Source organism: Oncorhynchus mykiss, chromosome 18, assembly GCF_057628025.1.
Source record: "Oncorhynchus mykiss isolate SJ-2025 chromosome 18, ASM5762802v1, whole genome shotgun sequence".
Lineage (NCBI taxonomy): Eukaryota > Metazoa > Chordata > Actinopteri > Salmoniformes > Salmonidae > Oncorhynchus > Oncorhynchus mykiss.
Window position 1 is genome coordinate 22,145,403 of NC_143039.1, and position 127,098 is coordinate 22,272,500.

Here is a 127,098-nt window from a genome sequence, read left to right on the forward strand (position 1 = left end):
AAACCATGGTTGACCAACTCCCTGACCAAAATGGCTGACCTCACTGCCATCATAAGAAGGTTCATATCCATTCTAGTATTCTAATTCCTAATTATATGATACAGAACTCCAAATCTAGATGCAATGCAGGAATAATATGATAACATCCAAGACCAACTAGTCATAGGCTCTGTATTATACCCCAAATACATAAGAAATAAATGTACTTTGACACAGAATCTTCCTTCAGAAACAAAAATATATTTCAGTCTACCCAGGCAAGCATTATGATGACAATTTCACTCCAACTCAGGGAGAATGGTCCCATTTGATCAATCATGAATAATTTGTGTGATAGGCCTAAAATGGTCTCTATCTATCAGTTGTTTAATAACCCATGCTTCGTGTAAAAAGGCAGCTTCTCACTGTACTAATTACTATGAATTATTGTACTGTGAATAATGAACATTGCTATTCTAACATGCATTGACGTTTCATCTCTGACTTTGTCCACTGACTAGTACCACAGAGAGGGTATTGCGTAACCATATTAATGACAGCTCTCAACAAACTGATTGTGACAGAGTTAACTATTGTATAGCTTGGACCCTTTGGAGCCAGCTGCCTGAAGGCATGGATTAGGTTGTATCTCAATACTATAATTTGATTCCTGTCTCTCCTCTACTAATATGAAGTAACTGGTGAAAGCCAGTACCTAGTATATGCATGCACCATATCGAATTCGCCTTTCCTATTTTTTTTTCCAGATCAGTGCAGATAAAGGAGATATAAGGAGAGGTTTAAGTATGAAGATGCAGCCCTTATATTACGACCAATGGATTAATAACACAATTGCTTTGAACAGCCTGACTGAGGTGTACCGGTATCTGGTGCCACTAGGGCGAGCTGCTATTATAAAACATCCCTTGCAGTTTCCATGGCGCTCATACTCTGGCTTTACCCTACTATTGGTTGGATCTATTGGGGGCTATTGATGATCCGATTGGTTGGTGATGTGGTCATCGGATGGTGGAGAGTGGGCCTCATCTCATCTCTACCCCTATACCATAACACATGGGCACACTCACAATTAAGAGGTAAAAACAAAGAAAAAGGCAGGACTGGAAAGAGAAAGCGAGAGAAACAGAGAGAGAACAAAGAAAGGCAGCGAGATAGAAAGGGTGGAAAAGAGGGAAGGCCACACCACACGAGAGCAAGCGGAAGAGAGAAAGAGAAAAAGAGCAGTTTCCATAGCAACAGGCTACCAGTGGTAGTGTGGTGCTGGCAGCTACAGTAACACACAGTAGAGAGAGGCACTCTGGTGAGGTAACATCATGGCTGTCTCTGTTTTCAGCTTCATTCAGCTCAATAGACATTGAAGTCATTATTTACACAAATCAATATGCCTCTGACAAGACATTATGAAATTACAATAAATCAATACAATTTTATTTGAAAGCTTTTTTGTCAAGTCAATTGACAGAGTACTTCATATATCCCAGAACTAAATCCCAAGCTACAGAAAGCCTATCAGGACTAAACCCCAATTCAATGTGCATTTAATATAAACCAAAAAATATTTAATTTGTTCATTGATATTGTACTCTGTGACAGAGGTAAACACAAAAAAATGGACAATTGGTACTTATTTCAGATTGATTTGGTGAGTATCTTCCTTTGTCTCTTTCTACATGCAGTACCTTTCAAAAGCAGATTTCACAGTGTAGATGAATACAGAGACATAGTGGTGAAATATCTTAGTATTGTGACAATGCTCATTCATTGTTGCTGTGACATGCATGGTGGTTATTACAAACCCATCCTCCATGCTGACACAAGGAAGCATCCATTTCTATTCACATCATAACATCTGGACATTTGCATTACCGGAACTCATAGACTACACTGACACAGGCAGCCCAATTCTGATCTTTTGCCGAAATTACTGGCAAAAATCTGACCTGATTGGCCAAAACACCAATAATTTGGTAAAAGATCAGAGTTGGGTTTCCTGTGTAAAGGCAGCCATAGAGCTACTGAAATCTGAAAGTCATGCTGGCTTTAATAATCAAAATAAATATATTGTTGAGAAGTTAAACGTGTCAAGATAGACTGTTAATCCACTCAGTGTTAATCCACTCAGTGTTAATCCACTCAGTGTTAATCCACTCAGTGTTAATCCACTCAGTGTTAATCCACTCAGTGTTAATCCACTCAGTGTTAATCCACTCAGTGTTAATCCACTCAGTGTACACACCAAGCCCTGATTGTATGCATGTCTGCCATGCAGTCCAGTGACCACACACACAACTGTTAACATTGCTAACCAACAAAAATCAGGCAACTTTATTTGACAAAACAGAAACATAAGACAAATCCATAGTTATGGTTGGTTGGTTATCAAGATTTCAAAATAGCATTCAGGAGGTCAGAACATATGGAGGTTAACGGCAGTAAGAAGTTAATGTGCACTTGGTGAAGTACAGAAACTAATGGAAAATCATACTCCTGACACGTAATATTTAAATAGTTAAAGACACAATATGGAACAACTCATAAGCAACTGAACACTGACTTTATACTGTGCATTTCCTTCTATCTATAAAACTGATAGTATATTCTACACATGACTAAATCACATGTTTTCCTATTACTACACTGATAGCAGGTTCACATTTTTTGGAATGAGTATTGACCTGGAGGCAGAACTAAGCAAATCTGCTAGATAGGCCAGCTGCAAAGTCAGAATTGGCTATATTGTAAAAATTCATGAAAACTACATTGAACTTTTTGGTCTAAATGTAAGGTTAGGCGTTAGGGTTAACAGTGTGGTTACAGTTAGATTTAAAATTAGATTCTGTGGCTGTGCCAGCTAGTGACCATTCTGCAGAGCTGCCCCCAGAACAAGATTCTTTATGAAAAACGCTAACCTGCACACTGATATACCTACAGTACATTAGCCAGCAAAGGTGCAGTGATCAGGTGTTGGTATATTAACCCCGTAACAACAGGTCTGCAGACACATTTTGTTGAATAGCACAGGGTGGTAAAACTTTGGTCTGAGTATAGGGAGAGCTGGCCAGTGTCCCAAATGGCACCCTAATTTCCTACATAGGGCTCTGGTCAAATGTAGTGCACTATGAGCATTTGGGACACATTCCTGATCCTAGACCTGTTCTTCCAGGTAAAAGAGTGCCCCAGATAGACAGGGGCCGAGTAATCCTATGTCCAGTGTGTGGTACAGTATATTAGTAGTATATCATAGTGTATCAAGAGGTGTCGCGTTGTGCACTTAAAGGGACATTTCTAACATTTTCAACATTGTATTCATCATCTCCAGAACTACCCTAACATCAACGTATGTGAAAATGTCACGTTTCTATGCTTTGAAGTCAAAATTAGTTTTTGTAATGGCATCATCCGGTGTGCATCGTGATTTCAACCAATTATGAGTAGGCATTGCTCAGTAATTGATTCAAATCACATGATGCACACCATATGACGGTGAACAAATAAATATATATATATATAATATAGCTGATTCAAAACATAGAAACATGACATTTTCACATACATTGATGTTGGGGGTAGTGCTGATTATGAAGTATAACAATTCCATATTCAACAGGCCCAAACAACTGATCCTGGATCAGAAACCACCAGATAAATAGAATAAAAAGAGGGTGGACAAGCAAGACTCTGATCAGTTGGGCAGTAACGGAAGAGAGCAGCCAGGGGGGCATAAAGTGTCAGCTTCACATGTTCAGCCTCCTCCCAAACCCGTTTCATGACTAGTTCCGTGATGGGAGAAAGACAACGATTCACAGTTAATGACAACATCCCGTGTGGTGACTCAGTTCACAGTAATGACAGCTTCCTTCTTCCTATGTAACGACTTCCTCAGTCGTGAATTGGCCCCGACGCCATTAGGAGGCCAAGCCCAGGAGGAATCCACCCACAAACCCGCTGGACAGGACAATGTTCTTCTTGACAAACTCTGTGGCCTGCAGAGAGGGGAAGGAGGAGAGAAAACAAGCAGACTGTGGGAGGTCACCTCCAATAACTGAAGGGTTATAAGTGATAATAGATGGAAAAATAAGAATCTTATACGCAGGGTATACTTTAGTTTCTGCTTGTGATAAATCCAGGAATGTGCTTTTACAGTGTGAGTTCGCTAGAGGGCGTTGTTGCTGCATTATTAGTCCATCAAATGGCTGCGGATGACTCAGGTATTTATGAACTTAGCTATTTCCCCCCAACTATGATAATTAAGTATACCTTTTTTTTCCTCATAAGTACATGCAATGCAAGGCACTGAGATTCAAGCGGACTGGCAATCCAATTGAATCAAAAAGCAGCTCCCACACCCAGGTACTGGTGTTGGTCTCACAGAATAAATGAACAGTTAGATAAAGGACCAATGAGCACGCACACATCTCAGACATGTTCACCTTTTAGAATCACACAATACTATAGGCACAATAGCCTACCATAAAGTTATGATTAGTCAGGCAGTGTTATTAATACCATTACCTTCTCGAAGAAGGAGTTAATTTCAGGGGCTGCTTGCTTGGTTCTCTTCTTCAGGTGTTTCTTTGCTTTGTTCACATCCTTCTCCACTTTCTTCCAGTCCACCTGCACGTAGCCACTGTGATTCGCTATCTGCAGGAGAAGGTGCAGAAAGGAAAACAAGTGAGGATTGTTGGGTTGCATGTGAAGTGGCACTCTGTTCACGTTGTTACATGTGATCTCATTGGTGCTCCCGAGTGGCGCCTTAGTTGATGTGAACTAAGGCACTGCATCTCAGTGCTATAGGCATCACTATAGATCCTGGTTCGATTCCAGGCTGTATCACAACTGGCAGTGATTGTGCGCTGCCCTATGGGACTCCCAATTGGCCCAGCGTCTTGCGGAATAGGGTTTGGCCGGGGTAGGCCGTCATTGTAAATAAGAATTTGTTCTTAACGGACTTGCCAAGTTAAATAAGATTTAAAAAATGGAATAGAGATGTGTATTATGTAAGTACCCAGCGTTGACTCAATACAAATTTGATGCATCTCTTACTTGTAATAACAGGAACCCTCCACCTATGGCAGTTGCAGCTATCTTCCCTACTCTCTGGAACAAGTATCCTGCACACCTGAATGTGAGAGAGAGGAGTGACTGATAGCAGTGTTGTAGTACTCGAGTCCAGGACTCAGACTTGACTCAAGTCACAATTTTCATGGCTCAACTCGGACTGGACCAGAAGTGACTTTCTTGTCAGAAAATCTCTGATGCATAATTTAAAATAGGGGGCCTACTAGCTACAACAGCAAATGTTAGAGATATCCTTGTGCCAACAGTTGAAGAGAATTTTGATTTTTAAATGGTTGGACCACAGCTTTTAGCACTACCAAGGGACTTGTGACTCGACTCGAGAATAAAGGACTCGGACTGGAACACTAGGGACTAGAGGTCGACCGATTATGATTTTTCAACGTCCATACCGATTATTGGAGGACCAAAAAAAGCCGATACCGATTAATCGGACGATTTAAAAAAATAAATAAAAAAAGTATTTATTTGTAATAATGACAATTACAACAATACTGAATTAACACTTATTTTAACCTAATATAATACATCAATCAAATCAATTTAGCCTCAAATAAATAATGCAACATGTTCAATTTGATTTAAATAATGCAAAAACAAAGTGTTGGAGAAGAAAGTAAAAGTGCAATATGTGCCATGTAAAAAAGCTAACATTTAAGTTCCTTGCTCAGAACATGAGAACATTTGAAAGCTGGTGATTCCTTTTAACATGAGTCTTCAATATTCCCAGGTAAGATGTTTTAGCTTGAGGTTATTATAGGAATTATAGGACTATTTCCCTCTATACCATTTGTATTTCATATACCTTTGACTATTGGATGTTCTTATAGGCACTTTAGTATTGCCAGTGTAACAGTATAGTTTCCGTCCCTACCTGTGCGTCCCTACCTGGCATCGAACCAGGAACACATCGACAACAGTCACACTCGAAGCATCGTTACCCATCGCTCCACAAAATCCACGGCCCTTGCAGAGCAAGGGGAACAACTACTCCAAGTCTCAGAGCAAGTGACGTTTGAAACGCTATTAGCGTGCACCCCACTAACTTGCTAGCCATTTCACTTCGGTTACACCAGCCTAATCTCGGGAGTTGAATGGCTTGAAGTCATAAACAGCGCAATGCTTGAAGCATTGGGAAGAGCTGCAAGCCAACGCACGAAAGTGCTGTTTGAATGAATGCTTATGAGCCTGCTGCTGCCTACCACCGCTCAGTCAGACAGCTCTATCAAATATCAAATCATAGACTTAATGATAACATAACAACACACAGAAATACAAGCCTTAGGACATTAATATGGTCAAATCCGAAAACTATAATTTAGAAAATAAAATGTTTATTCTTTCAGTGAAATACGGAACCGTTCTGTATTTTATCTAACGGGTGGCATCCATACATCTAAATATTCCTGTTACATTGCACAACCTTCAATGTTATGTCATAATTACGTAAAATTCTGGCATATTAGTTCGCAACGAGCCAGGCGGCCCAAACGGTTGCATAGACCCAGACTCTGATTGCAATGAATGCAAGAGAAGTGACACAATTTCCCTCGTTTAATATTGCCTGCTAACATGAATTTATTTTAACTAAATATGCAGGTTTAAAAATATATACTTGTATTGTTTTTAAGAAAGGCATTGATGTTTATGGTTAGGTACATTCATGCAACGATTATACTTTTTTTGCAAATGAGCTTTTGTTAAATCATCCCCCGTTTGGCGAAGTTGGCTTTCTTTGTTAGGAAGAAATAGTCTTCACAGTTCGCAACGAGCCAGGCGGCCCAAACTGCTGCATATACCCTGACCCTGAAGAAAGGCGTTGATGTTTATGGTTAGGTACACATTGATGCAACGACAGTGCTTTTTTCGCGAATGCACTTGTTAATCACCCGTTTGGCGAAGTAGGCTATGATTCAATTATAAATTAACAGGCACCGCATCGATTATATGCAACGCAGGACAAGCTAGATAAACTAGTAATATCATCAACCATGTGTAGTTAACTAGTGATTATGTTAAGATTGTTTTTTATAAGATAAGTTTAATGCTAGCTTGCACCTTACCTTGGCTCGTTGCTGCACTTGCATAACAGGTCGTCAGCCTGCCACGCAGTCTCCTCGTGGAGTGCAACGCAATCGGCCATGATCGGTGTCCAAAAATGCCGATTACCGATTGTTATGAAAACTTGAAATTGGCCCTAATTAAAATCAACCCCAATTTGGGTTGCATACCAGCCAGTGACCCCTCCCATCACAATCTGCGTGGTCACAGAGTATATTTCTCTGCGAGGGGACCAGAGTTATTCCCAAACATCATGCTCCACCATTGGTGCCTCCGGGCGTACTCTGTCAGGTCCACCACCTCATAGGTGTCATCCTCGCTCTCCAGCTCATCCTTTTCTGATAAGATGTCATCTGGGATGAAGGAAAGACATACAAAGAATTTAAACTGTTTTGCTTTCACTTTCTATCATCTAGACAACCTAGGGCAGGCAGGTTTCAGGTCCAAATTCAGTCCAATTACCTCACAGTCAAGAAACAGTTCCAATGCATGCATCTAAATCTTTGCTGTAACTTCATAGTAGTATTGATAGGGTTCACAAAACACATGAATTCATTGAATATTGATTTAAAACATGACTGGAATACTTGTTTAGTTGGTAATCACGTTCACGTCATAACTATAAAGTGTATATCTGCGATAACGTTACAGTAGTCGGGATAGGAGCCATGGGTGACAAAAACAAATAGGTTCACAATGCCAATGGCTGGTATTTGGGTCGATGGGCGATTGCATGCCATTGTTTAGAAATTAGGCTAAATTACTAGCAACAAAGCTAGCAATCTAGTCAGTAAAGTCCCCCTGTCAAAAGCCGCAGCTGAAGGAATAGGAATATTTGAGTGTTTAGATTTATTGATATTGGAACTATCTATATATAGTATAGCTGATTCGTTGTTATAATTCGAGATTATTTTATCCATAAACATGGACTAGCACTAACCTTCTTTGCGATCCGCCATTTTGGAGAAAATGACATCAGGATGTTGACTGCTGTATGCAAGCCCCGCCCCTGAGCTTTATAAACCTCTGCTGGCCCCGCCTACAGAATGATGCTTTGCCACATCAGTATTTTAACACTTTGCTCTTTCTTTGAAATGTTGCAGAATGTTGACTATTTCATTTGGAAGCATAATAATGTTCCATACGAAATAAGATTAAATTTCCCTCATATTAGATTCAATTTCTGCCCAAAATAGCTATCACTTTATCCCTTGCACATTTAAATTGATTCAAATTCAAATCTACATCAAATACTGTAACTTATATATAATCAATTGTTATCAAAATAAATAGTAATATTTTATAAAGTAATATGTTCAAATGGTTTTATGATACATCAAAAAAGCTATTTGGATAATTAGATGTGAGGATTTTACATTGGATGGATATGTCTTGTCTAACAAATGAGTCTGGGATTTTGAAAATGTCCACAGCTGGGGAGAAAAAACACCAACAAGAATGATTGCTATTCATTTCTTTTTCAAGACATGTACAAAAGTGAGAATGTAATTCATAACACAGTAGATATACTGCACATAAATACAGTAGAACTAGCTAGTACATAATTTATTTTTTTTTAAATGCAAACAGAACAAATTGGTATCAACCACAAAAATGTATAGGAATGTGGGGCCTTGGGCAAGGATGATGATTAAAATTATGTGAATGAACATTGCAGGGTGAGAAAAATAAAGTAGTTACACAGTCCTAATCAGAATTCTTACCTCCACACATCATTGCAACGTTTTATTTAGACATGCTTACCCATCAACAGCAAATAATACTGGTATCAAGTATTTGCACAAATTTCTCAGTTGTCACTCTTAAATGTATTTAGTAATATGACAGTTTGCATGTAGCTATTTAACATTGTTATTTATGCACTTTGCAAAACAAATCAATCAATTTGAATACCTATACAATATATACATTATTGATTTTGAGAAAATAATGAACATGTATAATTGATTTCTGTGGTTTGTAAAAAGATAAATGAAGATGGGTAAAAAAAAACTTCATGTCATATGCTGATATTCAGACATATCTATTGGCTGAAGAGGTAGGAGAGGCGTGACTACGGCGGCGCGTGGGTTCGCTTGCTTGTGTGACACAATTATAACAACTTTAAGCTGGTGGCTGTGGGGAATTTTATGGTCAAATAATACTCTTTTCAAACTGCAAGAATTGAACTTCATGCATTACATTTGATTAGTTGCATAAACGGCGCCTAAAAATGTGACGCGAATACTTTTTGGAGGGGTACTTGTTTTCCTGAAAGGATTTACCATTTTGAATTGCGTTTTGATCGTGGAGAAAAGTTTATTCTATCTTAATACATTTTTAGTTTTTCTTCTTTGATTTGGTGGAGTATTTCGTTCGCCCTCTCGTCGCGATTCCATGCAATCGTGCGGAGTCTCGCTCGCTGTTGCTGCCTGCGCTGCTGCTCGGAGTCTCGGCTCGGCTTCTGGTGGTGATGAGGAAAAGAAAATGGCGGCGGGAAAAGCCAGCGAAACCGAGGAGGACTTTCCGACGCTGACAGCCCAAGAGAGGGACAGCTTGGTCGGAATTGACAGGTCGGAGTCAAAGCCCTGCACACACCTCTGGTGTATTCTTAATATTCTGTACACGCGTTTGCCGTTTTTATACGTTAAATCCATTTGCACGGCAGTGCAAGTGATACTGAACCGCCTGTGTTGTCTTCTTGCTTGCAGCTCACTGTTTGGATTTCAGAGGCTTCATGAAGATGGCGCCAGAACGAAGGCCTTACTGTTGAAGGTAGCTCGCTAAGTTGCAAACACACAGGACCAGCCGGTCCTTGAACCACAACACTTGCACCTTCTACATTCATGCCCACATAGTAATACGTGTAACTATGTTAAACTAACTAACATAGCCAGTCCACTCTCAGGTGAGAACACGGACTCTGGTTAACCATACACCCATCACACGATGTGCGCAGAGCGACCCTGCGGCTACGCAGCGTTCCTACCCGACTTCTTTCCCTCGCTAGCTAATCCAATAGTGAAAATGAACGGCTTTTCCATTGCATAAACACATTTTAGTAACCCAACTGGCTATTTTCGTTATTAGGGTGGCCTTGCATTTATCTAACTCGTCAACTTAGCTATTTGTTAGTCACAAAGGCTTGTCATATCAAATGTTTCTTCCAAGCTGGTTTGTATTGGGTGCAGTAGAAATGGCTAACAAGCCTGGTAGCTGAATAAGCTAGCTGGCTGTGTAATATAACATCTCAAGTACCTACTTGCGGGCTAGTAATTTATATTGATAATACGAACCACCACATGCTAACCTTTTAATTTAGCCTTCTAGCAAATGTCTAGCTAGTCCCCCGCTAGTTTGATAACGTTAACTAGCTTGTGGAACGTGCGTTGTTGGGACTCTGGAGTTGGCCAGCTCGTTCTGAATGTTAGCTAGTTAGAGATTCAATGGCCAGGGACATATAGAATTAGGCTTTTTACAGATAACATCATTACTGTGATGTAAGCGTTAGGTAACGTTTTGTAGCCAGCTAGCCACATCTACCGAGTATGATAAAGTGACCGAACTTGGTCAGAGAACTAGCTAACGTTTAGGAAGGCTACGTTGTTTTAATGGCGATTTAACGTTCTATTATGGAGTAGACGTCCCATGGTGCCAGGAAAGTATGTTTGCTTGCTGCACTGTGTATCTGGCTCGTGCAAAATGTATGCATGAATTTGAGCCGTTCTCGTGCCCCGGAGTTAGTGTTGATTGTGAAGAGCTCGAGACGGGCTTTCGCTATGTTCCAACGGCTGCTAACTAACGTTAGCTCAACGCATTAGCTGTTTGGATAGCTAGCTAGTCATGGCTGCTTGGGCCGGTCCAAGATGGCGGGACAGGGAGTAGTGACACCGAAATCTAGCTATGTGGTGAGCTCAATTAAAACATATATCGAACGAAATTACATGCTATTCGTTGGCAGGTTTTGATTGACCCCTTTAGCCGTGTGGCTTATGTTGGTTTGTTGGTTCATTGACCCTCTGTGGATGGGTCCCTTCGTAGCTAGGTTTTGCATCCCAGCATCAACCTGTAGCTAGCACATTGGACAGTGAACAAAGGACAAAGTTGCACACACATTTATACATTTTTGCTCTTTATATTGAACTTTTTATTTTCACAGTTGGTGTTTACAATTGGAGGAAGCTTCTATCCCCATACTATGTTGCCACCAGAAAGAAGTGATTGGCTTCCCAGGGTGTTTAGAAAGTAGGCTTGCTGGCAACGTAAACAAAAATGCATATTCTATTGCAAATTCAAATCACTGGAGAGATGATGGCAAACTGGCCACACCACTATGCCAGCCAGTTCAAACCCTCACCAATTCAGCCATTCTCTTCTCCCTGCATTATTTCCCCTGGTATTTTTTTCAGCAGCGGTGGCAAAGTTGGCTTTGTAGTGGGAGTGTGGCTAATGGAGCAGTGACTGACATTTTAGCGTCCCGCTTGGCCGCAGAGACAATGTTGATATTTTAAAGTTAATTTCCTGCAATTCTACATGTTTTACCATGTTGCTGAGAGAAATGCAGTTTTAAAGCTAATTTCCTTCAATTCTACACATTTTGCCATGGCTTATCCTGTGTTCTTACGCTATTTGAGTGACTCAAACGTAACAAAATCAACTCCTGACTGTGTAGTTTGTATTTTGGTGAACATTAGTTATCGAAGGTGATCTTATTTAAAAAATAATATATATATTTTTACGTACTTTATATCTTGGTTTAGTCGTCTTAATTTTACACTGAGAATGTTTAACATCCAATAAATAAATAAAATGATTTTAATAAAAAGGAATACAGGGGAAAGACTGCACTGTCTCGGCATTTAGCTGGGACTTTATACCCATGCATTCTGTCCACATTTATTATCTCCAAAATGATGCAGGGGTCCAATGAAGGAATGACCCCGTTCTCTCTTCATATCCGAGATACAGTTCATTTTAAAATGTCATGTCGTTTTTTTGTTTTTTTTAGGTCTCACTTTAAAGGTTGCTTAGATTTCATATTGTATAGGTTAAAGGTACTCCTTATATCCCTACTCTGGGAAGTGGGTGGGCAGATGCTAGCGGGATGTCACATACTGAAACCAGCCCCTTGCACTTTGGGGAATGCAGCCCTTGGCCAAACTGCCCCATGTAACATTACTAGCTACCCTACACCCTGGTATTCACCCCAGCCATCACATGACACACTCCTAGGGATGTGGTCAATTTAAATCTTGACATTAATGGAACATATTTTTCATGCGCTAAATGAATGACCCATATGCGTTTCTGCTGCATTACACCTGGTTTTGCAATTGTCTTGCTCTCTAAAATGTGTATTTTGATGTAGCCCACCTCCATCAGTGGTTTATATTGCGCATTGACCACCAGGGATAAGTTTGGACATTATGATGATAAAACCAGTAGCCTTATGTGAAGCTACTGACTCAACATTTGTTAGACAGTGTCACTTTATTTTTTTTAAACCGTGACCTTTTTCCTCAATTAGTTTGAGTTCCATTTTTATATCACTTGTCTCCTGATTTGTTTGTTTATTTTTATTTTTTTGCTGTGAGGTGTTCTACCACTAATTATTTTCTTCTATAGCTTTATTAGTTTTGAGTGTCTGCCCTGTCTGGAACGGTGCACAGTCGCTCTGTTGCACAGCTATCTGCGCCCAGATAACGCAGAGTTCAACTCCACTGACAGAACTGGGTCACTGTATTGCCGCCACTGGATTAAGTGGCAACTACATAGAAATAGAATGAGTAGAACTACAACGGGTCTTACAGTGAAATGCTTACTTATAAGCCCTTCACCAACAATGCAGTTTTAAGAAAAATGAGTGATAAGTTAAGAATAATTTAAGAGCAGCAGTAAAATAACAGTAGCGGGGCTATATACAGGAGCTGCCGGTACAGAGTCGATGTACTGGGGCACAGGTTAGTCAAGGTAATATGTTCATGTAGGTATGGGTAAAGTGACTATGCATAGATAATAAATAGAGTAGCAGCTGTGTAAAAGAGGGGTGGACAATGCATATAGTCTGGGTAGCCATTTATTTGATTAGCTATTCAGGAGTCTTATGGCTTGGTGGTAGAAGCTGTTATTAAGAAGCCTTTTGGACCTAGACTTGGCGCTCCGGTACCTCTTGTCGGGCGGTAGCAGAGAGAACAGTCTACGACTAGGGTGGCTGGAGTCTTTGACAATTTTTAGGGCCTTCCCCTGACACTGCCTGGTATAGAGGTCCTGGATGGCAGAAAGCTTGGCCCCAGTGATGTACTTGGCCGTACGCACTACCCCCTCTAGTGTGTTACGGTCGGAGGCCGAGCAGTTGCCACACTTGCGGTCGGAGGCGGAGCGGTTGCCATACCAGGCAGCGATGCAACCAGTGCCCTCTATGGTGCAGCTAATTAGTCCCTACTCTATGGAGTTCACATGACAGGGCAGGGGTGCAGCCATGGGTGGGCTTGGGGGGGCATAAATTATGTTGGAAGCAGTTTATGGTAGAGAAATTAACATTCAACTATCTGGCAACAGCGCTGGTGAATTTTCCTGCAGTCAGCACACATCTGTGGCATTGTTGTGACAAAACTGCACATTTTAGTAGGTTTTTATTGTCGCCAGCACAAGGTGCACCTGTGTAATAATCATGCTGTTTATTTAATCAGCTTCTTGATATGCCACATGTCAGGTGGATGGATTTTTGCCAAAGGAGATTCTCAGTAACAGGGATGTAAACAAATTTTATGTGCAACATTTGAGAGAAATAAGCTTTTTGCGCGAATGGAACATTTCTGTGTATTTTTATTTCACCTCATGAAACATGGGACCACATGTTTGGGATGTGCACAAGTGTACCATTGAATGAGTGTTGCATATTAACTTCAATGCATGAGGATGACATTAACATGAAGAAGCATAATAGTGGGTACTTCTGAGTTTTTTTACTGTCCCCCAAACAAGTACACAATCAATGTTTCATGCCACCCTCATCCTGACCCTTTTTTTGGGAATAAACTGATTTAGATCAATGAATGAACATCCCCATCCACACACACTTACAAATGGGTATACAATCAATTTATTGTATTTTTTATTTGTTTCAGCTGTGACTTTGAGCGCTACATGTTATGGAATCAATTGCGGTTTGTTTACTGGTATAAAATCACATTTACAGCTTGTTTGCTTTGTCCCATATCATTGTATTTGTGTTTTACTTTCATGAGATGTGTTGTTTGTTAGGAAATAACAGATGCATTGTGGGAGCTCATTACCAAGCACCAATGTTCGTTCCTGCAGCATTGTGTACCAGTGCCACATTAGGCATCATCGCTTTACTGGAGTAAACAGCACACTTTCATCTAGTTTGTTGTCGTATGAACTTGAATGCTTGTTAAGCCTACTGTGTGGTGTGTGTGTGTGCGCGCGCATTCTCATAAAGCCTGAGCCGCAGTTAAATTTAATTAGATTGATTTTGTCATCTGTGATTGTTAAATTCTGGGCTTGGCCTCCCTCAGCTGTGCTGTCTGTCATTTCTCCTGGCCCCTCCCCCTTTCCACCATAAACAAACCTCCAGTCAATCTGAATGGTGACATAAGGCGTTCGACAAACAAACATCCCCAAGCACTCAATCACGCTGAGACTATTCAGCTGTTCAAAGAGAAAGTACCAGGGCCCGAAACTAAGTTTTGGTCCCTCAGCCACTGGCAGGTAGATAAAAAAAAAATATATATATATATATTTAAAATAAATAATTAAAAAATGATTAAGTTAATAACAATTACAACAATACTGAATGAACACTTATTTTAACTTAATATAATACATCAATAAAATCAATTTAGCCTCAAATAATGAAACATGTTCAATTTGGTTTAAATAATACAAAAACAAAGTGTTAAAGAAAGTAAAAGTGCAATATGAGCTATGTAAAAAAAAAAAAAAAAAAAAAAAAGCTAACGTTTCAGTTCCTTGCTCAGAACATGAGAACATATGAAAGCTGGTGGTTCCTTTTAACATGAGTCTTCAATATTCCCAGGTAAGAAGTTTTAGGTTGTAGTTATTATAGGAATTATAGGACAATTTCTCTCTCTACGATTTGTATTTCATATACCTTTGACTATTGGATATTCTTATAGGCACTTTAGCATTGCCAGTGTAACAGTATAGCTTCCGTCCCTCTCCTCGACCCAACCTGGGCTTGAACCAGGAACACATCGACAACAGCCACCCTCGAAGCATCGTTACCCAAACGCCGCAGCCCTTGCAGAGCAAGGGGAACAACCACTCCCAAGTCTCAGAGCGAGTGACGTTTGAAACGCTATTAGCGCGCACCCCGCTAACTAGCTAGCCATTCCTAGCCAGTTACACCAGCCTAATCTCGGGAGTTGATAGGCTTGAAGTCCTAAACAGCGCAATACTTGAAGCACAGCGACGAGATGCTGGCAAAACGCACGAAAGTGCTGTTTGAATGAATGCTTACGAGCCTGCTGGTGCCTACCACCGCTCAGTCAGATTGCTCTATCAAATCATAGACTTAATTATAACATAATAACACACAAATAGGTGGGTCATTAATCTGGTCGAATCCGGAAACTATCATCTCGAAAACAAGACGTTTATTCTTTCAGTGAAATACGGAACCATTCGGGTGGCATCCATAAGTCTAAATTTTCCTGTTACATTGCACAACCTTCAATGTTATGTCAATATTGCGTAAAATTCTGGCAAATTAGGCGGCCCAAATTGTTGCATATACACTGACTCTGCGTGCAATGAACGTAGAGACGTGACAATTTCACCTGGTTAATATTTCCTGCTAACCTGGATTTCTTTTAGCAAAATATGCAGGTTTAAAAATATATACTTCTGTGTATTGATTTTAAGAAAGGCATTGATGTTTATGGTTAGGTACAGTCTTGCAACGATTGTGCTTTTTTCACAAATGCGCTTTTGTTAAATCATCCCCCCCCTTTGGTGAAATTTGCTGTCTTTGTTAGGAAGAAATATCTTCAGAGTTCGCAACGAGACAGGTTAACAGGCAATATTAACTAAATATGCAGGTTAAAAAATATATATACTTGTGCATTGATTAAATGTGTTCCAAACTGCCTCTGGAAGCAACGTCAACACAAATGTCTGTTGGGAGCTTGAGGAAATGGGTTTCCGTGGCTGAGCAGCCGTACACAAGCCTAAGCTCACAGTGCACAATGCCAAGCATCGGCTGGAGTGGTGTGAAACTCGCCACCATTGGACACTGCAGCAGTGGAGACGCGTTCTCTGGAGTGATGAATCACGCTTCACCATCTTGCAGTCCGGTTGACGAATCTGGGTTTGGCGGATGCCAGGAGAACGCTTATTGCCCGACTGCATAGTGCCAACTGTAAAGTTTGTTGTGGTAGAAGAATAAAGGTCTGAGGCTATTTTTCATTGTTCAGGCTACATATGCACACACTGAACAAAAATATAAACGCAACATGTAAGGTGAACTCAAATACACACAAAAAGCTTATTTCTTTCATTTTGTGGACACATTTATTTCCATCACTGTTAGTGAGCATTTCTCCTTTGTCAATATAATCTATCCACCTGACAGGTGGCATATCAAGAAGCTGATTTAAACTGCATGATCAGGTGCAACCTGTGCTGGGGACCATAAAAGGCCATTCTAAAATTTGCAGTTTTGTCAACACAATGCCACAGATATCTGCAATTGGCATGCTGACTGCAGGAATGTCCACCAGAGCTGTTGCCAGAGAATTTTAATGTTCATCTCTCTAACATAACCTGCTCCAACGTTGTTTTAGAGAACTTGGCAGTATGTCCAACCGGCCTCACAACTGCAGACCACGTGTAACCACGCCAGCCCTGTACCTCCTCATCCGGCTCTTCTTGACCTGTGGGATCATCTGAGACCAGCCACCCAGACAGCTAATGAAACTGTGGGTTTGCACAAACTGTCAGAAACCGTCTCAGGGATGCTCATCTGTGTGCTCATCGTCCTCACCAGGGTCTTGATCTGACTGCAGTTTGGAGTCGTAACAGACTTCAGCGGACAAATGCTCACCTATGATGGCTACTGGCACACTGGAGAAGTGTGATATTCTCAGATTAATCCAGGTTTCAACTGTACCGGGCAGATGGCGTCGTGTGGGTGAGCGGTTTGCTGATGTCAATGTTGTGAACAGAGGGCCCAATGGTGGTGATGGTATGGGCAGGCATAAGCTACTGACAACGAGCACAATTGTGTTTTATCGATGGGCTTTTTGAATGCACAGATACCATAATGAGATCCTGAGGCCTTTGTCGTGCCATTCATCCATCACCATCAGCTTGTTTCAGCATGATGATGCATGTCCCCATGTTGCAAGGATCTGTCCACAATTCCTGGAATCTGAAAATGTCCCAGTGCTTCCATGACATTGTCTGGTGAGTATGCAGGTCATCTATTGATTGTGTTGGAGATGCTCTGGATCGACCTGTACGACATTGTGTTCCAGTTCCTACCAATATTCTGCAACTTTGCACAGCTATGGAAGAGGAGTGGGACAACAGGCCACAATCAACAGCCTGATCAACTCTATGCAGAGGAGATGTCACGCTACATGAGGCAAATGGTCACACCAGATACTGACTGGTTTTCTGATCCATGCCCATCTATTTCTTTAAGTTATCTGTGACCTGCAGATGCATGTCTGTATTCCCAGTCATGTGAAATCGAAACGAGCAGTTCATGCTTGAAAACACACAAGTCAGAGTTAACGCAGTTGTACATGGGAGAGTGGGCTGAAATTTCTTCACGGCGACATGAGAGACGGATCAATAACTACAGGAAGTGCTTGGTTGGAGTCGTTGCAGCTAAAGGTGGCACAACCAGTTATTGTGTTTAAGGGGGCAATGATTTTTTTCACACAGGCATTGGGTGTTGCTTATTATGAAGTATGTGTGGAGTTAATCTATTAGGTTTTGATCTGACCACATTCAGTATAATTTATTTGGATGCAAAAGTAGAGCCCTTCAGAAAGGGGTAAATACCTTTTCACTGTGTGTGATTCGTTGTGCTTTGTGTGATTAGCTACCAGGTATGGCACAAAACGACACTGACCACAGCAACTGCAGCATTTATTGTATCTGGAAATGTGCTCATGCTTGACTTTGAACTTTTTTTATTTGCAAATGCGAGTGAAATGCTTGTACTGTAGAGCCCTGACCACTTGCCAATATGGCTGGTGAAATAGACATCTTACCTGCCAATGCCAAAAATCTTCCTGCATTTGGCGGGGTCAATTTTAGGTTCTGGAACGTACCCCTTTTTGTTTTGCCATATGCGGTACAACAGACATTTATGCACGTCTCTCGTCTGGTCTGCATAACACACAGGATGTAACCAAATGACTGGTCCCACAGAGGGAACTCCTTTTGTAATGGAGTTAGTTGCTGTACGCAGATAGTATTCCTACGTTAGGTTCTGTTCTTCCCCAGCCCATTCCATGCCTTCTGAGTGATCTAACACACCACAGTATTGCCCACTATCCCTCAACGTTGATGAATATTGAGTAGGCCAAGGGCATATGTGTTATTGGTTCACTGTCATAGCACAAACTCCCCTGAACTTGGTAGTCCAGTTGAGTGCCAAGTGGACGTTCTACCCACCTCACCCTCCCCAAACACACACGGACACGCACATTTCAGAGACAAATACCTAATGCTGTCATTGAGTTAATCATTGGCTGGTCATTATCAACGTTCTTTAAGTGTTCGATTTGCAAACAGTTTTGAATCGGTCTTGTTCAAACATACTTTTTTTTTTCTCTCTCTCTCTCGCTTGGTGAGTGACTGATCTAAGAGCCACCCAGATATAGGGCCTAACTGTAAGTGACATCAGAATTGGCAACAGTGAATTAAACATGAAAAAAGCTAAGCGGATCTCTTAGGCAAGAGTCATTCCACTTGTGAGTGTTTGGCTAATATGCACTTACATTTAAACTTCCGACTTCAACTGTATGTGGCTAAGGTGTATGTAAACTCAGTTTTTCACAATTCATGACATTTAATCCTAGTAAAAATTCCCTATCTTAGGTCAGTTAGCATCACCACTTTATTTTAAGAATGTGAGAATAATAGTTGAGAGAATGACTGATTTATTTCAGCTTTTATTTCTTTCATCACATTTCCAGTGGGTCAGAAGTTTACATACTCAATTAGTAATTGGTAGCATTGCCTTTCAATTGTTTCACTTGGGTCAAACATTTCGGGTAGCATTCCACAAGCTTCCCACAATAAGTTGGGTGAATTTTGGCCCATTCCTCCTGACAGGGCTGGTGTAACTGAGTCAGGTTTGTTGGCCTCCTTGCTCGCACATGCTTTTTCAGTTCTGCCCACAAATGTTGTATAAGATTGAGGTCAAGCCTTTGATGGCCCTCCAATACATTGACTTTGTTGTCCTTAAGACATTTTGCCACAACTTTGGAAGTATGCTTGGGGTCATTGTCCATTTTGGAAGAACCATTTGCGACCAAGCTTTAACTTCCTGACTGATGTCTTGAGATGTTGCTTCAATATATCCACACAATTTTCCAACCTCATGATGCCATCTATTTTGTGAAGTGCAGCAAAGCACCCCCACAACATGATGCCACCACCCCATGCTTTAAGGTTGGAATGGTGTTCTTCGGCTTGCAAGCATCCCCCTTTTTCCTCCAAACATAATGATGGTCATTATGGCCAAACAGTTCTATTTTTGTTTCATTAGACCAGAGGACATTTCTCCAAAAAGTAGAATCTTTGTCCCCATGCGCAGTTGCAAACCGTAGTCTGGCTTTTTTATGTCGGTTTTGGAGCATTGGCTTTGCAGAGCGGCCTTTCAGGTTATGTCGATATAGGACTCGTTTTACTGTGGATATAGATACTGTTGTACTTGTTTCCTCCAGCATCTTCACACGGTCCTTTGCTGTTGTTCTGGGATTGATTTGCACTTTTCGCACCAAAGCACGTGCATCTCTGGGAGTAATACCACTCCTTCCTGAGTGGTATTACTGCTGCATGGTCCCATGGTGTTTATACTTGCATACTATTGTTTGTACAGATGAATGTGGTACCTTCAGGCATTTGGAAATTGCTCCCAAGGATGAACCAGACTTGTGGAGGTCTACAATTCTTTTTCTGAGGTCTTGGCTGATTTCTTTTGATTTTCCAATGATGTCAAGCAAAGAGGCACTGAGTTTGAAGGTAAGCCTTGAAATACTTCCACGGGTACACTTCCAATTGACTCAAATGATGTCAATTAGCCTATGAGAAGCTTCTAAAGCCATGACATTTTCTGGAATTTTCCAGGCTGTTTAAAGGCACAGTGAACTTAGTGTATTTAAGCTTCTGACCCACTGGAATTGTGATACAGTGAGTTTAAGTGAAACAATCGGTCTGTAAACAATTGTTGGAAACATTACTTGTGTCATGCACATAGTAGATGTCCTAACTGATTTGCCAAAGCTATAGTTTGTTAACAAGACATTTGTGGAGTAGTTGAAAAACAAGTTTTAATGACTCCAACCTAAGTGTATGTAAACTTCCGACTTCAACTGTAAGTGTGTGTGTGACTGACTATCTGAAGGAATGTTGGTGCAATCTGACTGAGCGATGGTGCATTTCTTAGTTGCTGTTTGTGTATATTTAGTGATTGTGCTCTGTTTCAGAAGCCATGTCCTCAGAGAGCTGTTACTGAGAGTGCAAGGTAACACTGTTTATGGGTTTCTAGAGTTCAGCAGTAGTCCTCCAGGAGTGGGTCTGTTTAATATGTGTGATTAGGCCTCAGGCAGAGCCATCCCTGTGAGTGATGCGCATTTCGCGGTGTTTTTTTATTTTCCAGTGGAAGAAGTCCAAATCAAAACATGGTCCAACACACACAATGAACGGAAATCCATACCATCGATCCCTATTTATTTATTTATTTATTTATTTATTTATTTATTTTTGACCAGGGCATATGAGGCTCTGGTTAAGATTAGTGCGCTATGTAGGGAATAGAGGGCCGTTTGTGACTCATCCCATGTGAGACTTCCTGGTAAGAAACACTGCTGTCTGTGTTCATCCTGAGTTTCTTCTTGCTTTATTTGTCCCCAGGCCGTTCGTTCCTATGATTCTCTCATCTTGAAGGCTGAAGGAAAAGTGGAGCCAGAGTTATTCTGCCAGCTAGGTCACTTCAACCTCCTCCTGGAGGAGTACGCTAAAGGTGAGTTGACGCCCCTCTTGCGCTCTCCCCCCTCGCTCGCCCCCTCCCCCCGTATGGACATTGTTTTGCGAACATTAAGTCAACATTTCTACATGCCGTGTGGCATTATTCAAGTGTGTTAACTTCTGTGCAGCATCAGCGGGGAGCTAACATGATGCCCTCCAGACTCCCAGTGCAGCCTAAAGTCAAGTGGAGCAGGCAGGGTGCTTTCACACTTTAATAAGGTGGACATCGGCTGCACTGATAGACTGTTGAACCGTGAGACACATTTGACAGAAGTACCAACGGTAACAAAAATGATAGTCCCGAACTATTTTTCATGTTGTAGTATTGGAAAAAGTCTAGAGGTTTCAGTATAGCGTGCAACACCCGTGTCTACTCTGGTCTTGGCACATGGGCTCCAGCCAACAGCTGGCAGAGTGCAGGTAGGCTAGTCTACCCAATGAGATTACTGTGAGAATATTTGTCAAACGGCAGTCAAGCATCGATCAAGCCCCTTGAAATGTATTGTATCAGAAGATCACTGTGCACTTTCAGCACAATGTGAAGTTCATCTGGAGTTCCCACTAGGCACAGATGTCTATTCCACATTGGTTCAATGTCGTTTCATTGAAATGATGTGGAAATAACATTGAGTCAACCGGTGTGTGCCCAGTGGGTTATTTCATCTGTAGCCTAATAAACTGCATGGTTTCTCAAGTCATAGTGGGAGGACCAAGCACCATATCATTGCATGACTCCCAAGTTTACTTCCATATGAATGTTATTAAAATCAGTATTTGTGCATAAATGCATTTCCACCAGCATTTCTCACATAATTCATTTTAGAGAAACAAAAAGATCCCACCGTGTTGAAAGAACAAGTTATCTATCCATATTTATAAAATTGAATTGTGCATAAAAACAGTATGGTAACATGGTGTCTGTCACACTCTATTTCCTCTCTTTTATTTGTTATTTTTACCTAGTCCCCCCACCTGGGTTAAAAATGTAATTAAACTTAATTTCAGTTAGATGCAGTTGACCCCAACTTGGCATTGCTGAAAGTAAAGCTGGTCTTATAGCAAAGTTAGTTGGTGTTAACCTTTTGGTATGTCTGGTATTTAATATCCCTCTTCTTTCTTTCACAGCATTATCAGCATACCAGAGGTACTACAGCTTACAGTCCGACTACTGGAAGGTGAGAAAATACTACTGACGGACACCCTCTGAAAGCTTCTGCATGCTTTGGTTTCGGCTGGAGCCTATTCAAACTGAACAAATGTGCTCACAAACTCCCTTAAAAGACCTTCGCTTGGAAAAAATAGAGAAGGTGACAATAGCTCTGTTTGTCCCTCCTTTAGACGCAGTAGCCAGTATACACTTCCTCAAAATAGTCCGAATTAACCTAACTCAAGGTCTTTCATTTAATTTGGATGTTTTTGTCAGATCTTAGTCGTGTAATTTACATATAAGATGTTTGGTGCAGTGTTTCTCAAGTGAAATGTGCATGAAAACGAGTCGTCTATCCTTGATGACAAACACTTATTTGAAGAATTCCTATAATTGACCAAAGATGGACGAAGAGGCGTAGACTTTGGCTCAACTTCAGCTTGCCACGGAAAAAAATGTAGCGTGCACGAAAAGCTGAAACACCGTTGCCAAAGCTCACAATGAACAAACACGTCACAAAATGTCATAGTGGGGCAAAAAAGTATTTAGTCAGCCACCAATTGTGCAAGTTCTCCCACTTAAAAAGATGAGAGAGGCCTGTAATTTTCATCATAGGTACACTTCAACTATGACTGACAAAATGAGAGAAAAAAATCCAGAAAATCACATTGTAGGATTTTTGATGAATTTATTTGCAAATTATGGTGGAAAATAAGTATTTGGGCAATAACAAAAGTTTATCTCAATACTTTGTTATATACCCTTTGTTGGCAATGACCGAGGTCAAACGTTTTCAGTAAGTCTTCACAAGGTTTTCACACACTGTTGCTGGTATTTTGGCCCATTCCTCCATGCAGATCTCCTCTAGAGCAGTGATGTTTTGGTGCTGTTGCTGGGCAACACGGACTTTCAACTCCCTCCAAAGATTTTCTATGGGGTTGAGATCTGGAGACTGGCTAGGCCACTCCAGGACCTTGAAATGCTTCTTACGAAGCCACTCCTTCGTTGCCCGGGAGGTGTGTTTGGGATCATTGTCATGCTGAAAGACCCAGCCACGTTTCATCTTCAATGCCCATGCTGATGGAAGGAGGTTTTCACTCAAAATCTCACGATTTGGCCCCATTCATTATTTCCTTTACACGGATCAGTCGTCCTGGTCCCTTTGCAGAAAAACAGCCCCAAAGCATTATGTTTCCACCCCCATGCTTCACAGTAGGTATGGTGTTCTTTGGATGCAACTCAGAATTCTTTGTCCTCCAAACACGACGAGTTGAGTTATTACCAAAAAGTTATATTTTGGTGTCATATGGTCAGATGAAATTCTCCCAATCTTCTTCTGGATCATCCAAATACTCTCTAGCAAACTTCAGACGGACCTGGACATGTACTGGCTTAAGCAGGGGGACACGTCTGGCACTGCAGGATTTGAGTCCCTGGCGGCGTAGTGTGTTACTGATGGTAAGCTTTGTTACTTTGGTCCCAGCTCTCTGCAGGTCATTCACTAGGTCCCCTGTGTGGTTCTTGTGATCATTTTGACCCCACGGGGTGAGATCTTGCGTGGAGCCCCAGATCGAGGAAGATTATCAGTGGTCTTGTATGTCTTCCATTTCCTAATAATTGCTCCCACAGTTGATTTCTTCAAACCAAGCTGCTTACCTATTGCAGATTCAGTCTTCCCAGCCTGGTGCAGGTCTACAATTTTGTTTCTGGTGTCCTTTGACAGCTCTTTGGTCTTGGCCATAGTGTAGTTTGGAGTGTGACTGTTTGAGGTTGTGGACAGGTGTCTTTTATACTGATAACAAGTTCAAACAGGTGCCATTAATACAGGTAATGGGTGGAAGACAGAGGAGCCTCTTAACTTGGAGCTCCCCCCTACTTTGTGCAATTTCCGCCTGAAGACATACCCAAATCTAACATTCTGTAGCTGAGGCACAGAACCAAGGATATGCATATTCTTGGTACCATTTGAAAGAAAACACTCTGAAGTTTATAAATGTGAATTGAATGTAGGAGAATAACACAATAGATCTGGTTTAGATAATACAATGGAAAAAATCATATGTTTTTTCTTTTTATTGTTGTATCATCTTAAAATGAACAAGATAAAATTCAGATAGGATGATGGACAATTTCAGTGAAAAATATAAGAGGGCAAAAGTACTTGTGCAAAGTTTCAGAATGATAACTGCCAAAATGAGTGTGCTACATGACATTTATCATGAAGTCACCCAGGTATCCCACACAAGTAGCGTAGCCCAAATGTACCCAAGTGGCCAAATTGGTGAAGGTATACATTTTGAAACAAATAACTATATACAAAATACCATGGTATTCTATGGTATTCTAACACCCCCCCCCCCCCCCAACCCCCAATTGAGAAAAATAAATGAAAAAAAAAATTTGTGGAAAAAAATATATTGATAAAATATATGAAAAAAAATGTATATATACACTTACAAAATAAAATGGGTAACTGTTTACACACTTTCAATATTTGGAAGACCCTCAGTCCTCTATCAAATCAATTTATATAGCCTAAAACCCCAAACGGCAAGCAATGCAGGTGTAGAAGCACGGTGGCTAGGAAAAACTCCCTAGAAAGGCAAAAACCTAGGAAGAAACCTAGAGGAACCAGGCTATGAGGGGTGGCCAGTCCTCTTCTGGCTGTGCCGGGTGGGGATCACAGTGGTTGTAGAGCACATATGTCAGAGTCAAGGCCCGCGGGCCACATCCGGCCCGCAAGAAGGTTTTTTACGGCCCCTGGGATGATCTTGATTTATTATTAGAACCGGCCCGCAGCAAGCCGGCAGCCCGCAGATCTTTTACACGCACCAATACTACATTTCCCACAATGCAAAGGTGACGCACCGAGCAGTAGGCTGCTTCATTTCAATATTTATTGGCACAGCAGTCGTCAGCATCACAGTAAAATTAACTTTCAGATACCCATCAAAAATGGCAAAACGGAAGGTGGATACTGAGAACCGGGGGTTTCAAACAAGGTGGGAGTCGGAGTATATGTTCACGAAGGTAGCTGGAAAACCTGTGTGTCTTCTGTGTGGAGAAAGTGTGGCGGTACTGAAAGAGTATAATCTGAGACGACATTATGAAACGAAACACGCGGACAAAAACAAGAATATGGACATGGAACAAAGGCTACAAAAGGCAGAGGAATTAAAACGAGGCCTCAAATCTCGACAGGCTCTGTTCAAAAAAGCCAAATCACAAGGCCAGGCTGCTGTCAAGGCCAGTTTTATTTTGGCAGAAGAGATCGCTAAATCAGCCCGGCCATTTACGGAGGGGGATTTCATCAAAAACTGCATGATTAAAGTTTGTGACGAAGTTTGCCCAGAAAAAAGGCAACTCTTTTTAAATGTGAGTCTGAGCAGAAACACCATTGCCGAGAGAGTAGACCAGTTGTCCATCAATCTAAAAGAGCAGCTTGTGAAAAAGGGAAAAGATTTTATTGCATATTCCTTGGCTGTGGATGAGAGCACCGACATTTCTGACATTGCCCAGTTGTCAATTTTCATCCGCGGAGTGGACTCCAACCTAAGCGTGACAGAGGAGTTTTTGGCTTTACGTCCTATGCATGGCACAACTACGGGGCATGATTTGTATGAAGAGGTGTCAAGATGTGTAAATGAGATGGAGCTGCCTTGGGAAAAACTCGTGGGTTTGACAACCGACGGAGCACCTGCGATGTGTGGACACAGGAGCGGACTGGTGGCGAAGATACGGGAAAAGATGCAAGAGGAAAACGCGACAGGTGAGCTGACAGCTTATCATTGTATCATACACCAGGAAGCGTTGTGCGGTAAAGCCTTGAAAATGGAGCATGTAATGAGCATCATCACGCGCACAGTTAACTTTATCAGAGCCAAAGGTTTGAATCACCGCCAGTTCAAGGCATTTCTGACGGAGTTAGAAACGGAGCATGGTGATTTGCCTTATCACACAGAGGTGCGATGGCTAAGCCAGGGAAAGGTGCTTCAAAGATGTTTCGAGCTTCGTGAGGAGATTTGTCTGTTCTTGGACAGCAAAGGGAAAGACACAACACAACTCCGAGACGAAATGTTTCTGTGTGAAATGGCTTTTCTGTGTGACATTACGAGTCATCTGAATGCAATAAACTTGCAGCTGCAGGGTCGGGATCGTGTCATCTCTGATATGTACAGTACAGTGAAGGCATTTAAAACCAAACTGACTCTGTGGGAGACGCAGATGCGGAAAGAAAATTTGAGCCACTTTCCCAGCTGCCAGACCATGAAAGAGAAGCTCTCTACCAGTGCGTTCCCGAGCACACAGTTGGCTGATAAAATAGGTATGCTTGCCGCTGACTTTCGACGCCGATTTGCTGACTTTGAAGCACAAAAAAGCAGGTTGGAACTGCTCGGTAACCCATTTGCTGTTGACGTGGAAAGCTCACCACCAAACCTCCAAATGGAGTTGATTGACCTCCAATGCAATGATGCACTGAGGGCAAAATATGCGGCAGTGGGTGCTGCGGAGTTCGCCCGTTTCCTCCCCGGCACAATGCCCCAGCTGCGCATCCAGGCTGCTCAAACGTTGTCTATGTTTGGCAGCACATACCTGTGTGAACAACTGTTTTCTTTGATGAACCTGAACAAAACATCACACAGAAGTCGACTTACTGCTGAACACCTCCACTCAATTCTGAGGATTTCTTCAGCTCAGAGCCTTACCCCGAACATTGATGAACTTGTGGAAAAGATGGGACACCACCAAGTATCACCCTCAACCTCAAACAAGTGAACATTACTGTGCAATCACATATTTAGAGTTTTTACTCAGTTCAAGTTTAAAAGTTAAAATTTAATATTTGTTTTCACTGCATGTTACTTCTCCTTAAACAAAGTGTTGTTTTTGATTAATAGATTTTTGCACTTTATTTTTTTGTATTTCAATCCAATTATATTTTAAAAATATTTCAGTTGAGTGGATGATAGAAAATTGCTATTATTGTTTTTTCTTTGAAGTAAATTTAGCCCACTTTTGCTAAAATAGAAAATATAGTCTACTGATGGTGCCTTGAATACCGGTTTCTTTCATTTAATGTTCATGTTATGGGGATATTTATATAAAGGAAATTTGTCTTTTGTGTCTGTTGAAAATTAAAGATTACTGACAGAGCCATAAGAAAATATTGCTTTATTTATCTGATCATATTGTAATATATTTGTTAGGTTTTCAGTAGGTTCAATTAGGTTCACTAGACTATATGCGTCATTTAAAAAATTTTCAATGAACATTCGAACAGTCCGGCCCTCGTCTTGTAGCTGATTTTTTTATTTGGCCCTCCGTCCATTTGACTTTGACACCCCTGTTGTAGAGGGTGCAACAGGACAGCACTTTGAGTAAAAATGAACAGTTTGGGAAATCTTTTTGTATCCAAATCCGGCTTTAAGCTTCTTCACAACAGTATCTCGGACCTGCCTGGTGTGTTCCTTGTTCTTCATGATGCGCTTTTGACGGACCTCTGAGACTATCACAGTGCAGGTGCATTTATACGGAGACTTGATTACACTTGATTAAAGTTTGAAATATCCAATAAATGTCGTTCCACTTCATGATTGTGTCCCACATGTTGTTGATTCTTCACAAAAAAATAGTTTTATATCTTTATGTTTGAAGCCTGAAATGTGGCAAAAGGTCGCAAAGTTCAAGGGGGCCGAATACTTTCGCAAGGCACTGTACATACATACACACATACATACACACGCACAGGCAATGGTCGTTCTCATACAAACAAACAGACCCTAGCTTAACGTGTACTTTACCCATTTCATTACATCTTTATATATTGCAAATAAAATGTAAAAACAATCACAAATAATATTTTATATTAATTTCAAACAACGACATTAGCATGAGAGCAACTTACCAGTCCAAAACAATGTCCTCTCCGTTCAAAAAATATGCCTCAGTTTCAGTCTTCAAAAAGCAGATCTGTCTCACTTTCACGATGAATTTCCTCTAAAATTGTTTCTACATTCGTATATGTAGTCTTAGAATGAGCTTTCCTTGACTTATTTGCCATGATGTTGGATAAATAAACAGCTGAAGATGCAAGTCACCGAAATACTGCTGTGCGTAATAAGCTTTACTCCTTCAGTTGAATTGGCAATGGTGAAAGAACGGTCCTTTACGCCAGCGTTCAATGGAAAGGTTTCTCTTACAACAAAGAATCATGGGATATTGCCGTTTACCTCTGCTCATTGGCTATCTACCCAGCTAGATTTCAAGAGGATCAGTGGTCATTCGGTTAAAAGACAGTCAATCAACGAGACAGTGGTCATATAATTGGTGCACAATGGACTCGTCACTTGTCTTCCAATCGTTTTTTCCGGGTCAATACTTACCGCAAAATGACCCATCAGGTTTGGTTGTGTTACAAACAGTTGATTGCAAGGAAACCGAACATGACTGGATAAAGTCAGGGAAAGTCTGTCTATTTTACGTTGGATGTTACGTCGAAAATTGAATGACACAATTCAACGAGATAAGCGTTCAAAAAATGTTTTGTGTTAGGCTATAAAAATGTTATTTAACTGAACAAAAGACCATTCATTGTGTAACAATGAGCCTTGGGATTGCAACCAGAGCAAGATCTTCAAAGGTAAACGATTTATTTCAATGCAATCTGTGATTTTGTTACGCAAGTGCTGGTTGAATAAGTAGTTTGATATGGGGGTCTGTGCTCAGATAATCGCAGCGTATTCTTTCGCCATAAATCATTTTTTAAATCTCACAACGCAGTTGGATTAGCAAGATTCTAGGCTTTCAAACCATGTGAGACACTTGTATTTTCATGAATGTTTAATATGACTATTTATAGCGATCACCGTATGTTGTCGAATTTAATCCCGCTAACGGGTTCGGTGCGCAGAGAGGTTAAAGAAGTTACAGGTCTGTGAGAGCCAGAAATCTTGCTTGTTTGTAGGTGACCAAATACTTATTTTCCACCATAAATTGCAAATAAATTCATTAAAAATCCTACAATGTGATTTTCTGGATTTTTTTTCTTCTCATTTTGTCTGTCATAGTTAAAGTGTACCTATGATGAAAATTACAGGCCTCTCTCATATTTTTAAGTGGGAGAACTTGCACAATTGGTGGCTGACTAAATACTTTTTTCCCCCACTGTATATGAACAAACTGTTCCCAACAGTTTCTGATGGGGAAGCATGCGGACACCTTTACTCTCACGCTCTTATCTGTGGAGCTCTTATAGTAGTAATGTCTCCATTCTACTTCTACTGCAGATTATATTCTGCTCATGTTCATCCTCAACCTGCCAAGGTTAACCCATTCACATCGCACCGGCCGACCAACCAGACACAGGAAGTGTGTGTGGTTATGATTCAGGGGTTTGTCTGGAGGCACGCTGTGGGTTGTGGCTTTCAGATTAGACTCATTCTCTGCCGTTTTCTGTTTGAGTCGAGAAATCGGTGGTGAGATGTGAGCATTTGGTAGGCCTACATGGTGATTCCATTTGAGCGTCGGCCAGCAGAGACGATCCCCAAAAGGCATCTAGTGCAGTAACCAGTCATTGCACAAAGAAAGACTTCTATTGCTTGTGGTTAAAATGAATGGTCCATAACTAATGACGACAGATTAAGACGGATGCCTTATAGAGTGGGTTTCTGGAAGGGCTCCTATGCAGACGACATGTCTGGGCTGCTGCCATTTTGAAAGCGTTGTTTTTGTGTAGGCGTGTGTGTGTGTGTGGCCTGTAACTAATTAGTCTTAATGGTGCTCTGTGTGCATCTGCTTCTTCCAGAATGCTGCCTTCCTATATGGCCTGGGCATGGTCTACTTCCATTACAACGCCTTTCAGTGGTGAGTAGCTGTCTTGTACAACCTGAGTATGGAGGACTAGATTATGATGGTGTTACAACAGTTATAGTGTGTGTGGAAAAAATGTGTATGGTTGCCATGGTGACGCCATCACCAGTTGCTTCCCACATGGCACCTTATTTCATTTACTAGTGCAATAGTTTTGACCATGACCCCTATGGCCCTGGTGGACAGTAGCGCATAATGTAATGAATAGGGATCCAGTTGTGAAAAATCCCAGAAGATCTAGTTTTTAAATTAAAAAAAATACATTTTACCCCCTTTTCTCCCCAATTTCGTGGTATCCAATTGTTAGTAGTTACTATCTTGTCTCATCGCTACAACTCCCGTATGGGCTCAGGAGAGACAAAGGTCGAAAGCCACGCGTCCTCCGAAACACAACCCAACCAAGCTGCACTGCTTCTTAACACAGCGTGCATCCAACCCGGAAGCCAGCCGCACCAATGTGTCAGAGGAAACACCATGCACCTGGCGACCTGGTTAGCATGCACTGCGCCCGGCCCGCCACAGGAATTGCTAGTGCGCGATGAGACAAGGATATCCCTAACGGCCTAACCCGGACGACGCTAGGCCAATTGTGCGTCGCCCCATGGACCTCCCGGTCGCGGCCGGCTGCGACAGAGCCTGGGCTCGAACCCAGAGTCTCTGGTGATTAAGACCACTGCGCCACCCGGGAGGCCCCCGAAGATCTCCAGTTTTAATCACGCTGTGAAGATCTCCAGTTTTAATCACGCTGTGAAGAAACCAGGAAGATCTCCAGTTTTAATCACGCTGAGAAGAAACCAGGAAGATCTCCAGTTTTAATCACGCTGTGAAGAAACCAGGAAGATCTCTAGTTTTAATCACGTTGCGAAGAAACCAGGAAGATCTCCAATTTTAATCACGTTGCGAAGAAACCAGGAAGATCTCCAGTTTTAATCACGCTGCGAAGATCTTCAGTTTTATTCATGTGATATTCTCTCCTCTGGAGGGCTGTGGTCTCTGTTCAATACTGCAGCGCTGACTCTTCTCTTTCATCTTCTGAGTGGTGTCTCTCCCATTTCTAACTTGGAATATACTTATATCCACTCACTCACTCTGTGTCTGTCTCTATCTCTTCTCCTCCCCCAGGGCGATTAAAGCTTTCCAGGAGGTGCTGTACATCGACCCCAGTTTCTCACGAGCCAAGGAGATCCACCTGCGACTCGGCCTCATGTTTAAGGTCAACACAGACTACGAGTCAAGCCTAAAGGTACTCTGCCTGCCTCTCTCCTCCACCAGTGGAGCCACCACAACATTTCCCACAGGACATCCAGGGAGGAACATTAGTGTAGAATTAATATTTTTATTTTTATAGGTTGGCACCTTACTCTATTGATCAGGGATGGGCCACCAAAAATCTGAACTCATTATGGGGTTCTCAGTGGCTCGTGGGTCTGTGTACCCACATCCATACCCACACATGCAGCCAGGCCTTTTGGGGGATCCTACGCACAAAGTAGTTAATTTCATGCGATTCTACTCATTTTGCCATGGGGCGGAAAGAAATGTTTTGCATTTGTTTTTTTTTTGAGTGAGACTAACAAAATCAATGGGGTACTGTAAAGAGGACTTGCACAGTGTGCAATCTCCATCAGTTGCCCACTCCCTTGTTCGTTCTCTCCTGCTCTCTAATTGCAGTGCAGAAAGTGACCAAGGGGAGAGGCAGCTTGCTGAAGAATTGATTTCCTTCTGTCTGACAGTCAGGGAAAAGGAGTGTCTCAGTGCATGGGGATTCATGTATAGGAATTACCTTTTGCATTGTTCTTTTGTTTCTGTGTATTTCTTGTCCTTCAGTGGATGTTAATGCCTTGATATTCTGTTCTGTCGACAGCATTTCCAGCTGGCTTTGATTGACTCCAACCCCTGCACTTTGTCCAAAGCTGAAAGTAAGTAGTGTGAATAAAGCTAATTCGGTAATGCAAGTTTCCTTTTTTAAATATGCATGTTTACATGTTGATGTTCATTTGAGATTTAACTACAGAAATGTACTGGACAAATTGGCCAACTATGTTGATTGAGAGTAGGGATGGGCATGCGTAATGGAGTAATCAAACTGATGTCTAAAAAAAAAATATATATATATATAGATAGATAGCAACTCCACAAGGTGAGATACAGTGAGGGGAAAAAAGTATTTGATCCCCTGCTGATTTTGTACGTTTGCCCACTGACAAAGAAATGATCAGTCTATAATTTTAATGGTAGGTTTATTTGAACAGTGAGAGACAGAATAACAACAAAAAAATCCAGAAAAACACACGTCAAAAATGCTATAAATTGATTTGCATTTTAATGAGGGAAATAAGTATTTGACCCCTCTGCACAACATGACTTAGTACTTGGTGGCAAAACCCTTGTTGGCAATCAGAGGTCAGACGTTTCTTGTAGTTGGCTACCAGGTTTGCACACATCTCAGGAGAGATTTTGTCCCACTCCTCTTTGCAGATCTTCTCCAAGTCATTAAGGTTTCGAGGCTGACGTTTGGCAACTCGAACCTTCAGCTCCCTCCACAGATTTTCTATGGGATTAAGGTCTGGAGACTGGCTAGGCCACTCCAGGACCTTAATGTGCTTCTCCTTGAGCCACTCCTTTGTTGCCTTGTCCGTGTGTTTTTGGTCATTGTCATGCTGGAATACCCATCCACGACCCATTTTCAATGCCCTGGCTGAGGGAAGGAGGTTCTCACCCAAGATTTGACGGTACACGGCCCCGTCCAGCGTCCCTTTGATGCGGTGAAGTTGTCCTGTCCCCTTAGCAGAAAAACACCCACAAAGCATAATGTTTCCACCTCCATGTTCGACGGTGGGGACGGTGTTCTTGGGGTCATAGGCAGTGTTCCTCCTCCTCCAAACACGGCAAGTTGAGTTGATGCCAAATAGCTCCATTTTGGTCTCATCTGACCAAAACACTTTCACCCAGTTGTCCTCTGAATCATTCAGATGTTCATTGGCAAACTTCAGACGGGCATGTATATGTGCTTTCTTGAGCAGGGGGGACCTTGCGGGCGCTGCAGGATTTCAGTTCTTCACGGCGTAGTGTGTTACCAATTGTTTTCTTGGCGACTATGGTCCCAGCTGTCTTGAGATCATTGACAAGATCCTCCCATGTAGTTCTGGGCTGATTACTCACCGTTCTCATGATCATTGCAACTCCACAAGGTGAGATCTTGCATGGAGCCCCAGGCTGAGGGAGATGGACAGTTCTTTTGTGTTTCTTCCATTTGCGAATAATTGCACCAACTGTTGTCACCTTCTCACCAAGCTGCTTGGCGATAGTCTTGTAGCCCATTCCAGCCTTGTGTAGGTCTACAATCTTGTCCCTGACATCCTTGGAGAGCTCTTTGGTCTTGGCCATGGTGGAGAGTTTGGAATCTGATTGATTGATTGCTTCTGTGGACAGGTCTTTTATACAGGTAACAAGCTGAGATTAGCTCCTAATCTCAGCTTGTTACCTGTATAAAATACGCCTGGGAGCTAGAAATCTTTCTGAGAGATTTCCCTCATTAAAATGCAAATCAATTTATAACATTTCTGACATGCGTTTTTCTGGATTTTTTTGTTGCTTTTCTGTCACTGTTCAAATAAACCTACCATTAAAATTATAGACTGGTCGTTTCTTTCAGTGGGCAAAAGTACAAAATCAGCAGGGTATCAAATACTTTTTTCCCTCACTGTATATGTGTGTATATATACTGCAAATCTATATTGTGAAATGTTTGTCTTGAAGACCACATTAATTTGCTTTGACTCTAGTGTTCCATTTGAACATGTGCATTTGCAGGACACAGCAAAAATTAACCAAGCCAAGCATCACAGTTCTGCTCGCTAAATTCCCTTTCCCCTACATGTCTCTCACTCAATTGCTGACCGACCGCTTCCTCTACACACGCATTCTGTGTGCGCCTACAGAAATAAATGCCTATTAAAAACAGTCCATTCAGAAAGTATTCAAACCCCTTGACTTCCAAATTTTGTTACGTTACAGCCTTATTCTAAAATGGATTAAATAAAACAAATTCCTCATCTACACACTACCCAATAATGACAAAGCAAAAACTCTTGACAGAGCTCCAGAGTTCCTCTGTGGAGATGGGAGAACCTTCCAAAAGGACAACCATCTCTGCAGCACTCCACCAATCAGGCCTTTGTGGTAGAGTGGCCAGACGGAAGCCACTCCTCAGTAAAAGGCACATGACAGCCCGCTTGGAGTTTGCCAAAAGGCACCTAAATGACTCTGACAATGAGAAACAAGATTATCTGGTCTGATGAAACCAAGATTGAACTATTTGGCCTGAATGCCAAGTGTCATGTCTGGAAGAAACCTGGCACCATCCCTACAGTGAAGTATGGTGGTGACAGCATCATGGGCCTGGGAGACAAGTCAGGATTGAAGGAAAGATGAACGGAGCAAAGTACAGAAAGATTCTTGACGAAAACCTGCTCCAGAGTGCTCAGAACCTAAGATGGGTGACGGTTTACCTTCCAACAGGAAAATGGCCCTAAGCACACAACGCAGGAGTGCTGGCTTTTGTGGCTCGACCGGACCAGGTTATGTGTTGTGAAGCTAGCTTCAATAAGGATTAGGCACAATAGTGGAATTTGTGTTTGCCTTCAAAATAAATGTTTGACAGTGATGCAAATGAAAACAAATGGTATAATTATGACCTACTTTTATTTTGAAAGCTAACCTCAAGGTCCACTATTGTGGCTAGCTTCAAATAGATTGGTCCGACCACCATTTAATAAAATAAGAACTGTCTTTTAAGTTAGGGTTATTTTAGATGACAGCTAGCTAACTATATAGCTAGGTAACTATAGCTACTGAAACAGATGTTGTTTTGCTATGTTTTTGGGGAAGGACTTTGTTTGCATCCATGAGCTAGCTATCTTTTTTTTATGATCAGCACTGTAGGTGCGCAAGACAACTTTACCAGCATCATAGCATATGTATCAATGAATCGTTGTAAACAAATGAAATACAAGGATTGGTGTAATAACTACATAAAAAATGTATGAACGTGTTAAATTATTGTATGACGTGCAGTCATTTTCAGGTCATCAAATCAAATTGTATTTGTCACATACACATGGTTAGCAGATGTTAATGCGAGTGTAGCAAAATGCTGATTGGTCAACAAGGTTATTTGACACGTCAAATATTGTTATCTGATGTATCTTTTTTGACATGCAAAGACCTAAACAGCGTTCCATAGAAATCCTGGTTGAGAATGAAACGACTGAACAACGAAACAACACAGCAAGTAAGTGAAATAAATAGGTTTTGATTGTTTTACTGGTAATGGGGACATACATAAATGCCAACAAAATAACTTTTTTTGGTCAGTGTGGTGTATGTGTGTGTAACCTTTTTTATTTAACTTGGCAAGTCAATTTGTTCTTAACTATTTAAGATGACGGCCCGGACGACGCTGGGCCAATTGTGCTTCGCCCTATGGGACTCCCAATCACACGGTCTAAGGCACTGCATTTCAGTGCAAGAGGCATCACTACAATCCCTGGTTCGAATCCAGACTATCACATCCGGCAGTGATTGGGAGTCCCATAGGGCAGCGCACAATTGGCCCGGGGTAGGACGTCATTGTAAATAAGAATTTGTTCTTAACTGACATGCCTGGTTAAATAAAGGTTATACACATATGTCCATATTACCAGTAAAACATAATGAAAACCTATTTATTTCACTTACTTGCTGTGCTGTTTCATTCTCAGCCAGGATTTCTATTGAACGCCGTTTGGGTCATTGCCTGTCACAAAAAATACACGTCAAATAACAGTATTTGATGTGTCAAATAAGCTTGTTGACCAATCAGGACCTGAATATGACTGCAGGTCACAAAATAATTTAACTCAGTTATTACACATTGATTACACTGTCACTCGTATTTCATATGTCACAACGATTCGTCTACGTATGTTATGATGCTGGTAATGTTCTCTCGTGCACCTCCAGTGCTTGTCATAAAATATATAATTAAATTTATTTCTGTAGCCCTTCTTACATCAGCTGATATATCAAAGTGCTGTACAGAAACCCAGCCTAAAACCCCAAACAGCAAGCAATGCAGGTGTAGAAGCACGGTGGCTAGGAAAAACTCCCTAGAATGGCCAAAACCTAGGAAGAAACCTAGAGGAACCAGGCTGAGGAGTGGCCAGTCCTCTTGGAGACTGGAGATTATAAAGAACATGGCCAAGATGTTCAAATGTTCATACATGACCAGCAGGGTCAAATAAACAGCAGGTCTGGGACAGGTAGCACGTCCGGTGAACAGGTCATGGTTCCATAGACGCAGGCAGAACAGTTGAAACTGGACTGGATTGGATTGGATTGGGGACAACAAGGAGTCATCATGCCAGGTAGTCCCGAGGCATGGTCCTCTGGCTCAGGTCCGCCGAGAGAAAGAGAATTCGAGAGAGCTCACTTAAATTCACACCACCTATACAGGAAGTGAACACGTCAGTGACTCAACCCACTCAAGTGACGCACCCCTCCTAGGGATTGCATGGAAGAGCACCAGTAAGCCAATGACTCAGCCCCTGTAATAGGGTTAGAGGCAGAGAATCCCAGTGGAGAGGGAGGGGAATCGGCCAGGCAGAAACAGCAAGGGCGGTTCGTTGCTCCAGTGCCTTTCCGTTTACCTTCACACTCCTGGGCCAGACTACACTCAATCATATGACCCACTGAAGAGATGAGTCTTCAGTAAAGACTTAAAGGTTGAGACCGAGTTTGCGTCTCTCACACGGGTAGGCAGACAATTCCATAAAAAGGGCGCTCTATAAGAGAAAGCCCTGCCTCCAGCTGTTTGCTTAGAAATTCTAGGGACAATTAGGAGGCCTGCGTCTTGTGACCGTAGCGTATGTACGGCAGGACCAAAACGGAAAGACTGGTAGGAGCAAGCCCATCTAATGCTTTGTAGGTTAGCAGTAAAACCTTCAAATCGGCCCTTGCCTTAGTTAGCGAACTATATATCTAGGTGTCATCTAAAATAACCCTAATTTATAAGACGGTTCTTATTTGATTAATGGTGATCGAACGCATCTGTGACGCTAGCCACAATAAGGATTAGCCACAATAGTGGACTTTGCGGTTAGAAGTATGTCATTGACAGTGATGCAAAGTAATACAAATAGTGGAATCATGCCATAATTTAACAGCCTTGTTCAGGGGCGGAACGACAGATTTTTACCTTGTCAGCTCGGGGATTCGGTCTTCCAACCTTTCGGTTACTAGTCCAACGCTCTAACCACTTGACTACCTGCTGCCATGTGACGTGTAGGCCAGTGACAACACATCTCAATTTAATCTATTTTAAATTTGGGCTGTAATGCAACACAATGTGGAAAAAGTCAAGGGGTGTGAATACTTTCAGAAGGCACTGTAGCTAATCCAACAACTGTAACAATGTATTTGATCAGAGTGAAAGGAGGTGGCGTGGTAGGGTTTATCTAGCATACCGAAAACATTACACTGCATGATATGATTGTTATTTCATTCGGCTTTCTCCCCCTCTACTGGCTCCTATCGCCTGGAACCTGTTACCTAGGAGACCCCCAATTCCCGTCCCGCTGGAGTGTTTCCAATCAGGCACAGGGACAAACACACACATCCTCCCTCTCTTTCTCTCACACGCGTCCTTTCTATCTCTGTTACACACACACATCCTCTCTCGGTCTTTCTCACACATCAAGGGCAGTCTCACCTCTGTGTATCAGTCTGGTTGGGCTCATTCACTCTGCTCAGAGACACACAGTACTGCTCTACAGACAAGTCAACCTGCTGCCACCGGAGGAGACAGCCTAGCAGCTCATCTGTTCAACACAGTGGATTAACTGCAATCATTTCTGTTTTACTGGAGTTGTTCCATTTTGACTAGAATTTTGATGCTGAATGTTGGAGTTTTTTTCTGAAGTAGCCAACAATTTGTATTTTTTTTTTTGTCCTTCTCTTCCTCAGTTCAGTTCCACATCGCCCATTTGTATGAGATTCAGGTGAGCCTTGTCCTTTTCTTCTTATCTCATTGAATTGTGTTTGTACTGTAGCTACTAGCTTTCCTTTTCAATAAGTATTCAACAACGCTGTTCAAGAATAAGTTACTTACCCTAAAATATTAACTATACAACTATTCTATGCTAGCTAGCGTTTTATCAGCTAGGCTAATTGATCCGAGAGAGCCTTGTGTTGTGATCAAATGACCACGCATCATAGAAAATGGATGGGTTTCCCTCTCGGCCAGTTCCATGTTGTTGCCATGGTAACGGGCGTCCCTATCTCTCGTATGCCCGTGTGATTCGTCTTTCACACTGCTTTGGCTTAAGCAGCAGCTCTTAATAATCGGACCATGTTGGCTGACTGACTGCAGTAGCACCACAGGAGTGCAGAGCTGTGGGTCAGTCAGTGTTCTGCTGTGTCAGTAGGACGTTGCTGCAGCAGAGTCATTACATCCAGCAGTCTGTTGGGAGTAAAATGTCTCGGTGCAGGCTAGGGACACTTCTTAATCTGTCAAATATGGCACGTAATTCTCACCCTCCCTTTTTTCCCTCTCGTTCTCCTTCCCTCACTCTCGTTCTCCCGTTTTCTGCAGAAGAGATACCGGGCTGCCAAGGAGGCATACGAGAGCCTTCTGCAGACAGAGAATCTCCCAGCACAGGTGAAGGCCACTACCCTGCAGCAGCTAGGTAAGACAACACACAGCTGATGAAAGAAAGACTGGGTCTGGCACTGAATAAATGGATGGATGAGATGATGGCTAGTGATGGGAAGGTTGACCTATTGTTCTGTGTTCTCCCCTCCCCCTCTACTAGGCTGGATGCACCACACGGTGGAGCAGCTAGGAGACCGAGCCAACAAGGACAGCTATGCCATCCAGTGTCTGCAGAAATCACTGGAGGCAGACCCCAACTCGGGACAGTCCTGGTACTTCCTGGGCAGGTGCTACTCCAGTATTGGCAAGGTCCAGGATGCGTTCGTCTCCTACAGGCAGTCCATAGACAAATCAGAAGCCAGTGCAGACACTTGGTGTTCAATAGGGTACGCATTAGACCGTACTTCTTCTCTCTCATCTTTGTTTTGCTCTGCTATCACGCTCCCACTCACCATCCCATCTCTCTCCCTCCTTTGTCATTCTGTCTGTCACCCTTTCCACTCCACTCTCTCTTTAACCTTTTCCACCCCTTACAACTGTGTCCTCTACTCTTTTTTTATGTATTTAACCCTCTACCACTCACCGCTCTGTCCTCCCTACCCCTCTTTTTCAATATTTAACCTCTCTACCCCTCTTTCTCAATATTCAACCCTCTCCCCACCCCTTTTTCTCCCTGTCCCCCTCTCCTCAATCATTTCCTCTCTCCATTAGTGTTCTGTACCAGCAACAGAACCAGCCCATGGATGCTCTGCAGGCGTACATCTGTGCAGTGCAGCTGGACCACGGCCACGCCGCTGCCTGGATGGACCTGGGCACACTCTACGAGTCCTGCAGCCAGCCGCATGACGCCATCAAGTGCTACATCAACGCCATGCGCAGCAAGGCCTGCTCCAACGCCACCGCGCTCACACAACGCATCAAATGCCTGCAGGTGAGGAGAGGGGGAGAGACTCGGGAGGGAGGTGTTCAGTCCCAAATCAACCCCTAGCTCCCTACCGCTAAGATGGTTAGGGGAGGGGATACTCCTGAGTTCACTGATCACTGGTTGGGTGCTTCTTTTTTTTCACCTGTTGGTGATCTGAAAGAATTTGGACAGGTGTCAGCAAAGTGGGAATGGTTTAATCTAGCCCTCTTGTTGACTAGGATGAGTTACCACCATGTTTGCTCCCATCCTTTCAGAACTAAAATGGGTGTTCAGGGGCTAAGAGTTGATTGGACTGGGTGGGAGAGGTCTGAAGACCCACTTTGAATCCCACTGCTGGAGAGACCTATGATCCGAGCTGCTGGGCTACTCAAACTTGATTCTGAACTACAGATTGTGGAAACCATTTTCTGAATACCAGAAGGCAAATCTGTGTGTGTTCACAGTGGAACCAGGCTCCTCCAGTCCCATACCCCATGTGTCTTGTCCATTTTGATGTAAAAACATTACCCCGCATTCATCTGTATGTATGAATGAGGGAACATTCTCCAGTCACCAGTAATTTGAGCATAATTCCCTGGCATTAAGACAACGTGATGGTTTGTTTTAATGATTATGTGTTGTGTAAATTCATTCAAAGTGCACATATGACCCCCAACTTCCCTGTTTGGTTGACCACTCTACTAAAGACCATAATGGGCAAACATATTCAATCCTCAGTAACAGATGGGGCCACTGATAGGCCAAGCTAGTAGCTAACCGGCTACATGAGAGCGACCGTAACAAGACAATAACATTTTGATCGTAAGATCATTTTAAGTCATTAAAATGTTGTTTTCACACGTTTTCCATTCCATAGGCTCAGTTGAGTAACCCCCAGGTCACTAGTCTACAGAGTAAAAGTAAAATGCTTCCTCTTATTGATGAGGCCTGGAGTCTACCAATCCCAGCAGAGCTAACCTCCAGGCAGGGTGGCCTGAACACTGCACCGCAGGTGAGACCAGATAGACCACTCCCCCCACACCCCCACACACAACCCTCTACACACACCACCCCCACCGCCAACGGGCAACACATCACCTGGAGCTTCTCCATGAGTCTTCCTGTGGAGTAACCGATGCCCTAGAGCAGTCATAAGAACCAATTTAACCAAGTTATGCTCACAATCTGGAAACGTTAGTGACTGGAAAAACCCTTGGTAACAGTCATTCATATAGCTGTACCTGGTGTGGTTTTTAGGTGTAGCTTGTTAAGGCAGCGATCTAGTCATAGTGGCTTGAGACATGACATGCATATGTTATGACTGCTTAGGGCTTTTGTTATGACTGACAGGATCAAGGGAGGTGTTGCCCATCCCAATCCCCTCCTCCCTTCCCCAATCTCCCTGACACAGCCACAGGCCAACCTCACTACCCACTGTCTACCAGTATCTGTCATCATGGCTTCACAGCTCAAAGAACCAATTTGGTTAAATTAAATTGGTTTAATTTAATTTCTCCATTCAAAAATAATACATTTTAATTGTGACATCCAGTGTATTTACACAATATAAAAATACATATTTAAAAAAATTTAAATACTCAAATACAACAAAAAATACTCTATTCTCCACTGAGACGATTGTTGAATAGCGGCAAGACGTCAGTTGATTGTCGTTGTGATTGGTGAGGTTGTGTCTCAGTAGAATAGTTCCAGGTTGATATTCAACCTATCATTCATCCTGAGGTCATCAGGTGCCTTGCTGCCTCTGAAACCTAACGGCGCCCACTAGTGTTGCAGTACCATTCATTCACTTTCATTATAGACAACATTAGTTCTAGTGTGTGTGTGTGTGTGTTCGTTGAGTACAATATAATTCTCAGCATCAGTCTATACAAACTGAAGCCGTCTTCAGATGTTTGTTTTGGGGAGGAGACGGGAGAGGGTTGTTTTCTTTCACTTGTATTCATAAAAAAAACAGGTTGACATGGTTTCAGGTGTTCTGATTATGACCACAACCCATATTTTCAACAAATCCATGTTCATGTGGAATGGAGGATGACAATTCACACCTGGAGTTGTCTTTTTGAACGTTTTGATGATTTCGTTTTAAGAGCTGCAACTGCCAAGGGCTTAGCGTTGTGGTATGAGCAGGCAAAGCCTTTGTATGGCCAAGCGGCTTTGTTGGCGATAAGGGTAAGGGTCAACTTGAAAGGGTTGACAGGTTGTGATGAGAAATTCCACTCTACCGGTCGTCTTCAGGGTATCATTGCAGATTGTTTGTAAAAAATAAAATTGCAGGGAAGAAATATGTATGTGTTTTGAAGTCCCAACATCACCCTCCTGCTTTTGTTCTCCCTCTCTAACTGCCTATCCCTTTATTCTGTCACTTCCTCTCCATCCTTCACGTTGCTACCTGCCTTTTAATTTTCCCTGCGACCCTCTTCTCTTGCTCTCCTTTTATCCCTCCATCTCTGCCTGTGATCTACCCCTTCCTGTCCCATTCTCTCTTCTCCTGCATCCCTCCTGTCTTTCTGTGCACTTTACCTCACTACTTTACCTTCTATCATGTTTTCAACACCCTTCACTGCCCTCTCTTGCAACCCCTTCACTCTCCCTCCTCCTCCTCCCCTCCCTCCCTCGCTGTAGGCGTGTAAGCCCCAGCACAGCTCGGAGGGAGGGGGATCGGGCCAGACTCTGCCCCCACACGTGGGCCCTATGGGCCAGGGGGAGGACCAGTCCAGCCCTGCCAAGAGGAGGAGGGCCTCCAGCCCAGCCAAGGTATATTACACTATATTCAGATGGAGGTCTGATGTGTTTTTGTAGAACAGACATGATTGTCTCAGGTAGCATAGGAAATCGTGTGAGCAGTATGTTACAATACCACTTGCATCCATTTAAATATTTTAGGTTGGCTGAAGATGAGGAATCTCTCACTCCTAACTCTCAAACACTCCTTTTGCAGAGCCAGCCAGATTCCTGGGCTAGTAACTCGGCACAGCAGCCAGTCCCCAACTGGTACCTGTCACCACAGAAACTGCAGGTAAACACACACTTAACACACCCTGCCCGTCACCTGCGTCCCCCTGCTGATTCCGTCTCTACACATACACACACTAATCTGTACGTCCTCGGTGCTCCCAGCTCCTGGACCAGTTGAGGAGTAACCGGGCTAGTCTGAAGCCCCTACAGCTGCAGATGCTGGAGCAGCTGGAGGCACAACTCAACCTAATGCAGCAGCACCAGCAGCAGGTACACACACACTTATTACCCCCAGATGTTTACCTGATGGCCTGCAAGCAGTATACTGTATGTCCCTTCTAATTATTCTAATGTAGAGTAATATATTGACTAATTCATGTTAATCCACTGAAAGTGCTGTTGTTAATTAGACTAAACCCTGATGTTGTGATTATGTTGTTCTACAGATGAGACAGAATGCATCTGGACAGCTGCGTCCCTCCCTCCCCAACGGCCCCTCAGCTACCAACTCTCTTCCCCCTCCTCACTCTAGCCTGCCCCTCTCCCGGCCCCACCTGGCCCCTCAGGGCTCGTTGCGGCCTCCCTGCCCCCCTCAACCACTGGCCAACGGGCCTCTGGCAGGCGGGACACCACACGGACACTCTGACACACTTTCTGTGGGCAATAATAATAATGATGATGACCCGGTGGCGGCCACAGGACCCAACGGAGACGTGCCTTACCTGCAGCCCGGCGCACTACTACCTCACACCTGCACAAGCACCCAATCACAGGACACAGCGCGCCGGGCCCTGCACCTAAACTCCACTCAGGTAGGACTCTACCTGTTCACTCTATTCAGGTCTATTTGAAGCTCATATAGGCTCTGAGTGAACTGCTATTCTTTTCTGTGCTAGTTCTTGCTTAGTTATCTCAGATGTTCCTTAGTAAGGAGAGAACTAGACCTACTGAATGTTTTTTAGCTATAGTCCTTATTCTGATCTAACAGTGGGGTTCCCTCCCTGCTCCCCTCTCTCTACAGGGGCTTCAGAAGGGTTCCGCTCCACATTGGGCGGGTCCTAATGGGGATGGGTCTCTCTCCTCCTCTGGGGGGTCAACCCACCCCCTCTCGCACCCACAGACGCCCCACAATCAGGTTGGACATTCCTCCGCCCCGTCGCCGCGGCAACAGGCTCTCAACCACCTCCCGTCCCCCCCTTCTCCCTCTCACTCTGCTACCTCAGGTGGAGCACCCGGCACCCCTGCTACCAAAGAGAGCACGCCCCTCGGCAACGGCCCCGCATCCACGGCAACAAAAGGGCCTGGGGAGACGACGACGGCCAATAGCACTGCCGCGGCGGAACGCTTATCCAATCACGTACAGTCGGCGGCGGGAGACGGCAAGACGAGCAACCGGTCCCCTCACCACAGCTCAGACAATCCTAAGGGGGGCGACCCCACCACCTCCGCCCCCCACAACAAGATCAACAACATCCACCCGGCCATCTCCTCGGCCGCTTCCTCCCCCATCTCCGCCATGTCCACCGCAACCCCCTCGCCCAAATCCACCGAGCCCGGCCAGACGACGGGCCCGCACGGCCTCAACAGCCCCTCCACCACCACCACCGCAGCATTATCATCAGCCGGACCCGCCACCGTCGTCAATGGCAACGGCAAGGGGGGCATCTCCGAGGACTCCCAGAGCCCGTTGAAGGCGGACCCCCCTGCCACATGTCGCAGACCCACGCCACCCCATGCCCGCACCCCCCCATCATCCTCTTCCTCCGTGTCCATATACCCCTCCTCCACTGACGTGCTCAAGGCCTGCAGGTTAGACTGGGGGGACCCTGTACCAGTTTTTGATTGTCTCCCTCTTTTGGGAAGATGTAGTATTGCATTTGTTGGTAGAGGGAACTGTCAGAGCAGAGATTATACTGTAAAACCAAGAGGCTAATCTTGTTTGTACCTTGTTCTCTATTTGTCTCTCCTTTCCCTGTTTTTCTCTCTTTCAGAAACCTGGGGAAGAACGGTTTGTCTAGCAGCAGTATACTGCTGGATAAGTGTCCCCCTCCTCGCCTGCCCCCTCCTCCCTCCCCAGTCCTGCCCAAGGACAAACTCAACCCCCCCACACCAAGCATCTATGTGAGTATGGAAGAAAGACTTCTCGTCATAGTATAATAATGAAAGGGGAATGTTTTAGTCAATGTTGTGATTCTAATGAGAATCTTACAAATGTATATACACTCAACATTCAAAAGGTGGTGTTTTGAAGACTTGTATATTTTCAATTGAAATAATATTGAATGTCCTTTTAAAAAAAAATGTTATTGTGTATTTGATCCCCAGCTGGAGAATAAGAGGGATGCCTTCTTCCCTCCGCTGCACCAGTTCTGCACAAACCCCTCCAACCCTGTCACCGTCATCAGAGGGCTGGCCGGGGCGCTCAAACTGGGTGAGTCTACCATTTCTACTGCCACCTGCTGGTTAGGACTGTCATTACAATACCCGATTTTGCCTTTTCTCATTTGGGCAAAAGTCCTTCCACCACCCTCTCTCCTCAGTGACCTTGAAACCGATAAGTGGTGGTGGAGATGTTAATTTGTTAGTAGGTGAACGGATGAGTCCTCCCCTCCTCAATAGCCATCTTTCATCAATTGCTGCTCCCGAGTGGCGCAGCGGTCTAAGGCACTGCACCTCAGTGCTAGAGGCGTCACTACAGACCCTGGGTCGATTACAGGCTGATCACGACCGGCCGTGATTGGGAGTCCCGTAGGGCCCAGCGGGTTAGGTTTTGGCCGGGGTAGGCCGTCGTTGTAAATAAGAATTTGTTCTTAACTGACTTGCCTAGTTAAATAAAATAAATGGTTATGAGTATCCTACCTGATTCCTTCAAAGAGCTTTAAAATCCTCCCTCTCTTTGCCGCCTCTCCTCAATTACCTTTGACCTTTTTCGAAAGGAGGCGAGAGAGGACACAGGAGTTGAACCAATTCAATTGAGAATGCCCCATGAAGGAGTCCTTGGTGCCGGCCATTAACTTTGATGTTGCACTTATGCAAGCCCCAATGCAGCTTGAGCATTAGCAGGTTTCCAGGCCCTTTGAGTGAGTGCCCACTTCTACCCCTTGTTCACTCTTTCTCTCGCTCTCTTTTTCATCATCTCCTACCTCTTTCCCCCTCTCTCAGACCTGGGTCTGTTCTCTACTAAGACCCTAGTGGAGGCTAACCCAGACCATCTGGTTGAGTGTCGTACCCAGCTGTCTCAGCCCGCTGACGAGAACTGGGACCTGAGTGGTACCAAGAAGATGTGGCGCTGCGAGAGCGGCCGAGGTCACACCACCATCGCCAAATATGCCCAGTACCAGGCTGCCTCCTTCCAGGAGTCACTACGGGTTAGTAGAGGGAGATGCATGCATGCATACATACATAACATACACCCAGGGTTTCCGTTAGGAAAATGTGGCGCTGGAGAACGTGAATGGAAAGATTTAAATTTACCGGATCCATATGCATTGGGTGCGTAGTCCAGTAAGGCATCCACCCACGGTGCTCAGAATTACAGAAATCACATGTAGATTATGGTAATGCAGCTTAACAGAACAGGCAACTCCTGTAATGAAGCAGACTATAAAACAATTTTTGTTGGGAAACACCATTCTAAACAGGTCACCTGGTAGCAGTTCCATATGTGACCGATGGGAATCTCGAGGCAACAACTAGGATGGGTTGTTAATATGACTAGGATGGTGCCTTGGCTTCTGGACAACTAAAGAAAGTTGATCTGAAAACCAATAGAACAGTAGATAGATGGCATAGTGGTGGGTCCAATAGGGAAGTACATGTAATAAAATGTCTGTAATCATTCAAAATACTTTACCAAAGAGCATGACTTGGCCACAGCGGGATCGAGGATCATTAGCTTATTTTGACAAAAATATCTGACTGTTACAAATCACAAGCTTCTAGGCCTATGCCTATTTGGGAAGCCTGTAATGTGGGCAACGCGTGTGGCAATGAGCCTCTGAGTTGTGGCTGTCAGTAGAAAAACATCTCAAATATGAAGATAATGTGTGTTGAGTATAATTTTAAATGTTTAGACAAGAAGAAGGGGAGGGGTGTGTGGCGAAGATAGAGGCGAGTTGCTCTCCAGAATGACTCGGCTGTTTCCTGCCAAATCTTATGCATTCATTGTGTGAATATTTTTCTTTTTTTGATCAATTCCCAATTACATACAGTACCAGTCAAAAGTTTAACAACACCTACTTATTCAAGGGTTTTTAATTTTCCAGTTTTCTACATTGTAGAATAATAGTAAGACATCAAAACAATGAAATAACACACATGGAATCATGTAGTAACCAAAAAAGTGTTAGAAGAATCTCAAATATAATTTAATTAGTTTAAGTAACCATCCTTTGCCTTGATGACAGCAGTGCACAGTCGTGATATTCCATCACCAGTAGTAAATGTACCGTTAATCCCTGTCATTTGGTAACATTGTTTTATGGTATTGTGTGTATTAGGGCTGCGCGATATGGCCAAAATGTCATATCCTGATAACAATACATGTCACGATATAGCACATTTTCTGTAAATTCAATTTAGAAATCGTTTTTTTGGGTCTCATCTGTAGACTCTCTCCGTACTGTTTCACATGATTCTTGCGTAGGGGGTAAGAGGTTAGTGGTGTTTGAGCCTGTTGTCGGGACCGTCCTGTTCCACATGACTCCTGCGTAGGGGGTAAGAGGTTAGTGGTGTTTGAGCCTGTTGTCGGGACCGTCCTGTTCCACATGACTCCTGCGTAGGGGGTAAGAGGTTAGTGGTGTTTGAGCCTGTTGTCGGGACCGTCCTGTTCCACATGACTCCTGCGTAGGGGGTAAGAGGTTAGTGGTGTTTGAGCCTGTTGTCGGGACCGTCCTGTTCCACATGACTCCTGCGTAGGGGGTAAGAGGTTAGTGGTGTTTGAGCCTGTTGTCGGGACCGTCCTGTTCCACGTGACTCCTGCGTAGGGGGTAAGAGGTTAGTGGTGTTTGAGCCTGTTGTCGGGACCAGCCTGTTCCACATGACTCCTGCGTAGGGGGTAAGAGGTTAGTGGTGTTTGAGCCTGTTGTCGGGACCGTCCTGTTCCACGTGACTCCTGCGTAGGGGGTAAGAGGTTAGTGGTGTTTGAGCCTGTTGTCGGGACCAGCCTGTTCCACATGGTAAAGGAGGTTAGTGGTGTTTGAGCCTGTTGTCGGGACCAGCCTGTTCCACATGGTAAAGGAGGTTAGTGGTGTTTGAGCCTGTTGTCGGGACCGGCCTGTTCCACATGGTATTTTTTTATTTTTTTTATTTTTTTTTTTATTTCACCTTTATTTAACCAGGTAGGCTAGTTGAGAACAAGTTCTCATTTGCAACTGCGACCTGGCCAAGATAAGGCATAGCAGTGTGAACAGACAACACAGAGTTACACATGGAGTAAACTATTAACAAGTCAATAACACAGTAGAAAAAAAGGGGAGTCTATATATACATTGTGTGCAAAAGGCATGAGAAGGTAGGCAAATAATTACAATTATGCAGATTAACACTGGAGTGATAAATGATCAGATGGTTATGTACAGGTAGAGATTGGTGTGCAAAAGAGCAGAAAAATAAAAATAAATAAATAAAAACAGTATGGGGATGAGGTAGGTGAAAATGGGTGGGCTATTTACCAATAGACTATGTACAGCTGCAGCGATCGGTTAGCTGCTCGGATAGCAGATGTTTGAAGTTGGTGAGGGAGATAAAAGTCTCCAACTTCAGCGATTTTTGCAATTCGTTCCAGTCACAGGCAGCAGAGAACTGGAACGAAAGGCGGCCAAATGAGGTGTTGGCTTTAGGGATGATCAGTGAGATACACCTGCTGGAGCGCGTGCTACGGATGGGTGTTGCCATCGTAACCAGTGAGCTGAGATAAGGCGGAGCTTTACCTAGCATGGACTTGTAGATGACCTGGAGCCAGTGGGTCTGGCGACGAATATGTAGCGAGGGCCAGCCGACTAGAGCATACAAGTCGCAGTGGTGGGTGGTATAAGGTGCTTTAGTGACAAAACGGATGGCACTGTGATAAACTGCATCCAGTTTGCTGAGTAGAGTGTTGGAAGCAATTTTGTAGATGACGTCGCCGAAGTCGAGGATCGGTAGTATAGTCAGTTTTACTAGGGTAAGTTTGGCGGCGTGAGTGAAGGAGGCTTTGTTGCGGAATAGAAAGCCGACTCTTGATTTGATTTTCGATTGGAGATGTTTGATATGGGTCTGGAAGGAGAGTTTAGAGTCTAGCCAGACACCTAGGTACTTATAGATGTCCACATATTCAAGGTCGGAACCATCCAGGGTGGTGATGCTGGTCAGGCGTGCGGGTGCAGGCAGCGAACGGTTGAAAAGCATGCATTTGGTTTTACTAGCGTTTAAGAGCAGTTGGAGGCCACGGAAGGAGTGCTGTATGGCATTGAAGCTCGTTTGGAGGTTAGATAGCACAGTGTCCAAGGACGGGCCGGAAGTATATAGAATGGTGTCGTCTGCGTAGAGGTGGATCAGGGAATCGCCCGCAGCATGAGAAACATCATTGATATATACAGAGAAAAGAGTCGGCCCGAGAATTGAACCCTGTGGCACCCCCATAGAGACTGCCAGGGGACCGGGCAGCATGCCCTCCGATTTGACACACTGAACTCTGTCTGCAAAGTAATTGGTGAACCAGGCAAGGCAGTCATCCGAAAAACCGAGGCTACTGAGTCTGCCGATAAGAATACGGTGATTGACAGAGTCGAAAGCCTTGGCAAGGTCTATGAAGACGGCTGCACAGTACTGTCTTTTATCGATGGCGGTTATGATATCGTTTAGTACCTTGAGCGTGGCTGAGGTACACCCGTGACCGGCTCGGAAACCAGATTGCACAGCGGAGAAGGTACGGTGGGATTCAAGATGGTCAGTGACCTGTTTGTTGACTTGGCTTTCGAAGACCTTAGATAGGCAGGGCAGGATGGATATAGGTCTGTAACAGTTTGGGTCCAGGGTGTCGCCCCCTTTGAAGAGGGGGATGACTGCGGCAGCTTTCCAATCCTTGGGGATCTCAGACGATATGAAAGAGAGGTTGAACAGGCTGGTAATAGGGGTTGCGACAATGGCGGCGGATAGTTTCAGGAATAGAGGGTCCAGATTGTCCAGCCCAGCTGATTTGTACGGGTCCAGGTTTTGCAGCTCTTTCAGGACATCTGCTATCTGGATTTGGGTAAAGGAGAACCTGGAGAGGCTTGGGCGAGTAGCTGCGGGGGGGGGGGAGCTGTTGTCCGAGGTTGGAGTAGCCAGGCGGAAGGCATGGCCAGCCGTTGAGAAATGCTTGTTGAAGTTTTCGATAATCATGGATTTATCGGTGGTGACCATGTTACCTAGTCTCAGTGCAGTGGGCAGCTGGGAGGAGGTGCTCTTGTTCTCCATGGACTTCACAGTGTCCCAGAACTTTTTGGAGTTGGAGCTACAGGATGCAAACTTCTGCCTGAAGAAGTTGGTTTTAGCTTTCCTGACTGACTGTGTGTATTGGTTCCTGACTTCCCTGAACAGTTGCATATCGTGTGTGTGCTAGAGCAGTGAGTAAGACACACTTAGGGAGGAGGCTTCTGATGTTGACATGCATGAAACCAAGGCTTTTTCGATCACAGAAGTCAACAAATGAGGGTGTCTGGGGACATGCAGGGCCTGGGTTTACCTCCACATCACCCGCGGAACAGAGAAGGAGTAGTATGAGGGTGCGGCTGAAGGCTATCAAAACTGGTCGCCTAGGGCGTTGGGGACAGAGAATAAGAGGAGCAGGTTTCTGGGCATGGTAGAATATATTCAGGGCATAATGCGCAAACAGGGGTATGGTGGGGTGCGGGTACAGCGGAGGTAAGCCCAGGCACTGGGTGATGATGAGAGAGGTTGTATCTCTGGGCATGCTGGTTGTAATGGGTGAGGTCACCGCATGTGTGGGGGGTGGGACAAAGGAGGTATCAGGGGTATAAAGAGTGGAACTAGGGGCTCCATTGTAAACTAAAACAATGATAACTAACCTGCACAACAGTATACAAGGCATATTGACATTTGAGAGAGACATACAGCAAGGCATACAGTAATCACAGGTGTTGAATTGGGAGAGCTAGCTAAAACAGTAGGTGAGACAACAACAGCTAATCAGCTAGCACAACAACAGCAGGTAGAATGGCGATAGATTAGGCAGAGAGGGTCGGATTAACTACACACAGAGCCTAAATGCGGCTGGGGCCGACAGATAAAACATAAACAAGCAGAATGGATTACCGTGAAATAATGGACAGTCCAGCCTGCATCAGCTATGTAGCCAAGTGATCAGTGTCCAAGGGGCAGCGGTGGATGGGGCAGGGAAGCTGGACTGGCGAGTGTTATCCAGGTTAGAAAACTAACAATGACTAAATAGCTTGTAGCCAGTTAGCTGGTTAGCTTCTGAAGGTTCTTGAGTGTGTTCTAAAAATGTAAAGATAATAGCGGTTCCGTATCACATTGGGTGAGGCAGGTTACCGGAAGGTATAAACAAATTAAAAATCGAAAAGGGATAGAAAGTAAATATGGGATTAGTGAGTGTTTGGGACGCGGCGATTCAGATGGTTAGCAGGCCTGTGCTAACAAGCTAACAGTTAGTAGACGGTGCTAAACACGGTAGCAGTTAGCGGACCGGGCTAAACAAGCTAGCAGTTAGCAGGCCGAATTTGCAAGCAAGGAGATAGCAAGGGCTAGAGAGTTAGCCTTTGGGGACGTCGCGATGGGGGGAGTCTGTTTATTCCTCTTCATGCGGTGACATCAATGGACCGGTCGTGGGTCTGGATATTGTAGCCCAGGAGCTCAAAATGTTCCGTTTGCGATGGGAATCCGGGGGTGAAAAATAAAATAAAATAATAGATAGGTCCGTTATGCTCTGGTTAGAGTCGCGTTGTTCGAACTGGCGAGAGCTTTCCGAGCTAAAGGTTAGCTGATGACCGGTTAGCTGACCGGTTAGCTGAAGACCGCTAGCAATGTTTTGCTGAAGCTGGTAGTTAGTTGGCTAGTTGGCTAGCTTCAGTTGAGGGGTTCCAGATCCGAAGTAAATATAAATACTTTTAGGAAAAAAGCTACGTTGGGTGAGGCGGGTTGCAGGAGAGTATTTAGAAGAAGTTGAGGTTCAGCAAAAAGTTTTAAAGATATGTGAAGAAAAAAAACGAAAACGAAACGAAAACAAACGATATATACAAGGAACACGACAACACGTCCTACTGCTACGCCATCTTGGAAAAGGAGGTTAGTGGTGTTTGAGCCTGTTGTCGGGACCAGCCTGTTCCACATGGTAAAGGAGGTTAGTGGTGTTTGAGCCTGTTGTCGGGACCGGCCTGTTTCACATGGTAAAGGAGGTTAGTGGTGTTTGAGCCTGTTGTCGGGACCGGCCTGTTCCACATGGTAAAGGAGGTTAGTGGTGTTTGAGCCTGTTGTCGGGACCGTACTGTTCCACATGGTAAAGGAGGTTAGTGGTGTTTGAGCCTGTTGTCGGGACCAGCCTGTTCCACATGGTAAAGGAGGTTAGTGGTGTTTGAGCCTGTTGTCGGGACCGGCCTGTTCCACATGGTAAAGGAGGTTAGTGGTGTTTGAGCCTGTTGTCGGGACCAGCCTGTTTCACATGGTAAAGGAGGTTAGTGGTGTTTGAGCCTGTTGTCGGGACCAGCCTGTTTCACATGGTAAAGGAGGTTAGTGGTGTTTGAGCCTGTTGTCGGGACCGTACTGTTCCACATGGTAAAGGAGGTTAGTGGTGTTTGAGCCTGTTGTCGGGACCAGCCTGTTCCACATGGTAAAGGAGGTTAGTGGTGTTTGAGCCTGTTGTCGGGACCAGCCTGTTCCACATGGTAAAGGAGGTTAGTGGTGTTTGAGCCTGTTGTCGGGACCGTACTGTTCCACATGGTAAAGGAGGCTCGTGGTGTTTGAGCCTGTTGGAGGGACCGGCCTGTTCCACATGGTAAAGGAGGTTAGTGGTGTTTGAGCCTGTTGTCGGGACCAGCCTGTTCCACATGGTAAAGGAGGTTAGTGGTGTTTGAGCCTGTTGTCGGGACCGTACTGTTCCACATGGTAAAGGAGGTTAGTGGTGTTTGAGCCTGTTGTCGGGACCGTACTGTTCCACATGGTAAAGGAGGTTAGTGGTGTTTGAGCCTGTTGTCGGGACCGGCCTGTTCCACATGGTAAAGGAGGTTAGTGGTGTTTGAGCCTGTTGGAGGGACCGGCCTGTTCCACATGGTAAAGGAGGTTAGTGGTGTTTGAGCCTGTTGTCGGGACCGGCCTGTTCCACATGGTAAAGGAGGTTAGTGGTGTTTGAGCCTGTTGTCGGGACCGTACTGTTCCACATGGTAAAGGAGGTTAGTGGTGTTTGAGCCTGTTGTCGGGACCGGCCTGTTCCACATGGTAAAGGAGGTTAGTGGTGTTTGAGCCTGTTGTCGGGACCGGCCTGTTCCACATGGTAAAGGAGGTTAGTGGTGTTTGAGCCTGTTGTCGGGACCAGCCTGTTTCACATGGTAAAGGAGGTTAGTGGTGTTTGAGCCTGTTGTCGGGACCAGCCTGTTCCACATGGTAAAGGAGGTTAGTGGTGTTTGAGCCTGTTGGAGGGACCAGCCTGTTTCACATGGTAAAGGAGGTTAGTGGTGTTTGAGCCTGTTGTCGGGACCGTACTGTTCCACATGGTAAAGGAGGTTAGTGGTGTTTGAGCCTGTTGTCGGGACCGGCCTGTTTCACATGGTAAAGGAGGTTAGTGGTGTTTGAGCCTGTTGTCGGGACCGTACTGTTCCACATGGTAAAGGAGGTTAGTGGTGTTTGAGCCTGTTGTCGGGACCGGCCTGTTCCACATGGTAAAGGAGGTTAGTGGTGTTTGAGCCTGTTGTCGGGACCGTACTGTTCCACATGGTAAAGGAGGTTAGTGGTGTTTGAGCCTGTTGTCGGGACCGGCCTGTTCCACATGGTAAAGGAGGTTAGTGGTGTTTGAGCCTGTTGGAGGGACCAGCCTGTTCCACATGGTAAAGGAGGTTAGTGGTGTTTGAGCCTGTTGTCGGGACCAGCCTGTTCCACATGGTAAAGGAGGTTAGTGGTGTTTGAGCCTGTTGTCGGGACCGGCCTGTTTCACATGGTAAAGGAGGTTAGTGGTGTTTGAGCCTGTTGTCGGGACCGGCCTGTTCCACATGGTAAAGGAGGTTAGTGGTGTTTGAGCCTGTTGTCGGGACCATCCTGTTCCACATGGTAAAGGAGGTTAGTGGTGTTTGAGCCTGTTGTCGGGACCGTACTGTTCCACATGGTAAAGGAGGTTAGTGGTGTTTGAGCCTGTTGGAGGGACCAGCCTGTTCCACATGGTAAAGGAGGTTAGTGGTGTTTGAGCCTGTTGGAGGGACCAGCCTGTTCCACATGGTAAAGGAGGTTAGTGGTGTTTGAGCCTGTTGTCGGGACCGGCCTGTTTCACATGGTAAAGGAGGTTAGTGGTGTTTGAGCCTGTTGTCGGGACCGGCCTGTTCCACATGGTAAAGGAGGTTAGTGGTGTTTGAGCCTGTTGTCGGGACCATCCTGTTCCACATGGTAAAGGAGGTTAGTGGTGTTTGAGCCTGTTGTCGGGACCGTACTGTTCCACATGGTAAAGGAGGTTAGTGGTGTTTGAGCCTGTTGTCGGGACCGGCCTGTTCCACATGGTAAAGGAGGTTAGTGGTGTTTGAGCCTGTTGTCGGGACCGGCCTGTTCCACATGGTAAAGGAGGTTAGTGGTGTTTGAGCCTGTTGTCGGGACCGGCCTGTTCCACATGGTAAAGGAGGTTAATGGTGTTTGAGCCTGTTGTCGGGACCGTACTGTTCCACATGGTAAAGGAGGTTAGTGGTGTTTGAGCCTGTTGTCGGGACCGGCCTGTTCCACATGGTAAAGGAGGTTAGTGGTGTTTGAGCCTGTTGTCGGGACCGGCCTGTTCCACATGGTAAAGGAGGTTAGTGGTGTTTGAGCCTGTTGTCGGGACCGGCCTGTTCCACATGGTAAAGGAGGTTAGTGGTGTTTGAGCCTGTTGTCGGGACCGGCCTGTTCCACATGGTAAAGGAGGTTAATGGTGTTTGAGCCTGTTGGAGGGACCAGCCTGTTCCACATGGTAAAGGAGGTTAGTGGTGTTTGAGCCTGTTGTCGGGACCGGCCTGTTCCACATGGTAAAGGAGGTTAATGGTGTTTGAGCCTGTTGTCGGGACCGGCCTGTTCCACATGGTAAAGGAGGTTAGTGGTGTTTGAGCCTGTTGGAGGGACCAGCCTGTTCCACATGGTAAAGGAGGTTAGTGGTGTTTGAGCCTGTTGTCGGGACCGGCCTGTTCCACATGGTAAAGGAGGTTAGTGGTGTTTGAGCCTGTTGTCGGGACCGGCCTGTTCCACATGGTAAAGGAGGTTAGTGGTGTTTGAGCCTGTTGTCGGGACCAGCCTGTTCCACATGGTAAAGGAGGTTAGTGGTGTTTGAGCCTGTTGTCGGGACCGGCCTGTTCCACATGGTAAAGGAGGTTAATGGTGTTTGAGCCTGTTGTCGGGACCGGCCTGTTCTACATGGTAAAGGAGGTTAGTGGTGTTTGAGCCTGTTGGAGGGACCAGCCTGTTCCACATGGTAAAGGAGGTTAGTGGTGTTTGAGCCTGTTGTCGGGACCGGCCTGTTCCACATGGTAAAGGAGGTTAGTGGTGTTTGAGCCTGTTGTCGGGACCGGCCTGTTCCACATGGTAAAGGAGGTTAGTGGTGTTTGAGCCTGTTGTCGGGACCGGCCTGTTCCACATGGTAAAGGAGGTTAATGGTGTTTGAGCCTGTTGGAGGGACCAGCCTGTTCCACATGGTAAAGGAGGTTAGTGGTGTTTGAGCCTGTTGTCGGGACCGGCCTGTTCCACATGGTAAAGGAGGTTAGTGGTGTTTGAGCCTGTTGTCGGGACCGTACTGTTCCACATGGTAAAGGAGGTTAGTGGTGTTTGAGCCTGTTGTCGGGACCGGCCTGTTCCACATGGTAAAGGAGGTTAGTGGTGTTTGAGCCTGTTGTCGGGACCGGCCTGTTCCACATGGTAAAGGAGGTTAGTGGTGTTTGAGCCTGTTGTCGGGACCGGCCTGTTCCACATGGTAAAGGAGGTTAATGGTGTTTGAGCCTGTTGTCGGGACCGGCCTGTTCCACATGGTAAAGGAGGTTAGTGGTGTTTGAGCCTGTTGGAGGGACCAGCCTGTTCCACATGGTAAAGGAGGTTAATGGTGTTTGAGCCTGTTGTCGGGACCATCCTGCTGCATATTTTGCGTTGGATGGTTTTCTGGTCGGTGTCAGACTTTTCATACCCAAACTACGTCCATGCGACCAACTTTGACCCTCTTAGGTACGAGCTCCCTGTCTCTGCTCTGTGTCACGTTCACTCTCTTCCATGTTTGTTTGTTTGTGTTGCAAATTTGCTGTAAAGAGTGATTTGCGACAAAATGAAAAACGATAGAGCACAATATGAAACAATAGACATTTTTCTATTGTCAAGCGATATATATCGTCATGTAGCCCAGCCCTAGCTTGTATTAATGAGTCATTTACCATTCTCAAGAGTGGGAACGTTGTTTGCAGAGTTCACAACCTGCTACACTTGTGAGAAACGAGTTTTGGTTTATTTCGTAACCAATTACGAGATTTGTAAATATTTTCAATTCTGTTTTGTTTGGAGTCCTCCATGTGAGCATGTCTGGTTTCTCTGTCCTGATAATGTTGAGGGAGTGCGCTCCTGAGGATACATAGACACACCTGTCCTGCTGCTGTTTTTTTAACATCCACTGTGAATGATAATATATTAAAACTATACTGTAGTTCCTTGCAGTAAGCGATCTTGATCAATCTTTCCGACAATCTCCCCCTCGATAATCACCAGTCGGTGTGAAAGAGCAATGGACGTTATAGCCTACTGCTGTATTGGTCTATAGGCTGAGTTCCATGCAGTCATTTCTTTAGCTGCCAATGGATCATGGGGTATAAGTGTCCATATGGCAGGCTGGTGGTCTCACCTTAGTTGACTTCACTTTTAGATTTGTATCATTTTATTTCCGATTTTTGATTAACCACGTGACAGTGGTTTTGAGAAACAACTTTGTTATTGAAATTAAAATAAACATTCAGGTTTCAACATTTTTAAGTATGTTTTCAAAATGCATACTGCCTCCAGCTCACATTGTAAAGTGGTGGGTGACGCGCTGATAGCTTGTTGGCCTGCACTTTCATAGTGAATGGGAGGCGCGCCTTATTACCAGTTGAAAAATAAAAATAGTAGCTCTTTTTAATCATGTACCAAAACTGTTAAGATGCGATTTCATTTAGAAATGTAGAAACCCTGACACACACAGACCTGTTTCCCAATGCTCGGTGTCTTTTCTTTACTCTCAGGAGGAGAATGAGAAGAAGGCGTTGAAGGAGCCCTCAGACGCTGAGCCAGCATCAGCAGAGAGGTGAGCAACACACCTGTCAGGATTTCTCACTGATAGATTCACAACCTTTGAACCTTTTCTAATCATCATTTCTTCCTGCTGTGTTCAGTGTGGCACGCAAAAGGAGGGGTCCCCTAAAGCACATCAAATTTGGGACCAACATCGACGTGTCGGACGAAAGAAAGTACGTGCTTGTGTGGTCAGACATGGCATTGGTCACACGTTGCAAAATATTTCTAAACCCCATTGCTTCCTCTGAACACACCCCCTTTCTCCTCGTCCCCCAGGTGGAAGCTACAGCTGCAGGAGCTGAGTAAGCTGCCTGCGTTCGCCAGGGTGGTGTCTGCTGGCAATCTGCTCAGCCACGTAGGACACACCATCCTGGGCATGAACACTGTCCAGCTCTACATGAAGGTCCCCGGCAGCAGGATACCAGGTAGATGCACACACACACACACTGTACATATTAGGCAAGGGCACGGTACAGCGATACAATTTTATAGGACAAGCTGTTGCAGTTTCTAGTGCTTTTTTTATATTGATACTTATGAGTTACAAAGACAGACTGTTAAAGATGCACTATGCAGAAATCCCTCTACCATTTCCTGGTTGAAATTCTAATAGTTTGCCTACTTCACTTTGTGCCAAGACAAGCAAGTACAGTGTAGAGAATCATTAAACCGCTGTAAAATATATTTTCCAGAACCAAGAATATAGTATTTTCAGCAGGCAAAAACGAAAGAATGGGAAGCATGGAAATTTCTCACAGATCTAGCGCGTTCTCGTTCTAGACTTGCTTTCAATGAGAATGACAGATCTCTAAATAACATTTCTATGTGGTTTTATTTTGGGGGTCGACCAAAAAATGACATAATACAGTTCTAACTCGGTCTTGCTTTATCTCTGTGGTCCAGGTCATCAGGAACACAATAACTTCTGCTCTGTCAACATCAACATCGGCCCTGGGGACTGTGAGTGGTTTGCTGTGCCAGAACCCTACTGGGGAGTGATGAGCAACTTCTGTGAAAAGTAAGGACCAAACAAGCATAGAGGCTAGTGATAATACATTATAAACTAGTGATGATGTCAGTGAATGAGAAATGGGGGGGGGGGGGGTCTGCGAGAACAGCAGAGAAAAGAAAAAGAACGACATCAGATGGGGTGTCAAGGTGAGGGTCGGTTTCTTTTGTGGCTCGCTTTGAACACGAAGAGAAAACTGTCTGAATGGAAAAGGAGTGATTCAGGGAGATATTGAGTGGAAGGAAGGAAGCTGAATTGAATCCAGGAATGAGGGCATTAATGAAACAAGGGAGATCTAACTAACCCATCTCTTCTCTCTGGCCTTCCACAACAAAACTATTCTGATTTTAAATACAGACAAAGGAATGGCCCAGAAGACAGACAAGACTGAAATTAGATGGTCTTTAATACGAGTCCTAATTCCACATCTCTTACAGAAATTAGAAAATACTGAAAAGAAATACCCCCCTCGCTCTTTTCCTCCCCCTCGCTCTTTTCCTCCCCCTCGCTCTTTTCCTCCCCCTCGCTCTTTTCCTCCCCCTCGCTCTTTTCCTCCCCCTCGCTCTCCATCAGAAACAACATCAACTTCCTGATGGGTTCGTGGTGGCCCAACCTGGAGGACCTGTATGAGGCAGATGTGCCTGTCTACCGGTTCATCCAGCGGCCGGGGGACCTGGTATGGCTCAACACTGGCACCGTCCACTGGGTCCAGGCCATCGGCTGGTGCAACAACATTGCCTGGAACGTAGGACCCCTCAGTGGTAAGCCCCCGATGCAGCTTTTGTTTGCTCCTTCGGTTACTGGAAAAACACTTAGTAATTTAAAAAAATACCTATTTATGAATACAATTTAATACATGGATATTATCTTTAAAGTGATAGTTGACTCCAGGATCAGTTTGTCAGCTGTTTCTAGACCTGTAAAGTGTTGTAATTAATTTCACAACATCCACAGCCCACCAGTACAAGCTGGCCGTGGAGCGTTACGAGTGGAACAAGCTCCAGAGCGTCAAGTCACATGTACCCATGGTGCACCTCTCCTGGAACATGGCCCGCAACATCAAGGTGTCCGATCACAAGCTCTTCCAGATGATCAAGTAAGTCACCGTCTTTTACAGTTTAGTTTCTCCCTGTGAGCATCTCTCCTGCCACATGTTACAACTGTGTGTGTCCAGTCTGTCATGAGGGGTGGAGAGTGACACAGGGATGCAAACTAGTCTCCTCTCAGCGAAATACGCCAAAATAGGTGACCTACGTGATTCGTGTAGATCTGATGAGAGGGGGCGGTGCTTTGGATCACAACTGGCTGTAAGCGAACGAGTGATGTGCGTTAGGTGCAATACTGGCTGTATCCAAGGCTCAGCCAATCATTCACATAACAACGGAATGCAGCGCAGCACATGACTGAAGAGAGAAGAGACAATCAATTTGCTAGTTAGAGAATCAGCCCGCGCTCTGGAAAGACAGTAGTAGGGTGCAAAGGCAGTTTGCCAGTTACAGTAGCGTATCCCTGAACCATAACGAAGAGGTAGGTGAGAGGTTTGACCACGGAGACGGGGTGAGAAGGTGAGGAAGCGTACTTCATGAGCTGCAACCGAAAAACAACTGGCATTTGGAAAGTTTTTGAGGTGAGGGAGAAAGTGGGGTGGATCAAGAATTGTAAGCATTATTAAATATCTTGCTGTGGTAGCTGGATCGAATTCACCGTTAGCTAGCCAGAAAAATGTCGAGCAACATTCGCCAACTTAACTGATCAAATAATTGAGTTTTTTTAAAAATTTGCTGCCTAATGAAGTCCGATAGCTAGCTAGATGCGCTAACGTTAGGAACCTAACCAATTCGCTATAGTATTAACTGGTATATGACTCCTTGCAGTGGATAAAAAGAGCTTTGCCAGGTGTACTCTCTGCCTGAAAGAGATCAATTATGTCAACAAAGGGTATCATGCTCTGCTGGCACATTGTAGAACAGATGTCCACAGGCAGAAAGTGTACAATGTAATAATGTGCAGTGTAGCCCAAAGATGATGCTTTTGTTGTGTTGAATTTGACAGTAAAACTTTAGCGTGAGTGAGGGGGGATATTACATGTTTTACTCAGTGAACGTTATTTATGTACTAATGTTGCCTTGTGCACTTGATCGTCTACTAGACTGGCCACTATATTAGAGCAAAAATAGAATGCCTGTTTTTTCATTCTATTTCTACATTGTTTTTTTCCCATGTGCAATATTTAGATGTACAGTGCCTTGCGAAAGTATTCGGCCCCCTTGAACTTTGCGACCTTTTGCCACATTTCAGGCTTCAAACATAAAGATATAAAACTGTATTTTTTTGTGAAGAATCAACAACAAGTGGGACACAATCATGAAGTGGAACGACATTTATTGGATATTTCAAAACTTTTTTAACAAATCCAAAAACTGAAAAATTGGGCGTGCAAAATTATTCAGCCCCTTTACTTTCAGTGCAGCAAACTCTCTCCAGAAGTTCAGTGAGGATCTCTGAATGATCCAATGTTGACCTAAATGACTAATGATGATAAATACAATCCACCTGTGTGTAATCAAGTCTCCGTATAAATGCACCTGCACTGTGATAGTCTCAGAGGTCCGTTAAAAGCGCAGAGCATCATGAAGAACAAGGAACACACCAGGCAGGTCCGAGATACTGTTGTGAAGAAGTTTAAAGCCGGATTTGGATACAAAAAGATTTCCCAAGCTTTTAACATCCCAAGGAGCACTGTGCAAGCGATAATATTGAAATGGAAGGAGTATCAGACCACTGCAAATCTACCAAGACCTGGCCGTCCCTCTAAACTTTCAGCTCATACAAGGAGAAGACTGATCAGAGATGCAGCCAAGAGGCCCATGATCACTCTGGATGAACTGCAGAGATCTACAGCTGAGGTGGGAGACTCTGTCCATAGGACAACAATCAGTCGTATATTGCACAAATCTGGCCTTTATGGAAGAGTGGCAAGAAGAAAGCCATTTCTTAAAGATATCCATAAAAAGTGTCGTTTAAAGTTTGCCACAAGCCACCTGGGAGACACACCAAACATGTGGAAGAAGGTGCTCTGGTCAGATGAAACCAAAATTGAACTTTTTGGCAACAATGCAAAATGTTATGTTTGGCGTAAAAGCAACACAGCTGAACACACCATCCCCACTGTCAAACATGGTGGTGGCAGCATCATGGTTTGGGCCTGCTTTTCTTCAGCAGAGACAGGGAAGATGGTTATAATTGATGGGAAGATGGATGGAGCCAAATACAGGACCATTCTGGAAGAAAACCTGATGGAGTCTGCAAAAGACCTGAGACTGGGACGGAGATTTGTCTTCCAACAAGACAATGATCCAAAACATAAAGCAAAATCTACAATGGAATGGTTCAAAAATAAACATATCCAGGTGTTAGAATGGCCAAGTCAAAGTCCAGACCTGAATCCAATCGAGAATCTGTGGAAAGTGAAAGTGGAACTGAAAACTGCTGTTCACAAATGCTCTCCATCCAACCTCACTGAGCTCGAGCTGTTTTGCAAGGAGGAATGGGAAAAAATGTCAGTCTCTCGATGTGCAAAACTGATAGAGACGTACCCCAAGCGACTTACAGCTGTAATCGCAGCAAAAGGTGGCGCTACAAAGTATTAACTTAAGGGGGCTGAATAATTTTGCACGCCCAATTTTTCAGTTTTTGATTTGTTAAAAGTTTGAAATATCCAATAAATGTTGTTCCACTTCATGATTGTGTCTCACTTGTTATTGATTCTTCACAAAAAAATACAGTTTATATCTTTGTTTGAAGCCTGAAATGTGGCAAAAGGTCGCAAAGTTCAAAGGGGCCGAATACTTTCGCAAGGCACTGTAGATGTGTGGTCACAAGCGTTCTATTATAAAGGCTGTCATGGCTAACTGCAATATTAGTGCATTGTTTTTTTCCCTCAAGACTTCGAGTGTCATTTGCAGTAAAGTCTAGGCAACAAATAATATTGGATTGCTTTCCTTACATTTTTTTGCTGTGAGTTAGGTTCACATTAAACACTTTATTTTACACACAGAGACTGATTATGTTCTTTTGTTGTTTAATTAGTTAAAACCAGCATTTTCCCCCTAGCAAGGATTTTTTTGCATGTCTCAGTGCAACAACAAAAAGTGTTACCTTTTTGTGCCCTCAGCAGTTTGCATCCCTGAAAAGAGGGCTTCAGATTGGATGATGACGTGCATATTGATGACGTGGCTGCTGGAAAACGTAACCTTAACGTGTAGGTGTCTGGGTTTCTTTTAATGTCATGGTGTGATTGATGTAGGTACTGCCTGCTGAGGACTCTGAAGCAGTGTCAGTCGGTGAAGGAGGCTCTAGCCGCAGCAGGGAAGGAGACGGTACTGCAGGGCAGGAACAGGGATGAGCCTGCGCACTACTGCACCATCTGTGAGGTACGTCAGGGGCTCCGGTCCATTTCAACCCCTTGTCCCTTACCCAAGCTGCTACCCCACACAGTCATTACATTGTCAGTATTGATAGGTTTGTTTTGAGTAACTGACAGTAATGTTCTGGTTGCCGACTGAGAAATTGATTAGTCCATGACTATCATATGAGTAACTGACAGGATTATGTGTTGACGACTGAGTAAATGACCGTTTCTGACTTCAGTGTGTGTGTTGGTTGACTGTTACTGACGTGCATGTGTGTGTGTGTGGGTTGATTGAATTACAGATAGGAATGGGCATTTTACATGTTTTGACTGTTCGTATTTTTTTTCCAGTACTCAAATGGGGGGAAAAAGCACTTATCTATTTGCAAACAGTGAACAACAATGCCTAATATCATAACCATTACAGATAACGAATCCTAATTGCTAAATTGATTTCTATTTATTTAGTGAATAAAAAAAAGTGCCATTTAAGATGAGTTTTAACTGTAATATTAACAGGTTATATTATATTGTGGAACACCGTCTTCGAAAAAGTAATGTGGCGCTTGCTTGTAGAATGGCATAGCCTTGTTTTGTTAATTTAGCAGACAAGACTCTTCTTTCCCGCGCGCTTATCAAAGTCAAGACACCTACACTACATGACAAAGTCTGTGGACGCCTGCTCATCGGCTATCTCATTTCAAAATCATTAATATGGAGTTGCTTCCATTCAGCCACGAGCCTCAGTGAGGTCAGGCGATTGGGCCTGGCTCGCAGTCGGTGTTCCAATTAATCCCAGAGGTATTCGATTGGGTTGAGGTCAGGGCTTTGTGCAGGCCTATCAAGTTCTTCCACATCGATCTCAATAAACCATTTCTGTATGGACCTCGCTTTGTGCACGGGGGTATTGTCATGTTGAAACAGGAAAGGGCCTTCCCCAAACTGTTGCCACAAAGTTGGAAGCATAGAATCGTCTAGAATGTCACTGTAAGCTGTAGCATTAAGATTTCCCTTCATTTGAACTAAGGGGCCTAGCCCGAACCATGAAAGGCAACCCCAGATCATTATTCCTCCGCCACCAAACTTTACAGTTGGCACTATGCATTCGGGCAGGTAGCGTTCTCCTGGCATCCGCCAAACCCAGATTTGTCCGTCAGACTGCCAGATGGTGAAGCGTGATTTATCACTCCAGATAACGTGTTTCCACTGCTCCAGAGTCGAATAGAGGCAAGCTTTACACCACTCTAGCCGACGCTTGGCATTGCGCATGGTCATCTTAGGCTTGTGTGCATCTCCTCAGCCATGGAAACCCATTTCATGAAGCTCCAGATGAGCACAATAACTGTTAACGTAGCTTCCAGATGCCATTTGGAAGTTGGTAGTGAGTGTTGCAACAGACAATTTTTACTAGCTTCAGCACACGCCGGTCCCGTTCTGAGCTTGTGTCCTACCACTTCGCAGCGGAGCCGTTGTTGCTCCAAAATGTTTTCACTTCACAATGGCAGCCCAAGCAGGGCAGAAATTTGACTAACTGACTTGTTGGAACTGACTTGTTTGGCCATGTGTATTTTATAGTTATTTTTTAAAATTAAACAGAACAGAATAGTGTGAATTGCGTCTTGCGTCTGGAACAGTTATTCTCAGGGCTCAATTTGGCCAGTTCAAGGTTACAGACCCAAACTTTTTGGATATACAGAAGTTCTATTTAGTTATTATGCCTGTTCTTTGGAATGTTTTTAATGGGTTAAAAGTTCTCCATTGAACACCGCATGGGGATGAATTATGGCCAGGACATCTGTTTGGTGAATAGGCCTAGGCTTAATGATTCTGATAAATGTCTTTATCAAAGTCATGTTGTTAGTGTGGAACCTGTATGTTTAGGGGGTAATAGATTTGAATAACCAATTCTAGCAGTTTGCAAGGTAGGGTTGTCATTAATGTTAGTTACCACAGCCACAAAGTCCTGCCTGTTTCTACAATTTTAGTTTCATAAAATCTCTTATTTTTAAACCTTTATGCCTAACCTTAAGCACAATTTTGTTTGTGGGACACAGCCCCTATATGGAAAGATAAGACTCACAAACATGGTGTTCGGACCCCAAAAGCATCTTGACTCGTCTGAAGTCTGTACAGCCGATTATGCCAACTTCTGTCTGTATTGGGCTACACACTTATATACATTTTTTTACCATTATTTTACTAGGCAAGTCAGTTAAGAACAAATTCTTATTTTCAATGACTGCCTGTTCAGGGGCAGAACGACAGATTTGTACCTTGTCAGCTCGGGGGTTTGAACCTTCCGGTTACTAGTCCAACGCTCTAACCACTAGGCTACTCTGCCGCCCCGATATGACCCCTCTGTGGAAAGGTTTTTCTCTAGGATGCCCACAGGCCTCACAAGACTTAACTGAAGGTGCCCCGATACCAGTTGAAAAAATGAATGGAAGTGTATATGGAGACAGTTTAGTGCCAAAAATAAGGGTTTAAATATATGTAAAGAAATATATATATTTTATTGACAGATCTTATCTCTCAGATATAGGACAGACACAACACAACAAACTTCATTGGGTTTATTTTGGGGAACTGTTCCATGTAGTGAATCTGTTATTCATTGTGTTTGTATGGGCTATATATCTTTCGCTCTCTCACACTACCGGGGTCACTAAGAAAGGTCCATGTTTTTGAAAGAAAAGCAACATTTTTTTGCCCTTTAAAATAATTTCAAATTGATCAGAAATGCAGTGTAGACATTGTTAATGTTGTGAATGACTATTGTAGCTGGAAACAAAACAATTTAATGGAATATCTACATAGGCGTACAGAGGCCCATTATCAGCAACCATCACTCCTGTGTTCCAATGGCATGTTGTGTTAGCTAATCCAAGTTTAGCATTTTAAAAGGCTAATTGATCATTAGGAAACCTTTTTTGCATTTGTGTTAGCACAGCTGAAAACTGTTGTTCTGATTAAAGAAGCAATAAAACTGGCAGCCTTTAGACTAGTTGAGTATCTGGAGCATCAGCATTTGTGGGTTTAATTACAGGCTCAAAATGGCCAGAAACAAAGAACTTCTTCTGAAAATCGTTATTTCTCAGAACAAGAATTGACTGAAGGTTATTCCATGCGAGAAATTGCCAAGAAACTGAAGATCTCGTACAACGCTGTGTACTACTCCCTTCACAGTGCAAACTGGCTCTAACCAGAATAGAAAGAGGAGTGGGAGGCCACGGTGCACAACTGAACAAGAGGACAAGTACATTTAGTGTCTGGTTTGAGAAAAACGACTCATAAGTCCTCAACTGGCAGCTTCATTAAATAGTACCCGCAAAACACCAGTCTCAACATCAACAGTGAAGGAAGAGGTGACTCCGGGATGCTGGCCTTCTAGGCAGAGTAGCAAAGAAAAAGCAAGGTCTCAGACTAGCCAATAAAACTAAAATATTAAGATGGGCAAAAGAACACACACTGGACACAGGAAGATTGGAAAAAGTGTTATGGACAGACTAATCTAAATTTGAGGTGTTCGGCTCACAAAGAAGAACATTCGTGAGACGCAGAAAACATGAAGATGCTGGAGGAGTGCTTGACGCCATCTCAAGCATGGTGCAGGCAAACTGATGGTCTGGGGGTGCTTTGGTGGTGGTAAAGAATTGTACAGGGTTGAAGGGATCTTGAAAGGAAGACTCGCTCCATTTTGCAATGCCATGCCATACCCTGTGGACTGCGCTTAATTGGAGACAATTTCCTCCAACAGAATAACAACCTAAAGCACAGCTCCAAACAATGCAAGAACTATTTAGGGAAGAAGCAGTCAGCTGGTATTCTGTCTATAATGGTGTAGCCAGCAAAGTCACCGGATCTCAACCCTATTGAGCTGTTGTGGGAGCAGCTTGACCGTATGGTACGTAAGAAGTGCCCATCAAGCCAATCTAACTTGTGGGAGATGCTTCAGGAAGCATGGGCTGAAATCTCTTCAGATTACCTCAACAAATTGACAACTAGAATGCCAAAGCAAATGGAGGATTCTTTGACGAAAGCAAAGTTTGAAGGAGTTATTTAAATTAAAAGTCATTATTTATAACCTTGTCAACATCTTGACTATTTCCTTTTCATTTTGCAACTCATTTCATATATATTTTAATGGAAAACAAGGGAATTTAAGTGACCCCAAACTGTTGAACGGTAGTATGCATGTTAATTCTACTTCAAGGGGTGTTAAAATTCTAAATGAATCCCGGCTTACAGGGATATGACTGAACAGCTTCAAGGTGGAGTTTACACCTCAGGTCCACTAATCTATTACACATGCCCATCCCTAGTTGCTGACGTGTGTTGGTTGACTGTGTTCCAGGTGGAGGTGTTTAACTTGCTGTTTGTGCGGAGCGAGCTCCTCTCCAGGAAGCAGAAGCAGTACGTGGTTCACTGCCAGGACTGTGCCCGGAAAGGCAGCGCCGAGCTGGACAACTTTGTGGTTGTAGAGAAACACCGGATGGATGATCTCATGCAGGTCTACGACCAGTTCACACTAGTAAGTCACACTTTGATTTGGCTCTATTGACATTGTTGGGATGCACGTAGAGATCCTATTAAAGGACTACTTCCTCATTTGATTGGTATATTGGCCAGTGTTTGTGTCGAAGAGTTCCATGTGCATTTCAATAAATGGAATTCTATAAAATACTTTTTTTTTGTTTCCTGTTTCATGCGCTGAATCGGTATTGAACTCCCTCTTTCTCGCCAGGCCCCTCTGCATTCATCTTCATCTTGACATTAGACATCCCTTCAGCTTCTCTGGGGCGACCAAGCATTACAGGAACTTTCATTTCAAAGGAAAAATGGACCATTTCTGATATTCAGGAAAGTTGAGACAGTCTCCCCGTATGGCTGTTCTCCACAGCGACGGCTGGAGGCAGCAGAGGCTGCGTGTGTCTATGCAACCTGTCAAGTGCGCCGTGTCAACCCCCCTCTTCCCCCTGGGGGGCGCCAGAGAGCGCACTTCCCAACACAGGACCCCCCCCTTGTAACAATGGTTCAGCTCTTTTTAATGGAGGACTTAATCCAAAAACATATGGGGAAAGGGGTGGGAATTATTATTGAGTGAAGATGTTTTGTAGATATTGAATCTGTCACAACTGGCAACACCACCCTAAAAGACTACTGACTGGACAACCTGTTCTCTCTTTTTTTAATTCTGTTAACAGGCTGAGATGTGATCCCTTTGTTTTCCTTCCCTCTAAGGAGCACTAGCCTAACTGGTCTTTTTCTATGGTAGATAGTAATTTTAAGACTCTTTGGATGGCAAAATCTACAAAAAAATTGTAATGTGAAGAGTTTAGGTGATTGTCTTTTTTTAATTATTTTTTTTACAGCTTATGTTTTATCTTTTATTTTGGAGCTATGACGTTCAGTTTTTGGTTGTTTATTAGGTTTAAAAAAAAGAGGAAAAATGTTGGGGAAAATCAATAGCCAAGTCAAAGAAAAATGGGTTGCACATTGACCTAAAGGAGAATTTAGCTTTTTTTATAACCAAATATGTTTTTGATGTAAATGGCATGTTTATTGAAGGGTCCAGACAGTTTTTTTTCCATTTCAGTTGGATTTGAGAAACTTACCGCCACCAGCGTTTTGAATTCCTTCATCCTCGTTGTGCAGTATGTGGGCTCTGAAATGAACAACGGCTTCAAAAACACCCCAATATGTCATTTTTGAAATGGAAACACTGTGTACAGATGACGTCGTCATTCTGAACTTTATCCGCAACGTTATATTCCATTTTGTTGCGACTCAAGCGATACCTCCGTCCATTCTACAGGTCACAGCCAAAACACTTGCGTAAATGAGGGGTACAAAGTATATTGAACGGAGATGCTTCCACACAGGAAGTTCCAGACGCTTGTTGAATCTATGCCAAGGTGCATTGAAGCTGTTCTGGCTTGTTGTCCCAACACCCTATTAAGACACTTTATGTTGGAGTTTCCTTTATTTTGGCAGTTACCTGTAGCAGCAGTCTACACGGAGAATGAAACAGCTGGATATGGGAAACGTCTTGAGACGCACAAAATGGAATATAGCATTGCGGAGTGACACAATTTCAAAGACCTGCATCACGTTTTTTCAGGGCCCCCATACTGCACAGCGAGGATGAGGAAACGATTCGCTGGTTGTGTTAAGTTTCTCAAACAAGTGAAATTGCATAAAAATGTGGACTACTATAACATGCCATTTATATCAAAATACAGATTTGGTTGTTTAAAAAGAGCTAACTTCTCCTTTTAAGGAATAAAGTTTGATTTGTGATTTTTGTTATGTTTCTAATCTTGATGTAAATTTACACTATTTATAAATACATATTTATTGCTTGAAAATATTTGTTGATGGAATGCTGTTATTTTTTTCCAGAGTACCTGCCATTAAATTTGAAGGAGTTTTGTCATTTTAACACAACTCCTCGTACATTTTCTATATATAAATAAAACTGCTAAGCAAGCGTTGTACAGAAACTGACATTTAAAATTGTCTTATTGTTTTGAAGAATGTTTTATGATGAGTCATTAAACACAATTGTCAAATAATCCATGGATGTAATTGCTTTCACCAGTGTGTCTGCAGAAATAATGAATTGTTTTGCATTGGAGTGTTTCAACTTCTAAGACGATGTACATTTCAAGGCCACGGTGAACAAAGGAACCCAGTAAAATGTTCTTTCTAGACAAAACAGGGCCCAATCCAAATCCAGCGGACCTCAACACATCAGGAATCACAACTCTGCTTCTAGAACTTGTATTTATTTGATGATACACAATCATTGTCACACGGTCTCTGAATTGGGAGAAAATACTTACCGTGAGATTAAGTGACAAGTGAGTGATTATTTGAGTAGGGCCTAAAACCCAGCAGACAATGTAGCTGTAGAATCACCCACACAGAATTCTACACTGTATGCCAGGTCAACAACCTACCAGCAAACTGAACTAAAGATGGCTGTATGTAAATTTAGAATACAAGCTATACTAAATCACAGTACATGTAATTGATACATCCACAATATTTGAGACATGAAGAACATGGCAGCCATCAACGACCCAGTAGCCAGATGTAGCTGCTGACTGCCCCACAGGATCTACACTGACTACTGAGCAGCTGACAGACACCGACCCAAAATGGCCAACCTTGCTTGGCACAGTCCAAGCAAAGACGGCCGTCTCTTGTCACTGGGTTAGCACTGAATACCTGGGAGCTCGTGACTTATTTAAACACATTCAGCAGAGGATCACTAGTAATATAATAAGGCCTTGTTAAGGGTGTCTCCGTGTCTGTTTTTAGCCTCTGAGATGGAGCACTGCGTGTTAAGACCGTTGCAGTAAGTAATCCTGACTGGGCCACTCATCTACAAAGAGGGAGTTTTTCTGCAAGGTGCAGCCAGTCTGTATAGCAGTGCCATCATCCGGTCCAGGCAGCTTCATACCTATACAGTGAACAGAGAAGAGAGGTCAGTTGCATAGAACTGACAAGCAGTCAATGGAGCTCAGTTGACCACATCTCTTCCAGGTTAATAGTTCCTGTTGTATTATTATACTGAGGACTTCTAGTTGGAGGGAGATTGATTCTCCTTTAATCAGCCTGTTGTGACCTGGAAACAAGATCAACGGGAATCTGGTGGCCTTGGATTGAAGAGAATGGAAAGTCAAACAGGGGAGCAGAGTTCTACCCCACCTTAACCTAACAGCAATCCCCAGGTTATAGTGATAAACCCTGTTCTTTCCCCACACATGTAGCCCCTCCCCCACATGTGTTTGTGCAGTGTGACTTTATTTTATGGTGTCGGAGTGAATTTTACACATGCTATAGGTCGCACTAGGAGGGAGATTATACAATATGATGCCCTAGACCCCTCAAATTCAACTCTGGACCTCAAAGCCAGTTCCCCTCTAATCAGGGACTTATTTAGACCAGGGACACCAGGTGTGCCCTAGACATTTCTGCTCTGAACTGCTGATTTAATTATTATGTAGACTAGTCACTAGAGTGACAAAGCACTTTTCCATGATGCCACTGAACCTGGCTGACCCATAGAGATTGATAGAGGACTCATCTTTGCATCTGTGACAGCTTGGGTAGCGCCATTGAGGTTACAACCCATAGGAATCCCCACCCAGTTTACTACTTTAAAAAGATGGATGAGTCCTCTATCTACCTCTATGGGGTGGCCTCCTCTATTACTATCTCTTTGGTTGAAATCTTGAGACCCAGGTAAGGGAATTGGGTGGTCAACTGCCATATATGGGTATAGAGACACAACAGTCAGGCGTGTGTGTTTGTGTGCTGAGGTACTATCACTTAGGCTAGGATTCAATACGATCGCGCTGGTAGAGCGCTGCCGACAAGTCATGTTAAACGCTGCAGATGTTGACTCAATCTGAAATGACCTTGAAATGTCAAGACAACTTAACTGCTATCCACTGACTTCTCTGTTTTCCCCTCTGACCTGTCTGGCTATAATGGACAGAGCAGACAACACCAAGGCCTAGATTCAATCAGATCAAGCGTTAAACAGCGATTGCAGACACCCGCATAGCAGATGTTTTGGCGGTGTTGGAAGTGGAACTGGGTTGAAGCCCTCAAATCGGTGAGTAGCTGCTCTTGCGATAATTGTCATGAAGCCACACCCACACGTTAGAAATTCAGAATGAGAACATTTAGGCTTTTTAGAAATAATTACGCTCAAATTGAAAAATCATTCAACGTAATACACAATCCAGTGTTCAAACTTGTAAAGAAGGCTGCATGGGATTTCTGTTAATGTGACTCCATTCAGCCAATGGCAATGTCCGCTTCTGGTATAACGCCAGGAGCCACTTGTGGATTTGACAGCTCCACCACCGACACCGCCAAAACAACCGCTATGCAGATGTCGGCCAAAGCGGATCTGATTGAATAGTACACTAAATTAATAGTCAAGTCCATCATGTGACTCGCAGGCTTCTTAGGATGGAGGCTTTAAATGCTAGTTCCATTTACAACCAGTTCTGCAAACACAGTCTATGGCTAGGTTCCTACTACCCATGATGATTGAATTCTCCTAGACCTCCCCTTGTCCTAGAGATTGGGGGGAAAGGTAGGGGCAGCAGGTGAGAGACAGAGGAGACTCCCTGGCTCGTCTGCTGTCAGGTAGACAGGAAAATAGCGGGGCATGATAACATGGTGGAAAGACACTGAATATGTCTTTCCACCACCATGTGAGCACTAACCAACAGTCATGGCCCATTTCATTCCCCTCCCTCTCTCCTCTGTGAGAGCTGGCGACATGAGAGGTATGTGAAGAGAGTGGCAACTTTTCTGCAGGGGTAAGTGTGAGCTGTGCCCTTAATGGCCCCAGTCTCCCCATCTCCGTTTCCTTCCTGTTTCCTCTCTGGCCGTGTTGCAGACAGGTGGCCTTGACTGCTAATTTTAGCCCTGTTCATTGTCCCGATGGGCTTCTCACAGCTATGGGAATGCAATCAACCAACTGGTTCAGTGTGTGAGCTGGGGTCAGTCGGACAACTCTCTTCATACACACACGCACACCAACACACTCACCTTCATCATCTCTGACTCATTCATTCATCCGGACTTCTACAACTAACATGCTGTATTTTGATTGGCTCCTGTCCCCAGCCAATACCAGGTCTCTCTCATGTAGCCCATTGATAAAGTCAGGGTCCTATAGAACATGGCACATGCTGTTCCTCCAGAGACCAAGTCCATTCATTCATAACACAGCCATATGCTCAGAGGGTGTACGAGTGACACCAAGCCCTAAACATTACCATACATAACAATAGTTACAACCACATGCACACACACACTGCTGCACACATGAGAGACCTGTACAACTAGTAAAACATCTGACGGATACATAACCACGATGGTACGAGGATACCACGATGACACACAAATCAAATCAAATTTTATTTGTCACATACACATGGTTAGCAGATGTTAATGCGAGTGTAGCGAAATGCTTGTGCTTCTAGTTCCGACAATGCAGTAATAACAAGTAATCTAACTAACAATTCCAAAACTACTGTCTTGTACACAGTGTAAGGGGATAAAGAATATGTACATAAGGATATATGAATGAGTGATGGTACAGAGCAGCATAGGCAAGATACAGTAGATGGTATCGAGTACAGTATATACATATGAGATGAGTATGTAAACAAAGTGGCATAGTTAAAGTGGCTAGTGATACATGTATTACATAAGGATACACGTATGCATATGAGATGAATAATGTAGGGTAAGTAACATTATATAAGGTAGCATTGTTTAAAGTGGCTAGTGATATATTTACATCATTTCCCATAAATTCCCATTATTAAAGTGGCTGGAGTTGAGTCAGTGTCAGTGTGTTGGCAGCAGCCACTCAGTGTTAGTGGTGGCTGTTTAACAGTCTGATGGCCTTGAGATAGAAGCTGTTTTTCAGTCTCAGCTTTGATGCACCTGTACTGACCTCGCCTTCTGGATGATAGCGGGGTGAACAGGCAGTGGCTCGGGTGGTTGATGTCCTTGATGATCTTTATGGCCTTCCTGTGACATCGGGTGGTGTAGGTGTCCTGGAGGGCAGGTAGATGCCCCCGGTGATGCGTTGTGCAGACCTCACTACCCTCTGGAGAGCCTTACGGTTGAGGGCGGTGCAGTTGCCATACCAGGCGGTGATACAGCCCGCCAGGATGCTCTCGATTGTGCATCTGTAGAAGTTTGTGAGTGCTTTTGGTGACAAGCCGAATTTCTTCAGCCTCCTGAGGTTGAAGAGGCGCTGCTGCGCCTTCTTCACAATGCTGTCTGTGTGAGTGGACCAATTCAGTTTGTCTGTGATGTGTATGCCGATGAACTTAAAACTTGCTACCCTCTCCACTACTGTTCCATCGATGTGGATAGGGGGGTGTTCCCTCTGCTGTTTCCTGAAGTCCACAATCATCTCCTTAGTTTTGTTGACGTTGAGTGTGAGGTTATTTTCCTGACACCACACTCCGAGGGCCCTCACCTCCTCCCTGTAGGCCGTCTCGTCGTTGTTGGTAATCAAGCCTACCACTGTTGTGTCATCCGCAAACTTGATGATTGAGTTGGAGGCGTGCGTGGCCACGCAGTCGTGGGTGAACAGGGAGTACAGGAGAGGGCTCAGAACGCACCCTTGTGGGGCACCAGTGTTGAGAATCAGCGGGGAGGAGATGTTGTTGCCTACCCTCACCACCTGGGGGCGGCCCGCCAGGAAGTCCAGTACCCAGTTGCACAGGGCGGGGTCGAGACCCAGGGTCTCGAGCTTGATGACGAGCTTGGAGGGTACTATGGTGTTAAATGCCGAGCTGTAGTCAATGAACAGCATTCTCACATTAGGTATTCCTCTTGTCCAGATGGGTTAGGGCAGTGTGCAGTGTGGTTGAGATTGCATCGTCTGTGGACCTATTTGGGCGGTAAGCAAATTGGAGTGGGTCTAGGGTGTCAGGTAGGGTGGAGGTGATATGGTCCTTGACTAGTCTCTCAAAGCACTTCATGATGACGGAAGTGAGTGCTACGGGGCGGTAGTCGTTTAGCTCAGTTACCTTAGCTTTCTTGGGAACAGGAACAATGGTGGCCCTCTTGAAGCATGTGGGAACAGCAGACAGGTATAGGGATTGATTGAATATGTCCGTAAACACACCGGCCAGCTGGTCTGCGCATGCTCTGAGGGCGCGGCTGGGGATGCCGTCTGGGCGTGCAGCCTTGCGAGGGTTAACACGTTTAAATGTCATACTCACCTCGGCTGCAGTGAAGGAGAGACCGCATGTTTTCGTTGCAGGCCGTGTCAGTGGCACTGTATTGTCCTCAAAGCGGGCAAAAAAGTTATTTAGTCTGCCTGGGAGCAGGACATCCTGGTCCGTGACTGGGCTGGATTTCTTCCTGTAGTCCGTGATTGACTGTAGACCCTGCCACATGCCTCTTGTGTCTGAGCCGTTGAATTGAGATTCTACTTTGTCTCTGTACTGACGCTTAGCTTGTTTGATAGCCTTGCGGAGGGAATAGCTGCACTGTTTGTATTCGGTCATGTTACCAGACACCTTGCCCTGATTAAAAGCAGTGGTTCGCGCTTTCAGTTTCACGCGAATGCTGCCATCAATCCACAGTTTCTGGTTAGGGAATGTTTTAATCGTTGCTATGGGAACGACATCTTCAACGCACGTTCTAATGAACTCGCACACCAAATCAGCGTATTCGTCAATGTTGTTGTCTGACGCAATACGAAACATGTCCCAGTCCACGTGATGGAAGCAGTCTTGGAGTGAGTCAGCTTGGTCGGACCAGTGTTGGACAGACCTCAGCGTGGGAGCCTCTTGTTTTAGTTTCTGTCTGTAGGCAGGGATCAACAAAATGGAGTCCTGGTCAGCTTTTCCGAAAGGGGGGCGGGGCAGGGCCTTATATGCGTCGCGGAAGTTAGAGTAACAATGATCCAAGGTCTTTCCACCCCTGGTTGCGCAATCGATATGCTGATAAAATTTAGGGAGTCTTGTTTTCAGATTAGCCTTGTTAAAATCCCCAGCTACAATGAATGCAGCCTCCGGATAAATGGTTTCCAGTTTGCAAAGAGTCAAATGAAGTTCATTCAGAGCCATCGATGTGTCTGCTTGGGGGGGATATATACGGCTGTGATTATAATCGAAGAGAATTCTCTTGGTAGATAATGCGGTCTACATTTGATTGTGAGGAATTCTAAATCAGGTGAACAGAATGATTTGAGTTCCTGTATGTTTCTTTCATCACACCATGTCACGTTAGCCATAAGGCATACGCCCCCGCCCCTCTTCTTACCAGAAAGATGTTTGTTTCTGTCTGCGCGATGCGTGGAGAAACTCGTTGGCTGCACCGCCTCGGATAGCGTCTCTCCAGTGAGCCACGTTTCCGTGAAGCAAAGAACGTTACAGTCTCTGATGTCCCTCTGGAATGCTACCCTTGCTCGGATTTCATCAACCTTGTTGTCAAGAGACTGGACATTGGAAAGAAGAATGCTAGGGAGTGGTGCACGGTGTGCCCGTCTCTGGAGTCTGACCAGAAGACCTCCTCGTTTCCCTCTTTTTCGGAGTCGTTTTTTTGGGTCGCTGCATGGGATCCGCTCCGTTGTCCTGTTTGTAAGGCAGAACACAGGATCCGCGTCGCGAAAAACATATTCTTGGTCGTACTGATGGTGAGTTGACGCTGATCTTATATTCAGTAGTTCTTCTCGACTGTATGTAATGCAACCTAAGATGACCTGGGGTACTAATGTAAGAAATAACACGTAAAAAAACAAAAAACTGCATAGTTTCCTAGGAACGCGAAGCGAGGCGGCCATCTCTGTCGGCGCCGGAAGCTCACACTCACCCCAGCAGGTTTTGTACTCACTGTGTTTGATGTGTGTGATTCCCAGACCTAGGGCTCCTGGCATCTCTTTCAGTCCAGCTTCACCATTCACACACTCTCTCTCTCTCTTCCTCTCTCTCTCTTCCTCTCTCTCTCTCAGTGGCAGCTCTTTTCCATGTCACCTTTCTTTCCTCTGCGGAGAACGAGAGAGGGGGCAGAGAGAGAGAGAGGGAGGGGGAGGAAGAAAGAGAGAGTGGGGGTGGAAGAAGAAAGAGAGAGGGGGCAGAGAGGGGGGGAGAAAGAGAGAGAGATTCCTTGTGAAACAGCATTCCAGTGTGTTCAATAAGTAATGAGCGGTAGATGTGTCTTGAGGCAGGGCCCAGTGTTCTCTATTTCTTTCTACGCGTCTGTTCTTTGGCTCTTTTCTCACCTGTGTCCATCGTGTACTTCTCCTATCCTATATTTCTCAGTCTTTTATCTCTCAATGAATCCACATGCTTCAGTATGCATGTGTGACAGAAAGTCACTCAGTCACGCAGTGTGACATGGAGATGGCAGACCTCTTTAAAAGGAGCCGGTAGCATTAGGGGGCTGGGCTTTCTCAGTCAACGACTGGTCCGGAGGCGCAAGAAACTCTGACATACTTGTGAATGGGGAGGCTTGGAAGAGGACATTCATTGAGAAAAACTAGGGGAGTTGGTTTTCCGTGTAGCAACTGACCCAGAGAAAGTGCCATGATCTCAAGTACAGAGCAATCATATTGTGTTGCATCTGACTCTTGATCATTCATTGTGTCAGTGTTAAAATCAAATAAATGAATACAATTAATCTACGGTAGTTCTGTCAAATTTAGTTTGGCCATCAGGTGACCTAGATGGTTTTCCATTGGTTCTTCCTGTGCTGCGTTTCTGCAGTGTGTTGCCATGGAAACCTGGAGCCAAGGGTACTTGGCTGTTCAAAGTGGAGGAGTTATGTGCGTGTAAGCGTGTAGAGATGGATTTTTTTTGTTTCATCTTTATTTAACCTGGCAAGTCAGTTAAGAACAAATTATTATTTACAATGACGGCCTACCCCGGCCAAACCCTAACCCGGACGACGCTGTGCCAATTGTGCACCGCCCTCATCTGCCCCTATGGGGAGGGAAATAGTAAAACACTGCCCCTATGGGGAGGGAAACGGTTAAACACTGTCCCTATGGGGAGGGAAACAGTCAAACACTGCCCTATGGGGAGGGAAACAGTAAAACACTGCCCACATGGGGAGGGAAACAGTTAAACACTGCCCTATGTGGAGGGAAACAGTTAAACACTGCCCCTATGTGGAGGGAAACGGTTAAACACTGTCCCTATGGGGAGGCACACAGTAAAACACTGGCCCTATGGGGAGGGAAACAGTAAAACACTGCCCCTATGGGGAGGGAAACAGTAAAACACTGTCCCTATGGGGAGGGAAACAGTTAAACACTGCCCCTATGGGGAGGGAAACAGTAAAACACTGCCCCTATGGGGAGGGAAACAGTTAAACACTGCCACTATGGGGAGGGAAACAGTCAAACACTGTCCCTATGGGGAGGGAAACAGTAAAACACTGCCCCTATGGGGAGGGAAACAGTTAAACACTGCCACTATGGGGAGGGAAACAGTTAAACACTGCCACTATGGGGAGGGAAACAGTTAAACACTGCCACTATGGGGAGGGAAACAGTTAAACACTGCCCCTATGGGGAGGGAAACAGTAAAACACTGCCCCTATGGGGAGGGAAACAGTTAAACACTGCCACTATGGGGAGGGAAACAGTTAAACACTGCCACTATGGGGAGGGAAACAGTCAAACACTGTCCCTATGGGGAGGGAAACAGAGAAACACTGCCACTATGGGGAGGGAAACAGTCAAACACTGTCCCTATGGGGAGGGAAACAGTAAAACACTGCCCCTATGGGGAGGGAAACAGTTAAACACTGCCACTATGGGGAGGGAAACAGTCAAACACTGTCCCTATGGGGAGGGAAACAGTTAAACACTGCCCCTATGGGGAGGGAAACAGTTAAACACTGCCCCTATGGGGAGGGAAACAGTTAAACACTGCCCCTATGGGGAGGGAAACAGTTAAACACTGCCCCTATGGGGAGGGAAACAGTTAAACACTGCCCTATGGGGAGGGAAACAGTAAAACACTGCCCACATGGGGAGGGAAACAGTTAAACACTGTCCCTATGGGGAGGGAAACAGTTAAACACTGTCCCTATGTGGAGGGAAACAGTTAAACACTGCCCTATGGGGAGGGAAACAGTTAAACACTGTCCCTATGGGGAGGGAAGCCGTTAAACACTGCCCCTATGGGGAGGGAAACAGTTAAACACTGCCCTATGGGGAGGGAAACAGTTAAACACTGCCCCTATGGGGAGGGAAACAGTTAAACACTGCCACTATGGGGAGGGAAACAGTAAAACACTGTCCCTATGGGGAGGGAAACAGTAAAACACTGTCCCTATGGGGAGGGAAACAGTAAAACACTGCCACTATGGGGAGGGAAACAGTTAAACACTGCCCCTATGGGGAGGGAAACAGTTAAACACTGCCACTATGGGGAGGGAAACAGTTAAACACTGCCACTATGGGGAGGGAAACAGTAAAACACTGCCACTATGGGGAGGGAAACAGTAAAACACTGTCCCTATGGGGAGGGAAACAGTAAAACACTGTCCCTATGGGGAGGGAAACAGTAAAACACTGCCACTATGGGGAGGGAAACAGTTAAACACTGCCCCTATGGGGAGGGAAACAGTTAAACACTGCCACTATGGGGAGGGAAACAGTTAAACACTGCCACTATGGGGAGGGAAACAGTTAAACACTGCAACTATGGGGAGGGAAACAGTTAAACACTGCCCCTATGTGGAGGGAAACCGTTAAACACTGCCCCTATGGGGAGGGAAACAGTTAAACACTGCCCCTATGGGGAGGGAAACAGTTAAACACTGCCCCTATGTGGAGGGAAACAGTTAAACATTGCCCCTATGGGGAGGGAAACAGTTAAACACTGCCCCTATGTGGAGGGAAACAGTTAAACATTGCCCCTATGTGGAGGGAAACAGTTAAACACTGCCCCTATGTGGAGGGAAACCGTTAAACACTGCCACTATGGGGAGGGAAACAGTTAAACACTGCCCACATGGGGAGGGAAACAGTAAAACACTGCCCCTATGGGGAGGGAAACAGTTAAACACTGCCCCTATGGGGAGGGAAACAGAAAAACACTGCCCACATGGACACTCACTAGTCCTCTCACACAAGTCATCCACCTCAAACATCTGACAAACACACCTACAGTACAGGAGATACTGCCGCCTGCACATCACTAACTGTTACACACATCCACAAGTCTACACACACACCAAACGCACCACAAGTTCTCTTTTCATTGCAACATGAAATGTTGAGGAATGTGTGGTAGACTAGTCATTCCAATCTGATGTGGGTGCTGAGAGCTGATAGAATCCCACTTCAGGATCGGGTTGCTCATTGGAATAATTGTCATTTATGAGTGGGCGATTGCTTTTGTAGGCAGGCGTCGAAGAGTGGACAATCTCAGATGATTTTATGCTAATCCAGCACCACCATTACAGCTCTAACCATAGTAAACTCTGGTAGACATATGCCTTTGAGCTACACTATTATATTCATTACTGATATCTATTACGTGTGTCTCATATTTTCATTTCTGCATTTATCTACTTGAAATATTTGGGGAAGCGTAGGCAGTGCTGGGAAAAGTACCCAATTGGAAAGGGAAAGGGGGAGACCTAGTCAGTTGTCCAACAATGTATTCAACTGAAATGTGTCTTCCATCAGAGAGGTGGGGGGGGACTGCCTTAATCGACATCCACGTCTTCGGCGCCCGGGGAACAGTTGGTTAACTGCCTTGTTCAGGGGCAGAACGGCAGATTTTTACCTTGTCAGCTCAGGGATTTGATCCAGCAACCTTCCAGTTACTGGCCCAATGCTCTAACCACTAACTGTCATACTTGAGTTAAAGTAAAGATACCGTAATAGAAAATGACTCAAATAAAAATGCCACTTGAGTAAAAGTCTGAAAGTATTTAGTTTAAAATATACTTAAGTATCAAAAGTAAATGTAATTGCTAAAATATACTTTAAATTATATAATTTCAAATTCCTTATATTAATCAAATGGCAGGATTTTCTTGTTTTTTACATTTACGGATAGCCACACTTCAACACTCAGACATAATTTACAAACAAAGTATTGATGTTTAGTGAGTCCGCCAGATCAGAGGCAGTAGGGATGACCAGGGATGTTCTCTTGATAAGAGTGTGAATTGGACCATTTTCCTGTCCTGCTAAGAACTCAAAATGTAATGACTACTTTTGGGTGTCAGGGAAAATGTAGGGAGTAAAAAGGTACATTATTTTTCTTTAGGAATGTAGTGAAGTAAAAGTAAAAGTTGTTAAAAATATAAATAGTAAAGTACCGATACCCCAAAAAACAACTTAAGTAAAAAATACTTAAAGTACTACACACCACTGAGCATAGGCTAACTGGCAACATGCTTTGAGAAAATGTACATTTTGTCTACCTTCTTTGTGACAGTGGATAGTTGGAATATTTAGGAGATTCCATTGTCAGGTATTTTGACCCTTAGAGAAAACCATTGTACAGGTGTAGGATCTTAATTTGACCACCCCGTTGTCACAGGAAATGCAAACATGTAGTGTGTTCACGGTTTTAAAATACTTCTAAAGTTTGTATCAACACCTACAAACATGTCCTTTAATTATAATCCACACAATAATTGAAATGTCCTGTTGCTGCAGGATTATTTTCCTGTTGTGAGAAACTGGTCAAATTAATAACCTACACCTGTAGCTCAGTAGCCTACCATACCTGTTGGAAAGGATTGTAAAAAAACAGGCCTGAAATCCAAACTAACCTATAACTGTGAACGCATTTTACATTAGGCTCAGGCTATATCTACAATGCTGCAGTGCAAACAAAGAAATGTGCTGGTGGTAGCATAATCATGTGCTTTTTTTCTATTTCTTTAAAAGACTGACCTTTGAGTGAAAGAAACAATAGTTTGGTGTAAAATAGGTGAGAGTGCTAGTAGCCTAGTTAGTCTTCGTCATCTGACTACTTTCCCTTGGACACTGGGCTGTCAGTCAGCAGATCCATCAGCATAGACAGTATCATGTGAAGACGAAACAACATGTCAGCAACCCAAATGCCGTTTAGAACTAATGAGGAAGCCGAGGAATGTGCGTAGTCCTTTCAGAACTTGCCTCATTCTTCCTTCTGGCCCCTTCTCTCCCTCTTTTCAGTCATGGGTTCTCCCCTGGGTAATCGCATTCCAAAACACACAAGAATTCCCCCTCTCCTCACATACCACCCCTCCAACCTAGACTCAGGGGTAGATGTAACATAGTAAACGAACATCAGATGCTCGTATTAGTATGATAAGTATTAATTTGTGGAAGTCCATCATCCATTTCGTATATGTTATGATTTACAATTCGTATGATATGTTATGAATTTGCAATACGTATGATGTTACGAATTCCAATTTGTTGTGGCTAACGTTAACTAGGTGGCTAACATTAGCTAGGCTATGGGTTAAAGTTAGGGTTAAAAGAAAAACCTAAAACCTAACTAATTCCTATAATTTACAGTGCTAAACCATATATTTTGTGAACAAATATTTATTTTTATCGTTATAATAAGGTTGGTAGCAACATGTGAAAATCGTTGTGGAAATCTGTTGCAGCTCAAGTCAACTACAAAACCCACAATACAATCCTCTCTTTTTGCTGGCTGGCTAGCTATCTAGCTAGCAAACGTAGCTACACACAATAATACCAAAGTCAATATCAGCATGTGAAGTAGCTAGGTAGCTGTAAAATTTCCTAAACAAACTACACTATCAATTTAGGAGACTACAATGTCACCATGTTCAACCTGCAGATCGATGTGCCTCACAGAGTGGAGTCTGACATTCACAACGGCCATGCAATGGCACCATGCAATGCACCCTGGACTGAAGAGGCAGACAATGTGGTGGACCCTCTGTTAAATTACACATTTCTCAAGGTAGGAATACTGTAATGGCTCATTCAAGAGAAGTCAACCGTATTGATATTGACCTGTATTGAAATCGGACATGTACGTTAAGACGTTTTCGCAATCCAAAAGTTGTATTCTTATTAACTTCCAGTGTTGTGAGAGCAGCTGTATCACAATGTTACGTCATACCGGCCTAATTTCTACCTGCTAGAATGGCAATAGCTCAGATACACATGAACACATGAAATGACCCCAGGAATGGATAGAACATCACTCAGAAATGGGTGAATCTTTCCTTTAAGGTTAGGGTTAGGAGTTAGGTTAAAGGCTTTGGGTTAGCTAACATGCTAAGTAGTTGCAAAGTAGCTATAAAGTAGTAAGTAGTTGCAAAGTTGCTAATTAGCTAAATTGCTAAAGTTGTCCGTGATGAGTTTCGAACACACAACTTTTTTTGATAGACACCCGCGATGAGATTCGAACGCAACCATTGCGATGAACCTTTGGGTTTGTGTTATACCACCCTCCTTTCGTTTTTGCATTAAGTAACCTTCTATCTTATATAACCATACCAAACTTAACATATACTAATTTGAGTGTTAATATGTTCAAATTTAAAATATTCTGACTTGAGTGTTGATATGTTACGTCTAGTCTATGAGACCAGGCTGTCCATTCTCTCCTCCAAAAGGCAAAAAAAACAGTTAACTCCAGAAACCTTTCTCAAAACCAGTTTCGTTTAACAGTATGGTTGGTTCACGGTTCTATGTTAAAATAGACAAGTGTAATTTAGTTAATGAGCGACCGTTGTGTTTATAAAAGAGATCAAAACGCTATGCGCATTCCAGTGATCTGGAGCCAACATCGTCCGACCGTGAGACCCTGGCTGCGCCAAGCCGCGAGACCACACACTTTGTTGCGCTACCTACCACACACACCGGAACACAACTTGTCCCATAATTCTGCAGTAGCCTATCTATAGCTTCGTTATAGCATTGCCTTAACAACTTTAATGATAACGTAGAATACTCTTACAACTTTCATCAGTTTAATTTACAGAATAAACAAATGTGATAAGCGCATTGGAATGTTGGCATTCTATTTTGCCCTGCAAGCAAACATTATATAACATTATTTTCAGAACAACCATATTTCAGAACATCTAGCCATTATTCTCACCACTAAAGTAGCTCAACCCCTAAACTAAAGAAAATGGTTTATCCATTCAACCAGCCTACCTTTTGTGACTGCATGTGTTGAACGGTCCACGCCGAGTTGTAGCCGATCTGAGAAAACATTGAGAAACAAACCGACTTCTGTTCCCAAGAAGCGGCCAGGAGAAAGTGGACAGGAAAGTTCTTACAAACGCGTAAAAAGTGCATTATCGAGAATGTAGCCAAGGCTACCTCATGATGTCTTACCAATATCCTCTCATCTCCTCCTCGTGTCGATTCCCCGTCCATATCCTTAGCCTGCCTGCCCTGGGCCTCGAGGGTTTTCTTTTATGGACCGCACACCAAGGCATTGGTCGGAAGTGCCGCGCTTCGTAATGCCTTCCGCGAAGGCAAGTTGGTGCCTATCCACAGAAGACATACATTCTCCATAATTACCGCTGATCTCATTGTCTACCGCAAACACTTCCGAAACCCCCAGGCCAGTCGTGGGAGGGGTCTCTTGTAGGTCAATATAGGCTTAACCAATGTCACAATCAAATGTGTTTTTCATGCCATGGTTGGTTATTCGACGTCTGGCAATGAAGACGGAGACAGACGGTTCATCGAGACTGTGAGTATACTGTCGCAAGTACAAATACATCAAATCAATTAGAAATTGAAAATCAAAGAAGTCAAAAGGTAATGCCAGTCAACATCTCAGAAATTGACTGGGAGAGAGAGAGAGAGAGAGTGATAATTATTTGTGTGGTCAATCTGCATTTGTAAAATCATTTCTTGGATGAGTGGCAGACTACTTGTTATTTATTCCCCCTAACACACCTGCTCTTTCACTGCCAAGTCTAAACCCACAGACACTCATAAAGAATTACAAAAAAGACACCAAAGAGTAAGGTGGCAAAACTCTGCTATAAGGAACACTAACGTGAAATCTACTTAAACAAGTATAAAAAAAAGACAATATCAACCACCTATCTTGGGCCCCACCCTCTTCAGCCTTCACCATACCCCCAACACACACACCGGCACTCTCACCACTTTCCCAATATCATCGCTTCCGAAAGAAATGTCCGGGAACAAATCATAAGTGAACACACACGCACGCGCACACACACACACACACACACACACACACGCACAAACACCATCTTTTTCCTTAGCAGCTGTTGTCAATGGTAAATGATTCCTTCTCCTTCATCTCAACAAGACTGGAGACATTGGTAAGACAAATATCCTTATCACATTTCTACAACATGATCGGTAGAGCTCATTTTGAAAGAGTACTGTAAGAGAAACAGTACTGATAGGATTTCAGAGTAATCAGCAGCGTGACTGTTTGACTGCAGAGCAATATCTAGGCAAATTTAACACAGCTGTAGCTGTGAATCGTCTGCAGTGCTCCAAATACAAAGACACACATATACAACCACATACAGTATGCACACACACACAGACACACGCACAGCTGAGATAGTGAGTTCTTACCTGTGCACATGGTCCAGACAGTGTCTGCTCAGAACACTCCGAACAACGTGCTCTGGCTCCTCTCTCTCTCCCTCTTTCTCTCTCTCTTCACAATGTCGGTTTTTGTCTTAGTCTTGTTTTGCATATTTTTTGTTATTATTTATCTTCTCTCTCTTCTCTCCATTCACTGGTCACTGTTCTTTCATTATCTGATCTTCAATTCTCTCTATTTTCTCATCTCTCCGTCTCCCTCTCACTCTCTCTCTCTACAGCAGTCTATGGGAACCTGTTGTGGCAATCTCACTCTCTTTTCCTCTCTCTCTCTCTGCAGTAGCCTACAGAGTATAGGTGTTGTCCTCTGTCTGTCTGTCCATCTGTCTGTCTGTTGGTCAGTCTGTCTGTGAGCAGTGCATGTTGTGGCAGTCCCAGTCCATACTGATCAATGGGCTAGCTACAAGCAAGCTTAACTACCTAGCGCCTCCCACCCTCAGTTTAACACTCCCAAGCGTGTGTGTCGGCGTGTGCGTGTCGGCGTGTGTGTGTGTGTGTGTGTGTGAGAGAGAGGAGGCTTCCTTCCCACACACTGCTTTCCAGAGCTTTTAGCCCCCACAGTGCCTACCCAGAAAACACCCGCCAGCTGACCACTCCATACCCCACGCAAAGCACTCCAGCGCCGACACACACACACAATTCACATCTTAGTATTGAACGTCATTACCCATTTCCCTTCCTTCATCAGCTATTATATTGACAGCCTTGTGACTAGGAAGATGTGTTCTTAATTCAGGCCTTGTATGGACACAGAGACTAGCTATAACCCTTATATAACAGCCACAGTATCTTTCTGCTCCATCCACTATGTGAGCAACAGCAACCAGCACACAAAATCAATGGGAATTATTTAACCTCAAGAGTCACAAGGGTCAAATCTAATTAGAATGAATTAACCAGCAGTTTGGGGAGAAATCCATGGATCAGAAGACCTGCTGTGCCTCGACCCAACCCAAACGGGTGAATCTAGACCAATGTTATTGAAGCTAGTCTAGATGTAAGGTTTCCAATGTTTTTCTGTATAGCCTACAGTGTGTGACAATTGTATGGAAAAAGACAGTAACTCTGACTTATGTAATGAAAGTATGCATTATCGAGTCTCTGTGCGGTGTAGCTTGAAACATCTCACTGAATGTTTTAGCAATATTCCCAGAGTGGCTGGCTCACACCATAGTCATTTACATTCAGGTAATGTATTGGTGTCTAAAGGGCTCAAATCTGGGTGGGTGGAAAATATACACTTCTTCACCGGAATATGAAAACAGACTGACTGTTAGAGAGAGAGAGATGGAGAGAGAGAGAGGGGGTGAGAGAAAGACAGAGAGAGGGGGAGAAAGAAAGAGAGAGCGAGAGTATGATGGAGAGAGAGAGAGAGAAAGGGGGGAGAGGCTATCAGACAGTTAAGTCACTCAGAATTTACGATTAATTACATTTCAAATCACCGCTGGGAAGGAAAGAGTACTCTCTAAGAGATAGTTGTTGGGCACTGGGCAAAATGAGAAGAGGAGTGTTGTCATGTGTTTAGGGAGAATGCTTTGCATGCAAGCACAGAACATTGACAGAGCACAACAAGAACCCATATTAGACAGTATCATTTTTGGGGCTTGCCCCGTATTAATTACACCATCCCTGTTGTGTCTCTGGCTTGGAGATGTGTAGGCGTTTCAAAATGAAGGGCAAACAAGGAACCAGTTTCCCCATGTCCTGCGGTGTGTCATGCAGAACCTCAAACTTTACTGCTGAAGTAAAGCCTTTTATAAAGACTGTCTGTTCACTCTCTTATGTCTTCTCTACATCTGGACTATGGTTCATGACGATTCACTATTCTATTTTAATATCATTTTCTAAAATCAGTCAATTCAATACAGGACTAGCTGTATATTAATAGTCCTAGAGATTCTGCAGTGTCATGATTGGAAGAATTTGACCGATTTAGTACAATTCCTACCATTCTCGGGAGGTAGTCCATTTCTAAAGATAACATTGTATTTTGCAACTGCAATAGACAACTCTGCCAATCATTCCAATGTTTTATTTTCTGCGGCAAAGCTTGGGGAGTCTTGTTGAGGGCGGCCTCCCTCTTTACAAAAAACAGTCAGCGACAGTTAGTGAAACAATAGAAGACAAGAGAGGACACACTTCCCACACCGGCACACAAAGTACACAATAATATAGACTAGCTAGAACATTCATCCTGCTGGGTGTGCTGGAACACTCATCCTGCTGGGTGTGCTGGAACACTCATCCTGCTGGGTGTGCTGGAACACTCATCCTGCTGAAACACTCATCCTGCTGGAACACTCATCCTGCTGGAACACTCATCATGCTGGGTGCGCTGGAACACTCATCCTGCTGAAACACTCATCCTGCTGGGTGTGCTGGAACACTCATCCTGCTGGAACATTCATCCTGCTAGAACATTCATCCTGCTGGGTGCGCTGGGACACTCATCCTGCTGAAACACATCCTGCTGGGTGTGCTGGAACATTCATCCTGCTGGAACACTCATCCTGCTGGAACACTCATCATGCTGGGTGCGCTGGAACATTCATCCTGCTGGAACACTCATCCTGCTGGGTGTGCTGGAACATTCATCCTGCTGGAACACTCATCCTGCTGGGTGTGCTGGAACATTCATCCTGCTGGAACACTCATCCTGCTGGGTGCGCTGGAACACTCCTCCTGCTGGGTGCGCTGGAACACTCATCCTGCTGAAACACTCATCCTGCTGGGTGTGCTGGAACATTCATCCTGCTGGAACACTCATCCTGCTGGAACACTCATCATGCTGGGTGCGCTGGAACATTCATCCTGCTGGAACAGTCATCCTGCTGGGTGTGCTGGAACATTCATCCTGCTGGAACACTCATCCTGCTGGGTGTGCTGGAACACTCATCCTGCTGGAACACTCATCCTGCTGGAACACTCATCATGCTGGGTGCGCTGGAACATTCATCCTGCTGGAACACTCATCCTGCTGGGTAAGCTGGAACACTCCTCCTGCTGGGTGCGCTGGAACACTCATCCTGCTGAAACACTCATCCTGCTGGGTGTGCTGGAACATTCATCCTGCTGGAACACTCATCCTGCTGGAACACTCATCATGCTGGGTGCGCTGGAACATTCATCCTGCTGGAACACTCATCCTGCTGGGTGTGCTGGAACATTCATCCTGCTGGAACACTCATCCTGCTGGAACACTCATCATGCTGGGTGCGCTGGAACATTCATCCTGCTGGAACAGTCATCCTGCTGGGTGTGCTGGAACATTCATCCTGCTGGAACACTCATCCTGCTGGGTGTGCTGGAACATTCATCCTGCTGGAACACTCATCCTGCTGGGTGTGCTGGAACATTCATCCTGCTGGAACACTCATCCTGCTGGGTGCGCTGGAACATTCATCCTGCTGGAACACTCATCCTGCTGGAACACTCATCCTGCTGGAACACTCATCCTGCTGGAACATTCATCCTGCTGGATCACTCATCCTGCTGGAACATTCAATCCTGCTGGAACACTCACCCTGCTGGTTTTAGGTGGGCTGGTATTTTCTCTGCAGGCATTTTGGTGGACGCCCCGGGCGGTCAGCGAATCCTGTTCCTCTTGCTGAGTGGTCAGCCTCTTGCTATGGAATGTGCTTTACAACGCCCAGGACAAAAGGAGCAGAGATGTACTGTTCAGGAGAACCCTGTGACCTCAGGGAGAGGCCTCTTTAAAAAGGTCCACAACTGTCACGTAAAGCTAGTCAGCCAGGTACGACACACACACAATCATATACTGTATGCATGCACACATATGCATACCACATGCACACAATCACATTATACGTGCGCACACACACACAGAGAGGAATGTGTGGGAATCCCCCTCTGACTACCTCCATAACCTGCATCTGTAGTTGGTGAAGGGCCAAGAACCCACCAGACCCAGGAGGATGACAGCTGCAGCTGAAACCTTAGTAGCAGTCAAATGAGTCTCGTTGAAGGATTTCACATAGCCACTGTTCTGTAACATAACTGTTGGAGAGTATGTGTGTGTGTGTGTGAGAACACGTTGTGTGTATACGTGCGTGAGTGTGTGCATACGGCCGGTGGGTGTGTGTGGGTGCAGGCGTGGGTTCTGTGTGATACTGACTCACAGTGCGGTCTGTGGAGAGAACACTGCTACAGGCAGAGGAGGAATCACCCTGAAATGGAACTCACTGTTTCATAGGGCTGGTAATAATAATAATAATAATACATTTAATTGCAGCATAAATACTGATGTTATATGAAAAAGATATCCCTTTATTTGGATATCGGTAGTTACACTGTCACAGCTACTACTACTACTACTACCACCACTACTACTGTGACTGCTACTACTACTACTGTTACTGCTACCACTGCTACTATTACTACTACTACTACTACTGTTACTGTTACCACTGCTACTACTACTACTGCTACCACTGCTACTACTACTACTACTGCTACTACTATTACTACTGCTACTACTACTGCTACTGCTACTACTACTACTACTACTACTGCTGCAAACACAAACTACCATGTAATAGATGGATAATGGAAGGTCACATTGAAAGATACATGACAAAACAATACTAAGTACAAGGACACATTTGAAATGTTTATTAATTCCCACGTGTGCTTTATACAACATATCTTAAGTTGGTATAGGATGATGTTAGAACAGGATCTAAAGTAAGTGAGTGGTATTTGTTCTGTCATACCATATAAAGACCATGGGATGTATCTCTGCCTTGGGGAGCTGACCCTGAACAGCCTATTCAATCGCTCTTTGAAATGCATGCTTCTATGTATGAATGTATACGTATCTGTGAACATGCAGTGTGTGTGTGTGTGTGTGTGTGTGTGTGTGTGTGTGTTCTCAGAGGGAGAAAGAGAACACATGGGGTGTGTAGGTGTATTCTGGCAAAGAACCGCTCTCTTGACTCCTGGATTTTAAAAAAAAGCAGGAAATATTGGAGGTACTGCCTTTTGCTGTCTATAAGCACAATCAACATGATCAACATGATCAAAATGAAATTGAAAATGAAACGTGCACAGAATTGCAACACTGCAAACCCTCCACAGCTGTGATGTGAAGTATCATATGCTGTACACGACAACAATGCAATTTAGTTCAGGTCTGAGCATTTCATAAATAGGATGTCGATGTTGAGGATGTCGATGTTTTCGATCAAAAAGGTTGAGCCACAAAGATTCCCGATCGTCTTCAGTTGTTTGAGCTGCTGTATTTGAAGAGAATTGTGTTGGACTCTCATATGAGTTTCCCTCCATCAGTAGTCTCAAGGCAGCACATACAGTGTGGAGCAAAATTATTCATCTTTTCAAGACAATATCTTTGTCAGACAACAGCCTTGACGGGCAGACATCAATTGTACACAAAGAGATATGACTCCCGAATCCATAGCAACGAAGGAGAAGTGTGAATGCGCAAGGAGTGTGTGTGTGTGTGATGAATAGATACAACACAAAGCAAGACAGGCATATCTTTCATGTGAACACGTAAATCAGTGCCCCCCTCAAGCCCCGCTCCTGTGAAGAGCACATGTTCTGAGCAGGGAAACATTGTCGTTGGATCAACAGGCATTATCAGAATTCGACTGACAACAAGTGACCATTTTGCCCAATCACAATGTTGTGTTTGACAGAGCCAGGGCTCATTTTCCGTTGCCAGGCAACGCTGCTAAAATGCTAAGAAGAAGACGCCCTCATTTTCTGAAGCACCTGGTGAGGGGGCTGTGATCTTCATGGAGGGCTCCAGGCTAAGTCATGCCAGGGGTTGGTGTGACTGGCTCTTAACAGCATCAAGATGTGCCCTGGGTTGTCATACAGCTGAAGTCACAAAGTGTGATTTGGAAGTTAAACAATGATACATTCAAAAAGTTATTGAAAGAGTACTTTTTTTGCAGTGACTGGTGGTGTTACACAATATGAGTGATCGACAATGAGTCATTTGAATAATATGCCTTGTTAGACATTGATCTGCATGAGTAATTCTAGCCTGCTGTCCTGCCTACACCTGTACATGTGTCCAACTTTGACTGATCCTACAACATTCAATGTTCAGCCTTAAAGCCCACTCATTTTAAGAGAAGAAGGAGAAGTGTCTTCAGTGAACAGAGGAGGAGGAGGAGGGATGGAGAACATGGGGCCACTCTCAGACACACACACGCACACACACACACACACACGTGGGTTGTAGGAACAGAACACAAAAGCCCAGACGTGTTCCTAATTCACCAGTGTAGAAGGGAGAGAGAGATGAAACCATCTAAGCCTGTGGATCAACACAAACAACTATGAATAAATATAACCCACACCAATGTAACGGTGCCTCCTGCTGTCCACACACACACACCATTCCAAATCCTCTAAGGTATTTCTAAAATAGATGACAGAATCTTGTCCAAGGACCAGTTTGAGATTAACTTCAGTGACAGAGAGAAAAATCAATTCTGCATTTAGGCCATGCAGTAAACATGTACTTTTCCAGCTCTTTTGTTTTACTCCATCTCTATCTAGCAGTTGCTAGAATTGTATGGCAACGTACAGCAGGGAGGCTTGCTGAACAGCTCGGAAGAATCTTGGCTACCCACGCACACACACACACTTTCTGGCCAAGAGAAGAACTCGTGCTGTGTTGTTGCCAGGGTAACGGATGAAGAACAGGCGTTCGGGTAGTGATGCTCTTGATCTGGAGGAGTTTCAGGAGGGCTCTTATTGGCCTCTCCACCGACAGCCACAATCCCCTGCTGCTACTGAGTGGCCCCGTGACAGGAAGTTAGAGAGGGGTCAGAGGGCAAATGCAACCTCCACCTCCTCCATGCAGTGGGAGAGAGAGAGGAATCACAGGGAGAGAGGGAGAAGGAGAGAAAACAATGTGACAAAGAAGGAAAGGAAAGAGAGAGAGCCCTTCCCCCAGGTTAACTCTCCTCTCAGAACCCGTAGTGCAGTTTCTCCGGTCTCTGTCTACCATGTTCCAACAGGTGTCACGTTTCACCCCTTCAGGTAGCTGGCTTGGGTTTCCCATAACGTTTACGGGAATGCTCGGAGCCATACCGGGACACAATGGGATCAATGGGATTCCCCACATTCCTGGCATAGCCCCTGTGTCTTAACCTCTTCTACTCTCATCCAACATGTTGACCCTATTGGAGAAGCAAGGGGGTCCTATTGTCACATGTAGCAGTTTATAACGTGTACTTCTCTATTCTGAAATCCCAAGACAGACGGGGTACATCAGACATGCTGCCTCTATCATCACTAGGTCTCCTACTGATGGTCAATCATCTAAAACCCCTAAGACTGGTTTCCACTACTTACCATAGCCACAAAGTCAAAATTGGCAAAAAATTAAAGACCAAAACTATTTTTGGTTTCCATGATTTTTTACGAGATGAATTTAAGGTTAGGCATAAGGTTAGTAGTGTGGTTAAGGTTAGGATTAATATTTTAATAAGAGAAATTAAAGAAATAGGCAGGGTTTATGACTTTGCGGCTCTGGTAACTAGTGACGACCCCTAAAACCTCTTAGCTGGCCTAACGGTGCCTGACAAGGCAGTACTCAGTAATAACCACAAAACCATCTGATATACTAAAATACTAGTCTGCTTCACAGTACCATGTGAACGAGCCACATGTCGAAAGTTATTACCCCAAAATAATAATAAAAAGGGAGTGTCTATTTATTATGTCTAATATTACTATTACAATCACTTAATCACACAATCTAGCATCAGATCATCTCATCCAAATAACCAGTGACGTAAAACGTAAGTCCCGGAGGAACTATTACTGCTATAAAAAGGGACAGACTACCGCATTTGGGGCCCAGTAGACTTACCATAGGGCAGAGAGAAGAATATACTGTGTAGAATTGCAGGAAATTAGCTCTTAAACTGCTGAATTTTCTCTTTGTATCTTTTCGCTCTTCGTAATAATCATTTTTTAGGGTTGGGGGCCCCTTGAAGGCCGGGGGCCCGGTGCTTGTGCCCAGTTGGTAATCTGGCCATGTCCATAGTATAAAGACAGATATATGTACTGTTCATGTTTATGTAAATTGCCAACAAGATGAATCACCAGATAACACCGATCCTATCCCCAATCCAAAGTTTATGTTAGTTTGGTTGCCACTACAGCACCTGTTAATCTCTGTTAAGGCCAGCCTATTACCATTGCTTACAGCATCACTTAGGAAACAGCCATGAGCCGGAGTGTGTTTGACTAATAAAACGTTTCTTTCACACTCTTATTGAACGATTCCATCTGTGTTCCACTGGTGAGGATCTTAAAGAAAGAAGCCACTTTTCCTGCTAGCTAACAAATACTTAGAGGGAAAATGCACTTGATACGATGGTGATGTGTTGTTGTCTCACCTAGCCATTTTAAAGATTAACACACTCACTGCAAGTCGCTCTGGATAAGAGCCTCTGCTAAATGACTACAATGTAAATGTGTTGTGCCAGAGTAGGTGAGAGAAGAGACACAATATACACTTGAAGTTTGCACTGCATTTCCACCCTCCAGGCTAACACACACATTACACAAGATAATTATCATGGGCTCTCCTAGTTGTTATGAGCAGGCTGAGTGGGGTAGGGTAGTACATTGAAATGCACAGGCAAGGATGTGTGGGTGTCCCTCTTCTCTCTCTCTGAAAGTAATTATGCATCACACTGATTTAGAAGCATCCAGCCTGCTGCTAAGCGACAGTACATGCTAAATTATTATAGAACATTGGCCTTCATCTTCTACCATTACCTTTGCACTTGTAGGTCTTTAGGTGTTCAGTATCTACCAGAGCTGTCCTCATATTTCCCTTACATATTAGTCATTAACTAGCCTGGTTAAAGTCTGATTTAATCAGGATAGTAACTCACCATTTCACAGTTCAGTGTTGAGAACTAAACACCAGTACGGTTAGTGTTTCACATTAGGAGAAAGAGACTAGATTATTTACAACTAGATTTGATTATTTTCTCCTAACATTGTGATAGCTGGTTGTAGTTCCTATGGCAATACTGTTGAAATACACCTGGTAATGTATGGCTTTGATGCATTTTGTGATGAATAACTGAGTTGAAGCCGAACAGATATCTGGGCGGCTAACAAACGGTCGGTCTCATATTGTTCTCTTCCTCAGATGTGTTTCTCCAACACAGACATCTTATTTCACGTCTCTGCTGACATCTAGTGAAACTCCAGAGGAAGTCAGAGTACAATGTGTCACACTGCTGTTACGACCCCCCTGCAGGTACATGGTTCACCCAGCGAGTAGCAGGGGAAGTTACAGTACAATGTGTCACACTGCTGTTACGACCGCCCTGCAGGTACATGGTTCACCCAGCGAGTAGCAGGGGAAGTCACAGTACAATGTGTCACACTGCTGTTACGACCCCCCTGCAGGTACATGGTTCACCCAGCGAGTAGCAGGGGAAGTTACAGTACAATGTGTCACACTGCTGTTACGACCGCCCTGCAGGTACATGGTTCACCCAGCGAATAGCAGGGGAAGTTACAGTACAATGTGTCACACTGCTGTTACGACCCCCCTGCAGGTACATGGTTCACCCAGCGAGTAGCAGGGGAAGTTACAGTACAATGTGTCACACTGCTGTTACGACCCCCCTGCAGGTACATGGTTCACCCAGCGAGTAGCAGGGGAAGTTACAGTACAATGTGTCACACTGCTGTTACGACCCCCCTGCAGGTACATGGTTCACCCAGCGAGTAGCAAACAAAGAGACTCTCTCCCCAAACTCCTGGGGTCTCTAATCATTTCAGTGGTCGTACGGATCAAACGTCTCAGAGTAGGGGTGCTGATCTAGGTTCTTCTGTTCAGTAATCTTAATTCATTATCAAGAAGGCCAAACTGATCTTAGATCAGGACTCTACTCTGAGACGCTTTATGAATACTGGCCCAGATCTACACCAGTGCCTAGGACGGTTGTGGTTTCTGGACAGGGCCTTTGACACTCAAGAACACATTGACTTGACATAGGTCTGTTAACTATACATTTTTGGATTCATAAATATAGCATCACAATTAACACACAAGACGGCTTCATTTTTCAGAAATATATTTTAGAGTTTATGTCTGAGACAAAATGTCAAAAGCATATAGGTCCCAACAAGATATCATTTGTAACAATGGAATGGAAAGAAAACAAAAATAACTAACATTTACATATGTAAACCGAGAATAGCTCTTTTTAACCACAGTGGTTTTAAATACAACTGGCTTAAGTGGATAAGAGTCTGCAGAAAATTCCCTTCCCAATCAACCACATATGGAGTGTTTTAAAGGTCCGATGTTTTAGCCATTGTCTACTTTTTGTGTCTGTTCCCAACACCCTAGAAACACTCTTAGGGTGAGACAAGCAGTCTAGATGGGTGTAATGCCACATTCATGTGGTATCAGAAGTTCCTATTTCCAACTGAGAAGTTTCACTTGAGCGAACCTCCAAGTCGGAATTTCAACTGGGAAACTCTGAAAATGTTGTTGCCCAGGTAGGCGAGTTATGATGTTTCACCACTGACCTTTGACCTTTTTAACCAAAAATAACAAATCAGTTTGACAACTACGACCTCATCATATTGTCAATGTTAAGCAATCTAGCTAACTTTATTATTAGCAACCTTGATAAGCTAGCTAACTTTATTATTAGCAACCTTGATAAGCTAGCTAACTTTATTATTAGCAACCTTAATAAGCTAGCTAACTTTATTATTAGCAACCTTGATAAGCTAGCTAACTTTATTATTAGCAACCTTGATAAGCTAGCTAACTTTATTATTAGCAACCTTAATAAGCTAGCTAACTTTATTATTAGCAACCTTGATAAGCTAGCTAAAATCCTATTGGTTGAAGAATTTTTCCGACTTCAAAAGCACTTAAACACAATCATGTCGGACTTAATTGTTCCACTTCCCCATTTCCCATGAGCATGTGAAGCCAGCATAAATACACTCGGAGATTAGCCTAGCTAATCCATATTCCTCTTACTCTAAACACAGTCAAGTCTAGTGTCCATTATCTTGTTTAAGTGCTGGGTAATTTCCCTACAAAAACTGAGCATTTAATTATTTAAAAAAAATCTAATGTGGAAGGAATTCATTTGGACAAGTCCTTTGTATCCTTAGTACACCAAAGAAGAAGAGACATTCACGCTGGGTTTTCTGGGATAGGATTTAGTCCTCCAGTTTTCTTCTACTGTGCAAATACAGTGTTACACAGACGTACAGCCAGACAGGCATGCGGACAGACAAACCATGCAGAGAATTAGATGGCGTTAAAGAAATGTTTTGTAAAGGAACATACCAAACCCTGGGGCTCTGAAACTATTCATAGGAATGGTGAATCTGAGAGCAAACACAAAGCAAAGCAACAATAAATACAATGTTTACTAAATCATGAAAAGGAAACATGATACTGCCAAAATTAGTGTAAGAACATTATTGAAAACTAAAAGGAGTTATTTACTAGGGATGAGAATAGTTTGAACTACAATGAGACCATGCCAACCCACTAATATCATGACTCCGGTTTCTTGACAACCCGACTAATGTAGCTACGACAGGAAGAAGTGATGTCACAACATTTTCTGAAGTTGAGGTATGCTAATGTACAGTAACCATGGCAACGCAGCAGTAACCATGGCAGGACAGCAGTAACCATGCTATCAAATCAACAACAGTGTGTTATGGTGTCAAAAGTAACCTCGGTATGTCATTTTGGTTGGTCCCAATGAAGTCAAACGCGAAAGCGAAGTGTCTTTAAAATGCCCCATGCTAGTCTAGTCTAGTCTAGTCTAGTCTAGCTACAGTGCAGCCAGGAACAATACAGTACAAAAACAAACCAGTGTGCTCCCCTTTTTGTGTTCAGAGTGATGTGTGGAACAGAGACCAAATCCACTGCTGCTGAGTGCAGGGCTGCTCCAACCAGGGACAGTTTAAAACAGTCAACCTCAACCCCCCACATAAGGTTTTTAGCGCTATTTACTGGAGTGAGACCATCTTTGCCATAGCTATTCTCTTTCACAACGTCATAGCTCTCATGTAGGCTACGGATATAATATATTTCTAGGCTTTCCATGTAGAACCTCTCTGTAAACAGGATCATTCTGTAAGTAAATAGACCATTTCTGGAATCATGGTATAAAGTAGAAAGGCTGATCATCCCAATGCATGATGAGGACACTAAGAGCAAGTGGCACATCAACTGTACAGAGTAACAACGCAAAATGACAAATATGCAAATATAAAAAGTATGTTCAAAACTAGAGATTTTCATACATGCCAAAAATAGAATTGTCACCCACTTGAGATGGTTGATTAAGAAAAAGTTGATGATGGTATAGTCAATTGACTAGCTCGATGTGGAAATGATAGTTTCAAAGATGGCAAATTAACACACTTTACAATATGTTCAATTCAATATACATGACAAGATGTTTATAGTAACTATTAACTAAGGTAGTTGCCAAACAATACATTGGAATTCAATAATTATTTAACCAAAAAGGTTGAGACATACATGTTTGATCCGTTAGCTCTCGAACAGTGTGCTTGGTATGAAAAGCCAGTAGTAATACTGTGTATGCCTGCTGTTACTAGTGGTACGAAAGAGCTGGATGCAAACTCATGCTTTGGCTTTTTTTTTGCTCGACTAGTTCTTTTTGGATAACTTTCTAACCTTGCAACCGACAGGTCTTTCTGGTGAGACATGCTTTTTCTCCGTTAGCGATTGGTTATGTGATAAAGGGAAGCTACATAAGGCTAAATGCTAACCTTCAACAGTGCTTTACGAATCAACTGGAAGTTGAACTTTTCAAATGTTTGCTTGCAACTACCTTTTTGAAGCATTTTTACAGAAAAATATATCAATCCAAAGGTATAATGACCTCTAAAAGAGGCTGTGAGAGACAAACGCTGTCTACATCACAATCCTGGTAAACATGCTGAAAGATCATTTTTTCCACCATCCCGTCCTCTGTCAAACAGGAAAATGTATTTCTCTCTCTCCCCTGGTCAGGATCATCATTTAAGGCAATCTTCATTTCTGACACAATCCTGAAATCCATCAGAGCTTCACAAAGGCACTCTCTCATTGGTGGATCCTCCATCACAGAACTACCAGCTGCATCAGTAAGGCAAAGATCCAATAGCCTCATCATCCAATAACGGCCAACGCTTGCTCAACGGCCAACCACAGTCAAGTCTACTGTCCTCAGCCAATGACAGCCCGACAATTCTCCTAGGGGCTTTGTTGTCCGCCATCTCTCATCAGTAACCACCATCTCTCATCAGTAGCCACCATCTCCATCAGTAGCATGTCCTCCATTTAGCGGGACAAAAGCAGGAGAGAAAATAAATGTCCACGCTGTGTGTGACAGCCGGACTTGTCCTGTCCTCTGTCTCCATATTTGGCCACGGGGGAGCTCTGTAAAGCACCAGATCTTTCCCTTCAGGAGTAAGACTTCCATTATCCGCCTCCACTCCGAGAACCCACGCCCTGCCTCGGTGCTAGGGTGTCTTCTGGGGCTGCCTCAGTCTGACTGGCAGAAACAAACGGTGAGCTGACCACGCTGAGCTGCCTGGCTGCAGCGCTTTGTCACTTCCGTCCTTCATATCGTATCCCCATTGACTCCCTACTCTGAAGCCCATCCCTCTCTCTCATTGGCAGAGGAGCTGCCAATCAAGGTGATAGGCACGGCGCGGAGGGACTAAATGAAAGGGACAGTCGAGACTCTCCAGAAGGTAGTCTTCCGAGCTGCAGAGGCCGACAGTCACGGTGCGACGCCCTTATGCTTCCCCCGCTATAATGGTGCTTCCTCCTCCATGGGTTCCTCCTCCGACCTGCTAAGGGGAACAAGAGGAGAGAAAGGTGCGTTAGAAAAACAGGTGCATCTCAATAGAACTGGATGATAGTAGCTATGGTGACCTACCTCTGTTTGTTGGCCACAGAGAGAGAGGCCATGGCGCTGACGGTCTCAGCCTCCTCCGAGTCTCCTCTCTGAGCCTCCAGCACAGACAGGCCCAGCCTGGGGGAGCCACGCTGCATGGAGCGCCAGTACTTACCTGGAGAAAGAGGGGGGAGGGAAAGGGAGGGAGAGGGAGGGAACGAGGGAGGGAGGGAGGGAGGGAGGGAGGGAGGGAGGGAGGGAGGGAGGGAGGGAGGGAGGGAGGGAGGGAGGGAGGGAGGGAGGGAGGGAGGGAAGAGAGAGGGAGGGAACGAGCGAGGGAGGGAGGGCAGGAGCGAGGGAGGGAACGAGCGAGCGAGGGAGGGAGGGAGGGCGGGAGCGAGCGAGGGAGGGAGGGCGGGAGCGAGGGAGGGAGGGAGGGCGGGAGCGAGGGAGGGAACGAGCGAGCGAGGGAGGGCGGGAGCGAGGGATGGAGCAAGAGAGAGGGAGGGATGGATAACTTACTCAACCTTTAAGACAGGAATAAGTTGAGGGAGAACTTCCTGCCTCTTCAATCTCAGATAGGAAACTGTGCTTGGTACTTACTGTGTGTTTCTATAACCTTCTCTATGGAGCACACAGCATTCTGGTTGGGTCTCTGCTCCAGAAGCGTCTGAGGGAGAGGATCCAGCTGTGGACAACACAAAGCACCGTTTGAGAGTGTGTATCTGATAACTGGACACACATCATTCCATCTTCACCATTCATCCATTCCCTCTCCTTTTCAGTTCTTCACCAGACCACTATAAATGATCTAGTCTTATCCCCTCTTCCTTTCTCCCTCCTTCTCTCACCTGGTTGCCCAGCAGAGCGGAGACGCAGGCCTCGGAAGCGTCACAGATGGCCATGAGGTCGTGACCTCCCTCCAATGCCAGCACCACGCGACCCTCAGCCAGGGTCATCAGCTGACGTGTCAGGTACCCAAAACCTGCAGGGGAGGGTGTGTGTGTGTGTGAAGGGAGGGGCAGAGAGAGGGATCATCAATACAGTGCATTCAGAAAGTATTCAGACCCCTTGACTTTTTCCACATTTTGTTACGTTAGAGCCTTATTCTAAAATGGATTAAATAAATGTTTTTCCTCGTCAATCTACACAATACCCCACAATGACAAAGCAAAAAAAGTTTTTGGGAAATTTTGCAAATGTATTAAAAAATACAGAATATCACATTTCCATAAGTATTCAGACCCTTTACTCAGTACTTTGTTGAAGCACTGTTGGTGATTCCAGCATCAAGTCTTCTTGGGTAGGACACTACAAGCTTGACACACCTGTATTTGAGGAGTTTCTCCCATTCTTCTCTGCAGATTCTCTCAAGCTCTAAGGTTTGATGGGGAACCTTGCTGCACAGCTATTTTCAGGTCTCTCCAGAGATGTTAAATTCAATTCCAGGCTCTGGCTGGGCCACTCAAGGACATTCAGTCCCAAAGCTACTCCTATGTTGTCTTGGCTGTGTGCTTAAGGTCGTTGTCCTGTTGGAAGCTGTACCTTTGGCCCAGTCTGAGGTCCTGAGCGCTCTGGAGCAGGTTTTCATCAAGGATCTCTCTGTACTTTGCTCAGTTCATCTTTCCCTCGATCCTGACTAGCCTCGTAGTCCCTGCCGCTGAAAAACATCCCCACAGCATGATGCTGCCACCACCATGCTTCACCGTAGGGATGGTGCCAGGTTTCCTCCAGACATGACGCTTGGCATTCAGGCTAAACAGTTCAATCTTGGTTTCATCAGACCTGAGAATCTTGTTTCTTATGGTCAGAGTCTTTAGGTGCCGTTTGGCAAAGTCCAAGCGGGCTGTCATGTGCCTTTTACTGTGGAGTGACTTCCGTCTGTCCACTCTACCATAAAGTCCTGATTGGTAAAGTGCTGCTGAGATGGTTGTCCTTCTGGAAGGTTCTCCCATCTCCACAGAGGAACTCTGAAGCTCTGTCAGTGTGACCATCGGGTTCTTGGTCACCTCCCTGACCAAGGCCCTTCTCCCCCGATTGCTCAGTTTGGCCGGGCAGCCAGCTCTAGGAAGATTCTTGGGGGCTTGTTTTTTTCTCTGACATGCACTGTCAACTGTGGGACCTTATATAGACAGGTATGTGCCTTTACAAATCAAGTCCAATCAATGGTGATCAATGGAAACAGGATGCACCTGAGCAAAATGTTTTGTCTAATAGCATAGGGTCTGAATACTTATGTAAATAAGGTATGTTAGTTTTTTTTGTATACATTTGCAAAATGTTTATGTCATTATGTGGTATTGTGTGTAGATTGATGAGGAACATGTTTTATTTCATCCATTTTAGAATAAGGCTGTAACGCAACAAAATGTGGAACAAGTCAAGGGGCCTGAATACTTCCAGAATGCACCGTACACCACAGCAGCAAAGAATATAGTGCATGACATACACTAGTATGTGGACACCCTGTTAAATGAGTGGTGTCCACATCTCCTGTCTGTCATGTTGTGTGTCTGGAACAGAAAGAACAGATCCAGACATCATTGCACCAGTGCTACTTTACACATAAACCTACATTTGGAGGTGAGGGTGTAACCGCCTAGGGGAGGAGGGTGACCCTCGACGGCGTCGAAGCCTGAGGACACCAGCACCACGTCAGGAGCAAATTCATTAGCTATGGGCATCACCACAGACCTAGGGAGAGGGAGAGAGAGAGTTGGTCAGTTTCGCAACTTCAGTGCATGTGTGTTTTTTGATATTTGGTATTTTATTAGAATCATTATCTGTTGTGAAAGCAGCAGCTCCTCTTCCTGAGGTCCACACAGAACATGAAACATGACATAATACACAACATGAATAGACAAGAACAGATCAAAGACAGAACGACATACATTTAAAACGGCCCACACAGCCTACACATCAATACATACACACCTCAATACATACACACCTCAATACATACACACCTCAATACATACACACCTCAATACATACACACATCAATACATACTGTACACACAAACTATCTGGGTCAAATAGGGGAGAGGATGGTGCCATGAGGTGTTGCTGTTTTTTGAAACCAGGTTTCCTGTTTATTTGAACAATATAAGATGGAAGGGAGTTTCATGCAATAATGGCTCGATATAATACTGTACGCTTTCCTGAATTTGCTCTGGATTTGGGGACTATGAAAAGACCCCTGGTGACATGTCTGGAGGGATAAGTGTTGTGTGTTACCTGAAGGCTGCCAGGTACTCTGCATCTCCCATAGGTGGCTCCAGCCCCCCGGTGAAGGCCATGTTAACGTTAAAACCTACTCCTGGACCACTGCCCACCTGACAGAGAAAGGATGGGAGGAATAGCCATGAGAACACACACACACACACACACACACGTTCCCATGAGATGTGTCACCATTACCTCGTCGGGGGCTCCGCTGCCAGGGAAGAAGTTTCCATCGTCGTATCGATGGAGAGACAGGTACAGCACGCTGGGGTCGTCGTAAAATGCCTGCTGGGTCCCGTTGCCATGGTGAACATCCTGATGGACAGCACACATGGCCAATCAGATGACCATTGTCCAATTTTTTCTTCTTCTTACATCCAATGGTAATTCTACAGTCATTTACAAAACCCACTTTCTCTTTAAAAGGTCAGGTGAAGGACCAGCACAAACTCACCCAGTCTACTATGAGGATCTTGCAGACGTTGAGTCTCTGTTGGAGCAGCCGGGCTGCGATGGCTACTGAGTTAAAGTAGCAGAAGCCCATGGGAGTGCTCTCTTCTGCATGGTGTCCAGGGGGTCGAACCACAGCAAAGCCGTTCTGGGAACCAGATGCAACAACTACATTACCCACAACTCCATCCATGAGGGGGAGAGATTGAGTGCATTCTTTGTGAAGGGGGGAAAAAGTGTAGAGCGACCTAACCTTAATGGAGGGATAGAGGGATGAAAAGGAGAAGAGGAGGGTAGAGACCTGACCTTAATGGAGGGATAGAGGGATGAAAAGGAGGAGGGTAGAGAGACCTTACCTTAATGGAGGGATAGAGGGATGAAAAGGAGGGTAGAGACCTAACCTTAATGGAGGGATAGAGGGATGAAAAGGAGAAGAGGAGGGTAGAGAGACCTAACCTTAATGGAGGGATAGAGGGATGAAAAGGAGAAGGAGGGTAGAGACCTGACCTTAATGGAGGGATAGAGGGATGAAAAGGAGAAGAGGGTAGAGAGCTAACCTTAATGGAGGGATAGAGGGATGAAAAGAAGAAGAGGGTAGAGACCTGACCTTAATGGAGGGATAGAGGGATGAAAAGGAGGGTAGAGAGACCTAACCTTAATGGAGGGATAGAGGGATGAAAAGGAGAAGAGGGTAGAGACCTGACCTTAATGGAGGGATAGAGGGATGAAAAGGAGAAGGAGGGTAGAGACCTAACCTTAATGGAGGGATAGAGGGATGAAAAGGAGGAGGGTAGAGAGACCTGACGTTAATGGAGGGATAGAGGGATGAAAAGGAGGGTAGAGACCTGACCTTAATGGAGGGATAGAGGGATGAAAAGGAGGGTAGAGACCTAACCTTAATGGAGGGATAGAGGGATGAAAAGAAGAAGAGGGTAGAGACCTGACCTTAATGGAGGGATAGAGGGATGAAAAGGAGAAGAGGAGGGTAGAGACCTAACCTTAATGGAGGGATAGAGGGATGAAAAGGAGAAGAGGGTAGAGAGACCTAACCTTAATGGAGGGATAGAGGGATGAAAAGGAGAAGGAGGGTAGAGACCTGACCTTAATGGAGGGATAGAGGGATGAAAAGAAGAAGAGGGTAGAGAGACCTAACCTTAATGGAGGGATAGAGGGATGAAAAGGAGAAGAGGGTAGAGAGACCTGACCTTAATGGAGGGATAGAGGGATGAAAAGGAGAAGGAGGGTAGAGACCTGACCTTAATGGAGGGATAGAGGGATGAAAAGGAGGGTAGAGACCTGACCTTAATGGAGGGATAGAGGGATGAAAAGGAGGAGGGTAGAGAGACCTAACCTTAATGGAGGGATAGAGGGATGAAAAGGAGAAGAGGGTAGAGAGCTAACCTTAATGGAGGGATAGAGGGATGAAAAGGAGGAGGGTAGAGAGACCTAACCTTAATGGAGGGATAGAGGGATGAAAAGGAGAAGGAGGGTAGAGACCTGACCTTAATGGAGGGATAGAGGGATGAAAAGGAGAAGAGGGTAGAGACCTGACCTTAATGGAGGGATAGAGGGATGAAAAGGAGGAGGGTAGAGACCTGACCTTAATGGAGGGATAGAGGGATGAAAAGGAGGAGGGTAGAGAGACCTGACCTTAATGGAGGGATAGAGGGATGAAAAGGAGAAGAGGGTAGAGAGACCTGACCTTAATGGAGGGATAGAGGGATGAAAAGAAGAAGAGGGTAGAGAGACCTAACCTTAATGGAGGGATAGAGGGATGAAAAGGAGAAGGAGGGTAGAGACCTGACCTTAATGGAGGGATAGAGGGATGAAAAGGAGAAGAGGGTAGAGAGACCTAACCTTAATGGAGGGATAGAGGGATGAAAAGGAGAAGAGGGTAGAGACCTGACCTTAATGGAGGGATAGAGGGATGAAAAGGAGAAGGAGGGTAGAGACCTGACCTTAATGGAGGGATAGAGGGATGAAAAGGAGGGTAGAGACCTAACCTTAATGGAGGGATAGAGGGATGAAAAGGAGAAGAGGAGGGTAGAGACCTAACCTTAATGGAGGGATAGAGGGATGAAAAGGAGAAGAGGGTAGAGAGACCTTACCTTAATGGAGGGATAGAGGGATGAAAAGGAGGAGGGTAGAGACCTAACCTTAATGGAGGGATAGAGGGATGAAAAGGAGGGTAGAGACCTGACCTTAATGGAGGGATAGAGGGATGAAAAGGAGGGTAGAGACCTGACCTTAATGGAGGGATAGAGGGATGAAAAGGAGGGTAGAGACCTAACCTTAATGGAGGGATAGAGGGATGAAAAGGAGAAGAGGGTAGAGAGCTAACCTTAATGGAGGGATAGAGGGATGAAAAGGAGAAGGAGGGTAGAGACCTGACCTTAATGGAGGGATAGAGGGATGAAAAGGAGGGTAGAGACCTAACCTTAATGGAGGGATAGAGGGATGAAAAGGAGAAGAGGGTAGAGAGGACGCACCTTCAGTTCACCAGTGGCCACTTTGAACACCAGCTCCACCACAGAACCCACAGCCAGACGAACTGCAGTAGAGGAATGGACCTCGTTCCAGATGGTGTCACTGTCCACCTGCAATCATCATCGTCACAGTTACACGGACACTTTGGGATGTTGGCAATGCAGCCCTTTATCTACTTGCCCAGAGTCAGACGAACTTGTGGAGACCATTTTTATGTCTGCGTGCAGTTTGAAAGGAGTTGCTAACTAGCATAAGCACAATGACTGGACGTCTGTGGTAACAGCTTGCATGTGACCAGTTATTGTGCTAACACCAGTTAGCATTGACTCGTGAAACTACCTCTAACTTCCTTCATACTGGACACAGAGACATACACATTGTATCCACGAGCCACGTGTTCATTTGACTTTGGTCAAGTAGATAAATGGGTTCATTGGCAAAATATAAAACGGGGTTAATGATTTGACCATTGAGGAGGAGGAAAACGAAGATGAGCAGGAGAAATAGGAGGAGGCAGAGGCGAAAGATGGTTGAGGAGGAGAAGAAAGAAGGAGGAGGAGGATGAAGAGGAAGACTCACCCCCACTCCTCCACATGGTAATCTGACCAACATGGGCGTGACTGAACAGTCTAGTTTCTGTCGGAGGGGGTTGGTTCCATACAGCAGGACGTGGGCTTCAGAGTGGACTGTCTGGAGCTCCTCCAGAGTGGCCTTCCTACCACGGATACACTACACACACACACACACACACACACACAAAATGGAGACATGCAACATTTCTTTCTATTCACTTGTTTTATTCTCTGTGTTTAAGTGAATCACAAATGACAAAGTACATGGAAAGGATAAGCAGGGATGTATGTTTATGCATCAGTTGGAAACTCCTAGCAACAGAAATTCATTACATTCACGCTTGTTTGAAGACTACAAATAGATGATTGTACAACAGAGAATAGCAAAGAGAAGGCTGGTTGAAGGCTTTAGAATGTACCTCACACTGTCCCCTAAGTCCCGTCTCCTGAAGTCTGGACCAGATGCTCTGGACGCGTCCGGCGTGCTCCGGATGGGTGTGTGTGTTCCCGCACATACACTGGTGCTTTTGCATCAGAGAGTCATACACCAACCCTGCAGGTAGAACCCAGGACATTAGCACAAACACACGCATTGTAATGAACACACGCATATTACCACTGACGCACACACACATCCACTCACACAAGTGGAAACAACAAACTGACAGAGCAAAACAAGGAGGGATAAAGGAGCGACAGACAAAGATAAATATATAAAAATGAATCTACATCTGCATTACTTGCTGTTTTAGGTTTTAAGATGGGTTTCTGTACAGAAACTTGGTGACATCTGCTGATGGAAAAGGGCTTTACAAATACATGTGATTGATATAAAAGAGAAGAGCATTACTACCAACCTGTGGTGAAGCGAGGTTTGGTGGGAGGCTCAGGAGGCGGGACAGAGATGGGGAAGGAGGAAGCGGAGGCCGGAGACGATTGGGCCCTGGAGAGGGGGCGGTGACCTGGGAAGGTGATTGACAGACCGGCTGCCTCCATGGAAGCCTGATAGTTTCTCAGCTGGTGGATTCTCTGCTGCTCCAACAATATGGCCTGCTGCTCAGAGAGAGGAAAGAGGTGGATGAGGAGGGAAGGAGGAGAGAGGAGAGAGGGGAAAGAAGGAGAGAGAGGAGAGAGGGGAGGGGAAAGAAGGAGAGTGAGAAAGAGAGAAGGGGGAGGAGAGAAAGAGAGAAGAGCAGGGGGAAGAGAAAGAAGGGACAGAGAACAACATTGCATGATAGCAACAGACACAGCCACCGATGGCTATTGTGACATCACCTGCTCTTTATAATGTATTTCCAACATTTGGCCACACGGTGGCAGTCACGCTACGTGAAGTGAACCGAAACACATGACATCTATCTGCAGCAGAGGAAGTGGATTTAAAAGATGCATGGTTTCCTCTCATTAAAGAAGGACTCTGTGTCAGAAACATAGCATCCTGGGACAGGAAATAGCATATTATTGCCCAAGTGAATCATTCAATAAACACAACTGATAAACAAGATAATTTTGTGTGTGTGTGTGTGTGTGTGTGTGTGTGTGTGTGTGTGTGTGTGTGTGTGTGTGAGAGAGAGAGAGAGAGAGTGCCATAAAGTCAATACCGATATGAAAGTGCTTGTTTTGTACGCTGAGAATGAGCCTCAAATGTGCATTGTCAAAGTCATGGAAATGTAGTCATTTAAGATATAAATGAAAAGATATACTTGTTTGCGAGTGAATTTACTTACCATATGTCGGTTTCAACATATTTGGGGGCCAAGAAGAAGCCGAAAAGTTACCACCATTTCATGAGAACTACAACTCCTACCAGGTGTTCACTGAGTATACACAATATTGTTATTTCCATGACAAAGACTGAGCAGGTGAATCCAGGTGAATGATGTGATCCCTTATTGATGTCACTTGTTAAATCCACTTCAGTGTTGAGACGAAGTGGAAGAGAACAGTTAAATAAGGATTTTTAAGCCTGGGAGACATGGATTGTGTATGTGTGCAATTGAGGGTGAATGGGCAAGACAGCACCGGTTTGTGACAAGAACTGCAACGCTGCTGGGTTTTTCACACTCAACAGTTTCCCGTGTGTATCAAGAATGGTTCACCACCTAAAGGACATCCAGCCAACTTGACACAACTGTGGAAAGCATTGGAGTCAACATGGGCCAGCCTCCCTGTGGAACGCTTGACACCTTGTGGAGTCCAGGCCCTGACGAACTGAGACAGTTCTGACGGGATGATAAATTGATGATGATCTTGAAACCTATTCAAAAGACATGACCCTGGAAGTAGGATGACATCACTAGCACATCATATTGACCTGTGGTAGCTCCCTCTCTCACACTCACTCCTCCTACCTGTCTGAACAGCAGTTCCTGCTGCATGTCCTCCTCCTGGTTCTCTTGGGGGTCTGGGGGCTCTTGTTTGATTGCGAACCCACACGGAAAGCCTCCGTCCTGCGGAGAGAGGGCCTGGTGCTCCCTCAGCTCTTCCTCGGTCTCCTCCGGGTGACTCTGGTGCTGCCGGGCCCCCGTGGGCTCACTGGGCTTGCCCATCATCTAAGGAGAGGGTATGGGTCAATCCATCGTCTAGTCATTGATGATATGCAGTACAGTAGTAATACAGTAGTTACTGCAGTTGTTACAACAGTAGTAGTATAGGAGTTCTATAGTGAAAGATGCAGCTTTACTAAGACGTGGCGGTCAACATTTTAACATTGAGGTGTGTGTGTGTGTGTGTGTGTGTGTCAGTGGAAGCTGTCACTGAGCTCCGCATCTCCTATCCACACATACTGGACATGAATGGGAAACTAGATCACTATGTAATAACGGCTGTGAGCGGGATCAGGGGTCCACGGAGACAGGGGTCCATTGGCCCCAATCCTCTCTGTCTCCAGAGACTCCCGTGTGTAGGTTCTCATACACTGTGAACGGTCAATGGGAAACCTCCGAGCACTAGTTGAAAAACCAAATGAAGCTTGTTAGAGGGAAAGAAAAGGAGGGATGAGAGAAAGGGAGGGGAGATGGTGTGTGTGCCAGGGAAAGGAATCAGTCATCCCACTCTGTACAGGGGAACATCTCTTGGCAGGGTTCCTGTGTGTATACAATGGGCAGAGATAATGATTTGTATTTTAAGCATTCATCAGTGTCGGTCAGTTAATAGGCCTACTTGGAAATGTCTAGTGTGCTACTTTGTTTTGATCCATATTAGTGTACACTTAGCGAAGTCATTCAACACAAGTGCACTGCAAAATGTCTGCACTACAAAAAAGTCTTCCAGATACAACTATTCAGGTGAAATTGAAACACAGCAATGTATTTTACTCCGGTCTAATGTGCGTGTGTGTGTGGACGTGTTAGACACAAGAATAGTAACATGTTTTTGGGGTTATTTTTCTCGGGGTTTAGGGTTAAAGTTAGAATTAGGTTTAGGAGCTCAGCTTAGTTTTTCAGGTTAGGGAAAATAAGATTTAGAATGGTGTGTCCCCACAAGGTTAGTTTTACAACATTGTGTGTGTTATTGGCAGGCCTGTCAGCCCTCTGGGCCTGTGGCAGGGTGCCAGAGGAACAGTGTTGACGTCAGAACCCTCACCAGCTACCTCATCACCCGTCCTCCTCCACAAACAAGCTGCTCTCTCTCGCTCTCCCCTCTCTCTCTCTCGCTCTCTCTCGCTCTCCCCTCTCTCTCTCTCGTTCTCCCCTCTCTCTCTCTCGCTCTCCCCTCTCTCTCTCTCTCTCTCTCGTTCTCCCCTCTCTCTCTCTCGCTCTCCCCTCTCTCTCTCTCTCGCTCTCCCCTCTCTCTCTCTCTCGCTCTCCCCTCTCTCTCTCTCTCGCTCTCCCCTCTCTCTCTCTCGCTCTCCCCTCTCTCTCTCTCGCTCTCCCCTCTCTCTCTCTCGCTCTCCCCTCTCTCTCTCTCTCTCTCCCCTCTCTCTCTCTCTCCCTCTCTCTCTCTCTCCCCTCTCTCTCTCTCTCGCTCTCCCCTCTCTCTCTCGCTCTCCCCTCTCTCTCTCTCGCTCTCCCCTCTCTCTCTCTCGCTCTCCCCTCTCTCTCTCGCTCTCCCCTCTCTCTCTCTCTCGCTCTCCCCTCTCTCTCTCTCTCGCTCTCCCCTCTCTCTCTCTCTCGCTCTCCCCTCTCTCTCTCTCTCGCTCTCCCCTCTCTCTCTCTCTCGCTCTCCCCTCTCTCTCTCTCGCTCTCCTCTCTCTCTCTCTCGCTCTCCTCTCTCTCTCTCGCTCTCCCCTCTCTCTCTCTCTCGCTCTCCCCTCTCTCTCTCTCTCGCTCTCCCCTCTCTCTCTCTCGCTCTCCCCTCTCTCTCTCTCGCTCTCCCCTCTCTCGCTCTCCCCTCTCTCTCCCCTCTCTCTCTCTCGCTCTCCCCTCTCTCTCTCTCTCGCTCTCCCCTCTCTCTCTCTCGCTCTCCCCTCTCTCTCTCTCGCTCTCCCCTCTCTCTCTCTCTCGCTCTCCCCTCTCTCTCTCTCGCTCTCCCCTCTCTCTCTCTCGCTCTCCCCTCTCTCTCTCTCGCTCTCCCCTCTCTCTCTCTCGCTCTCCCCTCTCTCTCTCTCGCTCTCCCCTCTCTCTCTCTCGCTCTCCCCTCTCTCTCTCTCGCTCTCCCCTCTCTCTCTCTCGCTCTCCCCTCTCTCTCTCTCGCTCTCCCCTCTCTCTCTCTCTCGCTCTCCCCTCTCTCTCTCTCTCTCGCTCTCCCCTCTCTCTCTCTCTCTCTCGCTCTCCCCTCTCTCTCTCTCTCTCTCGCTCTCCCCTCTCTCTCTCTCTCGCTCTCCCCTCTCTCTCTCTCGCTCTCCCCTCTCTCTCTCTCGCTCTCCCCTCTCTCTCTCTCGCTCTCCCCTCTCTCTCTCTCTCGCTCTCCCCTCTCTCTCTCTCGCTCTCCCCTCTCTCTCTCTCTCGCTCTCCCCTCTCTCTCGCTCTCCCCTCTCTCTCGCTCTCCCCTCTCTCTCTCTCTCTCGCTCTCCCCTCTCTCTCTCTCGCTCTCCCCTCTCTCTCTCTCGCTCTCCCCTCTCTCTCTCTCGCTCTCCCCTCTCTCTCTCTCGCTCTCCCCTCTCTCTCTCTCGCTCTCCCCTCTCTCGCTCTCCCCTCTCTCTCTCTCGCTCTCCCCTCTCTCTCTCTCGCTCTCCCCTCTCTCTCTCTCCCCTCTCTCTCTCTCGCTCTCCCCTCTCTCTCTCTCGCTCTCCCCTCTCTCTCTCTCGCTCTCCCCTCTCTCTCTCTCGCTCTCCCCTCTCTCTCTCTCGCTCTCCCCTCTCTCTCTCTCGCTCTCCCCTCTCTCTCTCTCGCTCTCCCCTCTCTCTCTCTCCCCTCTCTCTCTCTCTCGCTCTCCCCTCTCTCTCTCTCTCGCTCTCCCCTCTCTCTCTCTCTCGCTCTCCCCTCTCTCTCTCTCTCGCTCTCCCCTCTCTCTCTCTCGCTCTCCCCTCTCTCTCTCTCGCTCTCCCCTCTCTCTCTCTCTCTATGGGAAGTACTGAAAGTTCCAACACATTAAATATTGGGATTTTTCACTGGAATGAATGCAAAACTTTTCTTTATAATTACTTCCCTGTTCATAGTTTGTGCTCTTTCCTACTTGTACGGCAGCACTCAGTAATGCATGTGACGTCAAGGGGGGTTTCCAAGGGGAACGCTCCGTTTCATTGTAAACAGAACCCGTTGTTAACGATGTACTATACATCCTGAAATGGCCTTTTTCAGTAGCGATGAGAGAAATATACCTGAATCACATGTGGGCCCACTCCCTCTCTCCCCATTGACTACGGCGGCGCCCCAAAGTGGCTCCCTATTCTCCATATAGTGCGCTGAAAGTAGTGAATTTATTTTTCTCCCCAAATTTGTGGTATCCAATTGGTAGTTACAGTCTTGTCTCATCGCTGCAACTCCCGTTTGGACTCGGGAGACGCGAAGGTTGAGAGCCGTGCGTCCTCCGAAACACGACCCAACCAAGCCGCACTGCTTCTTGACACAATGCCCACTTAACCAGGAAGCCAGCCGCACCAACGTGTCGGAGGAAACACCGTGCACCTGGTGACCGTGTCAGTCTGCACTGTGCTCGGCCCGCAACAGGAGTCGCTAGAGCGCGATGGGACAAGGACATCCCTGCCGGCCAAACACTCCCCTAACCCGGACAATGCTGGGCCAATTGTGCGCCGCCCCATTGGTCTCCCGGTCGCGGCCGGCTGCGACAGAGCCTGGACTCGAACCAGGACCTCTAGAGGCACAGCGATGCAGTGCACCACTCGGGAGGCTGTGCTTTCTGTAACAATAGATGAATAATGCACCCTGTACAGACTACACCACCTAATACCCTGCGATCAAGTCATACTGATAGACTTTTACCATCTGGCCCTTCAAAGCTCTGACAGATTACTTTCATATACTGTATTAGATCTACTCTGGTCAGAGATAAAACACTAAGACCAACTGAACGGAACATTTGATTGAATGTTGAGAAACGTAAAGTAGTTAAACGGTGACCCTCTTACTGTTTCTCTGTGGGGATGTCACCTAAGGGCATGAAATGATGAATACAAAAGAGAATCCCTTGTTTCATAGAGAGAGGAGAGAGACAGAGACAGAACACATCAAACCAAACGGCGCTCAGCAAAGCACAGCTACCTAGTTCCTGAATGACCATATCTGGCAGTGAGTTCCGCTTTGTTTCCATGGCGGTGTGGAGTTAGCTACAGTCTGCCCTTAGCAACTGTCACACACATGGACATTGCTTCCTGTCCCTATTGTACCTGTGGGAGGATAATTAACAAACAGACATACATACCCTCCAGCTATACCCCGTCCTCTTCCCTCCCTCCCCACTGCTCAAATCCACCCTCTCTCCCTCCACCTCTTCCACCCCACCGTTCCTCGCCACCCCCCCTCACCGCTCCTCCCCCCCCCACCGCTCCTCCTCTACCTTGTTGATATGTAGCTGCTGGAACTGCTGTTTGTGTTTCTCCAGGAACTGTTGGTGTTGCTGTTGGACCACCAGCTGCTGCAGGGCCTGGGCCTGGGCGTTCTGCTGGGGCAGTGGGGCCGACTGGGTCCGACCCAGGGGACGGTGCTGCCCACGCAGCATGTGGATGGAGGGAGACTGGAGGGCGTCCACACCTGGGTTGGGAATACACACACGAGGGTATGGTTATAGGCATGGATACACACGCCTGAATCCACACAAACACACTGGTCCCAGGACAAGAAATATCCGCAGTAGAACTGCCTCTGTTAATCACACACAGAACAGTGGAATGGAGCTTATTAGGAGCACAGTACTACAAGCCTGGCAGAAGAACCTTCTCTAGTCTGCCAAAAAAGGAGCCCCCAATCACTTCCAAGGCTGTGCGTGTCACCAGTCATTTACTCCACTGTCAGCTGAAAATAGCACTGGGAAAGTGAGTCAATGGATGTGTTCCTTCAACACCGGTGGGCACAATTCTCTCTCTCTCATTGACCCTGCTTAACAGAAGATGAAAGGAAGTCTGTCAATAGAAGGAAGGGGGAGGGGGGTTATCTGTTAGGAAAGTACACAGTGTACTGGGACACTGTGTGTGTGTTCTCCACCAAAGTACCATTCTACTGCTGTACCCACCTGCCAGTAGGGGCCCGTGCGCGCCAGTCTGTTCCAGCAGGACCAAGTGCTGCAGTAGTGGGCCGTGCCCCCCTGCGCCCCCTCCGTCAGCCAGGTAGGTGGCTAGGGGGGCACCGCCTAGGTAGGGGGGGCTGAGGGAGAGGGCCGAATGTTGACCCCCATCCTGCTGGGCTGAGGTCACCTGGAGAATGGGGTCAGTATAGAAGTGTTTTACATAGAACTGTTGGGATACATCTATATGTTAAACTGACATTGGTTTGATGCTTCTATTGTCTTTACTGGTTTCATACCACTAGCTTTAGGAAGACTGAGGTACACATTACAAGCCTGTTGTCGTTGCTATTGTAAACAGATTTATTTTGGCAATATTGTGATTTGTGAATTCATCTTTAAGGGGTGGTTCCCCCAAAAAACACAAGGTCACATGAGATGGAGATAGACAGGGAGAAAAAGAAAGAGAAATAAAGAGGGAATTAGCATTAGATAAACAAATAAAAGTACGGCAACTTTTCTTTATCTGTGTAAGGTGTTGCAGCCTGTACTTATACACTGCTCAAAAAAATAAAGGGAACACTTAAACAACACAATGTAACTCCAAGTCAATCACACTTCTGTGAAACCAAATTGTCCACTTAGGAAGCAACACTGATTGACAATACATTTCACATGCTGTTGTGCAAATGGAATAGACAACAGGTGGAAATTATAGGCAATTAGCAAGACACCCCCAATAAAGGAGTGGTTCTGCAGGTGGGGACCACAGACCACTTCTCAGTTCCTATGCTTCCTGGCTGATGCTTTGGTCACTTTTGAATGCTGGTGATGCTTTCACTCTAGTGGTAGCATGAGACGGAGTCTACAACCCACACAAGTGGCTCAGGTAGTGCAGCTCATCCAGGATGGCACATCAATGCGAGCTGTGGGAAGAAGGTTTGCTGTGTCTGTCAGCGTAGTGTCCAGAGCATGGAGGCGCTACCAGGAGACAGGCCAGTACATCAGGAGATGTGGAGGAGGCCGTAGGAGGGCAACAACCCAGCAGCAGGACCGCTACCTCCGCCTTTGTGCAAGGAGGAGCAGGAGGAGCACTGCCAGAGCCACTGGCGCCCTGTGCTCTTCACAGATGAAAGCAGGTTCACACTGAGCACATGTGACAGACATGACAGAGTCTGGAGACGCCGTGGAGAATTTTCTGCTGCCTGTAACATCCTCCAGCATGACCGGTTTGGCGGTGGGTCAGTCATGGTGTGGGATGGCATTTCTCCATGTGCTCGCCAGAGGTAGCCTGACTGCCATTAGGTACCGAGATGAGATCCTCAGACCCCTTGTGAGACCATATGCTGGTGCGGTTGGCCCTGGGTTCCTCCTAATGCAAGACAATGCTAGATCTCATGTGGCTGGAGTGTGTCAGCAGTTCCTGCAAGAGGAAGGCATTGATGCTATGGACTGGCCCGCCCGTTCCCCAGACCTGAATCCAATTGAGCACATCTGGGACATCATGTCTCGCTCCATCCACCAACACGACGTGTTGCACCACAGACTGTCCAGGAGTTGGCGGATGCTTTAGTCCAGGTCTGGGAGGAGATCCCTCAGGAGACCATCCGCCACCTCATCAGGAGCATGCCCAGGTGTTGTAGGGAGGTCATACAGGCACGTGGAGGCCACACACACTACTGAGCCTCATTTTGACTTGTTTTAAATACATTACATCAAAGTTGGATCAGCCTGTAGTGTGGTTTTCCACTTTAATTTTGAGTGGGACTCCAAATCCAGACCGCCATGGGTTGATAAATTTAATTTCCATTGATAATTGGTGTGTGATTTTGTTGTCAGCACACTCAACTATGTAAAGAAAAGTATTTAATAAGAATATTTCATTCATTCAGATCTAGGATGTGTTATTTTAGTGTTCCCTTTATTTTTTGAGCAGTGTATTTCTGCCAACCGACCTAGTACTGATTGTGGTACTTTGTTTAAAAGTCCCGCCACCCCCTCAGTATAAAACGTCGCCTTTCATTTTACCGGCTTTGGCACGCATTAAAGAATTCTATTGTTGTCTGACATCAAACTTGTCCTCGTCGATCACAAAGCTTCACAGAAATGTTTGTAATGCATTTATTTTCTCCATAAAAAAATGTAATTCTGTTGTTGAGCCGTCCTTCTATTGTCACAGAAATGCTTTGGCATTTAGCCTGGGAGAACACACACCCACCCACCTCCGTGGCAGAGATCTTTGTGGGCTATACTCAGCCTTGTCTCAGGATGGTAAGTTGGTGGTTGAAGATATCCCTTTAGTGGTGTGAGGGCTGTGCTTTGGAAAAGTGGGTGGGGTTATATCCTGCCTGTTTGGCCCTGTCCGGGGGTATCATCGGATGGGGCCAGGGCCACCGGTCAGGGCCACCTGACCCCTCCTGTCTCAGTGCTACCTGTCCCAGACTGTTTTCAACAGCAGGAGCGGCAGAGATACTCTTAATGATCGGCTATGAAAAGCAAACTGATATTTACTCCTGAGGGGCAAGCCGCTCCGCTAATCTTCTTCTCCTGGAGGGGCAAGACGCTCCGCTAATCCTCTTCTCCTGGAGGGGCAAGACGCTCCGCTAATCCTCTTCTCCTGGAGGGGCAAGACGCTCCGCTAATCCTCTTCTCCTGGAGGGGCAAGACGCTCCGCTAATCCTCTTCTCCTGGAGGGGCAAGACTCTCCGCTAATCCTCTTCTCCTGGAGGGGCAAGACGCTCCGCTAATCCTCTTCTCCTGGAGGGGGAAGACTCTCCGCTAATCCTCTTCTCCTGGAGGGGCAAGACGCTCCGCTAATCCTCTTCTCCTGGAGGGGCAAGACGCTCTGCTAATCCTCTTCTCCTGGAGGGGCAAGACGCTCCGCTAATCCTCTTCTCCTGGAGGGGCAAGACGCTCCGCTAATCCTCTTCTCCTGGAGGGGCAAGACTCTCCGCTAATCCTCTTCTCCTGGAGGGGCAAGACGCTCCGCTAATCCTCTTCTCCTGGAGGGGCAAGACTCTCCGCTAATCCTCTTCTCCTGGAGGGGCAAGACGCTCCGCTAATCCTCTTCTCCTGGAGGGGCAAGACTCTCCGCTAATCCTCTTCTCCTGGAGGGGCAAGACTCTCCGCTAATCCTCTTCTCCTGGAGGGGCAAGACTCTCCACTAATCCTCTTCTCCTGGAGGGGCAAGACTCTCCGCTAATCCTCTTCTCCTGGAGGGGCAAGACTCTCCGCTAATCCTCTTCTCCTGGAGGGGCAAGACTCTCCGCTAATCCTCTTCTCCTGGAGGGGCAAGACGCTCCGCTAATCCTCTTCTCCTGGAGGGGCAAGACTCTCCGCTAATCCTCTTCTCCTGGAGGGGCAAGACTCTCCGCTAATCCTCTTCTCCTGGAGGGGCAAGACGCTCCGCTAATCCTCTTCTCCTGGAGGGGCAAGACGCTCCGCTAATCCTCTTCTCCTGGAGGGGCAAGACGCTCCGCTAATCCTCTTCTCCTGGAGGGGCAAGACTCTCCGCTAATCCTCTTCTCCTGGAGGGGCAAGACGCTCCGCTAATCCTCTTCTCCTGGAGGGGCAAGACGCTCCGCTAATCCTCTTCTCCTGGAGGGGGAAGACTCTCCGCTAATCCTCTTCTCCTGGAGGGGCAAGACTCTCCGCTAATCCTCTTCTCCTGGAGAGGGGCAAGACGCTCCGCTAATCCTCTTCTCCTGGAGGGGCAAGACTCTCCGCTAATCCTCTTCTCCTGGAGGGGCAACTCTCCGCTAATCCTCTTCTCCTGGAGGGGCAAGACTCTCCGCTAATCCTCTTCTCCTGGAGGGGCAAGACTCTCCGCTAATCCTCTTCTCCTGGAGGGGCAAGACGCTCCGCTAATCCTCTTCTCCTGGAGGGGCAAGACTCTCCGCTAATCCTCTTCTCCTGGAGGGGCAAGACTCTCCGCTAATCCTCTTCTCCTGGAGGGGCAAGATGCTCCGCTAATCCTCTTCTCCTGGAGGGGCAAGACGCTCCGCTAATCCTCTTCTCCTGGAGGGGCAAGCCGCTACAGGCTACAATATCTGGTTGGACATGTATTATGTTGAACGTGTTCTGCTACGATTACAGTTCTATTTCGACAACTGTCTGCTGCTACTACTAAAAAAGCAGTTGGCGAGGACGTTTGCTAGCAAGCTACCAATGTGCGTGATCTCTAACAAAGCGGAGTGAGGGCAGGAAGACTAAACGTGGAACAAAAAAAGCTACTTTTTCAAATCATCCTTCAGGTCCGATTTTGTATTTCTTTACACGATCAGAAAGAGCAGTTTCTAAAGCACACAACATTTGGGCATTGTCTCTTTTCAAATATAACTTTATGTTCTATGACAGCGGTTCCACACGTTCCCATGACACTGAAGTAGTGTGAAAAATATGATTGATATTTTATTTGGTTATATTGCATTATGTTCTTACTATAAAATACATGTGTGTTGTCTGTGACCAGTGCAGGGGAATGTAAGTGTGTGGTCTGCTTAATGAACAAAATAAAAACTATTGATATTATTTGCATTGCAAAGCCATGTTGCCTATAAGTTGTCCATACCAGTAACATAACTCAACTCAAAATAGGCTATTCTATTCTTCTGAAAATACATTTTCTTAGGACCTGTCTAAACAAATGAATAATGGATTTCTTTGTGGTGTATATTCAATCGATTTATTCAAATACACCCCCACCCCCTACTCCCACCCCACACTCCCTACTCCCACCCCACACTCCCTACTCCCACCCCACACTCCCTACTCCCACCCCACACTCCCTACTCCCACCCCACACTCCCACCCCACTCCCTACTCCCACCCCCACACTCCCTACTCCCACCCCCTACTCCCACCCCACCCTCCCTACTCCCACCCCACCCTCCCTACTCCCAACCCCACACTCCCTACTCCCACCCCCTACTCCCACCCCACACTCCCTACTCCCACCCCCTACTCCCACCCCACACTCCCTACTCCCACCCCACACTCCCTACTCCCACCCCACACTCCCTACTCCCACCCCACACTCCCTACTCCCACCCCACACGCCCACCCCACACTCCCTACTCCCACCCCACACCCCCTACTCCCACCCCACACTCCCTACTCCCACCCCACACTCCCTCCCACCCCACACTCCCTACTCCCACCCCACACTCCCACCCCACACTCCCTACTCCCACCCCCACACTCCCTACTCCCACCCCACACTCCCTACTCCCACCCCGCACTCCCACCCCCACACTCCCACCCCCACACTCCCTACTCCCACCCCCACACTCCCTACTCCCACCCCACACTCCCTACTCCCACCCCCACACTCCCTACTCCCACCCCCACACTCCCTACTCCCACACTCCCTACTCCCACCCCCACACTCCCACCCCACACTCCCTACTCCCACCCCACACTCCCTACTCCCACCCCACACTCCCTACTCCCACCCCACACTCCCTACTCCCACACTCCCTACTCCCACCCCACACTCCCACCCCACACTCCCACCCCACACTCCCTACTCTCACCCCACACTCCCTACTCCCACACTCCCTACTCCCACCCCCACACTCCCTGCTCCCACCCCACACTCCCTACTCCCACCCCACACTCCCTACTCCCACACTCCCTACTCCCACCCCACACTCCCTACTCCAACCCCACACTCCCTACCCCAACCCCACACTCCCTACTCCCACTCCCACTTGTCAATGGTGCCGGCATGCGCATGGGACACAAACAGTCTGATGCCGGCAAGAATGTGGTTAAAATGGGACTGTTTGAAAGGGGGTCATATAAAGCACAGCCCTTTTTTTTCACAGGCAACATACCGTAAATCCTGTGTGACCACAGAGAGAGACCGACCAACACACACAGGGAGACAGAGAGACAGATATATAGATAGATAGAGCGAGAGATACAGAGAGAGACCGACCAACACACACAGGGAGACAGAGAGACAGATATTGATAGATAGAGCGAGAGATACAGAGAGAGACCGACCAACACACACAGGGAGACAGAGACATATATATATATATATATAGATAGAGCGAGAGATACAGAGAGAAAGAGAACGAGAGAAGAGGAGAAACATATCAACAGAGAGCCTTACATTGGAAGCAGAGGTGGCCGTGGCGGGCAGACCTAGGGTGATGTTGGGGAGGGAGGGGGACGTGTACAGAGACAGCTGGCTGAGTTCACCACCACACAACCGTTGAGCCAGGGACACATCAATGCTGTTGGAGACTGCCACAGAGACGCCGTTCTCATTGGGGATGTTGCTGATGCTGTTGTTGTTAGGAGAGCTGGGGCCGGATCCAGGAGCGCTGTTACACGCTGAATCTAGAGAATGTATTCATGTCATGACTGTTCCACACCAAGTCTACAGCTACAGTACAACATGAACCTAATACAACCAGTCAGTTAGTCATCTCTTCCATGTTAAATCTACTACACAGCTCTGTTGTGTGCGAGGTCTGAACCTCCTGGCCGTTCCTCTCCACAGCGTTGAGTGTGTGTCCTACCTGCCATATCCAGTGAGCGTTTCTTGGCGGTTGTGATCGGGCTGTCTTTACGCCTCAGTAGGGGGCTGCTCCGACGCTCGCTCACCTTCTGCTTCAGACGAGAACGTAGCTTCAGGTTGGGCTCAGAGGCTACAAGGCAGACACACACAGAAAGAGAGAGAGCACAGATATGACCAACACAACCCAGGCTTGTAACAGAGGCTAAGACTCAAGAGAGGCCCATGGTTCTGATACGGCTCTGTCATACCGTATCCCTGCAAATTGAACCGCAGTAAACAGAAACCACAGTTTTGTTGAGGCAAACAGTTCTCGAGGTTAAACAGGGTCCATTTTATCTAACCAACGACTAAGTTACACAACCTGCTGTTCACCATCATGGAGGTGGATACGTTTCCTCCCCATTACAATGTACTGAGCGTTGGGAAAATCTGCGCCAGCCACATCAACAAGGAAATGAGAGTGTAGAGGGGAATGAACTGATTTCTGGGAGCAACGTTGCCAATTACAGCAGGCTTTGTCAGTGTGCATTCAAATGGAGAGAATTTAGAAAGACAAGGACGGAGAGAGGGAATGCAATGTCATGACTACCATGTTCTGAAATGATGCTAATGTTCTGTTTACACGGCACGGACAATCAGGGCCCACTGTGGGGACACTGCTAACCAATAGAAGTCCAGTACTAATTATCCAGCCAGGGCGCTATTTCAGGCCTTTTGGAAAAACAAAGGGCACAAAGCAGGAGGGGAACAACAAGAGCCCCCTCTCTCTCTCCCTCCACTGCTCCCTCCATCCTTGTTTTTATTCACACGTTTGTTTCTCTCCGTTTAACAAGTGACAGACTAATGATGCAGGCGACCGCGGACCGCGCCACTACGGGAGAAAGTCCGGGGGTGGTCAAACAATCATGTAAGGCACTACTGAATGGATGGCATGACACACGTCTGGTCAAATGTAATGGTCTCCCATCTGAGAACAGACAAAAGAGGAACATGGATTGATTCATACAGAGCCCACCTTTTCAACCTATTAAGCCTGTACACAGGCGGGAATTGGCCTATATGAATATGGGCAAATTGAAATGTTTCTAAGAGAAGAAATATGAATTGCATGTGCATAACCATGGCAGCGGTTGAAAGGGAATACATTTCGTAGCATTTTTCGGGAAAGAAAATCTAAAAACACTCTGGACACATTCAGTAACATAAGAATACTGCTGGAAAATGTGGGGTAGGTGGAGAAAACAAACTAATGTCAAGGGTTGAAGTGAGAGGACTGACCGGTGTCTCCAAGTGTCCACACAGCTCTCTAAAAACAGTTCCTCAGTCATTTCAATGTACTATTATGACTCAAGGAAAAAGCCTTCAGCTATTAGCTACATTTCTGAGCTCTCCTAACTGTTCCGTTTGAAACACAGCCCTGCATCCCCGGTTCTTCGCCATCACACAATTATTACTGTTGTTGACGCAATCCAAAAATGATACATTATAAATTGCAATCAGGATTAGATGAGCGTCACTTGAAAGCTTTTCCCATTGTCAACATGACTAGCTAAGTTATAAAATACCATCTTACAGTGTTAGGCTTTCACAAGGCCCTTCAGAGAAACAGATTGTAATTTTGGTGCGCAGAGAAGAGAGTTATGAGCGTGTGAAGACAACGAGCTGCGGAAACAATACGACTAACATCGGCTCATTCTTTTCAGATGTCATCTCTGGAACTGCACATCAGACAGTGATCAGAAACGTTGACGCAGGAAATGACATATGTTTTATGATATGGAAATGTGAAGCGGGTGTGTGGTTTGCTTGTATGACATATTAAAGCAGTAATTATCTCACATCTCATCTTTCAGAACACATCAAGTCCCTTTTCATTGACAACATTCGCCTCACTCAGACAACGGAACTGTGGAGGAACTTGCAGCCTTTCTCATTGCTAGAGATGATTAAACCCCCATGTTGGCTGAATGGACATAGACAGGGATGGAGACAGGGGTTCATGTACTTTTTAACAATGAGGTCTGTGTCCCATTGATCTGAAGAATGTTCATCAGTCTGGCTTCAGGCCAGGCCATAGCACGATATACAGTAGTGGTGCGGAATTATTGGCTCCTTGATAAAGATTAGAAAAAAGACTATAGAAAATAACAGAAATACAGAGCTACATTGTATGCGCCAAGAAATTCTAAAATTATATTATTTTATACTAATAAAATCTCTTTCTCTGATAAATTGTGTTTAACAAGTAATAACAACAAATCTCTAAAAGATAGGGGTCAGAAATCTCTAAAAGATAGGGTTTAGAAAACCTCTATGGTCACATGACATGGAGAGAGGTCGTTGGCCACGCACACCACCGAGTTTGGATTCGAAAGAACAACGCGTATGCAGAAAATACCTCATCACTAATGTAAAGTATGGTGGTGGATCTTTGATGTTTTGGGGCTGTTTTGCTTTCCACTGGTCCTGTTGGTCCTTGTTAAGGTCAACGGCATCATGAACTTTAACAGGTACCAGGACATTTGTCGACAACAATCTTTTTTATAATAAAGCACTTTGTTTGAAACACAGCCCTGCATCCCCGCCATTACAGTTATTTAAGCAATCAGAAAAACGGCCCATTAATAAGTTGCAATCTGGATCAGATGGGCATCATTTGAAATCTCTTTCCATTGTCAAAATGACAAGCTAAGCTGTAAAATACAATCTTAGAGACACAGAGAGTAAATGTGGTGAGCATAGAATGTCCCGAGCGTGTTCCACGGCTAACTTTCTTCACAATACGACAAGCATCTGTTCAAAACAACCCAGGGTATGATGCCATGTCATTGTTGGAACTGTACATAAAAACATGTGATCAGAAACGGTGAACCTGTAAATGAAATAACTTCTTCAATATGGCCATGTGAAGTGCACATTAGCATGTGGTTTGCTTGTATGACATCAAAGCGGTATTTATTATAATCTTCAACGTCTCATCTTTCAGAACAGAGTCCCTCTTCATTTACAACATTCCCTTCACTCAGACTACAAAACATTAGCGAAATAAGTTTAGTTGGCGTGAGGGATGGGGGCATCTTCTTGTCGCCCCTGGTACTCCCGTTTAGAAGGCACGTCAGCTGAATCCCATTCAGCGCTAGAAAGCAGAGACCCTGCACTCTGATGTCATCTATAGCAGTTTACTGTACAGCTATTTTCATACCGTATAGGGCAGAGGTATTCAACTCTTAACCTGCGAGGTCTGGAACCTGCTGATTTTCTGTTCTACCTGATCATTTAAAAAAACGCAGTGGATCAGGCTTCGAAGTCCAGAGTTGAGTTTGAAGGGTTACCTAGCTACCACACAGTGTGAAGGGTTACCTAGCAGCATGTCTGTCGCTAACACAGCATGTCTGTCGCTAACACAGCATGTCTGTCGCTAACACAGCATGTCTGTCGCTAACACAGCATGTCGGCCTCAATGTTCTGAAGAGGCTTCCGCTCCTAGTCTAATTGTCCTTCATGCCCACCACTGTTAAAGAACTGCAGGTAAAGGTAAAAGTAATTCCCTAAACTCTCCTCCTCCCCCTCTCATCTGTCCTATTCTCCAACCTTCTCTTTTCTAAACTCTCCTCCTCCCTCTCTCATCTGTCCTATTCTCCAACCTTCTCTTTTCTAAACTCTCCTCCTCCCCCTCTCATCTGTCCTATTCTCCAATCTTCTCTTTTCTAAACTCTCCTCCTCCCCCTCTCATCTGTCCTATTCTCCAACCTTCTCTTTTCTAAACTCTCCTCCTCCCTCTCTCATCTGTCCTATTCTCCAACCTTCTCTTTTCTAAACTCTCCTCCTCCCTCTCTCATCTGTCCTATTCTCCAACCTTCTCTTTTCTAAACTCTCCTCCTCCCTCTCTCATCTGTCCTATTCTCCAACCTTCTCTTTTCTAAACTCTGCTCCTCCCCCTCTCATCTGTCCTATTCTCCAACCTTCTCTTTTCTAAACTCTCCTCCTCCCTCTCTCATCTGTCCTATTCTCCAATCTTCTCTTTTCTAAACTCTCCTCCTCCCTCTCTCATCTGTCCTATTCTCCAACCTTCTCTTTTCTAAACTCTCCTCCTCCCTCTCTCATCTGTCCTATTCTCCAACCTTCTCTTTTCTAAACTCTCCTCCTCCCTCTCTCATCTGTCCTATTCTCCAACCTTCTCTTTTCTAAACTCTGCTCCTCCCCCTCTCATCTGTCCTATTCTCCAACCTTCTCTTTTCTAAACTCTCCTCCTCCCCCTCTCATCTGTCCTATTCTCCAACCTTCTCTTTTCTAAACTCTCCTCCTCCCCCTCTCATCTGTCCTTTTCTCCAACCTTCTCTTTTCTAAAATCTCTCTCCTCCTGTAGAATGTGGCCAGTGTCAACTGTGGTCTATGTGTAGCCTTGAGGCTTTTCTCCTCTTCCTCCACACTCCCCCTGTTCTACTCCCCTCTCGTCTCTCTCTTTTCTCCTCTTCCACTGTCCTCTTTCCCCACACTCCCCCTGTTCTACTCCCCTCGGACTCTCTCCTCCCATCTCTTCTCTCTCAGTCTGGGTGGAATGTGGTCTCAGTGGCCAGTGTCAACTGCGGTGTATCTGCAGCTTGAGTCAGCCTTGGGGCTAGAGTCAACATGGCCGTGCTCTGTTCATACAGGCCCAGCCCGCTAAGTGAATAATTATACTGGAAGACCACCGCTTCACAGCCCGGCCGCACCATTTCTCTCTAAACTATAGAAAGGTTTTTTTTTGTTCACTCTGGGATTTTTCATGTATGATTTAGAAATGATGAAAACTTTGGCAAGGTGATAAAAGGTCTGTCACATATTACAGTTCAATCCCCCGTCGGTACAGTAGGACATGCCAGAATAACAATGGATGTTCAGAACGTTTTAGGTGGTAAAGAGAATCAATATTAATATCAGCAGTTCATCTAGAACTCAAATAACGTATAGCTTCTCAGTGAACCTCATAACCCCCCCTCAAAGAGCCCTGGGGATTCCATTGAGGGGGCAGCAGAACCCCTGACAGCCTAATTTGGATTTGATTAATGGTGGGAGGCTCTAATATTATCTAAATGAGGGAAGATGTGAGCCTGCAGAGAGCCTACTGGACAGTTCTCTAGCAGAGCAAGGTGTGAGCCCACAGAGAGCCTACAGGACAGTCCGCTAGCAGAGCAAGGTGTGAGCCCGCAGAGAGCCTACAGGACAGTCCTCTAGCAGAGCAAGGTGTGAGCCCGCAGAGAGCCTACAGGACAGTCCTCTAGCAGAGCAAGGTGTGAGCCCACAGAGAACCTACTGGACAGTCCTCTAGCAGAGCAAGGTGTGAGCCCACAGAGAGCCTACTGGACAGTCCTCTAGCAGAGCATGGTGTGAGCCCACAGAGAGCCTACTGGACAGTCCTCTAGCAGAGCAAGGTGTGAGCCCACAGAGAGCCTACTGGACAGTCCTCTAGCAGAGCAAGGTGTGAGCCCACAGAGAGCCTACTGGACAGTCCTCTAGCAGAGCAAGGTGTGAGCCCACAGAGCCCCTACAGGACAGTCCACTAGCAGAGCATGGTGTGAGTCCACCGAGAGGCTACTGGACAGTCCTCTAGCAGAGCAAGGTGTGAGCCCGCAGAGAGCCTACAGGACAGTCCTCTAGCAGAGCAAGGTGTGAGCCCACAGAGAGCCTACAGGACAGTCCTCTAGCAGAGCAAGGTGTGAGCCCACAGAGAGCCTACAGGACAGTCCTCTAGCAGAGCAAGGTGTGAGCCCACAGAGAGCCTACAGGACAGTCCTCTAGCAGAGCAAGGTGTGTGTGTGTTTAGTACCTGTCTTGCGGAGGGGGAAGTCGTCTCTAGCGTTGTAGATGCCCAGGACAGGGTGGTTGTAGGTACCCATACCAGTCTGAGGAGGAGAGCTCTGGTCCAGGGAAGTGTGCTGAGTTTTCCTGCAACACACACACACAAACAACCATCAGATCCTTCAATATTTAACCTTTATTTAACTAGGCAAGTCGGTTAAGAACAAATTCTTATTTTCAATGACGGCCTACTGGGGAACAGTAGGTTAAAACTGCCTTGTTCAGGGACAGAACGACATATGTTTACCTCATCAGCTCTGGGATTCGATCTTGCAACCTTTCGGTTACTAGTCCAACACCCTAACCACTAAGATACCTCATCACACAACACTGCGGTGGGGGGTGTCTCAATAGTCTAAAGCCATGACCTCACTCCTTACACAGGATTACAAGATAGCGAGAGTCTCAATAGTCTAAAACTTTGCCTCAGTAGTGGGGGGGTACAGCCTGGGGTACCGCCTGGGGTACAGCCTGGGAAGATTGGTTTCCAGTCAGCCTGGGCTGGAAGATGGGCAGAGCTGATGTCTATTGAGGTTAGCTACTGCTACAGAGCAAGACTGATCTCAGGCAGTAAGGTAAGCTGTGCTGGCCCAGGCCCAAACCCATGTTCTGGTCTAGTGAACACACTCTGTGGTGCATATACCTCCCCTCTCTACCTCTCTTCTGGTCTGAACGACTGGCAGCTTTAAAGTGCTGAGAGACTCTTTACATTGAGAGAGAGAGAGAGGGAGGGAGAGAGGGAGGGAGAGAGGGGAGAGACATTCCTGATAACACTGACTCTATACTCCACTGGGTCATTATGGTAGTAGTGGAGAAGTGGTTTACTGTATGTGTGTGATGAGTGCTGGATGATTTTACTAAGACAATTGCCAAACAGTGATCACACAGTTTCTACCAACGACTTCTATAAGCGCGTTATAAAACATGAACGCACACAGCACCTAATACTGAGTACACAGACCACAGCTGGACGTGGGTTCACACAGCACCTAATACTGAGTACACAGACCACAGCTGGACGTGGGTTCACACAGCACCTAACACTGAGCACACAGACCACAGCTGGACGTGGGTTCACACAGCACCTAACACTGAGCACACAGACCACAGCTGGACGTAGGTTCACACAGCACCTAACACTGAGCACACAGACCACAGCACCTAATACTGAGCACAGCACGTAATACTGAGCACACAGACCACAGATGGACGTGGGTTCACACAGCACCTAACACTGAGCACACAGACCACAGCTGGTTCACACAGCACCTAATACTGAGAACACAGACCACAGCTGGAAGTGGGTTCACACAGCACCTAACACTGAGCACACAGACCACAGCTGGTTCACACAGCACCTAATACTGAGAACACAAACCACAGCTGGAAGTGGGTTCACACAGCACCTAACACTGAGCACACAGACCACAGCTGGTTCACACAGCACCTAATACTGAGAACACAAACCACAGCTGGAAGTGGGTTCACACAGCACCTAACACTGAGCACACAGACC

General features: G+C 45.2%; 2 protein-coding genes and 1 pseudogene across 8 annotated transcripts in view; 1 reads left to right on the top strand and 2 right to left on the bottom strand.

Annotated features, from left to right (window-relative positions):
- Positions 1-2,292: 2,292 nt before the first annotated feature.
- Positions 2,293-8,114, bottom strand: LOC110495477 (FUN14 domain-containing protein 1-like; annotated as a pseudogene). Its single transcript, XR_016488314.1, has 5 exons — positions 8,078-8,114; positions 7,308-7,490; positions 5,044-5,119; positions 4,513-4,641; positions 2,293-3,983 (listed from the first exon to the last, which is right to left on the bottom strand). The product of XR_016488314.1 is annotated as an FUN14 domain-containing protein 1-like (transcript).
- A 1,052-nt stretch (positions 8,115-9,166) lies between these two features.
- Positions 9,167-69,439, top strand: LOC110495476 (lysine-specific demethylase 6A). 2 transcript variants are annotated; one of them, XM_021570750.3, is made up of 29 exons: positions 9,167-9,710; positions 9,849-9,912; positions 21,277-21,385; positions 22,516-22,565; positions 30,342-30,400; positions 31,529-31,649; positions 32,271-32,325; positions 38,411-38,445; positions 39,039-39,132; positions 39,259-39,484; positions 39,810-40,029; positions 40,880-41,014; positions 42,649-42,780; positions 42,965-43,042; positions 43,144-43,251; positions 43,428-43,793; positions 44,003-44,790; positions 44,973-45,102; positions 45,307-45,412; positions 46,144-46,349; positions 57,393-57,454; positions 57,543-57,617; positions 57,721-57,869; positions 58,348-58,462; positions 59,027-59,214; positions 59,408-59,549; positions 62,760-62,886; positions 67,219-67,395; positions 67,609-69,439. In XM_021570750.3, exons 1-29 carry the CDS (start codon positions 9,535-9,537, stop codon positions 67,633-67,635), a joined length of 4,320 nt encoding a protein of 1,439 aa, XP_021426425.3. In that variant the 5' UTR covers positions 9,167-9,534; the 3' UTR covers positions 67,636-69,439. The 2 variants fall into 2 exon arrangements, with proteins under 2 accessions (XP_021426425.3, XP_021426426.3); XM_021570751.3 differs by lacking the exon at positions 40,880-41,014 and having other exon boundaries at positions 9,178-9,710.
- A 25,637-nt stretch (positions 69,440-95,076) lies between these two features.
- Positions 95,077-127,098, bottom strand: part of LOC110497004 (histone deacetylase 4) — a 70,655-nt gene continuing 38,633 nt past the window's right edge. For 3 of the 5 annotated variants that reach the window (XM_090207774.1, XM_090207772.1, XM_090207776.1), the window contains 18 exons: positions 125,551-125,669; positions 119,746-119,874; positions 119,334-119,563; positions 113,222-113,402; positions 112,550-112,743; positions 108,004-108,204; positions 106,510-106,705; positions 106,072-106,205; positions 105,660-105,809; positions 105,083-105,190; positions 102,598-102,741; positions 102,339-102,458; positions 102,156-102,253; positions 101,494-101,612; positions 99,770-99,903; positions 99,522-99,606; positions 98,961-99,093; positions 95,077-98,874 (listed from right to left, as the gene is read on the bottom strand). In XM_090207774.1, the coding sequence (XP_090063900.1) occupies positions 98,832-98,874; positions 98,961-99,093; positions 99,522-99,606; positions 99,770-99,903; positions 101,494-101,612; positions 102,156-102,253; positions 102,339-102,458; positions 102,598-102,741; positions 105,083-105,190; positions 105,660-105,809; positions 106,072-106,205; positions 106,510-106,705; positions 108,004-108,204; positions 112,550-112,743; positions 113,222-113,402; positions 119,334-119,563; positions 119,746-119,874; positions 125,551-125,669 (2,518 nt within the window). In that variant the 3' untranslated portion in view covers positions 95,077-98,831. The remainder of the gene's footprint in view (positions 98,875-98,960; positions 99,094-99,521; positions 99,607-99,769; positions 99,904-101,493; positions 101,613-102,155; positions 102,254-102,338; positions 102,459-102,597; positions 102,742-105,082; positions 105,191-105,659; positions 105,810-106,071; positions 106,206-106,509; positions 106,706-108,003; positions 108,205-112,549; positions 112,744-113,221; positions 113,403-119,333; positions 119,564-119,745; positions 119,875-125,550; positions 125,670-127,098) is intronic. The other 2 variants (XM_090207775.1, XM_090207773.1) reach the window with 1 other exon arrangement.

Bases quoted from the DNA above. Each gene is read 5' to 3' on its own strand.
- LOC110495476 (XM_021570750.3), top strand. From the start codon at position 9,535: ATGCAATCGTGCGGAGTCTCGCTCGCTGTTGCTGCCTGCGCTGCTGCT. The intron at 44,791-44,972 runs GTTAGACTGGGG...TCTCTCTTTCAG, and splicing joins GACGTGCTCAAGGCCTGCAG to AAACCTGGGGAAGAACGGTT. The intron at 57,455-57,542 runs GTGAGCAACACA...TGCTGTGTTCAG, and splicing joins GAGCCAGCATCAGCAGAGAG to TGTGGCACGCAAAAGGAGGG.